Here is a 144,179-nt window from a genome sequence, read left to right as displayed (position 1 = left end):
AGCTGTCAGCACAGAGCCCAACGCGGGACTCGAACTCACAAACGCGAGGTCATGACCTGAGCTGAAGTCGCACGCTTAACCGACTGAGCCACCCAGGCGCCCCCTTTTCACATCTTCTACCGTTCTTGTGAACACGACGTCTTGCTCCCAGTTTTGGTTGCCAGGGCCCAGGAGTACGCTCTGGAAGAGATAGCGAGAAGGTGGTTGGCTACTAAGACCTTATGGTCGGGGTCATTTGTAACTCCTGCATTTGTATGTCAGGTGCTGCCAGAACTGCCCTTCCTCTAGGCGATCCTTCTCCATCTTTTAGGAAAGAGATATTCCAAATGATGCCACCGTTTAAGTGTGGGTGGCCAAAGTCTCAAACCTCACCTTTCCCAGCCTGAGACAAGACGTCTCCTAATTTTGAAGGCAAGCGTACTTAATATGTGCCTACATCCCCCACCAGGGCCTAGCATTGCATTTAGTACAGCCTCATTAGATGAATGAATGAGTGAGTGAATGAGTGAAGGAAATTCTAAAATCTGATAGATATTACTAGTACTCATTTCCAAGTCTCCTCTCCCTCAGGCACATGACAGATCAAGCCTCCCTGCTGTCAAATGGGACCGTGTGACTACAAGTACAAGGGATGTATGTCACTTCTGATCTGAACCACACATGTGTGCTCTCCAGGCAGGATCTCTCTCCTATGCCACCAGCCACATTATAGATGGCAAAGGCTCTGTGAGACTGAGTTCCTGGGTCGCCATGTGAAGCAGATCACCCCTCTGCCCCTGCTGACCTGTGTTGGATATATTACACGAACAAGAGATATACCTTTGTTGAAGGATTTTTGTTCTGCAGCATAACCTAGCCTATCCTGACTAATACAGCCAATGACCACTTAAAGGTGAAGGCAAAGAGGCTGCATATGTTGTCAAGTTCATAAATGCTCCTGAGGAGATTTTCTTACCCCGAGTTTGGCTGCTGTTATGACATCAGTCTTATTTGTCAGGCAGGACCTAAAGGTTAAACGCCACTGGAGGAAAGCTACTCAATCTGCAGTTTCACTGGTTTGAGAGCAGAAAGGCATGATGCCCTTCAGTTACAGTGAATTGGTTCCCCTGCTGCACTGCAGGTCAGAACAAGGCACATTACCAGGGGGATACGCAAGACACAGCGTGAAAACAATTTCACGCGTCAAACTCACATCCTTGGAACCATATTCTCGATTGATCTGTGCATAAATGTTTAAAATGCACTTTATTTCATTTTTAGGTTTTGAGATGAGGAGGTGACATTTGTAAGAATGAGCACCATATGTGCCTTGTCAAGCCTGCGGTATGCTCAGTGGGGCAAACCCAGCCCTGCCGCATGGCATCATCTACTTAGCAACCTCCTGGGATACCTTGTTTTTCATCCATGGACAGCATTTGGCCAGAGACGACAGACAGTAGGGACAGGGACAGGACACTTTTTGGCAGTGTCTTCAAATTTACCTCACCAAAAATTCCTATTGTTTCTGGTTCCTGTGCTGGCAGTGAATTTCTCTAGGATGGGTACCATATGTTCTAGCATTTCTAAAACCATCTCTCTTCTGAATATTCTCCTTGTCTTCACAATCCATCAAAATGCCCCAGAAATCCCAATATTTTAGTATACAAACTACATGCATCAGACAACTTCCTGGACTAGGACACAATACAAAAATTAATTTCAAGAGCCTGTGCCTCAGTTTGGGGTTGAAACTAATTCACTTACTTCACCTTCATACACCAACAAACTGTAGGAGGATGAGGTTTATTTCTGCCCGGGGGCAGAAATTTGATATATCTCAAATTGCCTTAATCTGGAATGTTCATTTCAGAACGTGACCTCACTGAGAGAATGGGGATGGGCCAAGGCAGACGGTATTCTAAGAAGAGTGTAACAGGGGCGCCTGGGTGGCGCAGTCGGTTAAGCGTCCGACTTCAGCCAGGTCACGATCTCGCGGTCCGTGAGTTCGAGCCCCGCGTCAGGCTCTGGGCTGATGGCTCGGAGCCTGGAGCCTGTTTCCGATTCTGTGTCTCCCTCTCTCTCTGCCCCTCCCCCGTTCATGCTCTGTCTCTCTCTGTCCCAAAAATAAATTAAAAAAAAAAAAAAAAAAAAAAACGTTGAGAAAAAAAAATTAAAAAAAAAAAAAGAAGAGTGTAACAGAAGGACAGACTTTGCCTGGTGCAGAGGAAGAACCCAACTGAAGAAGGTGTGGCCATGGAATGCAAAGGATTAATGGGGTTGATTTTTGCTGAGCCTTTGTTCTATGCCAGGCACTATACAAAACGTTCTCTGTGTGTTTGATTCCCTCATTGATCCTGAGCAGTAAAGCATATGCTCAGTTCACAGATAGGGAAAACACCAGTCAAGGTGGTTGATGATTTCCCCAGGATCACACAGCTGGGTTGTGACAAAGCCATGACATGAACCTCAGTCTCCTTCTAAAGGACTTACTGTCCCACTCTCTAAATTGGCCCGGGCCTCAAAACCAATTATTTTAAAATAATAGACATTCGTTTTTTATAGTTCCAGAGGCTAAGAAATCCAGGATTAAAGTGCCAGCTGAGTCAGTGTCTGGTGAGGACCCTCTTCCTCGATGAGAGACAAAAGTCAATTCTTTTCTTTTCTTTTAAAAAATTTTTTTTATTTATTTTTGAGAGAGAGAGACCGAGTGCAAGTGCGGGAGGGTCAGAGAGAGAGAGAGAGAGAGAGGGAGAGAGACAGAATCCGAAGCAGGCTCCAGGCTCTGAGCTGCCAGCACAGAGCCCGATGCAGTCGAACCCACGAACTGTGAGATCATGACCTGAGCTGAAGTCAGATGCTTAACCTACTGAGTCACCCAGGCGCCCCCCAGAATCAATTCTAAGAGCAACCTAAGAACCCGATGACCAAACCTTGTTGGTCCAGGCTCTGAAATGGTAGACTTCAAAATTAGGAGACAGGAAAACAGTCTGGCAATTTCTCAAAAACGTAAACATAGCATATCTTATGATCCAGTAAGTCTATTTCTAGATATATACCTAAAAGAATTGAAAGCAAAGACTCAGACAGGTGTTTGAGTACACCAATGTTCATATCAGGATTATTCACAATGGCCAAAAGTAGAAACAAACCCAAGTGCCCTTTAAAGGATGAACGGAAGGGCGCCTGTGTGGCTTGGTCAGTTGAGCGTCCGGCTCTTGATTTCGGTTCAGGTTGTGATCCTAGGGTCGTGGGATCAAGTCCTGTGTCAAGCTCCTCACTGAGCACGGAGCCTGCTTGAGAGTCTCTCTCTCTCTCTCTCTCTCTCTCTCAGAAAGAAAGAAAGAAAGAACAAAGAGAATTGCTACATCTGTACAATGGAATATCATTCAGCCTTTAAAAAAGGAAATTCTGACACATGCGTGAACCTCAAGGCTGTTATGCTAAGTGAAATAGCCCAGTCAAAAAAGGACAAAAAGGACAAATACCGTATGATTCCACTTACTTGAGGTACTTTGAGTAGTTAAATGCATAGAGGCAGGAAGTAAAATGGTGGCCACCAGGGGCTGTGGGGAGGAGAGAATGGGGAGTTATTTAACGGTTACCAAGTTTCAGTTTGGGATGGTGACAAAGTTCCGTGGATGGAAGGTGGTGATGGTTGCATGGCATTGTGAATATGCTTAGTGTCACTGTGCTTTGCGCTTAAAGATGGTTAAAACGGAACCTTCTATGGTATATATATTCTGCCACAATTTTCGAAAACCTCACAAGGACGGCAACGTAGACTTGTACCTTAAATATCCTCTTTGATTCATGAGCTCAAAGCACTTGCCCTACATTCTGCTATGTGGTCACGAATTCACAATGTCAGCTGGTAAAAGAAGCCAGTCCGAAGAAGTAAATATAGTTTCTGATGGTGGAATCAGGCAGTTTTAGCCATTAGGGAAATCAACTGGTCTTACCAACTAGTTTCGCAGAAGGGGAAACTGAATGCTGAAACAACTTGCCTGAGGCCGCACAACAAGGGAAGTCAGCCTTCGGGTGGCCCAGGGCACCTAAAGCCTTAGCTGTCCCACCGGGCTCTATCCTCTAGAGCAAACTGAAGAAACGGAGAGAAAGAAACAGATGGAATGGCGTGCCCATGTGCACATTCACTGGTCCGAAGGTGAAAGCATGGAAACGGCTGAGACGTGAGATTCTAGTACAACTAAATGCTTTAAACCAGTTTATTTTTCTGAAAGATTCTAGAACCAGACGTTTATTTCTTCCCACAATTACTACACATTGACCTTTTTCATCCCTGTGTGTGCACAAGAAGTGAGCCCATGTCCTAGCTGTAAAGCGTCAAAACAAATTCCTGCTAAACAAGGGAAACAAAAATTCAATGGAAATAAAACTCACTCTGTTTTTCATGCAGCAAATATTTGCTGGGCACCTAGTTGATGCCAGAGACTATGTTATCCCAGGGAATACAGCTGAGGACAAGCCCTGCTGAGTCCCCACCCTCGTGAAGTGCCGCTCTCAAACAAATACATGGGATGTCACACAAGGAAAGCTTGAATAGTTAAGTGATTGCTTGGGAAATTACACAAAATTACTGCCGAGCGTCGTAAAGGCTATGATCAGAAGTCTGGATAGCTGAGGAGCTGTTAGGATGGTCTGTCAGGGTTCAGAGAGGCAGAGCCGCTAAGAAACAAAGACACGGGTGGTGTTATGGGCTGAATATCCGTGTCCCCTCTAAATTCATACACTGAAACCTAACCCCCGTGTGATGATATCAGGAGATGGGAGCTTTGCGGTCATGAGATGGAGCCTTCATGAATGGGACTAGTGCCCTTATATAAGAGACCCGAGATCACTCCCTCTCCTGTCCGCCCGGTGAGGACACCGTGAGAAGATGGTCATCACTGAGGAACAGGGCTCTCAGCAGACACCAAATCTGCCAGAGCCTTGGTCTTGGACTTCCCAGTCTCCAGAACCATGAGAATAAGTTTCTCTGTCCTCATGCAGCTGGAGAGGGACCTGAAGCGGGGGAGATAAAGAAGGCTCGTTGGTGCCCCTGTCCTCAGTGTAGGAGTCAGGCACAAGCCAACCCCCTTTATCATGGACAAAAACATGCATCTGGCCCAGGAGTGGGAGAAGCTGAGAGGGACTCAGGCCAGCCCCTGCCTCCGGTCGAAGAGGTGGAGCTGGCAGGCGTGAGACCATGTGTGTCGGCCCCAGAAGGGCTGTGGTTTCGTCTCCACCCTCCTCACCTCCTACAAGAGCTTCTTCTGTGGCTCATCATGACTGGACACTTACAGGGAAGGGAGTTCCGGGAGACGCAGTGCCTCTTGTCAAGCTGACAGATTTGAAAGCCACGACAGATGGCGACCTCCCTCGGACTGGGGGCTGGGGGAGGCTTCCAGGAGGAAATGACATTGAACAATGAGGCCCCAGGGATGGTGCACGGTGGCCACACGGAGTGAGGAGAAAGTTCCACGAAGTGTCAGAACCACAGGAAGAAACAGACACTGTCTGAGAAAGCTTGCATTTTTAAAAGGAAATGGGAACCAAAGGGCACAAGATGTGTTCCCAAAGGATGAACTTGTTCTAAACCAAGAATGTAGCACTTTATCAAGCGTCTGTAATGGTGAATCGAAGTCAATAAAATGGTGGACAAGCGACTTTCCCAACCTGTGGGGTGATTCACAACTTCCTCCTCATCCCTCCCGGCCATCCTTCCTACTCCCAGTCCTCCTCACTGCCTGGGAAATCGCAGGGTGGGGTCCCAATCACACAGATACCTTCACTTGTCTTTGCAGACCTTACCCAGGAGTGAGGGCAGTCATGGGATAGAAATCCCACAGACTGGAGTCACAGGTTCCCACATCATGTTGGTACGGGTGACCAAAATGCCAGTGGTGTATAAGAGCCTCTGAATCCTCTCTGTATGCAGTCAGAGCCCAGTGTCCCATCCCAGCAAGGCTACACCATGTGGGAGACCCTGGGTCAGCATCTAACTAACTAACTAACTTTCAAACTATGTGTCCTCCAGATTAGTCCATTTCCTTAAGGGAAACCCAATGTCCTGGGGAAAAAAGCAGGCTTCCTGTCTTTCCAACCCAGTACAGCATCTTTCGCAAAGATGATCATTCTTAGGAAAACCACCCTAACAGGGCTGATCTCAAGACTTGCTGCTTCCAGCCTGACCTGGGGACGCTGGTGGTGACCTGGGCCTGGGGTGGGGGATGAGGGGGAGGCTGCAAAAAGGATGCACACGGTTCCAAGCAGAAAGGCAGCATCCCAGGTGCCAGGTCTTCCCCCCCCCCCACCCCGCCCATCATGAGATAGCAGGTCCTTGGTTCCCTACTATGTCAGGGGTCCCCAAGACCACCCCTGAGGGTGATTCAATGGAAGGATTCAAAGAAATCAGAAAAGTTGGTCTACTCATGGTTATGTCTTATTATAGTGAAAGGATACAGGTGACAGTCAGCAAAGGAAAAAGCCTCAGTGGCCCAGGAGAGTTCCAGGAGTAAGGTTCTCACTGTCTGTCCCCAGTAGAGCCCTACAGACAGGATTTTATTCTTCCAGGAACAAGATGTAATAATATATACCAAATACTGTCAATCAGGGACATTTACATGAGCCTTGGGGTCCAGGGATTTTGTTGGGGTTGGTCATATAGGCATGGGGTACCCTCATGACTGACCTTAGCTATTCAGATTCCAGCCTTTCCAAGCGGATGCAGCATGGCCAAGGCCCCCACCATAAATCACACTGTGGGCACAGACAACCCAGGGGAATAAACCCTGACGCTCGTCAGGCAGGATAGTCCATGGGCTTAAAGTTATCTCTCAGGAACCAGTCAAGGGCTAGACCTTTCTCTGGAACATGCAGAGTTTAGACAACCCAAGGCTGCTGGGTCAACCTCGTACTGTTCATCCACGCATTTTGTTCTGAGAGGAAAGTACCATGGTCTGGCGTGGGCAACACTAGTCAGGAGGCTTCATGTCGCTAACTCGTTGGCGACCTCAGGTTAAGACCTATGGAGTCTCAGTGCCTTTGTTTCCCCACCTGTGAGGTGATAGTAATGCCCACTCTGAATTTCCTGAAAGGTGCTACCAGAATCAAATGACACAGTGGATAAGATCGTTACTGAGCCTCAGGTACTTGCTAATGTCAGGGTTAACAAGGTGTAGGAGTCAATTAGTACTCTAGGGATTTCCGCCTATTTAACAGCCATTTTATCTTCCCCTAACAATTACAAAATGCTTACCATGTGCCAGGTACAATATCAAGCGCTTATGTGGATTATCAGATTTAATCCTCAAATAATTCTCTGAGGATCGCACTATTATGGTCCTCATCTGGGAGGACTGAGGTTCAGTAAGGTTACCTAAGGTCGCCTCTCTTCTTAAATAGCAGAGACAGCTTTTAAACTGAACAAAGATAACCAGAGCCAGAAAAACAAAGCTAAGCGCGTTGCCTGCCAGACAGGGGAAAGCTGCTTGGCTCACCCAAAGGTGTGTTCAGTGACTCCCTCTAAGTTAAAAGGGAAAGCCTGGACGAGGGTACAAAGAAAAGGCTTTGGCGCTGAGGAGGTGGGATTCTGAAGGGTGTCATTTGATTGTCAGAGGAGAAAATCGTGAAACATTTGGAACTGTTCATCGCTCTGGTTTTGAGAACAAAAGTGCTGTTGTCCAACAGGTCCAAATGGGTTGTGCAATTAAGACTGAGCAGGCTCAGGTCGCGGCCGGTGAGTTTGTAGGCACCTGAGAATTGGGGACATCCTTCTCTACAGAATTGAGGTGTCTGTCTCCAGACATCCCCATATCTGACCACCTTTGTTCAGTATCAGCTGCCTTCCCGCCAGCTCCCAGCCACTCCCAGCTAAACATGTCAGAGAATTTGGACTGCGATTAGAATGCACAATTTGGGGGCGCCCGGGTGGCTCTGTCGGTTGAATGTCCAACTTCGGCTCAGGTTATGATCTCGCGGTCCGTGAGTTCGAGCCCCGTGTCGGGCTCTGTGCTGACAGCTCGGAGCCTGGAGCCTGTTTCGGATTCTGTGTCTCCCTCTCTCTCTGACCCTCCCCCATTCATGCTCTGTCTCTCTCTGTCTCAAAAATAAATAAATGTTAAAAAAAAAAATTAAAAAAAAAAGAATGCACAATTTGTCAGTTTTTAACAGTATCATTGTTTTTTGTGGGTTCTTTTTTAATGTTTATTTATTTATTTTGAGAGGAGAGACAGAGCGCACGTGAGCAGGGAGGATCAGAGAGGGAGGAGAAAGAGAGAGAATCCCAAGCAGGCTCCAAGCTGTCAGCACAGAGCCTGACGCGGGGCTCGATCGTGACCTGAGCGGAAATAAAGAGTCAGACGCTCAATCGACTCAGCCACCCAGGCTCCCTAACAGTATCATCGTTTTTAAGGAAAACCTCATTTTTATTAAAAAAAAAAACAAACCACATACACACAGAAGTAAGTACACTTGATCTCTTCTTCTACTCATCTGCTGTTTCCTGTCCTCCAAGATAAATCTAGAAGAGGAGACAACTGTTCGGTTGCTACAAATCATAGGAACACCGTGGTGCAAAATAGCTCCATAAAAGACTTCAGACATGATCTATGTCTTAAGGCAGAATTTAGAGGAAAGGAAAAAAACAATCTTGGCAAGAAGCAGCAGAAGGCTTTTACACAGAGGCACATCTGAAGCTCTGAAAAGAAAGAGTGAGAGGAAAGGATACCCACCATGGGGAGCAAGGCAGGCATCCAGTGTCGCCCTGTGCTGACACAGACAGGGTCCTGCAGACTGGAAGGTCAGGAGCCAGGCCTCTAAAAGGAGCCACGACCACAGAATCCACACACACCAGTATTTGGAAGGCGTCCGGGAGGTGGAGATCGCTATCAGGAAAAGAATCTGCTTTTGAGATGAGAGGGCTTAGAATGGCCCCAAATGTCCAGGGAAAATAAGGATGGTTCAAAACAGTCCATTTGCAATAAACCACTTTGGGGATTACCTGGAATGTTTAATAGTGGTAGTAGTAGTTTAATTCCAGAAAGAATTAATGTGTCCTCAGAATAAGTAAGGATTGCTTACAAAAATTGGGATAGGATTCTTTTTTTTTTTTTCTTAAGTTTATTTATCTATTTTTGAGAGAGAGAGAGAGCACAAGCAGGGGAGGGGCAAAGACAAAGGGAGACACAGAATCGAAAGCAGTTTTCAGGTTCTGAGCTGTCAGCCCAGAGCCTGACCCGGGGCTCAAACTCATGAACCATGAGATGAACCTGAGCCGAAGTCGGATGCTCTACTGACCGAGACACCCAGGCGCCCCTGGTATAGGATTCTAAATCTATTGTTCCTCACCCCTTCTCTGCCCCCATAGCCCCGCCTCCATTCATGGAAATGTTCACAAAGAGACCCTCTTTCATAGTCCAAAGAAGACGTACGTGCTGAGGAATTTGATTTCTGACTGAACGTAGCCTATTTTTCTTGCCGCCGTGACCTAGAATCTGGCCTTCTGGGAGGCGTTTCATCTTCTGTGACAGACGATGCCTGATCCAAGGGTAACAGCGCGCAGCCCTGCAATTCATTCCTGCCACTAACTGTCCCGAGTTAGCACAGACCCCAAAGGTAAAGGGCACAGTCTCCATCAACGTTGCCCTCGCTTCAGACACCAGCTGCTAGTTTGGGGGTCCCAGGCCACTTGCACTTCTGACCAAGTGGCTATGAATTTGGGGTTCCCATGACCTCTAATAATTCACTAGAATGATTCTAGAGCTCAGAAAGTGCTATATTTATGATTATAGTTCTACTGTAAAAGATACAAATCAGGAATGGCCCCATGAAGAGACCCATAGGGGGAGGTTTGGAAGGGTCCTGAACCAGGAGTTCCATGCCCTCTCCCTGGGGAATCAAGACTCATCACCCTCCTAGTATATCAGTAATGCTCATCAACCTTGGGACAGCTTTGGGTATCCGGCGTTTGGGGGGGGGGGGGGAGGGCGGATTTTATTACATAGGCAGGATTGAATCATTGCCCACGTGAGTGAACTCAAACTTTAGTCCCCCACCCCAGAGGTGGGAAGGTCAGGCTCATACCACAACAGGCCCCATCCTGAGTAAGCTCATTAGCATTAACTCAGGTGTGGTCCTTGGGTCCCACCATGAATAACAAAGATGCTCCTAGCATTCAGAAAATTCCAAGTTCAGAACCTGAGACAAAGAGCAGAAAAATGCTTTATTATACAGCACAATGACAACAACTGACATTAAATGAGGGTTTTCTAGGTGCTAGGCTCTGCGCTGAGTACTTTCTATACATCTCCTTTGATCCTTAAAACAATCGTATGTGCTCGATTTATTACTATCCCCATTTTACAGATGACAAACTAAGGCACGGAGATGGGAAGTAACTTGCTTAACTTTGCATAGCTAGTAAGCGGCAGAGCAGGGGTTTGGACTCATACTTGTCATCTGGGCTACTATGTCCCTCGAGAGCTGATTATAAAAAGGGAGAAGCCAAGAGAGTGGCCATCATCACCAGAGAAGAATTTGGATATAATGCAAAGACCCAGACTGACTTTGGATTCTCGGAGGAAAAATAATCTAGGCTTCGCACTTGAAAGAATTCAGTCTTGGGGTACCTGGGTGGCTCGGTTGAGTGTCCGACTCTTAATTTTGGCTCAGGTCATGCTCTCACAGTTTTCAAGTGTGACGGCACGGAGCCTGCTAGGGATTCTCTTTCCCTCTCTCTCTGCCCCTCCCCCACTGGCGCGTGTGCACTCTCGCTGTCTCTCAAAATAAATAAACTTAAAAAAAAAAAAAAGAATGAATTCAGTCTTCAGAGTCAGAAAAGCTGCTTTAAATTCCAGCTCCACCAACTACCAGTTGAGAAAGAAGCATTAAAATCTGATCTGAAACCTTCATCAATTAAATGGAGAGTCTAATAACATTTACCTTACAAGTTTGGTCCGAGGAATAAAGGAGGCCATTTATTTGAAAGTGAAGACCCGTGGAAGGCTTTCTTTTTTCTTTTCCACTCAGTCTGTTCCTGGTCATTCACCCACAGAATTTATCTTCTCTCCACCCGATCTATTTATTCCTTGTGCCTCACATGATACCCTCCAGCCTCTCTGATTGCCTTGGATTACATTTTTGTTCCCTTAGCTCAATTATTTTTATACTGTTCACATGGACTATTACTTCAGCTGCAGAGAACAGCAGCTTTAAAAACATTTATTAAGCACATAATCATACATGGCGTCGCCCTTGAAACAGTCCAGGCCCGGGTGGCACGGTGGGAAAAGTCAGGGGCACGTAATCAGAAGACTTGGGTCTGGTCCCACTTGCTTCCGAGTAGCTTGTCACCTTAGAAAAAACACTTAGCCTCTCTGAGTGTCAAACTACTCATTTATAAAGTATCACCAATAGTTGTGCCCTTCTTGCCAACCTCACTGGTGGTGGGGGTAGGGGCTTGTATGAGAAAAGGTATGTGGAGTGTTTTGTTTTTGTTTTGTTTTTTAAATTTTTTTAATGTTTATTTATTTTTGACAGAGAGAGAGACAGAGCATGAGTGGGGGAGGGGCAGAGAGAGAGGGAGACACAGAATATGAAGCAGGCTCTAGGCTCTGAGCCATCAGCCCAGAGCCCGACGCGTCTCTCGAATCCACAGACTGCAAGATCATGACCTGAGCCAAAGTCTGACGCTCAACCGACTGAGCCACCCAGGCGCTCCAGTGTGGAGTCTTTTGAAACCAACAAACCTTTGTATGAATCAAGAGAATAATTATGTAAGACTGCAACTGAAGCAGACATTGAATCCCACATAAAAGGATGTACAAAAATCCTAGGACAATCCCATATAAGGAGCATACAGAAAAACGGCACAAGACATGCACGCAAATAAACACATGTTCAAACCAAAGTCGGGTTCGTTTTTGGAAGGCAGTTGGCAGGGAGGGCTGGAGAAGAGGTAGATGAAAGCCACATACATGGCTTACTTCACCTCCTTAAAATTTCCAAACACCGTTTCCTCACAGGACATAAAAGAGATGAATTGAGTATCTATACATATATGTATATGTATATGTATATGTATATGTATATGTATATGTATTTAGAGATTTTATTTATATTTTTATTTTTTAGAGAGAGAGAGTATGAGTAGAGGAGAGGGGCAGAGGGAGGGAGAGAGAGAATCTTAAGCAATCTTGCATGCTCAGTCCAGAGCCCGACTCAGGGCTCAATCCCACGATCCAGGGATCATAACCTGCGCTGAAATCAAGAGTCAGATGCTCAACTAACTGAGCCACCGAGGGGTCCCAAGAGTCTATATTAAAAAAAAAAAAAAAAAAAAAAAAAGAGCTTTCGGTGACTCCTAAGTTGGTGCTAAAGTTGGGGTGAAATACCTCATAAGAAACCTTGCTTTGGGGTGACTGGGTGGCTCAGTCAGTTGAGCGTCCGACTTCGGCTCAGGTCATGATCTCTCAGTTCGTGGGTTCGAGCCCCACGTCGGGCTCTGTGCTGACAGCTCGGAGCCTGGAGCCTGCTTCGGATTCTGTGTCTCCCCCTCTCTGACCCTTCCCCGCTCATGCTCTGTCTCTCAAAGATGAATAAACATTTAAAAAAATTTTTTTAAAGGAAATCTTGCTTTGACTACTTTTGCTCATTCATTTAAACAATGTTTATTCAGTGTCCTTGGGTGGCAGGCACTTTTCTATACCATTAAGATATGCCAGCAAATGTAACTGACAAAACTCCCTGCGTTCGTAGGGCAGGTGCACTTTCACTGGGGGCTGGGGAAGAGGCAGGGAGACAGACCATATGCAGTAGACCCAGTGGACAAAGAAGCTGTGGAAAAAATGAGGATTTGGTCAATGCCACAGAGAAAAGGAAAGCACAACTTGAAGGGGATTAGAAGGGCAGGGTGGGGCAGCTGCCATGTCCAATCCTAGGGCCATCTAGAGCATGTGACTTAACCTCAACGGGTCCCCCCTGCCTTTTCCGTGACTTAGAACGAACACCTGCCCCACAAGGTCACAGCCATGGTGGAATGCGGTCGTGCTGTTCACATACTCAGGACACAGGAACACCCACAGAGTTGTCATGGGCACCATTTTTTACTTAAGGTTTGCACACATGGTAAGGAGAAACCCATCTGCACAGGAAGAGAAAGTTAGTAATCAGGTGATTTATGGAGTTTCTGTTGTCTCTCCCACTGGTACCACTGAGCCTAATCTACTTTAAGTGGGAGCAAAGGACATTTTGATCCACGGTAATAGAAAAGGGTTTGAAAGAAGATCCCCTTGAGACGGAAAACATAGAGACTGACTCCCGTTCTTGGACTCCTATGCTATGGAGGAGAGGAAATGAGGAGGGGAAGAGAGCACAGGAGCCCAGAGGGCAAGAGGCAGAGGAGAATACCCATAGCAGATGGAAGGGTGGAAGGCATTGGCCCAGAGTATTAGCTGGTTTCCCGACTTTCTTTCAAATGCTCTGACCAAAGAGATGCTCAGCAATGGTTTGTTCAATGAAATGCCTCACACAGACCAAGTTTATGCCGCAAAATTGAGACTTCCAGTAACAGGGAAGGACTGAGAGAGCCTCTGTGAAGATCGAGGGCCCTGTTCAGTCTCGTGGACATTATGGGGAGGAGGAGAAGCCACTTATGTTGGAGAAATGAGAGGGGGCTACAGCCTGGGAGAAATAATGCGGAATTAATCATTCGTGTTTGGTCTGCGATGATCAAAAACAGAAACAACCTACCGGGCAGGCCAGTATACACGTCACAACACTCCATCTGCCGTAGGCTACGTTGGTTTTCATTCCACAGCGTTTTAGGCTTAATGCTAACACGCTGGGTTTCTTTTTTTCAATTCTCTGTTTACTTCTCACAGATATCATGGGGAACTCATCAATTGAACATTGGCACAGAAATACATTTCTATTTATTTGTATAACAAATTTTATACGTGCACTTCAATTGCATCTCTAAAAACTAGGCTTTTATGGCTTCCCTTGGTAACTTCCAGGCCTGTGAGGGGGATCAGATGTATCAGATGCCCTGGGAGGCACCGATTCCGTGGGTCTGCAGCTGCTAAGGAACTACTGGGTGTAAATACAAGCTCGTCCTAACTGCAGGTTACTGGTGGCGGTGTGGTGGCTTCCCAGACGGCAATCCACTGGCTCAGGGGAGCCTCTCCAACTCGATCTGTAAGGCAACGGCTCCCCATCTTTTCAAGCATGGGACCCAACCCCGCCAGGCCTTCCTGCCTTTTCCAGAAAATGCAAAAGACTTGTCATCACATCAAAAAAACTTTGTGGGTCTCACGAATAGTACTTGCATCATTTATTTTCAAATACTTATGGGCAAGAAGCTACGAGAAATTTGGTAACAGTTTAAAGTTAATACTGTTTCGTAGATTGCAGCAGGAGCCTCTTACACTGTGTATAGTTCAGCCTACAGACAGTGCTTGGTGGGCCTAGTGACCATGTGATAAACCGTACAGATGTTTCAGACACAAGCTTTGTGGAAAACAACATGGGGATTATTTTAAAAGAACTAATGGTGGGGGGAGGGGGGGTGCCTGGGTGGCTCAGTCAGTTAAGCATCCGACTTCAGCTCAGGTCATGATCTCCCGGTTCGTGGGTTCGAGCCCCGCGTCGGACTCTGTGCTGACAGCTCAGAGCCTGAAGCCTGCTTCGGATTCTGTATCTCTCTCTCTGCCCCTCCCCCGCTCGCTCTCTTGCGCTCTCTCTCTTTCTCTCAAAAATAGATAAACATTAAAAAAAAAATTGAAGAACAGAATACCATTTGCCAATAACCCAAAGCAGGGGAAAACCCTGGGACATATGGAAAACTCTGAAAATAACCAGCTGCAGTCAGATTCTGGCATTAACCCTGTCCTGGTGCCGATCCTGAGCTACAGTTTTCTGGTTGGGCTCTTTCCTTTGTGCCCCCAACCTGACCTGTCTCTCTACTTGGCCTGCAGAGACATTCATGCTGATGTGTTCACTGCAGAGGACACTCAGTTGCCTTGCATTTCTCAGTGTGCAGTTCTGAAAGTGTAGGTTTGCCATCCAACTTAGCAGAACAAGATGATCTCAACCGTCCTCACTCTGGCTTCCTCTCTGTTCCTGCACATCCAGATCCACAAACCCAGGACTCGCAGGCAACGCCCACGGGGACAGGCCCTGGCGGCAAGAGGGAGAGGGTTATAAACAGCAGGGCTTTAGACTTTGCGCTGCCTGGAAGATTCTCCTCCATCTTCAGTGGCCTCAGGGCTCATTTCCTGTTCTCACTACGAATATGGGCTGTGCGTCGAAGCACCTGTCCCTGCTCATGAGCTTAACCCAGCCACGGAGTCAGAGTTTGGTCACCTCCTGCAGGCTGCCCTCCTTATAGGTAGGTGGCTGGCTCAGCCCTGGGGAGAGAGGGTCATTCTTGAGAAATGCGGGTACCATCATCAGGATCCGGGCCCTTGGCCACGTCTGACCGAGTTTCTGAGACCTCTACTGAGGAAAAAAGGAGAATTCCACTGAGAAGGGACCTACAAAGTCAGGGGAAACCTTTCAGGGCCTAATTGGGAAAGCAGCTGGGTGGCAGCAGCGTGGCCACGAGGACCCTTCCACAGGCTTCGGCATCACACGCTGGACGAAGGAAGGGGCTGCCGGTAGAAGGGAAAGAGGAATATATCAAGGGGTCTCAGGAGCAAGAAGACCGCTTTCCTCCTCCCTCACTTTCTGTGCTGTCAGTCCTGGGATCCACGCCCGAGCATCATCCCAGATCCAGGGACGGGGATGAAGCGGGGTAGCGTTCTTGACTTCTCCGACTAAGTTCATTATTATTATTTGGCCAAACCAGCTTCTGGGAAGCGGTCTAATTAAAAGCAGAAAGAAGTTCAAAGCGGCAGCCAGTACAAATCCCAGCTCCATCACCTACTAGCTGTTTGGCCCCGCAAGCCCCTGGACCTTTTCTCTCTTTTCTCACGAATTTAAGACATAGAGTTTTATGAAGCTATCTCTGTTTTTGTTTTGAAGTATAATTAATATACCATGTTATGTCAGTTTCAGGTTTACAACACAGTGATGCAACAGTTCTATTCAACACTCAGTGCTGCCCATTGATACGTGTTGCCACCACCGACAGAATGGGACAACCATCCAACGTTATTATAATATTATTGACTGCATTCCTTACGCTGTACTTTTCCTCTCCGTGACTTATTTATTGCATAACTGGAAGTCTGTACCTCTTAACCCCTGTGTCCGTTTTACCCCTCCCCCCACCCCCCTTCTCTCTGGCAACCACCCCCGGACCTCTTCATTTCCCAATATCTTCACCTATAAAATGATAATCACAGCAGCACCTCCTTATAGGGTCTTGACGGCAAATAGGTTTACAAGGAACTTGAGGTATAATTTTAGTGTAACTTGGGGCTACGGGTTAATAAATTTGATTCCAAATATAGCACATATTAGGCCCCTCAGTAAATATTATTTCAATGAATTAAGATCAATACCAAATTCTTCAGGAGAGAGAGCTGGAAATGAATGTTCACGACTGATAAATTACGTGCGGGGTGAGGTTTTACAACGGAATGCTGAGTTGAAATGGCACTGTGTCTTAAATAGAGGGAGATCTTCAGAAAAGAAAAAAATACATGATTCTGTGGGAATGACCTTGGCATCAACATATCTGAATTCTATTCCTGATTCTATTAATTGACTCTATTAAGTGTCAATTCTATTAATTTTCAATTCTATTAATTAATTATAAATCAATTAATTCTATTAATTGACTCTGTGGCATTGAAAAAAAAAACCTACTTCATACGCACGGTGTTTTTGTAAACCGAAGAAGCTGGACCAGATCATGTCTAAGGTTCATGTCTACTCAGCAGATGATTCAGTCTCTGGTACTTCTGCAAGGAAAGAAATTTGCAAAAATAAATAAATAAATAAGTAAATTAATTAATTGAAAAATTAAAAATTTAGAAAGAAAGAAAGAAAGAAAGAAAGAAAGAAAGAAAGAAAGAAAGAAAAGAAAAGAAAAGCTAATTTGCTGAAGTGAAGCAAGTCAAACGTGGTTTTAAGGAGCGGGGGGATAGCTGTGTTTTTATGGAGAAATATGCCAAGTTCTCACCAGGATAAAAGTCATCATCATTGTGGGTCATGATTATCATTATCATCATCATTATCGCTATCACGTAATTTACTGCTGGCCAGATGCTGCACTAGGTACAGGTTATACACATCATTTATTCAACCCTCTCAGTATTTCTTAGCATCTCACCAGATCCATTCAAGAAAGAGAAATTTATGTTCCCTAAAAAAAAGAATGGGATAATCTCCAATTATGTGACTAAAACCTATCATTCATTAGTGGTCCCCCACACGCCAGATGCTTCGCATACCTCTTCTCTAATCCCCACAACAACTCTGTAAAGTAGGTGATGCAAGTTCTGGGTTATTGTTCCGCTCCCGGTAACAAGTCACCACAAACTTAGAGGCTTCAATAGACACATTTCCGCAGATAAAGAGTCCAGCGTGGCTTAGCGCGTCCTCTGCCCGGGGCCTCACAAGGCTGCAGTCACGATGTCAGCTGGGCTGTGATCTCATCTCCTCTAAAGTTCCCTCTGGTGGTTACACTAGGTCCCTACCGTTTTGCTGACCTTCCATGAGGGCCGCTCTCTGGTATGCGGTCTGCTCCACAACAAGGCAGTCTGCTTCTTCAAGGCCATGAGGAAAATTCTCCTGACTTCTGTCTCTGACCTCTAGACCCTCTTTTCAAGAGTGTGCCTGATTAAGTCAGGCCCACCCAGGATAATCTCCCTTTTATTAACTCAGCATTGACTGACTTGGTACCTTGATTGCTTCAGCAAAATCCCCTCACCTTTGCCATACAATGTAAGCTAATCAGGGGCCGGTATCCCACCATACTGAAAGACCCCACCACACTTGGGGGAGGGGATTATCCAGGGTGTGCATCCCAGGGACAGGAATTTGGGGGGCCATCCTGGAACCCTGCAGCAAGTTCTGTCTTAGAAGTCATCAGGTGCATATCTAATGATGCATGAGTAATAAGATGCAAAATTGGTCTCATAGTCAAGTGTAAGAGTCCTGAACCCGAGCCCCTTCTTACACATCACACCCCTGTTCTAACAGCAAACTTCACATCCCCAGAATAAACATGTTATTGAGGTCATCCGGGGTAGCTGCAGTTCATAAAAATACTTTATGACATGTAAAATTCACCATGATCAAATCAAGTTCATGATTCTCGCGGGAGCCCCTCTCAGCACACATGTCAATCAATTCCAGGCTAAGCCATCAAACTCAATTACCCGGAAACCAGCTGACACAAACTATTAGGAAAGCCATGTGAAGCAAGAGAACAGACAGCCTCACTTTGAGGCTCTTCTCCCTCTGTCTCTTCTCCTCACCGCCTTTGCTCAGGTGTCACATCATTGCTCATGAAGCTTCTGCACTTGGCCAGACTCCCACCTCGTCTTGTCCTGATCTTCCCTTTTTTGACCCCCTGCCCACACAGATGGAGCCCTCAAGACACGTCCGTTGGACTAAACTCTTCTTCTCGCCTCCTAATAAACATCCTTCAGACTCTCTCGATTTTCTCCCCTACAATTTCAAGTGTTTCGGGGCATTGGAATTAACTGATGTTACCTGGGTGTGTCCGTACAGACAAGTGCCTTTCGTGCAATGGCCTTGTCCGCAGCCAAGCACGTGGAATTTGTGGCTCCACGTTGGCTCCACGCTTCCCTCCTTTCCCTTCCTCCTAGAGAGCAGAGGCTGAGGAGCTAACACCTATTGAACACCTACTGAATACCGCATACAGCATTCGTGCAGTTATTTATTACCTTTTAGAGCTGTCGATGCCCAGGCTCAGAGAGGTTGAATAACTTGTCTCAGGTCATGCCGCTGACCATGGTGCAGCTCAGAGCTGAACCCAGGCCGTGTAATGGTGAAGCCATACTCTTTCCATACTTCACTGCTGAGCTGGGGCTTGCCTCCTCAAGTTGAGCATAGTCTCCCAAACTTTGAACGGTGTTTAGACAGGTCTGAATTTTAAAGGGGCCTCCAAGTGTTCAAATAAAACCTCATCTAGGGGCGCCTGGGTGGCTCAGTCGGTTAAGCGTCCGACTTCGGCTCAGGTCATGATCTCACAGTTCGTGGGTTCGAGCCCCACGTCGGGCTCTGTGCTGACAGCTCGGAGCCCGGAGCCCGCTTCAGATTCTGTGTCTCCCTCTCTCTTTGCCTCTCCCCTGCTCGCCCTCCGTCTCTCTGTCTCTCAAAAATGAATAAACATGCTTAAAAAAATTAAAAACAAAAAACCTCATCTTAACAGATACGCGTTTCTCAAACGCATAGGTGGCAACCTAACCGATTGATGCCGTGTGTGAAGACTCAGTATTTCTATAGAGTTTACCGTACGTTTCTGCTCCTTAGCACCTACGCAGGCCTGAGACCTATTAGTCCATCAGGAAATGTTTGGAGACAAAAGGCAGGAAGGGACGAGGAGATGGGCACTTGGGGTGTTTGGTGGGTGGTGGATGCATGCTGCAGGCGAGCAGAGCTCGGCCCAGGACCAGCCTGTCCGCGCCCCGGCTAACGCGGGACGCGAACAACGTTCTCACTGCTTTTGCGTGCTTCTACCGCCCCCTAGCCGCCGTGGGGAGAAAGACCCGTCACCCGGAAAATCCGTCCTTCCTCCAGCGCAGCCCTGGTGAATTACTCCCAGTCCCCTGAGTTGACGGTCTTCGCTGCAGTGTACTCCTGTGTGTTTTGCTTTTTCATTAGCAGCTTCCTGTAGTAGCTAATATTTAAAAACGGTATCACCAAGGGTTGGCATCGCTTGTCTTCTCCGCCCCGAAGAATGCGATTTGTCGGTTCTTTCAAAGCCCTTTGCGGGTGGGAACTGTGCCTTGTTTGTCTCTGAGTCCCCAACTCCACCATGAAGGCTCCTGGGCGTATGTCCGTACATGCCTTGGCTTTAGGGCCAGGTCAGATGCTGTCTCCCCCACGAAGCTCACACAGCAACAGCTTCTGCTAATTCCCCATTCACTATGTGCCCGAGGCCTTATGAGCATTATTTCATGTATTCTCGTGATGGCCCTATGAGGTAGTAGGATTACCCTTGTCTCACAGTCGGGGAAACGGAGGTAGGATGAGGGCACCCAGTTAGTCCTCAGCAGAGCTGAGATTCAAACCCAGGTGGCCTCCTCCCCAGGCCTAGGACGTCCTCTCAACACGTGCCCTTGGAGTCCCCCAGCCAAAGTGGTATCTCCATCCTCTGTCACCACCCCTGCCTGTCTCCTTCGTGTCATTTTTACCTCCCCTCCCTGTACGTTGTATTTCTTCTTTCTCTAAACCAGAAACTCAAACCCCACGAGGCACACTTCCCCCCCCCCCCGCCATGTCATCGTCATGCACACAGACTCTCATGTGTGACACTCAGGAAAGGCGTGTGTTCATCCACATAACTTATGAAAGTGCAGCTCCTTCAGTTACTACAAGGTTGTTAGTTCTAAACTTTATTTATTTATTTTGAAAGAGAGACAGCACAAGCAGAGGAAGGGGCAGAGAGAGAGACAGAGACAGAGAGAGAGAGAATCCCAAGCAGGCCCTGTACTGTCAGCATGGAGCTCGAACCCCTGAACCACAAAATCATGACCTGAGCCAAAACCAAGAGTTGGACGCTTAACCGACTGAGCCTCTCAGGTGCCCCACAGTTGTTAGTTCTGAGTTCAGGTTTCCCAAGGAGAGACCTGAGAATGTGTGGCTTCAGAATAACTCACAGACCTTTAGTCGGTTATCCGAATGCACATAGGCTCTTGGGAGGGAGTGTGACGAATAAGGTGTTGCAAAGTGGGATTTATAATTGAGAGGCAACAGAGGGGAAGGGAGAGCTGCAGACGGTCAGAAAGCAGGTCCATCTGGGAACAGTGAGGCTTGGTTTACATTTTTTAGTAAACTAATCAGCAGAGGTGAGAACAAAGAGGTCAGGCTGGGAGCCCTATGCTTCTAGAAGCATCCAAGAAAGCAATTCTCAAAACTCTTGGGAGTTGGACTGCAGTAAGTGACAGGCTGGCTGTGTGACATGTCCAGAGTCCTCCCCCACCTCCCCCCCCTGCTTGCTTCCCTGATCAGATTCCTCTACAGGGAGGTGAGCACTGTCCGATCATCACTTGCCAGGACTGAACCAGATGGAAGGCGAGCCATTCTTCAGCACAGGAAAGCAGCACAGGGTTCTGGAAGAAAGGAGCCTGACCCATAGGTTATTTGAGGGAGTGTAGAATAAGGGCGTTTGGGGGCGCCTGCGTGGCTCAATCAGTTAAGTGTCTGACTTTGGCTCAGGTCATGATCTCACAGTCTGTGGGTTCGAGCCCCGCATCGGACTCTGTGCTGACAGCTCAGAGCCTGGAGCCTGCTTCGGATTCTGTGTCTCCCTCTTTCGCTGCCCCTCACCCCCTTCTTTCTCTCTCTCTCTCTCTTTCTCTCTCTCAGAAATAAATAAAACATAAAAAAAAGAGTAAGACGGTTGGTCGAAAGCAGAATTTGGAGTAATGGGTAGCAAATTAAGAGTCGATGGGAGAAAGAAAAAAAAAAACAGGTGCACACAGAGGTTGAGTTCACATTGAACAACCATGTGGGGGTGGATACGGGCCAATCTGCAGATGATGCTGCAGTCTCGAAGGCCATGCCATGCCAGGCACGAGCCCTTCACCCCTCGGACTCTGAGGAGGACCAGGGGGCCCTGGAGAGGTACCCGATGGGAAGTGGGCACTTTGGGGCTCGGGCATTGGCTGCTGACCAGTACAAGGAAATGTAGTCTTTTATCAACCACTGCTCTCATCATCTCATTGAATACCTGCACTGAGAATAGGGAAGAGGAAGAGAATTTGAATATCTGGGATCATTAACGGACCCAGAAGCCAATGAAAAGGGAAATTGGCAGGTGCCTCGTGGAGCTGCCCTTCAGGTCAGAGCAGGCTCCCTGTGGCCCCATCATGGTGGGTCTGGCAGCCCCTGTGGTCTTAGCTGTTGACCCTCCCCACCCCAGAGAGGTGGCCCTGGCAGGAGCCTCGGCCAGCTGGCTGAGTGGCAGCCCCATTCGCCAAGGCAGGGAAACCAGCTGGTCAGTTGGGCCAAAGCCCAGAGTGATGCTGATCTTGGCAGTCTCTCGTGCCCTCTCACTGCTGCCCACGGCCCACAGGTGGCTCTTCTCCACGTGCCAGAGTCAAAAACAAAATCCCTGCCAGCTGAGAAGCAACAACAGAGCCATTTGCCTCTGGGCTTCTCGAAATGTGCAATTCAGATCACACCCCCCCTCCCTAGAATTTTTGTTTAGAAGATCCGGAATTTCTGACTTTCCAAGAAGGAGCCCAGCACCCACGCCTTTGTGGAAAATAACAGGAATAAACGTCCTCAGAGCCAGTCCCTCAATGTCTACAGGTTCCAAGAAGTTGCAAGACCATCATCACCGCCCTCCACGTTTGGCAACTGTTCCCACAGTATCCTGAGTACATTTTCGTGGCTGTTTCTAATTACTCCCTGCACTTGGGGAGTTCATTTGCATCACAGTTTTGCTTTGGGCCATCGAAAGCTATTTCCGTCTTCCCATATGTGTTTGGCTACCACTAATTGGGGAAAGTTATTTTTAGTATTTCCTTGTCTTTCCATCTTTGCAGATCTGCCCTATTTAGGGGGAAAAAATCTAGAAAAGAGTAATTTTTCCCCCCTAAGGAATACCAGAGATGCTTTTAAAGTTCTACAAGTAACCTTTTCATGTTCAGTGTAGAAGTCAGTAAAGGGGAACAAGAATCCAAAATCCTGGATTTTATCCTCTACTATCTGTGCTGCCATAGAAAGAAAACGAAGGATTCTTTTCCTCCTTCAAGACCCAGGTTGGTGTCACCACCTCTGGTAGGTCCTATAGCTCCCCCATCCCACTCCTGCTTCAGGTCGACCCATGGTCCCCAGAATTCCACAACCCCACTAGAACTATACCTTGCTAGGCTTTTGTGCATTTCAGACACTACTTTGCACCCCCGAAGACTTCTGTCAAATTAACATATCTTTTAAAAAACTAAACATGAAGGATTTAAGACTACTTCTACCTAATCTATACCAAAAGCACCTTCTTTTTATTAACTAGCAATTTGAAAAGCAGCTTCAGAATGATTTTAGCACTTGAATTTAAAACAATCTCAGCACACAAATATTTGTTTATCGATACCAAAATTAAATGGTATTTTCTTATCCTTTGGTTTGGTATTTTGTTTCTAACTGTCATTTATCAAAAATAATAAAGAAAGCAGCTCTTGAAGCAATAGAAACATAAATCTTTGACTTATTTTGGTCAAGGTAGACCTGGTAGTGTTACTCAGAAACCGATTATATTGAAACAGTTTAATTTTTTCTGTTCTTCGTTACTCAGAGACTCATAATTAGGACTTCTTTCAAATTTGTGAGCAGAGAGCTTCATTAAAAAAAAAAAAACGAATTTGAAAGTAATTAACTTACCACACACCTATTAGAATGGCTCAAGATCCAGGACACTGACAACGCCAGATGCTGGCGGAGATGTGGAGCAACAGGAACTCTCGTTCATTGCTGGTGGGAATGCAAAATGGCACGGCCGCTTTGGAAAACGGTTTGGGATTTCTTACAAAACTAAACAGACTCTTACCATAGGATTCAGCAATAGCACTCCTTGGTGTTTACTCGAGGAGTTGAAAACGTATGTCCACACACAAACCTGCAGATGGATGTTTATAGCAACAGCGTTCATAATTATCAAACTTAGTCACTTTTTGCCCATTATCATGTTGCAAATACCTCTCCCAGTTTGCCTGCAAGTATATAGATACCTTTGTGTGGTGGGCATAGAGATGCAGTGCCTGTAACCCTTTCAAGGGAGGGCTTGTACCAGCTGTCAGAAGAGAATCCCCAGCCTCTTCTTGCCTCAGTTGCCAAGAGCTGACTTGCCCAAGAACCTGCTCTTCCTGGCGGACCCATATCTGTTGACCTGTTGTGGTAGGAGACAAAGGTCCAGCTATTTCAGCCCGACATGGGACCACTCTGACAGGCCATTTCTGTTCCAGAGCCCTCCAGAGGATTCCCATTGTTGGCCTGCATTGTAAATTGATCTTTCCCTTGAAGAAACCCCTCTTCCTTCACCGCCTTCCTGCAGATCTTAATCTCCAAAAAATACCATGCACGTCAAACTCCATCTTGGCATCTGTTTCTAGAAAACCCAACCTATGACATCTTGGAAGTTAACTGTGTAATTAACAGCTGACAAGGTCACCTGGGTGGCTCATCAGTTAAGCATCTGACTCTTGATCTCAGCTCAGGTCTCAGTTCTCAGGGTCGTGAATTCAAGCCCCATGTTGGGCTCCACGCTGGATGTGAAGCCTACTTTTTAAAATGTTTTAAAAATTAAAAAAATTAAGAGTTGATATAATATACACCTTTACATATAAATACACTATCCTGGAAAATAGTGTGTTTTTTTAATCATAGAAGAAACTGGTTCTTTTATAGAATGATTGTTGGAATGAAAGATTCAAAAGTTGAGCACCATACCTGAAACGAATATAACACAGTATGTTAACTATACTGGAATTTTTTTTTTAAAGATCTTAATTAGCTGACATGAGAAAACTAGACTGATACAGTTAGGACAGTGATTATATTGCTTTTCAAACATTGGCCCTTGTCAAGAAATCAGAATAGCATTTCATTTTTTAGTTTTAATGATCTCAAATAGGATAATAATATACATTATAACTTGATTTGTAAGCCTACTTTTGGAAGGATATATAAAGTATCTTTGTGGACTTGTGTAGGACCAAAATGTAATAAATGATGTAAGTCAATCTGGAAAACAAAATAGGTTGAGTACCAAAAACAAAACCAAAAAACACTTGAGTATCAAAAAACACAGCATTTTCCTAACAGCCATTATGCAAATCTATTATCAACATCACGTTCCTCCAAATAAAAGCTATCCCTTTATTTGGGGTTATAGTCCTTATTATTCGCTGCCCCCTTTATCTTGCTTTATTTTTCATTATAGCATTTTATTTGAATATCATTAATATCTATATCTACCTCCCCAGCACCTGGAATGGAACATGACATTCAATAAATATTGGCTGGAAAGGTAATTGGACAGATGAATAAATGAATTAGTGACTTAGGGCCAAAAGCAGATGAAACATATCTAGACCAATAATATATTTGGCCTCCCTCTTTAGGAAAATGAAGCATACAGGGTATTATCTTCCTTTATATAAAATTGCCCCAAATATTCATTGCACATGTGCAGATGTTTCCACTCTTGAAACCATTTTTCTTTGCTCCCTTCTTTCTCCCAGCCTCACCCCTTTGATGCAGGCTGCCCGATTGTATAGCTTCAGGGGAGCTCACAAGAAGATTGTATTCAGGGGATCAGGAATGGTAACAGATGGCTGGATGCCCTCATTTTGCAGATGCCTCTGTATCTGTGCTGCTTAAAAGCATTTTAACTAGCATAGGGTGAGACATGTATTATCTTTGGTTGCAGCCCAAGTTTCTAGAATCCCAGATTAGTGCCCAGTGCCCTAAACCTCATAGCTGCTAATCCTCTGTGACAGCTCTTGTGCACCTGTTGACGTCAAGGGCTTTCAGACTTCTGTGAATTCTGCTTCATTATATCTTTTTTTTAATTTTTTAATGTTTATTTATTATTGAGACAGAGAGACACAGAGCATGAGCAGGGAAGGGTCAGAGAAAGAGGGAGACACAGAATCCAAAGCAGGCTCCAGGCTCTGAGTTGTCAGCAGAGAGCCCGATGCAGGGCTCAAACTCACAAACCGTAGGATCATGACCTGAGCCAAAGTCGGACGCTTAACCGACTGAGCCACCCAGGCACCCCCCGCCCCCAACCATCTGTTTCATTATATCTTGTATGGGATTGGCTTTTCCCCAACATTAGCTCTTTGGCTAATGAGTTGGCTCATATTTTTGTTAGACTATTTAAAGACAAGTGAATAAACTTGGAGAGGGTAAGGAAAGGTGATACAGGAGACCTGAGATTGAGCTAGGACTTTTGCCATCCACCCTAGTCATCAAAAACACTCATTAGCCTTCTTATTGTTCTGTGACAGGATGATGGAGACACACAGGTGGATTTAGAGATTCGGTCCAGGGGGAGCAGTGGACTCTCCAATTCTTTTGTGGAAAGAGCTGACTGAAGAATATAAGAGAAGTGCACAGAACCTTATAAAAGCACAGTCTGTATTCATATTCAAGTTCACCTACAGCATTTTTGTGACTTCTGGCTATGATTAGAAGGACTTTAAGGCCATAATTTTCTGACAGCTTTCCATGAAAGGAATGGATGTTTGTTATGCTAAGTCTGTAAGCAGTAGAATCTTTCTTAGTTTCTGAAAGAACCTTTTCCAGTTTAAGTAATTTTCACAGGAGGAAATGTTGTCTTTTCCTTTTTTTTTTTCCTCCGAAGGAACTGATCAGAACAAACTGAGGAGACCCCAGATGTTGAAATCAACAGAACATTAGGTTACGTGGAATCAGATTTCTTAAAACATAGTCCTACCTGGGTTGCTAAACATGGGAGCTGGGAAATCCATTAGCTCTTGGCCTTTTTCCTATTTTTGTAATTATTGTTATCTCTTCCTCTATTGTGAAGTGTCTATTATGTAAATCCCATTGGGAGTGGCTTTTCCATCATGATCAGCTCCTGGCTGCTGTCAGTACTGAGTCCCCTGGAGACTTCACTGAGAGTCTACCCAGAAAAGAAAGGAAATGTGAGTTGGAGGTTTGTTAGCATGTGCAGTCTCATTGTAGCTATGCTTTGCTAAAACATTTCGAGATGCTTTTGACCTATGAAATCACCTCAGAGAAAATATGCAAGGTTTGGTGTATATTCCTTCCTTTTTTATGGAAACATGGCGGTCACGTTTTTATGGCCACAGAGGGAAGAAAGACTTTCTTCTGGTGGCAATTATTTTTGTTGGGTTTGTAATTTTAAGGTCATTGATGGGGGCGTGGGGGGGGAAATCCATTTGCCCAAAGAAGGCGAGTAGAGCGAAGAACCTGATAGATCTTCTCAAAAAGAAGAATTAGGTAGAATGTAAAATTATAATCATGAAAAATGTGACCATTCATCCACTGATAATCTTTTATAAGCTCAGATTTAAAATGTGTCAATTAGGAAACAGGGAAGTAGTGCGGTATAAAATAGCGTAAGCTTTGAAATTAAAGGATTGTTACTGGCCATTAAAGGGAACTAGTGAAGAAGGGCCTTCCAGAATTACGATTTTGGTCAATATAATGGACTAAGTGAATGTGGAAGAAATTCACCGCCCTCTCCCACCATCTTTCTCTAAAAATATGTAATCTCCTGGAGAATAGACTTAAATGGGTAGCCCACCCTACATGATTTAGGGAACTGGTCCAAAACTGGTCCAATATATAAAGGAAACCAAAGCCAGAGTGGTAATTAAGAGCAGAAGCAGCATGGCCTGGGAGTATCAGACCCACATGAATGTCTTATCAACTGGAAGTTGAGGTTTTAACACATTTACTGGGACAGGAGAGTTTGTTCCAGGACCATGGGGAAAGAACAGTCTTGGATAATGTCAGGAATCTCAAATTTTCATTTCTTTCATGAACTTATGAGTAGAAAAACTCCTCCTACTTGCTTTAAGAAGAAACAAGATTGCCACCTACTCTGGTCCTTGGGCCAAAAGAGCCGCCCACAATGTATGAAAATAGACGTGTGAGGTCTGAATTTATAATCTGGATATGGTAAGACAACCCTCATGCTAAGAAATTAATCTAAAAATTCTGAAGTGGGTGAAACCACTAGAAACACATAGAAGGGCCCTGTAAACCTGTTCTATAGAGACATTTCTTTACCCCTTGTGATGAACTGAAATATGCCCCCCACAATTCATATGCAGAAGCTCTAGCCCCTGGTGCGGTTGAAACTAAAGCCAGGGCCTTTAAAGAGTAATTAAGGTTCATGGGGCGCCTGGGTGGCTCAGTTGGTTAAGCATCTGACTGTTGGCCTTGGCTTAGGTCATGATCTCATGGTTCATGAGTTCGAGCCGTGCATCGGGCTCCATGCCGATGGCACAGACCTTGCTTGGGATTTGCTCTCTCCCTCTCTCTCTGCCCCTCCCCTACTTGCATTCTCTCTCTCTCTCAAAATAAATAAATAAACATTTTTTTAAAAATCTGTAACATTGGATGAAAATAGAAAAGAGAGGCTAAAATACATAAAGGACAAAATGAAAAATCCCAAAATATCTCTGGTAAAAACTACAAAAGAAATCAACAGAAAAAAATAGAGGGGTTGGAGGTATTTGAAAAGTTAAAGGCTGAAAACTCCCTGAATTAAAAAAGGAATCTGTCTTTGGATTAGAGGAACATATCAGGGGTTGCCTATGTGGCTCATTTGGTTGAGCTGCTGACTCTTGATGTCGGCTCAGGTCATGATTGCAGGGTCGTGGAATCAAGCTGCATCGTGGAGCTCCGCACTCAGCATGGAGCCTCCTCAAGATTCTCTCCCTCCCTCTGCCCCTTCCCCTGCTCGCACTTTCTCTCTCTCTTTCAAAAAAAAAAATAGTAATAACAATAATAAAAAATAAATAAAAGAACATATCAGGACACAAACAGGAAAAATAAAAACATAATCCCAACTAAACATATTGTAACGAAATAGCAAATCATCAAAAACAAAGAAAAAAAAGCCTTGGGAACCACCAGATTATTCATCAAAGAATGACAATCATACTGGAGAAGACATAACAACAGAAGTCAAATGACGATAGATCAATATTTCAAAGTTCTGAGGGGGGAAAAAAACTGTCTCCCTAGAATTCTATCCCAGTGACGCCATCACTCGAGATGGAGAGCAAAATAAAAATGTTTTCCGACAAGCAGGTTTACTACTTACAGACTTCCCTGAAATAACTGGTTAAAATGCACTATAGGAAGAATGGATTTTAGTGGTGTGCAAGAAGCATATGGCAAATACATTGGTAATTTTAATCAGCATTTACTGTAAATAATAATGAGGCAATAAGACTGACTAATGAGGTAGAGGTCAAGGGGAGGGGAGAGAGCACAGTAAATGGAAAATACAGACAAAGATGATAGAAAAAAATCCAATGTATCAGTACACTACATAAATGTAAATAGATCACATTCGTCTATTAGACTCTGACTCCATTTACAAAATCCAGCTGGATGTTGCTCTGCTCTTTGTGGCTTGCATTTTTACTAATGAGTAGTTATCCTGCTGTCATTCTCGTCTTTGTCACTGTGTAATGTATCCTTTTTCTATGCCTGCTTATAAGATTTTTTTAATTGTTGGTTTTAAGCAATTTGATTACTAAATTATAGGGCACTGATCCCCAAATTGACCTATAGATTCCACACATCATAACAAACTTTCTTTAGGAATTTTTTTGGGTACAGATTGATAAGCTTATTATAAAATGTATATGAATATGAAAAGGACCTAAAACAGCCAAAATAACTTTTTAAAAAAGGTTGGAAGATTTATAGTACCTGATCTACACTGCTTGATTTCAAAGCTTGTTATAAATCGGTAATAATCAAGACAGTATAATCAAGAGAAATGGATCAGTGGAACAGAACAGAATCCAGAGAGAAAGCCACATATATACAACAGGAGATTGATTTTTTTAATATAATTTATTGTCAAATTGGCTTACATACAACACCAGTGTTCATCCCAACAAGGAAATTGATTTTTGACCAAAGCACAAAGGCAATTCAGTAGAGAAAAACAAGTCTTTTCAACAAATGGTGCTGAAACACCACAGACATGAATTAAATGGATCAGAGACCCAAATGAAAGAACTAAAACTATAAAACCTCTAGGAGGAAATATAGGAAAAAATCATAGTGGCCTTTAGTTTGGCAAAGATTTCTTAAATAAGACACAGCAGCACAAACCATAAAAGCAACCCCTCCCCCCCCCCCCCCACTCTACATCCCTCTACCTGTTTCAGACAACCACTGAGCTGCTTTCTGTCTATGGGAGAGTTTGGTTGTTTTAGAAATTTCATGTAAGGAGCACCTGGGTGGCTCAGTTAAGCGTCCAACTCTTGGTTTCAGCTTAGGTCATGATCTCACCGTTTGTGAGTACGAGCCCTGCTTCAGGCCCTGTGCTGGCAGCGTGGAGCCCACTTGGGATCCTCTCTCTCCCTCTCTCTCTGCCCCTCCCCTGCTTGAGCTCTCTCTCTTTCTCTCAAAATAAATAAACTTAAAAAAAAAAACCCCAGAAATTTCATTTAATGGAAACATACACAGTCTTTTGTGTCTAGCGTCTTTCACTTAGTAGAATGTTTCTGAGCTTCATCCTTGTTGCATGTATAGCGAGTTTTGTTTAATTGCTAAGGACTAGTCCATTGTCTAGATGTATCCCACATTCTGTTTAACCATTCCTGAGCTGAGGGGCTTCCAGTTTGTTTCCACTGTGGGGCCATTATGAATAATGCTACGATGAAGAGTCCCAAAAGGAGTACAAGTCTTTGTAGGGACATAGGTTTGCATTATTCTTGGAGTTTTTCATTTTCCTAGGAGTGGAATCGCCAGATCGTATGGTAAGTGTATCTGTAATCAATTTCCAAAATGATTTCCAGAGTGACTCCTATTAATTTACATTTGACCCGAATATAATAGGGTCTCAGTTCCTCCATGTCCTCATTACACTTGTTATTGTTTGTTTTAGTGATACTATGTACCCATTTCAGTGGGTACATAGTAGTATCTTACTTTTTTCGTAATTTCATTTCCCTAAGGATGTTGAGTATCTTTTCATGTATTTATTAATCATTCATATATCATTTTTGTTGACTAGTCAAATATTTCATTCTTTTTAAAAATTTTGGTTTCTTGTAGTAGTGTTGACATAAAAGTTCTTTATATATTCTGGACACACTTTCTGCCAGACATATAATCCACAAAAACAATCTCCTAGTCTTTGGCTTGTTTTTGTCATTTTGAAGTTGTCTTTTTTATCTTGGTGAATTTTTGTGTACCAATTTTTTTCTTTAATATATCGTATTTTCGGTATCATACGTAATACCTCTCTATCTTTTCTAAGAAGACTCTGCATAATTTCCCCTATATTTCTTTCTAGAAGTTTCCTAGCTTTAGTTCTTTCATTTAGATCTGGGATACATTTTGAAATATTTTTTGTATTTTGTAAAGAGAAAGAGAGGAGAGACTCTTTTTATATACAAGGCAGATTGAATAGTCATATATAAACATAATTATCGTCTGGAAGATTTTATACTATCTCAGGACCTTTTGTAAGAAAGGAGAACCTTTTTTTTTTTTTTTTTTTTTTTTTTGGTTCCCAACTCACGTTGGTCAAAGGTATGCCCTTTGGGCACTGAATCCTCATGCTGTCAGGTTGCAGCATGACACTGAACATTTCTGAGTTCTACACCAAGGGGTCAACAGGGAAGCCCCAGGACAGTAAGCAAGAGACTATACAGCCTGCGTCTGAGACAAGATGCTTGCAGGCGGCACCCACATGAAACTAGTTGGAGCCATGAGAACTGGTCACAGTGGCTGGAACGAGGGTCAGGCAAACCAAGGGACCTTGCAGTGACACACAAGAAGTGTCCAGTACAATGTCTTATCTCCGTCTCCAAAAAGAGGATCTGTGGTTGCAGGAATATTTTTCTGGACCACAAAGTGACAGAACACAAAGACAGTATCATTGAAATCCGATTACACAACAACACTAGCGTGAAGCAAATTCTCTGTGTCACAGCAAGGGAGACAGCTGCGTTAGCTGTGGGAAGTAGGAGATTAACCTCAGCAAGGGAGACTAGGGGGGGATTAGGGGCAAGACCAAAGGGCAGTATCAGCAGCAGTGACGCTTCTGAGCTCCCTGGCATAATCAATGTCTGACCAAGGCTCCCTGGGGAGTGCTGTGGGAACCAACAACAGTTGTACCGAGTACAGAGCAGGAAGGTCACCGGGAAAGAAGGTGTCAAGATCGCCACTCTCAAGGCCACTGTGGACTAAGGAATGTCTGGGAGCTTCACTACTTAAACACATCAGGCAGGCAGTATCTCTCATCTAAAGTGCTGCAGGGATGAGAATGACCCCCATTTGTAGAAAAGTGCCTTGGGTAAGAGATCACAGTGGAAGCAGGAACAGTGCTTCCTGGCACTGGGAAACTGGGCAGTGTTTCTCTATCAGACCTGGATGAATCAGAGAGATCTGAATTCTCGAAGGGAAGAACCTGAGGTTGTGGGATGATAATGTGTGGGACAATGATCGTCTGATCCAAGCATTATACTCAAAATACTTAACCACAGGGGTGGCATGGGCATTCATTAGTAAGAACTGATGCTAGCTGTAAATAATCAGTGGGTCATACCAGGCACACTGATGAACACTGGCCCTGACCCAGGTCTTGTCTTGCGTCAGCTAATGCGGCTTACAGCAAGGGTAACATTAGGTGACGGATTTCCTGTTGCATGCCAACCTTGATCTATTCATAGCTACCGCCTACAGTGCCCTGTCGAGACAAAGACTAGTGGTTATGTCCCAGGGTAGTGGGAAAGATCATTGTGATCAGTGATCAACTAGTGATGTCTGTTATGGTCACAGAGCTGAGAATGTCAGCTGTGTTACAGACTAACTGACCCTGCGTTAAATGTTTACATTCAATTCGTTTTACAAACATTTATTGGTCATGTGCTGCGTGTTGGCTCCTTGTTAAATACTAAGTTGATACAAGCATGAAAAGGCACAATTCCTATGCTAAGGAGGATCTCCTTAGTTAGGAAGATAGATACGTAAATAGCTAATTTTAGCACAAATGATAATTACATCAATAGACATATACACAAGGTATAATTGTAAAAACATAAAGGAACACAGGGTTAATGGAATTTTCCAAGTATATTAATTTAGATAGGGTCATAAATGATTAAAATCATAGAGTTCATAAAAAGAAAAGAGAAGAATCAGGGCAGAATATAACCACTTCATAAACTTCCCTGCATCAAATACAGAAGGCATGGGCAAATAAACATCTTTGGGGCACCTGGGTGGCTCAGTCGGTTAAGTGTCCAACTTCAGCTAAGGTCATGATCTCACAGTTCGTAAGTTTGAGCCCCACATTGGGCTCTGTGCTGACAGCCCAGCAGAGCTTGGAGCTTGCTTTGGATTCTGTGTCTCCCTCTCTCTCAGCCCCTCCCCCACTCTCACTCTGTCTCTCTTCAAAAATAAATAAACATTAAAAAAAAAATTTAAAAAGAAAAGAAACATCTCCTGTCTCTCTTTTTTTTAAGCTTATTTATTTCTTTTTTTAGGTAGGCTCCATGCCTGATGGGGGGCTTGAACTCATGATCCAGAGATCAAGAGTCACATACTTTACTGGCTGAGCCAGCCAGGTGCCCCTATCACCATCTTCATCATCCAAGCCTGTCTACATTTTTGGGGTATTTGTAAGCTTGGGTCTAGGGCAAACTGGTGGCCAATTAGTAGGCTTCCAGTTCTCACACAAGTACATTTTCTGTAAATTGGTCCATACATTTCAAAGGTTTTGTGGATTCTGGGGCAGGTGGTGCTGGCGTCACATTGGTGTGCACACCTCCAGGGTGGGCTGCTTGTCAGGTGGGCAGTGGAGGAGAGAGAGCTGGGGAGCAGAGGAATGGGCTTAAGAAAACTTCTTTAATTCTCGACTCCCTTACAAAGAGAAATACAGAGATGGAAAGAAATCGCTAAATCTACTTACGCCTTAAGCGAATGCCTTGAAAAGTGGCACTTTTTTTTTTGTTTAAGCACATGAGCTTAGACCCAAGCACAGTAAATCGCACCACGTGGATGGAGAAACAATGCACGTTCTTCTCTTCAGTAAGACCAAATGTGACTACGTTCAGTTATCCCTGTTTTCCCACTCTGGGTATGGAGAGGAGCCAGGGGTTCTGACTCTGCTTTCCCTCGTACATCCCAGCTGAACAATGGGCCCCATGAACCAACTACACCAACCTTCACCTTGAGCTGAAGGCAGAAGTGCGAAGAAACTGAAGCCCAGAGAGGTCAAATGACTCGCCCCAAACCATTGATTCATTCATTTCACAGACATTTGTTGAGCACTGCTCTGTGCTAGGTTCTGTACAAATCCCTGCAGGACCACACTACAGAGGCAAACTCCAGAGAGGAGTCTACAATCTTAGCTGCCAGATTAGGGTTTTTTCTACCACCCTACTCCACCCTGGCAGTCCTCTCTGTGGGCATTGAAGGCACAGGAGGATTTGATTCCAGGAGACCTGGGCTTCCAGGGTGGCAGGGCAGAGATAAGCAGCAGAGTCTAGGTCCCAGATGAGGGAGAGGCTCTGACATCGCTTGGATACTGAAGAGGACAGAAGTGAGCATAGCTTGGAAGAAGATTCTCCTAGTTTTTGGAAGAAGTGAAGAGTGAGCCCAGGAGGAGAGGGACCTCCTGTATTTCAGAATCCCACATGGGGGCAGAACCTGAGGGGAATGGCTTACCTGACATCAGGAGGGGGTGTGTGCCAGGGGTCCCAGGGTCCCAGCGCCAGCAAGTCTGTCCCGGGCTGGCTGGTCACAGAAGTCATGGCTTCACCCAGCCTTTAAGGGCTGTAAGAGCCTAGACCTAAGAACAGCAGGTCCTCCCCAATGCTGGTCTGCGTGAGACTGCAGGACCTTTGCAGGACCCTGACAGGGTCGGGGGAAAGAACTACAATGATGACCAAGATTAAATTTTTAACAGTCTCTAGAGAATGGGAGCTTGGGAGTTTGCTTTTAAAAAATGAAATAATCCTGGGCACCTGAGTAGCTCAGTAGGTTAAGCATCTGACTTTTGCTCAGGTCATGATCTCACAGTTCGTGGGTTCGAGCCCTACATCGGGCTCTGTGCTGACAGCTAGGAGCCTGGAGCCTGCTTCCGATTCTGTGTCTCCCTCTCTCTCTGCCCCTCCCCCGTTTGCACTCTGTCTCTCTCTGTCTCTCAGAAATGAATAAACGTTAAAAAAAAAAAAACCTCCAAAAATGAAATAATCCATTGTCTCTTGTTCCAAGGGCTAAAAACCCACACGCACTGTACATTTTTATAGAACCAAGCTATTCGTTTAGATCAGTGTTTTTCAAGCTGTACGGTGAGGCCCACTAATAGATCATGAAATCAATTTAGTGAGTCTTGACCAGCCATTTCTCATTAAATGTAATAGAAAGGAAAAGAAAATATCCAAGTGCTGGGTCAGGACTTTTTTTTCAGTTACAGGTCAGTATACGCATAGAGGGTAGCAGTGTAAATGTATTTTATATTCTGGGTCATGGTTGAAAGGATTGAGAGGCATTAAATTAGACCACATCACTATAAATGATGTCAACCAGCCACTAATATTCTCTCTCCTGTTTCTACAGGAGGAAATATATAGGCTAACACTTCTCAGATCCTTATATACTGGGGACATTACGAGCTATTTGCAGTAATCATAAGCACCACTTATTAAGCATATCCGGGATAAGGGGCATCCACAAAACATCATCTCCATTTTCTAATTAAGGTCACTCATACGTATCTATTAAGTTCAAGAGCTGGATTTTAAATCCACATCCTTCTGACTCCAAAACAATGAATGCCTTTTCCAATATACTACTCTGCACTCCCCACCCTTTGAACATTCATAAAGTTTATTGAAAATAATAGCAGAGCTTACAATAAGGCTGCCCAGCCCAAACAGAACAGGTTTGAGAAAATTTTCTAATGTTGGCTGGTTCGTGTAAAAAGTCAAGTAATAAAGGACATGTGCGAAATACTCTATAAATCATATACCAAATAAAAAGAGCAGGTGGTATGGAGCTCAGGCAAGACTGTTCTGGTGTCTTTTCCTGAGATCTCTCAGTCATTCCATCACCACAAAAGGCCGCTTAGGATTGGCCTAATCGTGCCTGATCATGGTGGCTTCTTTCTGGAAATTTCCATGGGCACGGGAGCCTCTGTTTTGCCATTTCCTGCTTCTTCCTGTCCTTGCTGTGGCTCCCTCCACTGGCTTTCTCCTCCTGCATCAAAGCCCCTTCTTTTTCCCCTCTTACTCTAGACCCAGGCTTGTCGATTCATCAGGTTTCTTTCTTCTGGCAGGAAAAGAAGAACCAAGAGTCAAATGTATGGCCCATCAGGGTGCATTTTTAAATTAACCTCAGGCTCTGTTTCACATTTTGCCCTTGTTTTTATTTTTATTTTTGCTCTCCTACTTTAGTGTTACGTCTTCTGGCTGTAGTCTTTGTATCTCTGCAAATCACCTTAAGTCCTTTTGGGAACAAGAGAGGGATAGAAATGAAATTTTAAAACCTACAAGCAGGGGTAGTTTCATGTGCCAGTTTTTCCAAGTCAGTACTGACTTTCTTCCTGTGTTTCATATAGGCTCAGTGGAGCAGGTCTCCAGCATGGAAAATTACTGAGTCACCTCGTCTGTCTACAGATCTGCATAGATCCATTAGGAGTCTGTTCTATTTCAACAGCTTTGCATCTTTTTTCCTCTGGACCCAGAACAGTTATGCCCAGAATTGTCCAAAAATTGACCAGACACTCTCAGCTTGAGAGCTAACGTTCTCACCTGGTTAATTTCAAGAACAATCTCATCCTCAGGTTTGGTTCTTGTTTATTTTTTTAGTAATGTACCTTTGAAAGTATACCAGAGAGATTCACCATAGTATTTTTGTCCTCAGCTTCAAGCCAGAGGATGTTTTTTAAAGGAAGAAGGAAATTTACAGCATGATTAAAAAGGAGGAGGCCCCCAGAGTACATACAGCTCCTTAGGGTCTAGGGACTACAGACTCACACTACACTCAGTGGGGGGTGGGGGGTGGGGGGATGGGGGGGGAATCTAGCCTCCTGTACGTGTGTCTTCCACGCAAACTACTCAGAGATACCCCACTGTGTTGCTGTTTTGCTCACACAGCCCTGAGCCATCTAGTAAGAAGCCAATGTTTACTGAGTTCCTGCTACATGCTAGAAAAATGGTATTTACATTTATATTTCTAAGAAGGGGAGTCTTTTTTAAAAATGAAACATTACACTTAATTTCAATATACAAAGTAGAGCTTGTTGGAGTGAAGTGAAGGAGATGATGGGGGTAGATGGTGGGAAAGAGAAAGCATTTCTGGGGGTTGTTCCATTCATTCACTCACTCATTCATTCATTGACATTTATTCTCCCACTTGGAGAGTCTCCTTCCAGAATCCTTCAGCAAACCTGTCTTCAGTGTCAACAAATCAATGTTCCTGTGTAATGTGAAAGGACTTTATAAAGGTCTTCCCATGCCAAACAGCTCTTGACCTGGGCCCATGAGGCCAACTCAAGGCCATGAACAATTACACATGTTGTATACTGCACAAGCACTTTTCATGGTTTTATTTATCATGACAGTCTTCTGGCAGGTGGAAACACAGATCCTTCACTAACAAAATTAAACATATCATGACAATTTTCCCAACAAATAGAAACACAATTGCTTGAGGAAGATGTACATTTTCCCATTAGCATAAAGGTACTGCACCAGTCCCAGCTGGTACGCCTCCCCAGATTTGCTTGTCCTGACCCCTGGGCCTCAGCTACTTGCTCTAGGAACAGCCACAGTTGCCTCGCCATTGCCCAGCATTGCTGTTTGCCTTGCCTCTCCTGGCCAGCGGAGGCTGGGCCCCAGCATGGTCACCATAACATCCACTGTGGGGGAGGCCACAACCCCAGCACTCCAGTGTGAGCCAAACAGACCTCAGAGGCTCTAACTGCCCTGGTGGCTATCCAGAGGGGCTAGGTAACACATACACAAACACAGGGAATCACTGCCCCAGGGGATGCACTTCGGCAATGAGAGTTGGGAGACAGAAGGAACTGACAGATAAATTCCTCGCTCATGTTCCCACCCCAATGGCTGTCCCAAGAGCACTGATTCCATACAGCCTCTACAGAATGTCCTGGGTGCAGCTGCTCTCTTCCTTGTGAGGCTGGGGCTGACTCTGAATTACACCACCTTTTATTTGTCTTCCCTCCTTCCCCGCCTCGGGGTCCTTTCCCTGCACACCCAAGCCCTGGGATTGCCCGCCTGCCACCCATACAGTATGGCGACACTGTTGTCTGGGGAAGCCGGGCGGAGGCTGGCACCACTGGTCTAGTAGCCTCCCTGGGCCAGTCTGCTCTCAAAAATATACATAGGGGGTCTCCTGGGTGGCTCAGTCGGTTAAGTGTCCGACTCTTGATTTCAGCTCAGGTCACGATCTCATGGGTTGTGAGATGGAACCCCACACTGGGCTCTGTGCTGACAACACAGAGAACGCTTGGGATTCTCTAACCCCAACCACCACCCCCACCCCCCCGCCCATTTCTGTCCCTCCCCCATTCTCTCTCTCTCAAAAATAAATAAGCAAGTCAAGTCCTGATACAGAACCTTATAAAGGAAGGCTTCTCCTTAGGAGGGTAACGGCAGGCTTTGATTGATAAGAATTATAATCCAGGTTTAAATCACTATTACCGCTTTTGTTGTTATTATCCATCCACCCCTTCTTACCCCATTCGACCTTGAGACCAGTGGCATGTGTTGGAAAGAGGGCGGTAAGGTCTAAGGGAGCAGCAGGTGGTGGTGACACAGCGCACACCCAGCTGGCGCGCACAAGGAGCGAATCAAGGCAGACCTAGTGCTCCCGGCCGTCCAGCCCCTGAGCCCAAGGGGTCCTGTTCCCTGGATTTAATGTGGATTTAAAATCCCTCTCAGCCCAGGGCTCATCACCTGCACACAGGGATGTCTGGTCTGCCCCACCCCCACCTCCACGGGTCCCCCAAAGCACAGAGAGGAAGGAAGTGACTGGAGCAACACGTGGATGCGACGCCGTGTCCCCGCCCGGATGACACACGCGGCCAGGAAGTGGCCAGCTCCAGTCACGCTGAGCTGGCTGTGACTCAGCCGGAGGCAGCGCGCCCCTTGCTGAAACTCTTTAAGTCGGCACCTTGGCTGATTTGTGACCCAGCAGAGGATGTGCCCTGCTTGTTATCTGCGGAAAACAGGGCAGTCTCCTGCTAGACTGCCCCTTTTAAACAATAAGCAGTCTTCCTCCTCCAAGCGCAGCTTCCTTCTGATGCGAGCAAAGATAGAAGCAAAACAGGCTCTGCTGCCCAGAGGAGGGGGCGCCCAGCTCAGCTCCGTTAAAGGACGAGCGGGGAAGGGAGAAAAAATCTTCCAGCCCACATGCTGCCAGCACAGCAGCGCGGGCCACGAAATGGGCACTCTTGTGTTTCTTCCCAACTGCCTTCTCTCGCAGGTTCCCTCAGAAATGAAACGTGAGCCCCTGAGCGGGGCTCACTCCAGCGTAGTTTGGACCACGTTGCCTTGGCAGGTGGTCCTCAGTGGAAGTTTCCTCTTCTTGGGTTGGTGAGTCAGGGCTGGCTCACGCACAGGCACCAAGCAGTGGCCCCAGGGACAGGGGGAGCCACCCCTACTCCTTCCCAGCTCTGTGGGGCCCACAATTCCCGAAACCTGGGCCAGTGCACTTGGTTTCCTAGTGAGAGAGAAGGCTTTAAATGCAAACTGTCTAGAAGAGGTGAGCGCACAAGAAAGGACCAAGAGCTGGCTGCCACTTGTCCTAAAACCCATGAGACAAGAGACAGCCATGCCCACGCAGAATAGGGCCCCAGGCTGGGCCAGAACTATCTCTGTCATCACACTGCCTCTGCCGTATCACTAGAAAGACTTAACCAGAGACACACTTCACCTCTTGCTGTATGTGGAATGTATGGCTCACTGCACGTAAGCAGTGAACTCATACCATGCTGACCTGACAGAGTCCATTCAGCCACTTTAGAAGAATTATGCCGTTATCTCCATAAAGTCCCAGAATTTGCAAACACCTAGGTACCTAGCAGGGGATACCTGAAAATCGGCAGGCCCTACCTTTTAAAGAGTTAATTATTGGGGGGGCTTGGGGGGCTCAGTTGGATAAGCGTCTGATTCTTGATTATGGCTCAGGTCATGATCTCACAGTTCTGCTGTCAACACAGAGCCTGCTTGGGATTCTCTCTCCCTCTTCCTGTCTGACCCTCCCCGACTCATGCTTGCGCGCTCTCTCTCTCCCCCCCCCCCATAAATAAATAATAAACATTTTAAAGAATAGTTATTATTAATTTTATTTTGGACAGATAATACATTCATGTATTCCAATATCAAATTCACACGAAACAATGCACGTTAAGGTTTCTTCCACGCTGTCTGCATTCCTCACTGCGTCCAGGAGTAACCATGTTTATGACTTTCTTATATATCCATTCAGTGTTTGTTTCGTGAATACAAACAAAAATAAATATATTCACATGGTGGTCGGATTAATGGCTCCCCAAAGATGCCTTGGAACCTCTGGAACCTGTTGACCCTGCACTTTTCATGGCAAAAGGGGCTTTGCAGGTGTGATTAAGTGAAGGATCTTCAGACGCAGGATTATCCAGATGGGCCCGATGTCATCTTGCAGGATTGGAGGCAGAAGGGCCAGAGAGGAGAAAAGGCAGCAGAGAGATTGGAAGGTTGGGAAGTCCTGCACTGAGCTGGCTATGGACCTGGGAACCCAGGATGCCAGCAGCCTCCAGAAGCTAGAAGAGGCAAGGAAATGGATTCTTCCCTGGAGCCTCCAGAAAGAATGCAGCCCTGCCGATCCATCTTAGACTTCCGACCTTCAGAACCAACAGAAAATAGATCTGTGTCGTTTTACAACACTACGTTTGTGGTGATCTGCTACAGAAACAACAGGAAACGGACACACTTATCTTCACCCTTTTTCTTTTTTTTTTTTATGTTTATTTATTATTTTTGAGAGAAAGACAGAGTGTGAGCAGGGGAGGGGCAGAGAGAGAGAGGGAGACCAAATCTGAAGCAGGCTCCAGGCTCTGAGCTGTCAGTACAAAGCCCGATGCGGGGCTTGAACTCACAAACTGTGAGATCATGACCTGAGTCAAAGTCAGACGCTTAACTGACTGAGCCAACCAGGAACCCCATCTTCACCCTTTTTCTAAATTTATTTTTGATATAGAGCGAGCACAGCAGGGGAGGGACAGAGAAAGAGGGAGATAGAATCCCAAGCAGACTCCACACTGTTAGCACAGAGCCTGACGCAAGGCTTAGGCTCGTGAAACATGAGTTCATGACCTGAGCCAAAATCAAGAGTCAGACATTCAACTGACAGAGCCACCAGGCACCCCTTCACCCTCTTCTTAAATTTTTTTTAATGTTTATTAATTTTTGAGAGAGAGCACAAACAGGGGAGGGGCAGAGAGAGGTAGACACAGAATCCGAAGCAGGCTCCAGGCTCTGAGCTGTCAGCACAGAGCCCAACGTGGGACTCGAACTCACGGACTGGGAGATCATGACCTGAGGTGAAGTCAGACGCTCAACCAACTGAGCCACCCAGGCGCCCTTCATCCTCTTCGTAAACAAAAGTTAGCATACCCTGGATGGGCCATTCCAAAGTCTGAGTACAGTTTTAGGCTTTAGTAACCTCAGAAGTACAAATGCTATAAATTTACAAACAACATCATTTGAAAGTTTTTTTATTTGACTCTCTTTTACACTTGTTTAGCTATGTGAATTTTATATAATACATACCATTTAAATTTTGTTTCAGTACCTCTGAAGAAACAAACACTGACTGAAACAAAAGCATTCACGTTAACATTTATTATTCCAAGTTCACAAGACTAAGTGAATTAGAAATGTATACAATTAAGTTTTCAGGTCATATTTTTTTTTTAAGTTTACAGCATTTATACTTCTGACACTATTAAGGTTTAAAACTGCACTAGGATTTTTTGGGACACAGTGTACATTCTCAAGCATTTTGTTTTTGTCACTCAGCAATATATCCTACAGGTCTTTCTGGGTCAAACATAAGAGTTTTCCAATTCCGGGGCACCCGGGGGGCTCCAGTGGTTAAGCGTCCGTCTTTGGCTCAGGTCATGATCTCACGGTTCTTGGGTTCGAGCCCCATGTTGCACCCTGTGCTGATAGTTCAGAGCCTGGAGCCTGCTTTGGATTCTGTGTCTCCCTGTCTCTCTACTGCTCCCCTGCTCACACTCTGTCTCTATCTCTCAAAAATAAATAAACATTAAAAAATTTAAAAAAAATGAGTTTCCTAATTCCTCTTAGAGCTGCACAGTGTCTTGTCATGTGGTGTACCAGTCCCCTGTTAACAGATAGTTGGGTTGTTTCCAACCACAAAGGGTGCTAGTGTAAATAATCTTGTACATATATCATGTATATGGGTGGCAGATCTGTAGGGCACATTATCAGAAGTGGGAATATGGGGTAAAACCCTACTTTCTCATAAGAGGAAGGGTTGGCAGACTGTTGGCAAAGATGCTTACAGTAATCCCGCCCATCTCTATGTACACACCCTTTTGCAATGTAACTTTGCTGCTCCTGTCATCAAAAAGTAGAGTTTATTTCCCCACCCCTGAAATCTAAGCTGGCTTGGGACTTGCCTTGGCCAACAGAATGTGGAGAAAGTGATATTGTAAGACTTCCAAGCCTAAGCCTGCAGCTACTTCTCTCTCACTCTCTCTCAGAACTGTGAGTCCTGCATGTGAAGAAACCTGGGCTACCCTCCATGAAGCAGAGATATCAGTGGGAAGAGGCACAGCCAACTTCCAGCAAGTGTGAGAAGAGCCCCCAGTGGTGCCAATGGATTATTGCAGACACATGAAGTGACTCCAGGAGAGAAGGAATGCCAAGCTAAGCCAGCCCAATCACCAGCCCAAAGACCTGCTGTTGTATAAAGCTACTCATTTTTAAGGTGACTGGTTATGCAACAAAGGACAACTGATGCCTCAGGAAAGTAGTTTTTCTTAACAAGGCTTATTTTGAAAGGATGTACAATATGTTAGCCACAGAAGCCAATAACCAAATTTTTAGAGCAATCTGCAGACTCTCAGAAGTTTTCTAAGCAAGTCTTATTCAGCTAGTCTTGTATTTAGTTGCAGACATTGTAACTATTCAAATACACTCCAACCCTGAGCATGCCAAAAAAAACTGGCTGGCCCACCAAACCATCTCACTTCCAGAGATAATAAAAGGTTTAGTGTATGTCAGAGCAGAGGCTAGATTAAGGGAGCCATTACATTTCACAGTTGGGCAATTTCTATTGTTAAAGGAAAACAACTCTACACCAACATCATCCCTTCTGGCACACACTAAGTCTTTTCTCAGTTCGAGAAAGGAAAATGAAGAGCCTGAGAGTTCCCTAGTTAGCTTAATCTGGCGTGAGGGAAATAGTACATTTGATTTCAGTTTATGAACTAGCATACCAGTGTTTTCCAAGGTCAAGAAAATCAATTTAATGTGTTACAACCAGCATTTTTAAAAATTATATCTGAATACCCATGTTCATAGTAGCGTTATTCATAATAACCAAAATGTTGAAGCAACTCAAATGTCCATCAACAGGTGAATAGATATGAACAGATAAACAAGATTCTATGCATACAATGGAATATTGTTGAGTCTTGAAAAGGAAAGAAATGCTACACATGCCACAATATGGATGAATTTTTAGGACATTCTGCCAAGTGACATAAACCAATCACAAAAGAACAAAAGCTGTATGATTCCATTTATATGAAGTACCTAGAGAAATCAAATTCATAGATACAAAGAAGTAGATATGAAAAGTACTTGCCAAAGGCTGGTGGGAGACAGGGAATGGGAGATTATTGTTTAATGGGCACCAAGTTTCATTTTGGGATAGTGAAAAATGTCTAAAGATGGACGGTGGTGATGGGTATACAACAGTGTGAATGGACTTAATGCCACAGAACTGTATGCTTAAAAATTGTTAAAATGGTAAATTGCATATTATGCATATTTTATTATGATAAAAAATGATTATGTGGCGCCTGGGTAGCTCAGTCTGTTAAGTGACCAACTCTTGATTTCAACTTAAGTCATGATCTCACAGTCATGAGACCGAGTCTCACATGTGGCTCCACTCTGGGCAGGGAGCCTGCTTGGGATTCTCTCTCTCCCTCTCCCTCTGCCCCTCCCCTGCTCACATGTGTGTGCTCTCTATCTCTCTCTAAAAAAAAATTATTATTATTATTATAATAAAATGAAATGGAATAAAAATATAGGTTACTTAGATGTGTTCACCGTGTAAAAATTCATCAAGCTCCTCACTTACCATTATGTACATTTCTATGTATTTGTATTTGTATTGGCTATACAATGAAGGAATTATTAAAAACTAGAATAGAATCAAAAATTCAGAGTACATTGCCCATAATAAGGGTAAGTGTTGTTTCGTGCAACTTTTGTTATAGCTGGGTGTGTGTGTTTACTGAATCATGATGTAAAACGTATTTCTGATTGTGGTTTTTAAAAATTTTGGAAAAGCATTGTGCTGGGGGCTAGTCTCCATTTCCCCTTGTTGAGGTTCCTTCCTTTTTGAACTCGATGTGCTTTTCCCAATAGAAGTGATTTAATTTTATTTACTCAAGCAGAAAAATCCTTTCCCGGGGGTGTTCTCTTCATCATAATCATTTTTCTCCATCTGACCGCTCATGGTAACTAGATTTCATATGCTCGGTTAGACCGCAAAGTCATGTAAAGACATTCTATCATCTTGCTCCGTGAACTGTTCACAAAAGCATTAGCATACATTGCAGTGGGGGATTTCGACATGGGCTTTATGCTTCAATTCAGAAAAACAAAAGTTTCCTCAAGTCATAGGGTGTTTGAACTTAAAAAGTCATTGGTGGTTATGGCTTCTAAACCCCTTCCACTCATAGGCATCCTTTCTGTAACATCCAAAACAATGAGTTGTTCATCTTATGTCCGAACACTTCCAATTATAGCGAGGCACCTCAGTTCACTGCAGAGTAGCTTCCATTGTAGAAAGTGTGTAAGAGCAGTTTCCAGGCAGAATAGGGTGGCAAATCACTCTGGTGTCTATAGAGACATCTCCAATCGTCTAACAAACAGGTTCTTGGATATATTTAGTACCTACATTTCAAAGGCATCTTTCATGAGGAGGTGTACTGGCTTATGAGTGCACTTTATTACTTTGCTATGACTGTACAGTTACCCCAACGTCATTTATTGAAGAGACCATCTTTTTCCCCTTATATATTCTTGCCTATCTTTTTATAAATCAATTTACCATACATGCATGGGTTTGTTTCTGGGCTCTCTATTCTGTTTCATTGATCTCTGTGTCTGTTTTTATGCCAGTTCCAAATTATTTTGATTCATTATAGCTTTGTAATATAATTTGAAATCAGGAAATAGAACGCCCCCAGCCTTGCTCCTCCTTCTCAAGATTCTGCTTCATGCTCCCACTCCTGCCCAAAAATTATGTACAAAGAGCACTAATAATACCCCAACTCTCAAATCTACTGATCATGGTCCAGATATGTAATATCTGACTGCCCAACATTCTTCTCCTTGAACATTTTTAATCTCTTGATGGGGACCATGTTTTAAGCATATTTCCATATCATTGCCTAGAATAGAGCCCATTATGGTGAATGGATACTACATTGCCAGTTTTGGATGTCTGGGTTAAAATGCCAACTCTAGGGGCGCCTGGGTGGCTCAGTAGGTTAAGTGTCTGACTTTGGCTCAGGTCATGATCTCACAGTCTATGGGTTCGAGCCCCACGTTGGGCTTTGTGCTGACAGCTCAGAGCCTGGAGTCTGCTTCAGATTCTGTGTCTCCCTCTCTCTCTGCCTCTCCCACGCTTGTGCTGTCTCTGTCTCTCAATAATAAACATTAAAAATTAAAAACAAACAAACAACAACAAAAACACCAGCTCTCAACAAAAAAGTGATGACTGCTGAACCAGTACCAGATTGCTGTTTTTACGAAGTCAACAAACTTAGGAAATTCTGGGAAATTTTCATTTATTTTTCTAATTCTTCAGGAACCAAGGACTGTTCCTTAAGTACTTAGAACTCTGCTAAAGGAGAACTGTGCTAGATCATGGCCATTTCCCATTCTTTAAAAATTAGTTCTTTCTGTTTCCTGGTAACATATTAATTTTTAATGAAGTGATTAATGAAATTATTTCTCATGTGGGGCACATAGTAGTCACAGCTATATTAGGTATAATTAAAGGATGAATTTGTCTTGCATAAATGAAAATCCCCATAACTCCCTGTTATAGACACTAGATTTTTTTGTAAGTAGGCTCCATGCCCAACATGGGGCTTGAACTCACAGTCCTGAGATTAAGAATCACATGCTCTATTGGCTGAGCCAGCCAGGTTCCCCTAGACACTAGATTTTAAAACATATGTCTGCTAATCATTCAGCTGTGTGAGTCCTAAGTGCTCTAAGTACACTGAAATACCTTGGAAAGTGGAGACTTTGGAGCAGTGGACCTACTGTCTTTGTCCCCCATTTTCAGGATAGCAAAAGAGAGCGTCAACCTATGAAACAGGACACAAAGCAAGAGTAGGTATGGATCCTTTAAAAGAGTGTGAAAAGACAATAGTGGAAGCTTTCCTTTGGCCTTCACAAGGGATCACAGGAAATTAGAACTGAAGGAAGCTAGTCTGGCCAGGAGGAGCAGTAGGGAATGATGGGGACCACTTGGCACTTTGGCAGTTGATTCTAATGTACAGGCTGAGAGGCTGATGGTGAGGCTGGACCTGAGAAATGGGTGGAAACAGAAGATGAAAGTGTCATGTTGTACTCCCCATCACTAGAAGAGTCTCGACAAAGATCGGATTACCCAATATGGGCCCCCAGGTGGCCTGGACATTATTTTGGTGCCCCTTGCCCCTATTTCAGCCATAGACAGTTTTCTCTGAATTGGAAACCACGTTGCTTGAGCCTGGAGGTGAGTTTCAATAGTAAAATTGGAGACTTTACAACTTGACACAAACATGGACATCTTTGACTTATCTCTGTAGTTGTATCATGAACTCTGAGGGAGATGAGTCTTCATCAAAAAGAAGGCATGATAGAGAGGCATCAGGAATATTTATGTAATCATAATACAGAAAATGAATAAAGAAACCATGAGACAAAATATTGACCTCCAACATATAAAGACAAAATTGATTTTTAGCGATGCTCTATAATATACTTTAACAAGATTTGTTAGAAGACAATGCACACCAACCATAGATACTGCCATTGGCCAGTATTTCACTGGAGTTTAGGTTTACCAAATTCTGAGAAATTGAAACACTTGAATGTGGATGTACTGAAAGAAATTCAAGACCATTATGAGACAGAAGTTAGGTCAAATTTGGGATTATTCGCCTATCACTGGGAATGTAAAATGTGGACAGGAAGAAAACGTAATGACTGCCATACATCTCAAATGTTCATCCCTATAAGTGAATCCATGGGACTGCTACCACCTGAAATTCCTGTTAGGGAGACAATGTTTAGCATTACTCTTACGGCCCAAATTTCAGTTTGCTGCTCCTACAATTTGCGCAGATAACACACATTTGTTATACATCCAACTTGATGTGCTATTAAGCTGACCTTTGGCAATGTTAATGGCAGAGATACCCTGGCATGGTGTTATCCACCAGAAAGATGACAGCTTCTGCTACAATACTGTGTGTGGTAGCTTTAATTCCATCCTTGTTCTCTACTTCATTGTTTCATAAAGGAAGGAAAATTGAATTGTGAAAAACTTGTTATAGGAAAGATATATGGCCGGGAACAGTCTTTATAGATACAAAGGATTTTACCTCTTCTAACTTAGGCTTCACATCTATGTATCTCAGACACCTGGGGTTAGGAAGTAGACCAAATATTAAAAGTAGAAGAGACAGGTGAAGAGACACAAAGTAGGAAAACACATAGGTCCTAGTGCCTGTTGAAAAAATTTGTCTTCAAATGTACAACATCATTTTAGTTCATCGGTTTACTCACCTCAATTTTGGTCACTGGAATTCTGGGAGTGAACTCTTGTCTTCATGAAGTGCCACAACCATGTACTATACTTTCTGCTTTTCAGTAAAAGGAAGTCACTGGGCAGCTTTGGTGGATGACTTGAATCTCCAGCTAAACTATCACTTTATCACTTCAGAACAAGACTTTTAAGTTCATGAGCTTCCAAGTGAAAATAATTGCTCAGCACATCTGCCCTATTGGCAAAGTTCAGACTCAAGCTCTCATGCTCCTTCTGTTAGATACACAATTTTCTTTCCATCTTATCGACTTTTTTTTCAAGGAATGTGAAGCTGATCCTAAAAGTCTACATGTTCTTTATTTTCCATTTTGGAAAATATTATTTTCCCTGCATTTTCCTGGGGAAAGCCCTGGGAGACACAAGCCCACCATTATTAGACAGAGGACAAAGCACTTCGCATGGGTCCATTCTTCTGATCTCTGTAACCCAACAGAGACAAACTTCAGAATTCTGCTTTGATGTCTCTGTATTTGTTTTTCTATTTTGTAGTCAGTCTGAAAAGATCCCTAGGTTGGGATACAGGTTTTATTTTACTGAACAAATTTATAAAAATTTACCTTTGTCTTTGGAACACAGAGATTATGATGGTGTTTTGAAGCATAAACTGCTCTGCCTTGAAAATGTGAGGAAATAATAGTGAAAAACTGAAACGTTTTCCTCCATAAGATTAGGAACAAGGTAGGGATACCTGCTTTTACTACTTCTTTTCAACATTCAACATATATTGGAAATGACAGTCAGTGTAATAAGACAAGAAACAGAGATAAAAGGTGTCCAGATTGGTAAGGAAGAAGCAAGCCTATCATACAACCAAGCCTCTTTGCTCTACACAAATATTTGCTGCCATAGATTATAACACATCTTAGCATATTCTATTCTGCTTCAGGTTGTACTGAGTTATAACTTACTCAACTTTATTTTTTAAAATACAATTGTCTTTTTTTTTTTAATGTTTATTTTTGAGAGAGACAGCATAAGTGGGGAGGAGTAGAGAGACTGGGGAACAGAGAATCCAAAGCAGGTCTGTGTTGACAGCAGAGAGCTTGACACGGACTCAAACTTATGAACAGTGAGATCATGACCTGAGCTGAAGTCGGACGCTCCACCAACTGAGCCACCAGGCGCCCCAGAAATTTCTCAGCTTTAAAAACATTATTGCTATAGACATTTAATGCAGAATATTCGAGAGCTAATTCTTCAGTCACCTTACTGTTTTTTTTTTTAAAAAATTAAGTAGGCTCTATGCCAAACATGGGGCTCAAACTCATAACTCAAGAGTAAGTGTCATCTAACTGAGCCAGCCAGGCACCCTGTTACAGTCAATTTAAAATTGACCTTACCTTCTCAAACAAGCAACAGAAACTGAACATTTTCAGTCCCATCTGTCATCAAGGAAAACCACTTGGAATCATTTTCCTTTTTTAAAAAATTGATGTTGCTGTCAATATCCTCTGCTCTTTAAGCAAGTGTTCTCACAAAAGTATTATAATCCTAAACAAGTTTCTTTTTTCTGTTCTCATTTTGGCTGCTACAATCCAACATGATTTAATTAACTCGCCATCAGTCAATGGCTTTCCTTGCTTGGTTAACAAATGAGTCATTCAGAAACTTACTTCGGTTACAGCCTCATTTCCATTTTTATTTTTGTGAAGAAATACATCTGTGACGAGGTGTCCCATTTAAAGTTTTCTCATTCTTCTGACTGTTGTTTTTCCTGTCAGTTGGGACTGTTGTGATGAGGGCTTATTTTGGTGATGTTGCTGTATATTGTATTTTTTGAGCAGAGGCTACAGTCTCATTGTATAATAAACGTGAACCTACCTATCATCAGTTCCATAAATTTTTTCCAGAAATAGATTAATATCCTGACTTGCACTACTATAAGCAGTTTGATGACTTAGATGTGGTAAGATTTTATTGCAATTTTTCGAGCTCGGGACTTATACTGGTATTTTTCTGAACCAGAAGAACTACTTTCAGCCACTATTATCAAGCAATGAATGGTTTTAGAGATTAGCTTTTGCTGCAGATTTTTCCACATTATGGAAATGTGTCCTCCGTCTTGTTATGTAAGTATCATACAATATACTCAGTTTTTCCTCTTGGCCTGCAACACCTAAAATACTTACTACCTGGCCCTTTACAAAAAATCTCTTGATCCCTGATTTAAGACATTAGAATAAAAAAATTCTGCGCATTTTTACTGAGCATTTATTTCACATTTCACATTTAATTAACAATGTTTTAATGATTTTTTTTTAAAGAGTGCTTCATCTTAAGTAGGAAGTCAGTGGAGTTAGTTTATAATCTTGAATTTCACATTTTTTTGGACCAGATCATTTATTTACTGTGGTGATTTGTAAAAATAAATACATCAACTGAAAACCTTAAAGAAGGCATGTGGGCAGCGAGATTATGTATAGTAAAAATGGTAACAAATAGGTACTTTAAAATGTTCAATGTATCACTTTATAGTGTTTTACTTACCCTATTAGAGTTCCAGGAATTTTTCATATTTCTTTTTAGAAATTTTGCAGTATTTTATATGATAGACTGCCCAAAGTAAATGAGAAGATACAGTTGTCATTAAATTGTAATTATAGACAGTTAAGGGATATAATGATCCCTTTAAAAAAATTGTTTATTTATTTATGTTGAGAGAGAGAGAGAGAGCAAAGGAGGGCCAGAGAGAGAGAATCCCAGGCAGGCTCCGCACTGTCAGCACAGAGCCCATTGTGGGGCTGGAACTCACAAACACCCAACCAACTGAGCCACCCAAGCACCCTTCCCTTTTTAATGTTAGGAAGTGACAAAAATTCATTGCTTTGTAATGTGTGGAAGGATTAGCAAATAACTTCATAAATATATTACTGCTTAAAAAGCTAGTCTCCCTGAAAACCTGTATAAAAATTTAATTTTATATAAGCCCGGGTGGCTCAGTCGGTTGGGTGTCTGACTCTTGGTTTCAGCTCAGGTCATGATCTTGAGGGTTGTGGGTTCGAGCCCCACATCGGGCTCCGCGCTGTCAGCAAGGAGCCTGCTTGGGATTCACTCTCTCACCTTCTCTCTCTGCCCCTCCTCCGCTAGCTCTCTCTCAAAATAAATCAACGAACTTAAAAAGATTAATTTGGGGGAGCACCTGGGTGGCTCAGTACGTTAAGCGTCCAGCTTCAGCTCAGGTCATGATTTCAGGGTTCATGCATTGGGCTGCACTACCAATGCAGAGTCTGTTTTGGATCCTCTGTCTCCTTCTCTCTGCCCCTCCCCCCGCCTCTGTCTCTCTCTAACACACACAGGCACACTCTCTCTCCAAAATAAATAAATATTTTTTAAAAATTTAATTTCTGCACCCCCCCAAAATACTTTGGGTTTAGGTCTTGCTCATGTGCTTCATTTTGGGTTAATGTATAAAATCACACTCCACTTTAGTTTCTTTATCTTACAGAATGGTCTGTTATTTTGTGCTTTAGAGGCCTAGGGACCAAAGTAACACTTCTCACAGATTCTTTAAAAAAATTTTTTTAATGTTTATTTATTTTTGAGAGAGACAGAGACAGAATGGGAGTGGGGTAGGGGCAGAGAGAGAGGGAGACACAGAATCCAAAGTAGGCTTCTGGCTCCGAGCTGTCAGCACAGAGCCCAACATGGGGCTCAAACTCATGAGCTGTGAGATCACGATGGGAGCTGAAGTTGGATGCTCAACCCACTGAGCCACCCAGGCGCCCCCTCACAGATTCTTAAAACTGCAATAGAAAGACTTAATTGTCTTTAACTTAACTCTTTTGGTAAGAAGTGTCTCTAACAGTCCTGACCTTTATCTGACAAAAGCAATAAGATCTGTTTAATAACTTTAAAATATTGAAAGAGACATTAGAGATTGTGTAGTTCAAATCTATCATTTCACAAATGAGGACATTTCTTCTTTATCCCATAAGTAAATATCATTTTAAATATTTTTTAAATATTTAAAAAATCCCACCTTTTTAATTTTAAGATTGAAGCCCACTTTCCAGAACAAATACCAATGTAGAAACTTCCAGTACATAGTATATAGTTTAACATGTATTGCCATGTTCATGGAACAGATTAGTCACTATTATTAAGATCCCAATTCTCCCCTCAATTAGTCTACATATTCAATATAAGTTCAATCAAAATCCCAGTAGTTACGAAATTGATAAGCTGACTCTAGAATTTGTGAGCTGGGCACCTGGGTGGCTCAGTCGGTTAACCATCCAACTTCAGCTCAGGTCATGATCTCATGGTTTATGAGTTTGAGCCCACATCGGGCTCTGTGCTGACAGCAGCCTGGAGCCTGCTTCAGATTCTGTGTTTCTCTCTCTCTCTGCCCCTCCTCCACTCACGCTCTGTCTCTCTCCCTCTCAAAAATAAACATTAAAAAATGTTTTTAATTAAAAAGAATTTATAAGGAAATGCATATTATCTATAATAACCAGAAGATTTAAAAAATAAAATACAAAGGTAGAGGACTTACTTTCCCTAGTTTCAAAACTTGAAACTATAGTAATTAAGACAGTGTGGTATTATTATCACAGGACAGAAATAGAAATCAATGAACAGACATTGAGATCAATGGAAGAGAATATACAGTCCAGAAATGGATGCACATATATGTGATCAATCGGTTTTTTAAAAAAGGTATCAAGGCGATCCAAAGGGGCAAAGGATAAATTTTCAACAAATTTTGCTGGATATCCACTTAGAGAAAATTTAACCTTGACCCTCACCTCATACCATACATTAAAGTGGACTCAAAATGGATGATAGACTTAAATCTAAAAGTTAAAACTATAAAACCTCTGGAAAAAAAAAATATCTTGAGCAGGAAGAGATTTCTTAAGACACCAAAAACATAGGCTATTAAAGAAAAAGGTGATAAATTGGCCTTCACCAAAACTGAAAATTTCTGCTCTTCAAAAAACACAAATAAGAAAACACAAGCAACAGACTAAGAGGAAATATTTACAGAATCTGACAAAGGACTCATACTCAGAATATATAAATAATTTTTACAGCTCAATAATAAGGTAAATAATCCAATTTAAAATGGGTAAGGGACTTAGGGGCACCTGGGTGGCTCAGTCGGTTGAGCATCTGACTCTTGATTTGGCTCAGGTTATGATCTAAGCTCAGGTCATGATCTCAGAGTTTTGTGAGCCTGAGCCCCACGCAGAGCCTGCTTAGGATTCTCTCTCACCCTCTCTCTCTGCACCTCCCCCGCTCATGCTCTGTCTCTCTCAAAATAAATAAACTTTAATAAAACAAAATAAAATAAAATGGGTAAGGGATTTAAATGAACACTTCATCAGAGAAGACACACAGATGTCAAGTGAACACAGGAAGTGGTATTCAACATCTTTAGTCCTCAGGGATGCAAATTGAAACCACAGGGGATATCTCTCCACACCCACAGGTACGTCCTAATTAGAAGCTTGAAAACACTAAGTGTTGGGGAGGGTATGAGGCAGCTAAAACATTGCTGGTGAATATGTAAAATAGTATAATCTTTGGAAAACACCTTGGCAGCTCTTTATACAGTCAAACATACCCTTACCATATCACCCGGCTTTTCCACTTCTAAGCATTTTCTCCAAGAGAAATGAAAACTTATGTCCAAAGACCTGTACCGTAATATTCACACCCACTGTACCAATAATAGCCCCAAACGGAATCCAGATCAAATGTTCACCAACAGCTGAATAGACAAACAAATTGTGTCTATCCGTGCAATAGAATATAAATCAGTAACAAAAAGATCCGAATTCCTGATGCACAAATGAATCTTAAAAATATGCTATGCCAAAGATTCCACCAAAAAAGTACATGCTGCATAATTCTTTTCACACAAAACCCTAGAAGAGACAAGTCTATTCTTCAGTGCCAGAAGGCAGATAGGGCAGAAGAGGACTTTTTGGAGTGTGGCAATGTTGTATTATCTTGGTCACGTGACAGTTATGTGGCTACATACAATTTTCAAGACACATTGAACGGTACACTTATAGTGGGTGCAGTGTAGTGTATTTAAAGGAGACTTCCAGGGGTACCTGAGTGTCACAGTCAGTTAAGCAACCAACTCTTGATTTCGACTCAGGTCATGATGTCACAGTTGTGAGATCGAGCCCCGAAAGCTCCAAGATCAAGCTCTCTCTCTCTCACTCCGCCCCTTTCCCCTGCTCGCTCGCTCTGTGTGTGTGTGTGTGTGTGTGTGTGTGTGTCTCTCTCTCAAAAAAATACTTCAATAAAGTTTATTTAAAGAAATTAAAGAGACAGAGAAGTCTCTTCTCAAATCAATTTAGTTTTCTCCCTTACTCCTGTCTCCCCTTATATCCCACTCCTTTTTGAGGAATATTACGTTTGTTCCCTTCCAACATGAATTGATTTTGACAGCCCTCAGCAACACCACCTTTTCCAAGCTCCACCCTTTCTCTGATCTGTGCAACCGAAACGGAAGGGCTGAAAACTAGATATTTATAAGTTGGTATTTTTTGTCAGCTACATTCGAATAAGTTGCCCAATGGCAGGGATAAAGTCAAAACTACAACCCAAATTTCCCATATTTACCCAGATGAGTGTCCTTCCACTGCACATATGAACTGCCTCAGTCAAGACAAATCACATGGCTGCCAGAGAAGGAATATGGCAGAACAGAGAAATTGCAAGGGTAAAATAGAAGGACATTTTCTGGTAGAATAAACATGTTTCTTATGCCAGCTGCAGCTTAGCATGCAAAATCCCCTTCATGTGTTCTAGTTGAACTCACAATGTTCCAATAAACATCAGGTAAATCCCATGTTTTCTCCAGCAGTAGAAGATGGGGAGGTTGGAGGATAGTATTTGTAATCATGGAAGATGTCATGTCACCCAGGCACACTGCTTTGCAGAGAAACATAGGTAATTATCACAGACAGAGGGCACACAAATCAAACAGCATTCGAGCTGAAGTTATCTGACTTAGGAATTTGGTAATGTCGCTTGTTTGTTTGTTGTTTTGATACATAATTTGTTGTTAGCTGACATACAGTGTTTAGAGTGTGCTCTTGACTTCCGGAGCAGCTTCCCGTGATACATCACTTATATACAACACCCAGTGCTCATCCCAGCAAGTACCCTACTCAATGTCCATCACCCAATTTCCCTGCCCCCCTCCGGAGCCCCTCCACCCCCATCAACCCTCAGTTTGTTCTCTATATTTAAGAGTCTCTTATGGTTTGCCTCCCTCTCTGTTTGTTAACTATTTTCTTCCCTTCCCCCATGGTCTTCTGTTAAGTTTCTCAAATTCCACATCCGGGTGAAAACATGATATCTGTCTTTCTCTGACTGACTTATTTCACTTAGCATAATACGCTCCTGTTCCATCCACACTGTTGCAAATTTCATTCTTTTTCATTGACAAGTAGTATTCCATTGTGTGTGTGTGTGTGTGTGTGTGTGTGTACATACATATCTATCTATCTATCTATCTATATATATATATATCTATATATATATATACACCACAGCTTTATCCATTCATCAGTTGATGGAAATTTGGGCTCTTTGCATACTTAGGCTATTGTTGATGGCACTGCTATAAACTTGGGGGCACATGTGCCCCTATGAATCAGCACTCCTGTATCCTTTGGATAAATTCCTAGTAATGTTACTGCTGGGTCATAGGGTAATTTTATTTTTAATTTTTTGAGGAACCTCCATACTGTTTTCCAGAAGGGCTGCACCAGTTTGCATTCCACCAATAGTGAAAGAGGGTTCCCTTTTCTCCACATCCTCACCAACATCTGCTGTTTCTTGAGTTGTTAGTTTTAGCCACTCTGACCGGTGTGAGGTGGTACCTCAGTGTGGTTTTGATCTGTATTTCCCTGATGAGGAGTGACGTTGAGCATCTTTTCATGTGCCTGTTGGCCATCTGGATGTCTTCTTTGCAAAAATGTCTATCCATGTCTTCTGCCCATTGCTTCACTGGATTATTTGTTTTTGGGAGTTGAGTTTGGCAAGTTCTTTATAGGTTTTGGATACTAATCCTTTATCTAATATGTCATTTGTAAATATCTTCTCCAATTCCGTTGGTTGCCTTTTAGTTTTGTTGATTGTTTCCTTCTCTGTGCAGAAGCTTTTTTATCTTGATGAGGTCCCAATGGTTCATTTTTGCTTTTATTTCCCTTGCCTTCAGAGATATGTCAAGTAAGAAGCTACTGTAGCCAAGGCCAAAGAGGTTGTTGCCTGTTTTCTCCTCAAGAATTTTGATCGTTTCCTGTCTCACATTTATGTCTTTCATCCATTTTGAATTTATTTTTGTGTATGGTGTAAGAAAGTATTCCAGTTTCATTCTTCTGCATGTTGCTGTCCAGTTCTCCCAGCACCATTTGCTAAAGAGACTGTCTTTTTTTCCATTGGATACTCTTTCCTGCTTCATCAAAGATTAGTTGGCCATACATTTGCGGGTCCAATTCTGGGTTCTCTATTCTATTCCATTGGTCTATGTGTCTGTTTTTGTGCCAATACCACACTGTCTTGATGATTACAGCTTTGTAATACAGCTTAAAATCCGGGATTGTAATGCCTCCAGCTTTTTCAACATTACCTTGTCTATTCGGGGTCTTTTGTGGCTCCATACAAATTTAATTTGTTTGTTCTAGCTCTGAGAAGAATGCTGGTGCTATTTTGATTGGGATTGCATTGAATGTGTAAATTGCTTTGGGTGGTATCGACATTTTAACAATATTTGTCCTTCCAATCCATGAGCATGGAATGTTTTCCATTTCTTTGTGTCTTCTTCAATCTCTTTCTTAAGCTTTCTATAGTTTTCAGTGTACAGATCTTTTACCTCTTTGGTTGGGTTTATTCCTAGGTATTTTATGGTTCTTGGTGCAATTGTAAATGAGATCAATTCCTTGATATCTGTTTCTGTTGCTTCATTATTGGTGTATAGAACTGCAACCAATTTCTATACTTTGATTTTGTATCCTGTGACTTTGCTGAATTCATGTATCAGTTCTAGCAGTTTTTTGGTGGAGTCTTTTGGGTTTTCCATGTAGAGTATCATGTCACCTGAGAAAAGTGAAAGTTATACTTCTTCTTTGCCAATTTGGATGCCTTTTATTTCCTTTTGTTGTCTGATCGCTGAGGCTAAGACTTCCAACACTATGTTAAACAAGAGTGGTAAGAGTGGACATCCCTGTTGTGTTTCTGATCTCAGGGGGAAAGCTCTCAATTTTTCCCCATTGAGCATGATATTAGCTGTGGGCCTTTCATATATAGCTTTTATGACGTTAAGGTATGTACCTTCTATCCTGACTTTCATGAGGGTTTCTATTAAGAAAGATGCTGTATTTTGTCAAATGCTTTTGCTGCATCTATTGACAGCATCATATGGTTCTTATCGTTTCTTCTATAAATGTGATGTATCACGTTGATTGATTTACAAATATTGAACCAACCCTGCAGCCCAGGAATGAACCCACTTGTTCATGGTGAACAATTCTTTTAATGTACTGTTGAATTTGATTTCCTAGTATCTTGTTGAGAATTTTCACATCCATGTTCATCAGGGATATTGGCCTGTAATTCTCCTTTTTAGTGGCAACTTTGGCTTGGGAATCAAGGTGATGCTGGCTTTAGACAATGAGTCGGAAGCTTTCCTTCTGTTTCTATTTTTTGGAACAGCTTGAGAAGAATAGGTGTTAACTCTGCTTTAAAGGTCTGGTAGAATTCCCCTGGGAAGCCATCTGGCCCAGGACTCCCATCTTTGTTGGGAGATTTTTTTATAACGAATTCAATTTCTTTGCAGGTTATGGGTCTGTTCAAATTTTCTATTTCTTCCCATTTGAGCTTTGGTAGTGTGTGGGTATCTAGGAATTCGTCCATGTCTTCCAGATTGTCCAGTTTGTTGGCATATAATTTTTCATAGTATTCTCTAATAATTGTTTGTATTTCTGTGGTGTTGGTTGTGATCTCTCCTTGTTCATTAGTTATTTATCTAGTTGGGTCCTCTCTTTCTTTTTGAGAAGTCTGGCTGGGGAGTTATCAATTTCGTTTATTCTTTTAAAAAAACCAGCTCTTAGATTCATTGATTGGTTTTACTGGTTTTGGGGCGGGGGGATTCTATATTCTTTATTTCTGCTCTAATCTTTATTATTTCTCTTCTTCTGCTGGCTTTGGGGTTTCTTTGCAGCTCTGTTTCTAGTTCCTTTAGGTGTGAGGTTAGACTCTGTATTTAGGATTTTTCTTGCTTCTTGAGATAAGCCTGGATTGCAAAGTATTTTCCTCTTAGGACTGCCTTTGCTGCATCCCAAAGGGTTTTGACTGTCATGTTTTCATTTTCATTTGCTTCCATATGTTTTTTAATTTCTTCTTTAATTTCCTGGTTGACCCATTCATTCTTTAGTAGGATGTTCTTTGACCTCCAAGTATTTGGAGGATTTCCAAATTTTTTCTTGTGGTTGATTTCAAGTTTCATGATATTGTGATCTGAAAATATACATGGTATGATCTCAATCCTTTTATTTTTGTTGAGGGATGTTTTGTGACCCAGTATGTGATCTATTTTGGAGAATGTTCCATGTGCACTAGAGAAGAATGTGTATTTTACTGCTTTTGGATGAAAAATTCTGAATATAGCTGTTAACTCCATCTGGTCCAATGTGTCATTCAGAGCTGTTGTTTCCTTACTGATTTTCTGCTCAGATGATCTGTCCATTGCTATAAGTGGAGTATTAAAATCCCCTATAATCATGGTATTATTACCTATACATTTATTTATGTTAGTGATAAACTGATTCATATATTTCGGTGTTCTATGTTAGGGGCATAAACATTTACACTGTTAGCTCTTTTTGATAGACAAACCCCTTAATTATGATATAATGCCCTTCTTCATCTCTTGTTACGATCTTTGTTTTAAAATCTAGTTTGTCCGATATAAGTATGGCTGCTCTGACTTTCTTTTGACATCCTGTAGCATGATAGATGGTTCTCCATACCCTCACTTTCAATCTACAGGTGTCCTCAGGTCTAAAATGGGTCTCTTGTAAGCAGCATATAGATGGGTCTTATTTTTTTTATACATTCTGATAACCTATGTCTTTTGATTGGGGCATTTAGTTCATTTATATTCCAAGTGATTATTGAAAGATTGTTGAAAGATTGAAAGATTGAAAAGATTGTTGAAAGATTGAAAGATTCTAAGATAATTGAAAGATTATGGATTTAATGCCATTGTGTTATCTGTAGGTTTCATGCTTGTGGTGATGTCTCTGGCCTTTGTAGTCTTTGCTGTTTTCCACTAACAGAGTTCCCCTTAGCATCTCCTGCAGGGCTGGTTTAGTGGTCTTGAACTCCTTCAGTTTTTGTTTGTCTGGGAAAGACTTTATCTCTCCTTCTGTTCCAAATGACAGCCTTGCTGGATAAAGAATTCTTGGCTGCATCTTTTTCCTATTCAGGGATTTGAATATTTCCTGCCCCTCCCTTCTGGCCTGCCAAGTTTCAGCGGACAGGTCTGCTACTACCCTTATGTGTCTACCCTTGTAGGTTAGGACCCATTTGATGCTAGCTGCTTTCAGAATTCTTTTTATCTTTGTGTTTTACCAGTTTCACTATGATATATCATGGTGACGGTCTGTTTTTTTTGTTTTTTTTTTGAAGGGAGTTCCCTGTGCCTCTGGAACTTGGATGCCTCTTTCCTTCCCCAGATTAGGGAAGTTCTCAGCTAAAATTTGTTCAAATAAACCTTCTGTAGCTTTCTGTCTCTCTTCCTCTTCTGGAACTCCTATGATACGAATATTATTTCATTTCACTGAATCACTTAGGTCTCTAATTCTCCCCTTGTCATCTAGTAATTTCCTTTCTCTCCTTTTCTCAGCTTCATCATTTTCCATAATTTTATCTTCTATTTCACCTATTCTCTCTTCTGCTTCTCCTCATCCTTGCTGTTACTGCATCTAGTTTATTTTGCATCTCATTTACAACATTTCTTAATTCAACATGACTATTTCTTAGGTCCTTGGTCTCTACAGCAATAGATTCTCTGCTGTCTTTTATGCTTTATTTCAAGCCCACCTATTAGTCTTACGACTATTATTCTAAATTCTTGATCAGATATATTGTTTATATCTGTTTTGAACAATTCTCTGGCTGTCATTTCTTCCTGGAATTTATTCTGAGGAGAATTCTTCCATTTCATCATTTTGGCTAGGTTTCTATCCTTTATGTGACTTAACAGCTTTTTATGTGTCCTGCACCTGTAAGTACCACTATATTAAAAAGGGATCATACACTGTCCAGAAACTGGCACTTCAGGAAGTGTATTTGGAGTGCGTTATGTGCACTCTGTTGTTGTGTCTTGGGCTGCTTTATCTCACTACATGTAGTGCTGGATTGGACTGTCCACCTGGCATGCCTTGATTTGCTCACTGAAGTAACCCTGGAAAAGAGGAGAAGAAGGTGGGGGAAAAGAAACCTTATCCCAAACAAAGAGAGAAGTGACAGGGGTGGAAAAAAAGACCAGGCAAAGAATCAAAGAAACTGTAGGGCTTAATCCAGAAAGAGAGGAAAATAAAGAAGGAGATACAGAAAATGTGTAGAAAGAATAGAGTAAAAATGCCTGATTTAACAACCAGAATAAAGAAAAGAGAAGAAGAGAAGAGAAGAGAAGAGAAGAGAAGAGAAAAGAAAAGAAAAGAAAAGAAAAGAAAAGAAAAGAAAAGAAAAGAAAAGAAAAGAAAAAATATATACATAAGCATGGACCAAAAATCAAATCAGAAACTATAGGGCTGATTCCAAAGGGTGAAGAAAAAGAAGAGAGTATAAAGATAAAGGAGGGAAAAGAGAAGAGAAGGCAAGAAAATAAAAATAAAAAAATAATAGTAATAATAATAATAATTTAAAAAGAAAAAAAGCAGACAAGCATACAAAACTGCAGGACAGTTGCCTATTGGTTCCTTGGAACCGGTGACTGTGCTGGTCTGGAGGAGAGGCCATCTGGTTCAGTCATTGTCAATCACACTCCACTAGATAAGTAGCTACCACGCATGGAGGGATGAGGTTTGGTGTAAGCAGGGCCGCCTCCACTGGGGGCTGATGTTGGGTTCCCTGAAGCCTCACCATGTTGGTGATGGGGAGGAAAATGGCAACACCCCAATCTCTCCTCCTCGGTCAGGTGTCTCAAACCACACTGTTCAGGGAGCCCTGAAAGAGCTGCACAGGCACAGGCCGGCCGGCTTGCCCTACCCCACAGACTCCCTCGCTTCCCAGGTTTTCAAATCAGATTCAAAACCCCATGTCTTAAAGGATCCCACTCTGTGCTGACTAGCTCTGGAATAGCGCCACTCTGCCCAGTCTACAAAGGGCATTTGGCTGGCTCCTGCAGGGTCTTTTGTCCTTGGGCGGGGGGCAATAAACCCTCTTCCCACAGTACTCCAGGGAGGGGACAGCCTTCTCTCAGTGCACCCCGAGATCCTACCAAGCCTGGGGTTGGCTCTCCTCCCCACCAGACACACGCACGGCATCGGTTCCAGTCCAGAGATAGGCACACAACCCTGAAATCTCTGATTTTCACTCCTAAGGCTGTTTGCAAAGTAGAAACTGGCTCTCTTCCTATTCTTCGTTTTCTGGACTGTGGTCTGGAGAGGTTTTTCTCTTCTCCAAATACAATCCCACACTTCCACAGCCTCTCTTCCTCTTCATTTTGTTTCTCCACCAAAGGGGTCTCCCCACCTCCTCCAAGCCTACACTGCCCATTTTATCTCTCCCAATTCGAAGACATGGACCTCTGTCCCACCAAGCTCTGTGATGTTGTTTGTTATCTCTGCTGCTTTTTTGTTTTGTTAAAAAAATAGCAACCAAATGCACAAATTTAAGATACTTTAATCACAAGTTTTCTGAGGGGGAATTTACTTCTAGTCTTTCTAGTATTGCAAGCTACGTTCATTCCTCTCTTACATCCTGTCCCCATGGTAACAGTACTCAGGTGCCATTTTTGCAGTTTTTTACTTAGTAAATTTCAGCATTAATATAATTTTTGCATTGTTGCTATTGTTGTTTATACCAAATTAGAAAGGTTAACAACAAAATGTTATAGACAGAAAACAGAGTAGCGTACGCTTCAAAGCACTCAGAAGCAAAATTTATATCCATCCAAGTGTTCTTGGCTTTTTGTTCCAAACTACATGGGAAAAACCCCAGTACCAAATTTTGAGTAGGAAAACATTCAGAATAAAATATGTATAATTCCACTCAGGAGCTAAATCTGATAGGACAGCTACTGGTGAGAGTAATAAAACCGGATAGTGCATTTTCATAAATATTTTTCCAATAGGTATTTTTTTCCCTTTTATTCTTGGCAGAATTGAGGACACATTATCTTAAAATATGACATCTTGGCATATTGAATATCTCAAGCTGAAGGGATTTGAGAAACAGCAGGTACAGGAAGGACTTTCTGATTTTCCCCTGAAAATGGTCTAAGGCTCCTAAAATCACCCTCATGGAGAAGTACCTTTCCTGTTCCTGGAGGAAAGGAGCATTCTTACCTCCAAAGACAGAGGGACTCAGAAGAATATGAAGGAAGACCTTGCTAGGTTTCCCCCAGTTTACTACCTTTAGCTCAGATCCTTTGCCCTATCATATTTTCCAATGACTTCCCCCACTTCATCAAACCTAGCATAAAGACATTCAAGTGTAAACGGTTTCCTTGAAGTCTTCATTTCCTTATGAAGACTTCTGGGTCACATAAACATATAGTAAATAAATCTGCAGGCTTTTCACTTATTAATCTGTCTTTTGTTACAGAGACCCAGCTGAAAACTTAAGCTGGGAAGAGGAAAGATATCTTTCCTCCTCTATGTCACCAACTACGTTAGATTTTGGACTCCGAAGTTTGGATATTGGGTAATTGTTTCACTGTCTGGAGGCTTTGTGTTCAGATATTCTGTTTAATTTAAGAATTACTCTAGGGGTGCCTGGGTGGCTCAGTCGGTTAAGTGGCCAACTTCAGCTCAGGTCATGATCTCCTGGTTCACGAATTCAAGCCCCACATCATGCTCTGTGCTGATAGTTCAAAGCCTGGAACCTGCTTCAGATTCTGTGTCTCCGTCTGTCTCTTCCCCTACCCCGTTCACACTCTGTCTCTCTGTCTCTCTCTAAAATAAATAAATAAATAAATAAGAATTATTCTAAAGATCAGGCTTAATGAACAGATTCTAACAACCTCTCCACAGCCCTTCTGAGTTCTTCCAGGTACAAGTTTCAAGAAGAAAACAACTCAGGCTTAATTGTCTGAAAATAGGACTAGAGAACTTTTTTTTAATCAAATGCTACTAATCCACAAGAAAAGAAAAGAAAATCAGTGATAAGCCACCTAGTTTTGTTTTTCTGCCTTTTTAAAAGTAATTTTATTTTTAAGAAAGATATAAAATCTCCTACTTATCTGCTTTGTATGTGAATAACAAGAACTATAAAGCTTACGTATGAGCTAAAATACATTTTGTTTTTCTATTAAGCCAGTTATAGCAGAGAAACAACAGCAGGGGAGAAAAGTAAGACTCACACATCTCTGTCAAGTGACCATGCAGAGAGAAAACAAGACCCAGAACACAACAGGGAGTTTGGATTCTCATGCAGCAATAGTCCTTTTCCCCCCATGGCCGCCCCCCATCTGATATTTCCCCCATGATTTCCAAAATCTTTGTTTTAGTACAGACCTCAACATAAATATCAATTTCACCAGGATCCAAACACACTTGGGTGTGAACATGGGTCTGCTCACTGGAGCTATGAAATTTCAATCTATAAAACTGCTCACTCCATCTGCCCAACTATCTTTAAACCTTGCCTTTTGGGATTTGGTAAATCAGGAAATCCAAAAGCAGCCAAGACCCCAGATCAAGTCCTAGGCAACACTGTAGGCGGGACCAAGTAAGTCTTGGGTCCTTTCCTCTGAGCTTTTGACACATGGCTAGGAGCAATGGAGGGCCCAACACTTCTACCGCTAGTTACACAACCAAGAAAAATTAGAATAAATATCTGTTACATGAGTGTTTATGACAGCATTATTCATTATATAACAAGGGCGCCTGGTTGGCTCAGTCAGTGGAGTGTCTGACTCTTGATTTCAGCTCAGGTCATGATCCCAGGGTCATAGGATCAAGCCACACTCAGCGTGGCGCTGGCTTAAAAATTCTCTCTCTTTCTCTCTCTCTCTCCTTCCCTCTGCCTCTTTCCCCTGATCTCACACACACACACACACACACACACTCTCTCTCTCTCTCTCTCTAAAAATAAATCTTTCAAAAAAAAAAAAGATGCAAACAATCCAAAAAAACCTGAAAGCATGGACTAAACAAAGGTGGTATATGCATACTATTTATATAAAATAAATAAAGTTATAAAAAGGAATGAAGCACTGATATGTGTACAACATGGACAAACCTTGAAAACATCATGCTAACTGAAGGAAGCCAGTCAGAAAAGACCACTTACTATATAATTCCATTGACATGGAATGTCCAGGTCAGGCAAATCTATGGAGACACAAAGTAGATTTATGGTTGCTTCCCAGCTGGGGGTCGATGGGTCAAAAGGAAGGTGAGAGCTAAGCGGTATGAGATTTCTTTTTAAGGTGATAAAAATGCTCAACATTGATGGTGGGGATGGCTGCCGCATCAGTGAATATGCTAAAAATCACTCAATTGTACCCTTTAAGTGGACACATTGTATGGTGTGTGAATAATAGTTCAATAAAACTGTTAAAAAATTTAAAAAGGCATAAAGAGGGCCTTGAAGATTCAGAGCAAGACACCCAGAGCTCCACCTCAAGATTTGGTTGTATCACCAATGCCTCATGCATTGTGGGTGCTGCATAAATGCTGAATCGCATTAACTTCAAATGAGCATCTGGCATACCTATGTTCAAAGAAAAAGCATTAATGTGAATCCTGTGAAACACATTCTTTGTCGTCAAAAATCTATTGCTTAAAATGTCACACCTCGGTAGGTTACCTCCTCACCAGAGAATCCGAACCAAAACTTGCAGCTTTAATAGCAAAGTAGGTAGGTATTGTATCACATAAACATTTTACATCACCCCAGCAAAGACAGGATATATGCCAGATTTGCATCTATAAAGTGAGGACTTAACACCTATCTCATAAAGTTAACTTGAGAATTAAATAAAATTACATATGAAAGTGCTTAGCAAAGTACGTGAAGCGGAATAAATCCTCAGTAAGCGGCAGTGAGAACTATTACTACCCCGTACAAGAAAACTCTTAAAAACCATCCTTACTTATGAATCTGAGTATCCAAATAAGAACCAGGTATCGAATTGTACTGATTTATAATCATTTCAATTTCGTCCACTTCCTGACTTGAAGTGATTTATTTAAGCAAAGTAGTTAACAAAAAAAGTCACTTACCTAAAACTGGCTCATGATAAAGGGAGACATAAGACATGTACCACTTTAATAAACAAATTACTTTCCTTGAATTGAAGTGCAAAGAGAAATCCAATTCTACAATGTATCTGGACAGCTAAGGAGCTGTTCAGTATTTGTGACATGGTCATGTCCACCTCATTGTGTGGCCACAGCTGCATAAAACCCTCTTTTTAAAATTCAACACAAATCACAAGTATTAACGTGTTGGTTTTATATGTGTAGAAAGGATCCAAGAGAGAAAGAGCTTTGCCTTACTGCACACCAAAGGAAGGTCACCAGCCCTGAATATTTCGCTTCAAAAGCATATTTCAAAATATTGGGGAAAAAAGAAAGAATGAAAGTCAGAGGAGTATTTTTCCCGTGGAGTCTACAGGAGAGGATTACTATTGCTGTCATAGCAACCAGCTCACTAGATGGTTTTGCAAAGGAAGTGTCTCCCCAGACCAGCTGCCTCTGCGACGGATAGCAAGTGCGCCGTTCCTCTGCTCTCTTTGCATCCTCCCCACTAAAGTTTCTAGAACACTGATTTCAATTTCTTGGAGACTGTGTCAGGACCCCCTCCCTGTTCCTCTCTATCCCACAGCCAACTCCCTTCCTCAACAAAATTCAAAACTTAGCTCAGTTCTCCCCCTCCCCACCCTGCCCTGTAGTGATAGTGATTGGTCATGTGATAAACCAGGTCTGCCATTGGACATGGAGCCCTTTCTTTAAATTTCATTTATTTATTTATTTATTTATTTATTTATTTATTTATTTTATTTATTTTGAGTAAGAGAGAGAGAGAGGCAGAGGGAGAGACAGAGAGAGAATCCCAAGCAGGCTCCACACTGTCAGCCCAGAGCCCAAGATGGGGCTCTAACTCACAAACTGTAAGATGATGATTTGAGTCGAAATCAAGGATCAGGCACCTAACTGACTGAACCACGCAGGCGCCCCAAGTTTATGTATTTATTTTGAAAGAGATAGAGAGGTGGGGACAGAGAGAAGGAGAATCCCAAGCAGGCTCCACACGGTCAGCCCAGAGCCCAAGATGGGGCTTGAACTCACGAACCACAAGATGATGATTCGAGCCGAAATCAAGAGTCAGGCACCTAACTGACTGAAACACGCGGCGCCCCAAGTTTATGTATTTATTTTGAGAGAGATAGAGAGGTGGGGACAGAGAGAAGGAGAATCCCAAGCAGGCTTTGCACTGTCAGCGTGGAGCCCACAAACCATGAGATCATGGCGTGAGCCAAAACCAGGAGTTGCCATTTGATCATGACCTGAGCAGAAACCAAGAGTCAGACACTTAACCAACTGAGCCACTCAGGCCAGGAGGCAGACCTTTGTACCTTAAAATACAATCCTGGGCTGAGACCCATTCAAGATTGTAGTTTTGAGGCAGTTTTCCCAATTATTGAAACTAAAGTCTGCTCTTGGAGAATGGAAGTAGTGAAGAATATAGTAGTTAGGGGCTTAGACACTGCCGTTATTTACATTTGATGCCAAAGGTCAAGTGTCTCCTGCCCCACTTCTCATGCCTACCCTCCAATGAAAAACAGGGGAAGAGATTTTTATGCAGGTTTTTACTGGGAAATACCATGTGTAAGAGGACAGGGGAAGCGGGATGGGACAGAGGGAGAAGTTCAATTGCAATTCATTTGCAATAGAGGCCTCGACTGACCCTGCAGGGAGCAATGGAGCCGTTATGGCCCTTGAAGGCCCACCTCCCTTTGTCTTTCTTTGCCAGAAATTTGAATTGGCAAGAACAGAGACTTGGAGCTCAAAGGAGGTCATTTGGATTGTAGGACCTCGGAGGTCCCCAGGTTTCCTAGCACCTGTAAAACAAACTCTACCTGGTGGATGCAGGTATTGCTGACTTAGGTGAATATGCAGTAACACTGAAAATCATCAATCTCAGACACTGTCCAAGTGTTCCGTTTCTCAACAAGGACATCTTCTCTCCCTGAAAGTAGCTCCAGAAGTAATTCCAGACTTTTGTCAAACTCTTCAGAGCTTAATGCTAAAGCTGTAAAAAATGACTTAAAGGTATTCTTCCAGAGAATGAACCCCCATAGCCTGGATCTCCCTGTGCCTACTACATGATTGAGAATTTTAATTAATAATCAATAAAGATGTGATTTTTATGTGCTGCACACATTGGTCTTTTTAATGCTGCTTCCTTGGGTTGGGATTTTATTTTTGCCAAAACGGGTATAATTTTCCCTAAATACAGGTATGCGAAAAGAAAGGATGTTGCTTGCATGCTGACTCAAATTGTTCTCTATACAAATACTGTTGAAAAATACAGCGAAGTTATCCTAGTCTTTTTATTAAATTTTAAGCCAAATCCTTTATGAAGACCATAGCAGTGAAAAACAGTGCACTTTCTAAAAAATGCTGCATTAGGGGCGCCTGGGTGGCTCAGTCGGTTAAGCGGCCGACTTCAGCTCAGGTCATGATCTCGCGGTCCGTGAGTTCAAGCCCCGCGTCGGGCTCTGTGCTGACAGCTCAGAGCCTGGAGCCTGTTTCGGATTCTGTGTCTCCCTCTCTCTGACCCTCCCCCGTTCATGCTCTGTCTCTCTCTGTCTCAAAAATAAATAAACGTTAAAAAAAAAATTAAAAAATAAAATAAAATAAAATAAAATAAAATAAAATAAAATAAAATAAAAAATGCTGCATTAAAAAGGTGCTGCATATAAAATGTTTGAGAAATTTAATTTTATTTCACATGTGCAGACACAAAATTTGGGTGAATACAATAATCAGAGCTGATTTTTGCAGATACCCATTGTACTTCTTTACTCTGTTTTAATGCCAGTGTGTATTCGACAAAAGAAAATGGTTTTACAAATTAATTAACTTAAAAGTAAGTGCCAATGTTTTTATTTCAAGAATTGATTTTAGATAATGAAATTTTTTTTTAAGTTGCTGGATAGCTTCTAATGCAGCTAGTTGCTCTGGGGCCCCTTGAGAGATGCTGGTTTTGGGTTCATTTTCCACTGCTGTGAAACAAATTACTACCAACTCAGTGGCTTAAAACAACACCCATTCATTAGCTCACCATTCTGTAGATCAGAAGGTTGGGTGAGCTTGGCTAAGTCCTCTGCTTGGTGTCTCACATGGCTGAATTCAAGAGGACAATCAGGCTAGGCCCTTATCTGGAGTTTGTTCACTTGGAGGACAGAGATCCTCATTTCCTGGCTGTTGGCCAGAAGGTCACTCTCAGTCCTAGGAGCCAATCTTCAACCCTCGTACATTGCCCTCTCCATCTTAAAGGCCAACCAATGGCGTCAAATCTTCCCCTGTCTCTTCTCTTTCTAACTCCCTCTTCTGTTATTAACTGACGAAAACTCAGGGCTTTAAAGGACTCATGGGAGGTTAGATCCACCCAGATAATCTCCCTAGGCTAAGTTCAAGTGGTTATTAACCTTAATTACATCTGCAAAATCTTTGCCAGGTAACATAACATAAGCGTGGGAATAAAACCAGAAGAAGGTCATGGGCCATCTTAGAACTCTGCCTGCCACGGCCATGTAAAGGACCAAACAGACTGCCAAGGTACTGACATGTACTGTCTGCAACACATTGGCCTCCTTTTTTTGGTGAGCAGAACGTTGTTGAGGTTTATCAGACTCCCCTGCAGACAGAGGTGTGATAACCCAGAAGTCTGGGTCACTGAGACTGAGACCTCTGACTTGTCACAACGAGATAGCTCTCCTTAGTGAACATCAGAGGGTAGAGGCCCTTGTACTGAATCCTGACTCACTCATTGATGCCAAGTGGCAGGGAATTTTGCCTCACCAGCACTTCTTCCCCAATGGTTCATCCAGATCAAGAGGGCCCCCTACGGCATTTATGGGATAGGGAAGTACAAGTATATAGCACACCAGTTCCTCCTATATATTCAGATGGACATACAAGAACCACGTGCTGACAAGGTGTGCACCAAAGGCCCCACCCACAAGTTCATGTTAGCCTCTTTTTCCTGGTGAGATCCCTCCCCAGATCCCATCAGCTCAACCCGAGCTTCTCCCTGACGATGTGATGGTCACGTGGCTGCCTGTATTCAACAGAGCCATAAGAGTTTAAGGTCCTCTTCACCCCAACACCGAACTTCTCCAAAATACTTAGATGGCTGCGTTCTCCTTGGGCACAGGGAGACCTAGCCCTGCCTGTAGTCCCTTTTTTCCTTAAAGCACCTGAAAGCCAGGGAGAGGAAGATAAAGAGATGAGAGGATTCAAGGGGAGAGAGCTGCTCTGCTAGTAAGCAAGGCACCTTTCTTTTCATTTTTCAGTGGCTGCCTGCTCAAGTTCACCTAAACAACTCTTGATTTTTGGCCCACCCAAAATTCTATATCCTCATTGCTGACACCATTTATTTTAGTGCTGGGGATCCTTTGACTCAGCAGCCAAGCCACATTGCCTTTGGGCTGGGATTACAGGATATGATACTCTCCATTCCCCAACCTTACACCTGTTAGGGTGGCTATTACCAAAAGAAAAAAGAGACAATAGGTTTTGGTGAGGATGGAGGGAAACGGAGAGCCTTGTGTGCTGTTGGTGGCAATGCTCCTATGGAAAATAATAGGGAGTTCCTCGATGTAGAAGTGTAGAAATGTAGAAGTACCATCTGATCTAGCGATCCTATTTCTGGATATGTGTTTACAGGAATCAACATCAGGATCCTGAAGAGACATTAACACTCCTATGTTCACTGAAGCACTATTCACAACAGTCAAGATGTATAAACAACTTAAATATCCAACCACAGATGACTGGACACAGAAAATGCAGTATATTCATACAATGGAGCATTATTCAGCCTTAAAAAAAAAAAGAAAGAAAGAAATTCTAGGGTGTCTGGGTGGCTCAGTTGGTTGAGCGGCCGACTTCGGCTCAGGTCATTATCTCGCGGTCCATGAGTTCGAGCCCCACATCGGGCTCTGTGCTGACAGCTCAGAGCCTGGAGACTGTTTCGGATTCTGTGTCTCCCTCTCTCTCTCTGCCCCTCCCCAACTCACACTCTGTCTCTCTTTCTCTCTCTCAAAAATAAACATTTAAAAAAATTTTTTAAATAAAAAAATTCTGTAGTATGTGACAATTCAATGAACCTTGAGGACAGTATGCCAAGTGCAATAAGCCAGTCACAGAAGGACAAATACTGCATGATTCCACTTATATGAGGGACCTAAAATTGTCAAATTCATAGAATCATTCAAAGAGTAAAATGGTGGTTTCCAGGGGCTAGGGGAAAGGAGAAATGGGGAGCTGTTAATCAATGGGCATATAGGTTTTTTTGTTTGTTTGTTTGTTTATATTGAGGGAGACAGAGACAGCATGAGTGGGGAAAGGGGCAGAGAGAGAGGGAGAGGGAGAATCCCAAGCAGGCTCTGTACTGCCAGTGCAGAACCCAATCCAGGGCTTGAATTCATGAATTGTGAGGTCATGATCTGAGCCAAAACCGAGTTGGCTGCTTAACCGACTGGGCCACCCAGGCACCCCCACAAAGTTTTAATTAACCAAGATGAGTAAGTTCTAGAGATTTGCCATACAACACTGTACTTATCAATATTGTATCGTACAATTAAAATTTTGTTAAGAGGGTAGGTCTTGTGTTAAGTGTTCTTGCCACAATAAAATAATTTTTTTTAGGCACCAAATTTTTTATTTACCCACCTTCCTGCTCACTTTAACATCATAAACATTAATTAAGCATTATAAGCCAAATTAATCTTTTTGATCCAGGATTGTGGTAGGAACCATCAAGTTACAAAGAGGTGACAGATCTAAGCCCCTCTCAACCTCTGGCTGTCACTTCTCTTGTCCTTTTTTGGTTCTCCCTTAATAGTAGATTTGAAGCTCTGTAAAATGGGAACTGAAAGTACTGACCTAACTATTCTGAGAAACCTCTTAAACAACAAAATGCCCAGCATTAAGCCAGGCTCTCAGGAACAAACTCCCAATAGTTCCTCCCTGCCCCTTGATACAGTTCATTCTCATCTGTCACGGCTGAGGAACTAGTGAACCAGTAAACTAAGAACATGGGTATAAAGTCCATAGGCCAAGGGAGGGCCTAGATGGTAAAGTGCATGGGCTTTGTGACCACCATTGCTGACTTCCAGCCTAAGTAAGGACTGACTGAGTGAGCGGTTCCAAACCCCCTGAGCTCATGGCTCCCCATGGGTATTTCCTGTGTACCTCTGTCATGACCAGGGCTTGAGGAAGGGCTTCTCAATTCCCCCTGCCACACTTGGAGCAGCATGAGGGATGTAGCAGAGGCTAAAGACTGAGTGACCAGCCCCAGAGAGTCAATGGGGGACATTAACAAGCTTATCTCAAAGTTGGTGCCATTTGGGGCGCCTGGGTGGCTCAGTCGGTTAAGCGTCCAACTTCGGCTCAGGTCATGATCTCACAGTTGGTGGGTTCGAGCCCCGCATCGGGCTCTGTGCTGACAGCTCAGAGCCTGGAGCCTGCTTCAGATTCTGGGTCTCCCTCTCTCTCTGTTCCTCCCCTGCTCATGCTCTGTCTCTCTCTCTCCTTCAAACATAAATAAAAACATTTTTAAAAAATTAAAAAAAGAAAAGTTGGTGCCATTTGCTCTTGGGGAAGTGAAGTGGGACCCCAGTGAGGCCAGCAGCTATAAGGCAAACAACAGGCCTGGTTCTCAGTGGCAGTAATGATCAGCCTTGAAGGGGCCATCACGGGACAAGCCCCGGTACGGGGCCTGCTTATCAGTCAGCTTGGTCAGCTTCACATTCAGCTTACGCAGATGAGCTTCAGACACTGCTTCATTCCACTGCTTGGGCAGGAAGTGGACCCCAACAGGGTGCTTGTCTGGGTGGCTCCACAACTCTATCTGTGCCAGCACCTGGTTGGGGAGTGAGGTGCTCATCACAAAGCTGGGGTTGCCCATGGTGCAGCCCAGGTTGGCCAGCTGGCCCTCAGTCAATAGGATGTTACAGAGCCCATTTTTCAGTCCATTCTCAGTACACCTGGAGGTTGACATTTGCCTTCTCCACAGCATTTTCATCCAGCCACTTGACATCAATCTCTACGTCGAAGTGTCCAGTGTTACACACAATGGCATCGTCTTTCATCTGCTCAAAGTGCTGGCCGAGGATGATGTCAGTACAGCCCGTGGTGGTGACAAGTATGTTGCCTTCCTGATAGGCCTCCATGGCAGCCTGAGGGGCATTAATGGGGTCGATCCCTGTGATGATGATGCAGGCCCCGAAACCCTGCAGGGCCTGGGCACAATGTTTGCCCACATGGCCACAACCTGCTACCGCTGCCACCTCACCTGCAATCATCACATCTGTGGCCCACTTGATGCCATGTATAAGAGGCTCCTGGCAGCCACACGGGTTGTAAAACTTGCCCTTGGTGACAGAGTCATTGACGTTGATGGCAAGCACCTTCAGCTTCCCATTCGTTGTCATCCCATTGTGGTCTGTTCAGAAATGCAGGAGCTACGGGTACCTTGTGTGAATGAGGTTTGCGAGGTCACTTCCATCGTCCAGAATCATGTTGAGGGGCTCATCCTCGAAGTACGGGGTCTGCTCGGTGCCCCAGAGATACTCGTCATCCATGTCACCCTTCCAGCCGTACACTGGAATGCCAGCCTTGGCAGTGACAGCCGCTGCATGGTCCTGGGTAGAGAAGATGTTGCAGCTGGACCATCGCACCTCAGCACCCACGGCTACGAGGGTCTCAATGAGGACGGCAGTCTCCATGGTCATGTGTAGGCAGCCACCGATGCGGGTGCCCTTTAGCAGCTTGGAGGCTGAGTACATCTCCCTCGTGGGCATGAGGCCCAGCATCTCATTCTCTGCAACGTCCAGGGCCTTGTGTCCCCAGGAGGCCAGGCTGATACCGGCGACTTTGTAGGGCAGTTTGTCTGACATGCTGGCAGTGCTTCTGCACAGAGTGATGCACATCGGTGAAGGGGGCTGGCCCTAGGGCTACAGACTTGCACAGGGAGGGTGGCACTGGGCAGGCTAAAATAAAACTTTTCTTAAAGAACAGAAGAAAAGGAGGAGGAGGAGGAGGAGGAGAAAGAGAAAGGAGTAAGAGAAGAAGACTCCCTTACAAGACACTTACCCTCTTCTTTTTTATCAGGGTAAATAGAGATGTGGAGTCGCATAGACTCTAGAGACACTTTTTAAATTCTAAGCTTTCCACCTTGTTAGCTGCGTGGCCTTGGACGAGTTATTCAACAGCTCTGTAACTCCATTTCTCCAGCTGTAAGATGGGGATGATAGCATCTTGTTGTAGGGGTGCTATGAGTTAAAGGAGTCAATCCATGTAGACATTTAGCGGAGCCCCGGCCCTCAATACATGTTACAACTGAAGGAGTTGCTGAATGAATGATTTAAACAATAATTCCTATGGAATATGGAAATCAATTAAGTATTTGTTCCCAAAGGAACAGAACACTTGCACACGTATAGTTCTGTTATTTATTCTCTTTTACTGACCAAACAACAATAATGGTGGATATAAGTGTATGTTTTCTTAATAGGAAGGAAGAAGGCGTAGGTTAACTGACTACTAGTCAGGAGAGCTATTTCCGCGTATACTGATTGTTTCACCTTATTCTCACAACCGGCCTGCAAACTGGGTATTTTATCATCATTTTTCCTTAGGATGAAACTTGCCCAAAGTTGAGTAACTTATTCCCAATCACAGTGCCGAGCAAGGTCTGGATGTGAATTCAGGTCTGACTACCACACGCAATCTATCGACACAGATGTCCCCCAATCTTTTTTGTATGTAGCCAACTGACTTCATCAATGAATAGGATGAACTGAAATCATTCTTTTTGGAGGCATTCAGCTCCAGTAAGAGTTAAATTACTTACTGACTCTGCCAGACTGTATGGCTTCCTATTTAAGCAGGGTGTGGGTCTAGGTATACTACTCTAGATGATCAAATCTTTGGTCTAATTGTTAAGTGACATAACTTACAAGAAAGTAAAGTTATAAAAGAAAAAAAAATCACTTGGATTCAAAGGATAAATTGATGCCTAAGAAAAGATGGGATGGGGTTAATGGGGCAGTAATTTGGGGAAATATAATAACCAACAAATTGCCGAATTTTATTTTAGTCAGTATTCTCTTGGCACATACAGACATGAACTACCAGCCACCAGTCAAGTATCATGGAGGTTTTCTGGAGGCCGTGTTTTAAATGTTCAGAAATAGAAGCAACCAGAAAAGTGAATCAAGCAAATAAAAGAAAATGTCTTATATTCTTTTTGCCACGGAATTGCCCTTAGCAAATTATCAGTGTTATATTGAAGAGGCTCCAGATATATTTTACTTATTTGCTTATGTAACTTTTACTCACTATTTTCACTTTGTGATGAGTAAAGGAAAATATGGAAGAACAAGATGACCTTTCCATTTTGTCCTACCACAGAAAACAGGAAGAGTGAGCACTGCCATCTTTTGGTTACACAATATAATAATTGAAATCATCACACTTAACAGCCAGAAGAATGCTGTTAGTCATCGCGGAATGAACAGGAACACTTAGTTACCCAGCATGAGTCAGTTCTTTAGACTAGTTCCTCATAACATCTTTCTTCTGGAAAGTAATCACAAAGTTTCCAAAATCTAAATTTTCTTTTAACAGTAGACGCAGAGAGAACATGCTGGTGGGTTGTCTAGATTCCCTGGAAGACGGTGGACAGTGCTAATTATATATGATAGTTCTAAAGCATTCGGAGCGGACAAAGAGAAGTAGAGAACTGTTTTTGCGTAATCGTTAAGGCCAATCTCGCAACTGTCCCAGGGGCCAAGAACTTGAACAAAAGGTTGGACTTCTTAGATGAGAAAATGCCATGGCAGAGGCCACCAGATACCGCTGCCAGGTCATTGACCCCAAGCAAGAGAAAAGGTATAGGAAGTCTGGACAGGCACGGGCACATTCCAGAAACTTTTTTTAAGAGCTCCAGGAACTTTTTACGTTGTAAGGAAACACTGTGTTCCTACCTGAGGAAAGCTCTGAGGAGTTTACCAGAAGGTGCTATCTGAGGCCAGCCTCTCAGTTCGCTGCCTTGGCAACAGAGAATCCACAAGACACGACTGATGGCGTGACATATGTTTTACTAACAGCAGTCCTGGAGAAAAGACTTGGAGCAGACAAAGGGTGTATATTTTGAAGAGGAAACTTCCGAATTTGAAGAAAGAGAGGAATCTAAAAAGGAAATATAACCCCCTCATACCACGTATGGATCCAGGGAGGAAGATATCAAAATAAGTTTTTTAAAAGGTTCATCAGGGTGGGACACCTAAGTGGCTCAGGTCGTAATCTCATGGTTGATGGCTTCGAGCCACACACCGGGCTCTGCGCTGACTGCTCTGAGTCTGCTTCGAGTCCTCTGTCTTCCTTTCTCTCTCTGTCCCTTCCATGCATGTTCTCTCTCTCTCCCCCCCCCTCAAAAATAAATAAACATTAAAGAAAAAAAAGCCTCATCACGGTGCCAGAATATAGAATATAAAATCCAAACGAGGATTTTAGGACTATCTGGGGTAAAAAGGGAAATATGGAAATGTCATACCCGTTAAATGAAAGGAAGCGAACTGAATTTGACCTTTTTTTTAAGATAGCCTCAAGTCTATCCTGATATACTCTCCTTTTGCTGTAGAGACATATCACTTTTCCATGTATACTGACACATTTGTGGGAATAATTCACCTCTTCTTGTTAACAAAACAAAACAAAACATTTCCATAGGGTACCAGAGAACAGACTGGGTAGGGGAAGCTAGGTTTCCAGTCTAACGTCTCCACTAAGCACCCTGAAGTCACTTAGTCTCCTGAGCCTTACTTTCCTGAAGCTATAACATAAGTTTCTTCGATTCTATCATTGCTTCTCAAGCTGGGGTCTGCAGTTACAGATTACTTCCAAATTTCCCAAGGTTCTTTAGTTTAAGACATATCAGACTAGATCATTTCTAATGGACTTAGCTCTAAAATTCTAAGAGAAAAAAATTCTTTTCCTTCACTAAATTCCTCAGGACCTAAAGGGGGAAGAAAAGTCAACTTGTTTTTTTTTTTCCCCTCTGTGTTCCTTCTCCCTTTCTTACAGTTATTCTATTCTTCTGAGTTTCTAGAGCAGTGCCTTCCAAAAGAAATACATGTAACTTCAAATTTTATGGTGGTCACATCTTTAAAAGTAAAAAGAAACAGGTGATGTTAATGTTAATATTATAGTTTATCTAATCCATTATATCCAAAATATTATCACTTTGACATCTCAGCATTGTAAAACTTAATAATATGGTTCAGTCTTTTTTCACACTACGTCTTCAGAATCTGATGTGTATTTTACATTTATAACACATCTCAGTTCAAACTGGCCACATTGAGAGTGCTCAATAGTCACGTGTGGCTGATTTTGGAAGATCCTATGTTTATATTCTAGGAGTGGACAGCGTGTGAATAGAGCCCTCTTGATGGAAAGCTAATAATCCACTGTCCATGTTTTCTGAAAAATAGCCCTGTTGGCTTACCCAACCCCTGAACCTGGAGAAAGTCTAGAATTCACAGAAAAGGCTCAGCATCTGAAAGAACTCCTTTCTACCCAAAAACGCCCCAGTACAAATGCTTCCTTCCTCAAGGTCATCAGTCCATCCTTCCCAGAACACTTGAAATGCTATGTCTTTCCTTTCTTACCCTAGTGCTGCTTCTCCACAACAAAACTGAAAGTGTTTTTCTTAACAGACCGTTCCCCCGGGAAGCAAGTAATTATCTCTCTGTCTTTGGATTCAAGCAGATAGTGATTACCCACAAAATCCCTGCTGTAGACACAATAAGCATTTGTATTAGTGTTCCTCGTTTTTTTAAATGATGCGGAAACTTTCATTAATTCACCAATTCTATTGCAGGAGACCTGACTCAGAGACTGTTCGCAATTAATGCATTTTTTTTGTTATATGACATGATGGCAAAAGAGAATGGAAATGACTAGAATCTAATCTGGACATCAGTGATCTGGATTTCAGCATGAGACATAATGCCTGTCCTTTTATATGAAGACCTGGAATACTGAGTAAAGGAAGTAAACAAGAAATTTTGCAAATTGAGATGAAGTAGACTATTTTGCATGGGAGGAGATAAAGGTTTTTTGTTTTTTGTTTTTTTGTTTTTTTTTCCATTTAGCCAACACACTAAGTAAAACAAAAGTACCATATGTGTATAAAAGTCAGAGCTTCCTAGGACGCCTAGGTCGCTCAGTTGGTTAAGTGTCTGACTCTTGATTTTGGCTCAGGTCATGATCTCATGGTTCATGAGTTCAAGCCCTGTGTTGGGCTCCGTGCTGACAGTGCAGAGCCTGCTTGGGATTCTCTCTCTCTCTCTCTCTCTCTCTCTCTCTCTCTCTCTCTCTCTTTCTGCCCTTCTCCTACTCATGCACACATATCATTTCTCTCTCTCTCTCTCAAAATAAATAAATAAACATTAAAAAAAAGAAGTCAGAACTTCTTACCTCTTATCAAAGTGGTTTCTGACATCTCTAAATTCCATCACTTTCCCACATTCGCATCTATTTGGGTTGGCAGCATAGTTCAGAAGGATAAAGACAAGCAATGGATTCAAGCATTTCTTACTTTTTTAGGGCAAAAAAATGTGAGCTCATTAAAAAAAATGTTTATTTATGTATCCTTTGTCACAGGGTGCCATTCTAATCCTCTCCTTCAACCCTCTAAGCACAGATTTTGGCCAGCCAGAAGGGCTGGAGTGGCTAAAGGGGAATATAGGATAAACCACTGAGGAAATCACTGGTGGGAAAATGAATTTCACTATACCTCAGTCAAACCTACTGTACAATATCGATTCATCTGTGTGTTCTTTGTGTTGATGGCTCCAGACAAGCCCCATTATTATTTCCCTCCCCTTTCATCACTGATATCAACTCTCAAAAGATGACCCCCAGTAGAAGGAAGAGGGATTACATGGCACACAGTATAAAAGTTAGATTTGCAAAAGTCTACATAAAGTCAATACATTACTAAGTTAGTACTGTATATTTCTGAAAGGCTGGCACTTACTGAAATTATGCCTCCCTCTGCTACTCCTTTAGACAGTCAGTGACTCTTCTAGATCTTTGTACCTGCCTCCCACCCCTAACCCTAGCACAGCAAGGGCAGTTCCAACAACGGAGGGAGGTGGTCTTAAGGGCAATGAATGTGAAGATTCAGCACTCCAGGGGCCTAGGCAGTTTGAGTTTCTTAAAAATAAATGCAAATGGATTCTCTTTGTAAAAATAAAGGTGGTGCATTTTTGTGGCCTGACTACCTATCCATCCCTGGGCAAAAGTGGACTGGGATTTCCTTTATTTTCAGCAGCCATGATCTTCTGCCTTTACCCTGAAAATGACCTTTCCACCTGTCTCCATCCTTTACTCGAACCTAAGGAATTGTAGGAAGGATTCCCATTTCCTATGTGGTGAGTAAAACAATATAAACAAATTGAAAATTAACCTATGCCCTTCAGCTCCATGTAATCAGTTTTCTTTATTTTTGCCCCATCAAGTAATTTATCCAGAAACACAGTCCACAAGAGGAAACAGAGTCCTTCTCTGCTGGGCCTGATCCTCTTTCTATTTTACCCAGACTACCTCTCCACCCAGGCATGAGCTTCAGACAACTCCTTTGAGGAAGATGAGACTGGCCAAGAAATGTAAAGGGTCTGAAATTTTACCCCCCTCACACACTAACAAGTTACTGTGTTCCTGTTTCATGGACGCTGGCAGAAGGCACGAGACTCCTGGGTCAGAGACAAAGGACTTGATTACTAACAACAGAGCAAACAACATGAGCACCTTTGCTTCAAAAGTTCCATTGTAACACAGGGATTATGCCATGGTCCCAAATGACACCTGCATACACAGTGGATTGCCATGCAGGAGAGGAACACAGGGTCAAGGCCCCAGCCCTTGAGCAGGCAAGAGACAAGCCATTCTCCCTCTGCTGTGACCTACTTAATGTGACTAACTAGAGAAACTGCTCTGTATCAGGAGATGCACGGACCTAACAATCAGGCGCACTCAGCAAGAGCACACAGGGACGTTCAGGGCCCATGGCAGACTGCCTCTCCAAAGAGAGCCCCACACACATTTTAGAATTTCAAACTTCCCTTCAGAATTACCTTAATCCAAAAACCCACAACACTGAGCACTAGTAGCCTTGGGCTGGCTGTTGAAGAGTGCCTCAAATGTCATATTCCTTGCTGAAGAACCATGGGTTTGTGGGTATAAATCTGTCTCCTTGTAGGCTTTTTTGTTTGTTTTGCTTTGTGTTAAGTAAACTCTATGCCACACATGGGACTTGAACTCACCACTTCAGGATCAAGAGTTGCATGCTCTTCTGACTGGACTAGCCAGGCGCCCCTATCTCCTTATGGTTAAACAAAAACACTCAAGCCTTCCCCTCCCCCCGCCATGGTTTCAGTTCCTGCCAGACTGTTACAAAAACTTTCAGTTCCTGATAGACTGTAATACTGAAAAAGAAACACCACTAACTCTCCAATTTGGATGAAGAATTCAACATTAAAAAAAAAAAAAAAAAAGATGTATCTAATAAGGAACTCAAATTTCATACGTCCAAAACCAAACTCTTGGGCTTCTCTGCACAGGGCACCTGTTCCCCTTATGCACTGGAGAAAGCAACTCCACGCTCCAGTCAGGCAGGCCAAAGGCCTTGGGGTCGTGCTCACCTTCTCTGACTCTCCCATTTCACAACCTGCTCAGTGAATCCAGAGCCTGACCTGCTTACTCCCTCCAAAGTGAAGCCACCACACTTTCTTGCCTGGAGTACTTGCCTGGAGGCACAACAGTGCCGGCTCATTGTCTTTGCTTTCTCATGCTGATTCTCAGTCTGGCAGCCAGAGGGAACCTTTCAACTTGAAAAGCCAGATCATTTATTTCACTCGTCTGCTCAAAATCCCCCACGGACTCCCAACTTCTTACAGTCACTACCAGCTTCTACCCAATCTACAAGCCCTGTTTACCTCTCTGAGGGCTCTTCTGTTCTAACTGTCTCACTCCAATCGTTCTGCACCCCGCCCCCCACTCCCAACCCTCAACCCCCACCCCCACCCCCGGCTCCTGGAACATGCCCAACCCTCCCAGGCACTTGTTCTGCTATTCCCTCTGCCCAGTGCTCCTCCCCAAGATTCAAAGGGCTTGCCCCTGCTCCTCCTTCAGATCTGCGCTCTAAGTCAACAAGTATTTATGATCTGCCTTTTCGGTTTGCCATCCAAGGGGGAGAGAAACAAATCAACAGGTGCTTAAAATACAGTGGGTTTCATGCCACATCTGAAGAATCATGGGGCCCTACAGGGTCTTAAAGGAGGACTAGACTGGGGAGGGCCAGATGGAAATCTTTTAAAAATAAGGACCCTGTGGGGTGCCTGGGTGGCTCAGTCGGTTAAGCGGCCAACTTCGGCTCAGGTCATGGTCTCAAGTTCAAGCCCCGCATCAGGCCCTGTGCTGACAGCTGGGAGCCTGGGGCCTGCTTCAGATTCTGTGTCTCCCTCTCCCTCTGCCTCTCCCCTACTTGTACTCTGTCTCTCTCTGTCTCTCAAAAATGAATAAACGTTAAAAAAAATTGTTTAAATAAATAAATAAGGACCCTGTGACGCATGTCCCATGGTGGTATCCCCAGCGCCCTATCCTATCCAAGGAGTTCTCGTGTTTTTGATTTAATAGTGATTATATAGAGATGTGTCTGACACTGTCTTGAAAGGTCACAGCAAAATGAGGGAGCACTTAGTTATCAAAAGTGATAGCCTAGGAATCAACTGAAACAATGCCAAATTAATCAAAACAACGTTAAAGTAATTTTAAATTATCTTATAGTGCTTCGTTAACTTTTCATACTGAATTTAAGTATCTTTAGAGCTTTACCAGACAATATATTCAAATTATGGCAAATGGTCTTCTAATTATTGTCAACGTGAGTATAATGTTTCACAAAATTGTGACTGGGTGTACCTACAAACTTTTTAAAATCTGCCCCTTTTCATGGACTATCCCTTCATGAGCATATCTCTCCATCACATGGGCTGTGCGGGTTTCTCACAAGCCTTTATTCACCCTATTTATTTTTTGTTTTTCTCTGCTGAGTTTTCTTTCTTCAAGCAGCATTGGTCCAAATAAGCCATCACATGGAAGCTTTCCCTATAGGCTCAGGGTAGCAAATCAGCATTTCTCATCATTTTCCCTGGGTATCTTCCTCCTCCTCCTTCTTTCTTCTCTTGTCTTCCGTTCCTAGAGGTTTGTGTGTTTTTGTTGTTTGCGGGGGTTTTGTAGCCTTTTTTTTTTTTTTTTTTTGACCAGGAATATAAATGACACGAGCAAACTGTAAGTTTCCCAAAGATCGTGGACCTTTGCCTGTGTGCCTCTTGCCCTGGCCTCACTCACTCTTTGATTCACTTCTCTCTCCGGTCAGACCCACAGGAAGCAGGAATCCAAAAACAACCTCCACGCCCCACCCCCATGCCCCACTCCCCCCCCCGTCAGATTCTTAAAAAACATTAGCTAACAGCGAATACGTATTAAGTCCTGACAATGTGCCAAACATTTTGCATATACTCTGTCACGTGGTCTTCCTAACATCACAGGCACAAGTGGGAAAACACCAGACTCAGGGCGAATAAGCATCATGTGTATGGTGACTTGGGTATTGAGTGGTGGAGCAAATTTTTTTTTCCTTTCAAGGATAAACATTTTATTTTTGAGGAACTTTATAATGCACGTTTTCTTTCTTTCTGTTTTCTTTTTAATGTTTATTTATTTTTGAGAGACAGAGTGTGAGCAGGGGAAGAACAGAGACAGAGGGAGACACAGAATCGGAAGCAGACTCCAGGCTCCGAGCTGTCAGCACAGAGCCCAATGCCAGGCTCCAACTCACGAACCGTGAGATCATGACCTGAGCTGAAGTCGGACGCTTACCGACTGAGCCACCCAGGTGCCCCGCTCTTTTTTTTAAGTAGGCCTCATGCCCAGTGTGGAGCCCAATGCGGGGTGGAACTCACAACCCTGAGATGAGGACCCTAACAGAGATCAAGAATCTGAGGCTCGACTGACTGAGCCACCAATATATTGCACGTTTTCAAAGAAAGTCATGTAAGAAAACAAAAATGCTATCCTATTTCATCCTAGAAATAAACAAGAAGGGCATAAAATTTCCTTTTAAATCCTAACACTTGGAAGTTTAACACCAGCATCCAAAATAACAGAAATGGGGGGGAAAAACTTTTATTATACGTTTCAGATTTCTTTAGTTGGGATTCTCCCCATGTGTTATTGATATTTCTTCTTTCAACTCATATTACCCAAACAGTAAAAAAACAAAACACAAAAGCCTCGTGGCTGCTCAGGGAGGCTGCTCTCTTGTCTCTGTACAGTCATTCTCAGGATCTCGACTTGCTGAAAAAAAAACCTCTGCTGACATTTTCCTTCTCTAGTTGTTTGTTTCCTAAGGAATAATAGTAAACATTCAAATGCCCACATCTTGGTTAGTCTTCCACTTTATCACCTGGATGTTTCTTTGGTGCTGGTAAGGCCATTGCCTGATGTTTACTTGGTTGCATTTTTTGAATGCTTAATTTTTTAGGTTACCCGTTGATGGTGAAGGTGCCTGGAAGCCTGATGTTAGTTACTAAAACCAAATTCCAACACCCCAACCCAAAACCTCTAGGACGGTCATAAGAAGCAGTCATAAGAGGAAAGTATACAGCAATCCAAGCCTTTCTAAAGAAGGAAGAAAGATCTCAGACACACAACCTAACCTTATGTCTTAAAGAGCTGGAAAAAGAACAGCAAATAAAACCCAAAACCAGCAGAAGACAGGAAATAAAACCAAATTCCAACCACCATGCAACGCTGGTCAGGGAAGCTGACAGGGGCGTAACAAAGTGGTGAGCAAAATTGCAGCCATCACACACACACACACAAACACACACACACACACACACACACACACACACACACTCATTAGGAATGGTTGATTTGCAGAATACTGGCGATATCTGATCCTCGTCTTTGAGGAAGGGAATAGGGTTGCTTTCAGAATGGCTCCTTTTCCAGTTCCCTTGGTTTTGCTATAGGGTGAGCCCCACCCACTCTGGTTTGAGTAGCACGCTGGATGAAGTTCCTTAGAGTTAGGTCTCAGGATGATTCAAGTCACTGATGAGCACTGTAGTGAGATTCTTGGCAACATAAAGGAACTGTCTCCTTCTGCCTGCTCTCTTCCCATCCCCATCATCTCCCTGACTCGGACTGCTTTATTTTGTCTCAGCAGGAACCTGAACATAGCAGATACTACAGGATTCTCCCCTGGTCCTGGGCTTTCTACCTAAGAAAGGCTGTTCTCTATCTGGTCCCAAAAGTTCCTCTCCTCAAAGTCAAGCTAACTTTGTCCTGAATTGCCAGGGATTTATCCTCCTTCCCCTACACCAACCCCACCACTGAAGTTGCTTTGGCTCTGGTTTCTAGAAAACCAGAAGCTGCCCTTGCCTCCTCCTTCTATCCTTTTCAGTTTGTTCAAAATATCCATCACCGAGGCATTCTGGTTGGTTTGCCCTTCATTGAGTCTCAGTGCCTTTTTGCTACATTATGCAGTTGGCATCTGGGTGACCACAATGGCAGGTGCCACTAATGGGGAATCCATCTGTCTCGCATAGGATCTTCCAACAGCAGCTGCTACTTCCTGTTTGAAAGCTCAAACCCCAAGTAGACCCACAAGTAAGTCAGAGTTTCCAGACAGAGGGACTTTTCTAGTGCTCAGCTCATTTGCACAAGGGAGATGACACTAAACCCAGGGGGCACCGGGGCCCCTCCCAGCCCAGGCAACCAGCTCTGCCAATCCCACTCATCTACCCTGGCTTTCTCCGATGATTCAACTGTGGGCTACACTCCTTCCCCGTAAGAGGATTTTCCTCCACTCTAGACTCCACCAGGACATTCTCCTGTATTGAATAGTGTTTTTCACATGTCAGTTGTTCATATACTGTACTCAGAATTTTTGTCATGGTTTAGTATCACCTATACTATTAGTTTTCTTTGATGAACTCAGCTTTTATCTTTAAATTTAATTTACTTCCCTGTTGTCCTAAATAATATTATTTTCACGATTAGCAGTTTGAAGCACCAATTATATATTATCAAATACACATTAACGAAACACGTAATTATGAGAACTGAGTCCATCTGTGTCAACAGAACACAACCATTTGTTCCAAGAAATCCTTGCCCAGGAAAATAAGACCGTACACCAATAAATACCTTTGCTGTTTGCTTCAGGAAATTTCTGCAAATGACTTTATTCAGGAAAACAGTGTGCCCACCTGAGAAAACATCAGATAGCAGTTTACTCCTGCAGATCCTCGCCTTGCTGTGTCCTCCCATCCCAAACCCGGCCCCCGTCCATTCTCTGCCTTGAGAGACCGACCTTCAACCACTTGAGCCCAGACCTCAAAACCTGTAAGTTTTCTTCTTTGAGCTCTACCTCCTGGCACATAACTAAAACTGTCAGAGGAGTGAGTGCTCTCCTCTTTTGGAATAAGTCTAATAAACAGCTTTGCTTGCTCAGGCTTATTCTGATGATCTTTTCATTAGCAAGAATGAAACTTAAAAAAACGTTCACCTGGGGGCACCTGCATGGCTCAGTTGGTTAAGCGGCTGACTTCAGCTCAGGTCATGATCTCGTGGTCCGTGAGTTCAAGCCCCGCATCGGGCTCTGTGCTGGCAGCTCAGAGCCTGGAGCCTGTTTCAGATTCTGTGTCTCCCTCTCTCTCTGACCCTCCCCCGTTCATGCTCTGTCTCTCTCTGTCTCGAAAATAATTAAATGTTTAAAAAAAAAAAAAAAACGTTCACCTGTGTACCACCTAAAATCATCTCATTCACTATGAAGGGTGCACATCATATGAATTGACCAAGATTCCATCTAAAAATGATAAGGGGGCTCAGTTGGTTAAGCCTCTGACTCTTGAATTTGGCTCGGGTCATGATCTCACAGTTTGTGAGTTCAAGCCTCGCATTGGGCTCTGTGCTGACAGGGTGGAACCTGCTTGGGATTCTCTCTCCCTCTCTCTCTCTCTGCCCCTTTCTGCTCATTCTCTCTGTCTCTCTCTCAAAATAAATAAATAAACTTAAAAAAAAAAAAACACCTTAAAAACGATAGTAAGAGAGTGGTTCCTCTAGCAATTTGTGCTCAGCCACTCCCTTCTCTTCTCTTCCCCTCCTTATTTCCACCCCCTTACCTGATCCTCACTACCAAGGCCCTTTTTGTGCCTCAGCTCCCTGCCTTCTATGTCTCTGAAGGCAGGACACAAACGAGGGGCAAAGGCGATAACCCACAGATGAGCAGATCATATAGTAGTGAGAGATACGAAGTAATAACCAGCCTCTGTGGTTTGAAAAGAGTGTTAACTTAAAACACAATAATCTGCCATTCATGGAGTCAGTTATCACATGGGCCTCTCTGTACTGTAGCAAAATTTCAAGTAAATTGCAAAGTCTCCAATACAGAGCAGTATCATGCCCAGGTGGTTGCCCACATGGGATGATTTCAGAGTTTCAGGAAGGCTCCTCTGCCCCAAATGTCTTGCCTTTTCCCCCCATTTTCCCCACAACTCATAGATGTTATGAAACTTTAACTTTAACTTTTTAACTTTAAGGACTACCTTTCTGGTCCATCAAGGACAAAAATATCTGGGGAGATATGACAATAACAACCACTGATATTTATTGATCATTGTCTTAGTCAGTTCCAGCTGCTATAACAAGAGTACCATAGGCTGGGGGCTTCAACAACAACCATTGATCCTCACAATTCTGGAGACAAGAAGTCCAAGATCAAGGTTCTACAGATCTGTGTCTGGTGGGGACTCTCTTCTTGATTTGCAGATGGCCGCCTTCTCTGGGTGTCCTCACCTGGTGAGGAGAGAGAGAGGGCAATCTCATGTCTCTTCTTGTAAGGGCACTAACCCCCATTCATAAGTGCTCCACCATTATGACTTAATCACCTCCCCAAAGCCCCACCTCCCAATTCCATCACACTGGGGATTAGACTTCAGTGTATGAATTTCAGGGAACATAAACATTCAGTCCATAACAATCATTTACTATGGCTAAGATCTTTTCCCATGTGTCTAAGTGCTCTATATGTTCTGATTCTTAAAGAGCCCTGTGGGTGGGAGGGACTGTTTTCCACAATTTAGAGATGAGAAAACTGAGGTTTCAAAAGGTTTGACAACTTGACCAAGGCCACTCAGCTGGCAAATGGCAGACCCAGGCACCCTCTGGGTTAATGCTTCACCAACATTACCAAGAATATCCATTCATTCATCATAATGCAAAAACATCTGATGTTGGTATAACCCTCATTGTTCTTACAGCTTGCATATTCATTTTCTTATTTCCTCACCAGGACACCCACTTGAGGAGGCATGATAGGTTCTATTGTTAGCCACAGTTTGTCAATTCCGTTTCCTCTGGGATAAGGAAACTTGCTACAGCAGGTTAGGGAAGAAAGGAAGGAGCAGAAAGAGACTGGGGAGAGACTGAGCTGAAGGGAAAGGGCACAAAATAGAGCTGAATTCATTATCAACAATAGGCAAACTATGGAGAAAGCCCAAATGTCCATCGACTGATGAACGGATAAAGAAGTGGTACATACATACAATGGAATATTACTCAGCCATCAAAAAGAATGAAATCTTGCCATTTGCAATGACATGGTTGGAGTTAGAATGTATTATGCTAAGTGAAATAAATCTATCAGAGAGAGACAAATGCCATATGAATTCACTCATATGTGGAATCTAAGAAACAAAATAGATGAACATATGGGAGGAGCAAGGAAGAGACGAGAGGGAAACAAACCACAAGAGACTCTTAAGGATAGAGAACAAACTGAGGGTTGATGGAGGGAAGTGGGTGGGAGATGGGCTAGATGGGTGATAGATATTAAGGAGGGCACCTGTTGTGATGAGTCCGGGGTGTTGTATGTAAGTGATGAACCACTGAATTCTACTCCTGAAACCAATATTGCACTATATGTTAACTAAAATTTAAATTAAAAAAAAATTTTTTTAAATAGAGCTGAACTCATAGATACAGAGAACAGATTGGTGGTTGCCAGGGGCAGGAGGGGTAGACAAAATGAGTGAAGGAGTTCAAAAGGTACAAAATCCCAATTATGAAGTAAGTCAGTAAGTCCTAGTGATGTAATGTACAGCATGGTGACTGTGGCTGACAATACTGGATTGTAGGTTTGAAAGTTGCTAAGAGAATAAATCTTAAAAATTCTCATCACAAGGAAAAAATGTAACTATCTATGGGGATGGATATTGACTAGAATTGTTGTGGTGATCACCTTGCAGTATATACAACTATTGAATCATGTTATACACTGAAACTAATATAATGTTATATGTTGATTTCTCAGTAAAAGGAATGGAGCTGAGTCCTCTCTCTTCCTCCAGCACCTGCTCTGCTCACACACAACACTGTCGTTATGTTTGGGTAACAAGTCCCCCAGGATGGTGTCCCACTTTGAGAAGGAAATCGGTAAAATAAAAAGCCACTGCAGAAACGAGAAATACACTCCCACTGAGATTCACAATGAATTAAACATAATCATAAGCAGAATAAGAGAGTATAGTGTTAAGGCTTTCACTGGACCTCCCTGAAGAGGAAGAAAAAACTCTTACTGGAGTTCCAGCTCGATTGTAGGTTTTAAGTTGATTAAGGGATGGGGCATCTGGGTGGCTCCACCAGTTAAGCAGTTAAGCAGCGTCCAACTTCGGCTCGGTTCATGATATCACGATTTGTGAGATCAAGCCCCACATTGGGCTCTGCTTCAGATTCTCTGTCTCTGTCTCCATCTCTCTCAAAAATAAATAAACATTTAAAAATAAACAAATACTGGGGCGCCTAGGTGGCTCAGTCAGTTGGGTGTCCAACTTCAGCTCAGGTCGTGATCTCGCAGTCCGTGAATTTGAGCTCCACGTGGGCTCAGAGCCTGTGTTGACAGCTCAGAGCCTGGAGCCTGCTTCGGATTCTGTGTCTCCCTCTCTGCCCCTCCCCTGCTCATGCTCTGTCTCTCTCTCTCTCAAAAATAAAGATTAAAAATAATAAATAGGGGCGCCTGGGTGGCTCAGTCGGTTAAGCATCCGACTTTGGCTCAGGTCATGATCTCACGGTCTGTGAGTTCGAGCCTCGCGTCAGGCTCTGTGCTGACAGCTCAGAGCCTGGAGCCTGTTTCGGATTCTGTGTCTCCCTCTCTCTCTGACCCTCCCCTGTTCATGCTCTGTCTCTCTCTGTCTCAAAAATAAATAAACGTTAAAAAAATTAAAAATAAATAAAAATAATAGATAAATAAATAAATAAATAAAATTGATTTAGAGAAATTTGCAATTCTAAGATATAGAAATCTAGGGCAATAGAGGAAGACAAGAACTCTTTCAAATGTTATCAGCAAATTGGTGACTCATTCTCTACATTACCATCAGTTTCTCACAACAGCTTTACGAAGGAAGAACTATCAGCTTCATTTTCAGACCAGGATGCTGACATTCACAAAGTCTAACATATAGCTAGAAGTTTCTGTTATCAGAATTCGACACCAGGTTTGTCCTGCTTCAAAGGCTGTGCTCAGTATAATGAAGCTCCCAGATCAGTCCTACCTTATTTTTACATAGAAGAGAAAGCATAGACTGAGTCCACAATTCATGTGTCTCTAAGTTACCCCATGGGCTGCCTCAAGGATCTTAAACTGCCTTGTTCAGGGATAGAGAAGCACGTCTACATACAAGGAAACCAAATTCCCTCGAAACACAATATCAGTTTTAGCTTTAGTCTGAATTTTTTTTTTCTGAGAGTACAACAGTGGCTTTTGAACTTCTTTGAACTCGACCCACAGAATGAAAAGCCCTTTACGTTACACCCTAGTACCCACAAACACACGTGTGTGTATGTAACAGAAGGTTCACAGAATAATACTTACACACGTGAAAAGCACTCTGACATTTTCGATTCTAGTCTTTCTTTTCTCTCTTACTGTTTTCTTTTGTTCATGGTCTTCCTCATGATTCTTTTTTCCAAACAATGTGGTAAAAAACATTTAACGTGAGAGCTACCCTCTAAACCAATTAAGTGCACAATACAGTGTTAACTCTAGACACAGTGTTGTTCAGATGTCTAGAATGCATTAGTCTTGTGTAACTGAAGCTTTCACGAGCCGTGAGATCATGACCTGAGCCGAAGTCGGATGCTCAACCGACTGAGCCACCCAGGCGCCCCGAAACAGACATTTTAAAGTCCAAAGGAAACCAAAACTCAAAGGTTAGTTCATCTTCTGTGTCTCAAATGATATTCATCAGCTCGCTTGCTAAAACTAGGGCAAGTCTACCTCAGAAGCAAACGCACCGAAAGAGCATGGGTATCACTATCCGCTAGATGGCGATATAGAACAGGCGTAGCCCCTACCTTAGCCTTGTTTACGCTGACCTGTGGGTTGATGTATGCTGGAAAAGAATTTAGAAACCCACGGTCGCCCAGCAATTCACTTGAATTCAGCCTGAAAGTTTACTCAGTGCTCCTGTTGTGTTTCTGCCTTTTCTTGCAACCTCCCAGATTTTAGCATCCTTCTTGATGATGACAGGCTAGCATTTACAATTAGCAATATCCAAATTAATTAATTAAATAAAATTAAATTAGTAATATCCGTGGCTACTTCCTTGTGGCTGTACAGATGAACTGCTGCTGTATGAAATCAAAGCCATCATAATGTCTGTACTTATTAACGATCTGCAAAGGTAGCATATGCCATTAAGCTTGCATTCCTTGCCTCTTCCATGTGACATTTAAGAAATACCATGGGTCCTCACATCACTTTCCTTGCTGACAATTTCTGTATCTCTTAGTTGTTCTACATATGGTAAAGTCATTGGAAATATTTAAGGGATATTTTCGTTCTTACTGTCCAACTGAAAAGGATGGTCTTCTCAAATATACATCGGCAAGCCATTTTCCCTGAAAGAACTAATAGCCAGTAAGTTGAAAAATGTATCATAAACAAAAATGTGTGCTTTTTGCAAGGTAGAAGTAGTCTTTTGAAATAATCCCATGTATGAGAGATTTTTAAAATTCTCATCAAGTGCTGCCTGTGTAAATGACTTGTTTATATTTACTTGGTGGTCTTACTTATTTTTATAGTCTTTTCGATGTAAGTAAAGAGAAGATATTTATAAATGATTTTCTCTTGCTACTTATTATATTTATATATCATTTGCATTTTTATGAATGCATTTTATTTTTACAACTGGGGAAATAAAGATGTTTTTGTCATTAAAATAATAGGCAACTATGAGGAAAAACATAGATTTTAGTACAGCATCACCCAGAAAGCTATTACCAATAGATGGGTTGGATGCTCGCACAATTTAAGCGCTTCATAGGTTAATCCCGACCGTGGATTGCTGATTTAGGAAATGATATTTCTGAATTTAGGTCATGTCCACCATGTTCTCACCTACAATTAAGTATTGAAAGTGGAAAGAATATCAAGTTGTTCATTATTCTAATTGTAAAACATTTAGTAAGAGACTGGTAGCAGAGCGGTCAGTTGTTAAAAACAGCAAAATCAGTGTCTCTACTATTTTATTGTCTTTCAAGCTGCAGAGTAAGCCCTATGCTTGTGATAGTCTACAGGCAGAGATGGGAGAAACACTTTCATTTACATTAACCCATTTACTAATAGCTGTATGACATAGGTGGGGCATATCAAGTTTCTAAGATATAAATTCTCCATACAAGGTCCTATATCTAATAAGCGACAGAGCCAGGAACAGCCAACCATGTACTTCCGAGTTCAAGTTACTTGCCTTTCATTTTTGTGGGCTTGAAGACTATGCCCACAAACGCTTCCCACATGAGGAAGAGGAAGAGGAAGAGGAAGTCTTTTTAGCAGGCACTTAAAGCATTGCTCTTTCTTGCTTTTCCTTTACCCGCATGCAGGGAGTGAGTCAGGAGGCAAGACAGGAATGACTCAGAACAGACTGTGTGTTCCAGTCATCCTCACGCCCTGCGTTGAATGGGTTCTTGGTGACGCCTGTGGGGAGGGCTGCACACGTCCTAATGATGCTGAATCCTGATGCCCCGTTGATTTATGCCATTATACATGACTGTTCAAACTGTAACTCTGTGAGGCACACCTGTGTGTTCACTGAACTGATAAGTGGGTGTTGCTCACCTCCCCAGTGCCCAGGACTCATGATAGGGCCGGGGACACAGAGATGAGCACAGCAGACACGGTCCCTGCCTACACAGAGTTTGAAGTCTAGCAGGGGAGACAGACATCAGCAAATAAGTACACACACAAACATATAATCACTAATTCTACTGTGAGACAAAAAGTGAAAGCTTTATGACAGACAACAAGAGAATAAGGCATAATTTAGATGGGGGGGGGGGGGGATGTGTCAGGAAGTTTCTCTCAAAGAGCATTATTTCAGCTAAGACCTAAACAATGAGTAGGGATTTACCAGGAAAGATTGTAGGAAACATTCCAAGAAGAGGGAGTGCCCTCTACAAAGGCCATGGGGTAGGAAAATACTCAGCTTACTAGAGGACCCAAAGCTCATGTGACCCCAGTCGACTGAGCCAAGGGGAGGTGATGGGAGACAAGACAGAGAGGCAGGCAGAGGCCCCAACATTGGGACCTTGTTGTCCATATGAGGAATTGTGTATTTTAGCCTAACAGCAGTGGCCATTAATGAGGCCAAAAAGCCATTAATGAGGTTTTTTAAGTAGAGAAGAGACATAATCAGATTTGTGTTTTTAAGAGATGACATTGGTGGCTTTGATCCAATGAGAATGGAGTGAGGGTCTTGGACCAGCTGGCAGGGCAGATGACGGTCACTGCAGTGGGCAGGGCGGAAGGGGGATGCGCAGGAAGGTCAAGAGAAAGAGAAACACTGTAGCTGAGGATCGAATAGTGTGGAAAGGATGTGCATTTAAAAAAAATTTTTTTTAAATGTTTATTCATTTTTGAGAGAGACAGCATGCAAGCAGGGGAGGGGCAGAGAGAGGGGGAGATATCCAAAGATATCCAAAGAATCCAAAGCAGGCTCCAGGCTCTGAGCTGTCAGCGCAGAGCCCAACATGGGGCCCGAACCCACGAACTGTGAGATCACAGCCTGAGCTGAAGTCGGATGCTTAACCGACTGAGCCACTCAGTCACCCCAAGGGTGTGCATTTTTTAGAGGTGAGTTCATGGGGACATTCAAGTGGAGATATCAAGGAGGCAACTGGCTTTAAGAGTCCCTTGTTGAAAAGAGAAGATTAGTCTGGAGTTACGGCTTTGGTAGATGTCATCTCTGAGAGGGTACCAAAACCCAGAGAGACCCTCTTGGGAGAAAGACTGCAAGGAAAAGAAAGGAAGGCCCAGAACTCACCCCAAAGAAACACCTATGTTAAAAAGTAGTTAAAGGAGCCTGTGAAGGAGCCAGCAGAGAAGTGGGAGAGAAACCAGGAGGGTGTTTTGAGGAGGAAGTGGCCAGTGATGCCAAATGCCGTGGAGAGGCCATCAAGGTAAGGACCATAACCTGTGTCTTGAGAACGCACCCAATGGCAGTTCACAGAGAAGCGCAGTACATAGTAGAAATGCAATTTCAACTACAAGGAGCTGGTATCCTTCTATATTTTCAAGGAGGGCCTTTCCCCCACATAGCTCTAAAACTAGCCTAACCGGAATATTTTTATTTCTGAGCATCCATATTTCTGGACTTTTCTGTAGCATCCAAAATTGGTATGAACTGTCAGCTCCACTTTTTTCCCCCTAACATTTAATTATGAAAAATTACAACCACACAGAGAAGTTGAAAGAATTATACAATGAACACTCGTGTATCTATCAGCTAGATTCTACAGTTAACATTGTGTTCTACCTGCTTTACCACATATCTGTCCACTGAATCATCCCTCTATCCACCCACCAATCCATCTTATTTTTTGGATGCATTTCAAAGTGAGTTTTAGACATCAGAACATGTCATAGCCAAACAGTCTAGCCTGTATGTCATTAATAAGAGTTCGATATCTGTTTAGGGCTCTATTTCTTTTGATGTGTTAAAAGAATGAAAGGTTTAAACTTTTTTTTTTTTTTAAGTAGGCTTCATGCCCAGTGCAGGGTTCAGACTCACGACACTGATCAAGACCCTGAGATCAAGACGTGACCCAAGATCAAGAGTTGGACACTCAACGGACTGAGCCACCTAGGGGCCCTTGAAAGGTTTAAATCTTAAATGTGCCAGTGGATGCCTTTTGACAAACGCATTCCCTTGTGTATCCATGCTGTTAAGTTATAGAATGTTACATCACTCCAGAAAGTTTGTCCCTGCTGCCTTATCTTTCAGAAAAGTGCAGACAATATAGGTAAGGAATCCTAACGCGGGGCTCATGGTAAGAACACAGCAAGAGTGAATGCCCTTCTCCCTCTGCGAGGGGGCTCTGTAGCACTCCTATACATTCACCCACATTTTCACCAAGACAGAAATAGACACTGAACTCTTCCTAAAAGTGCTTTTGTAAACATTTCACAATAAACCTTTTGTAGAAAAGGACAATGGTGTCCAGTGAACCAAGCCCAACCCTGGAAATCATAATTCCTCACTCAGAAGCCTGCTCGGCTGGTGCTGAGCAAGCTTATGTCACAGTCCTCCTATTTGTAAAACAGGAACAATAACCATCCATATCATACAAGTGTGAAAATTACCTTGGTATTTTAATACAGTGGCTAATATAGCCCTGGGAAAACAGGTCAAAAGACTCTAAAGCCAGGTTGTAAATATTATGACTAACCTGCCACATTTTCACAGTTTGCCCCATTGGTGTCCTGTCCTCACTGCATGGCTAGAGTGAGAATAGGCTGAATCAGGGACGTTCTGGGTGCAGGGTTACCTCTGCTTAGAGTTGGGACCAGAATCAGGACTGGAGTTGCGAACCAGGACTGGAGTTGCTAACTTTGTCTTACCAGTTCAAATACCTGTTGTTAACAGCCCCTGAAAGAGACCATGGGGTGACTTTATTTGTTGATCTTCTTTATAACTCTGGGCTTCAGGAAGGTCATGCATGAGACTGATTTGTTGGAATGAGTAGAGGGTTTCTCAATCGCTCACCTTATGCTGGTTTTAAGGAACCCAGAGATAGAAGTTGAGGTGGCAACAGTTTTTAAGATTTTTAAAAAACTTTTTTAATGTTTTTGAGAGAAAGAGAGAGACAGAGCATGAACAGGAGAGGGGCAGAGAGAGAGATGGAGACACAGAATCTGAAGTAGGCTCTAGGCTCTGAGCTGTCAGCAAAGAGCCCAATGCAGGGCTCAAGCCACAAGCCGTGAGATCATGACCAACTCAAGTCCAACACTTAACCAACTGAGCCACCTAGGCGCCCCAACAGTTTTTAAGGTTTAACCAAAATTTTCTAGGGACTCCTGGGTGGCTCAGTCGGTCAAGCATCCAACTCTTGATCTCCGCTTGGGTCATGATCTCATGGGTTCATGGGTTTGAACCCGTGCATTGGGGTCTGTGTGCATGGCACAGAGCCTGCTTGGGAATCTATCTCTCCCTCCCTCTCTGCCCCTCCCCCACTCATTCTCTTTCTTCCTCTCTCTCTTTCTCTCTCTCTCTGAAAATAAATAAATAAACTTAAAATTTTTTTGCTTGAGCTTTCCTCCCAAGCTCTATGAAAAGTCTAATGATCACCTCAGATTTATTCATTAATTATTGAGATTGCACAGGCTTGTGTTGACTTCTAGTTCCAAAGTCCTGTTTCAGCTGAACTCACATCTCTCTAGGGGTCCACTTCTTTTTTCCTGCTCTGGGCCAACCCCGACAAGGAATTCAGCCTCTTTTCTTTAATTTCCCCTATGACGACCTTCCTAAGCAAAGCCCTGCGGAGTCCCATCTCTCTTCAATCTCTCCCTTGTACTCTCTCAACTCCCAAATTCCTCTTGATGATTAGATTCAGATTGGTTTAGCTGTGACTTTATTTCCATATATTCTTCTATCTGTAGCCCCAGGGCCTTACTTTCCAACCATAAGTGGATAATCACGGTATTTTTCCAAACAAAGGTGGTTCTCTAAGAGGATCTCAGTGCAAATTCTTTAATGGACATACAGCTGACCCTGGCACAACACAGGGGATAGGTGCGCCCACTCCCTGGCACAGTCAAAAGTCTGTATAACTTTTGACTCCCCTAGAACTTAACTACCAGTAGTCTACTGCTGACCAGAAGCCTTACCAAATACATAAACAGTTGATTAACACATATTTTGTGTGTTGTATATTGTATGTACTGTATTCATACAATGAAGCAAGCTAGGGAAAAGAAAGTGTTTCTTCTTTTGAAAAATCATAAGCAAGAGAAAATACATTTACAGTACTGTACTGTCTTTATCAGAAAAGATCTGTGTATAAGTGGACTCGTGGTTCACACTGGTGGTGTTCAAGGGGCAACTGTATACATGCACACAAACACACACACATACTTGTCTCATATATGTTTATATGTAAGTCATACACACGTAGATAACATACAACCGATAGAAATACATAATTACATGAATGCGTGAAACTAAAAACATAATACCTATCACATGTACATCCATGCAAACACCTGATTATACCCTATGACATCCATCCACATAGGTCTAAACCACCTTCACTGTGGAATTGTTGAACACTTCAGCTCCTGCCACATGCCCTTGGATTCTCATCTCATTTCTGCCTTGCCACAGATCCTCCTCTAGGACTGAAATGGATCCTATCCAGTTTGCCCAGTTTAGTTGAGAAAATGAGAGACAGGAAGTATCTGTTCAGTCACTCATTTGTTCAATCACACATTCACTCCACGTATGATGATTGAGCACCTACAATAGAATACCATATGGGATCCTCTAGAAGAGATGAGATGAGCAAAGAAAGGAGGGGTCCATGCCTTCAGAAACTTAAAATCCAGCTGGGTGTGCAACACGTCGCACACATGAAACAAAACATCCTGAAACGCACAATTCTCATCAGAAGAACAGCAAATTAGAGCAGAAAGCTGAAGCCTTGCAATGTACCCCAACGCTGCTGTTTCAGCAGAATGAGCAGGAGGAAAAAAACCACTGTGGTCAAAAGAAACTGCTGGCTTATGGATTTTTTTTTTTTTAATTACAATTTGCATGCTCTTCTAACAGTGTTAGTTCTGCTTAGATGGCAGAGTGGCTTTCATGAAAGTATGAGCTCAGCCTTGTCTTATGCCTGTTGAAAAAAAAGAGGTCAGGTAAAATGACTGTAGTAACAGCACCAAGCTAGCTGAAAACCACAGTGTCTTTCAGATGAGATCAGAAGAAGAAAAAAAGAAAAAAAAAAAACCTGCACACTGGAAATTTTTTTGCTTGCTAAAAACCCCTTGAAGTTGTCTCAGAAACACGCACATAGGCAATTTCCTCTTTTCTTCTTAGGAGTGTCCTCAAGGAAAACAGCTTTCGAAATTCAAAGCATTGGAGCAGTAGAGCAGTTTGGCAGCCTGGGTTAATTTTGATGGAGCAGGAAGCACGTGGGCAGGAAGAACTTGGAGCTGGTCAGTGTCTGGATAAATCACACATGCTTGAAAAGAAGTCGTTCTGATTCACCCAGGTCTGCACACACTCAGAAATCACAAATACCGGGAATCCAGTCCTGGGCTAACACACTAGCTATACTTTGGCTTGTTGCTTTCTTTTCTGACAATTTGGTTTTAGAATGTGGCAAAAGAGCTGTAGAATGGAGACGAGGTAAAGTTAGAACAGATGTATCTACATGGCTATATTTGGGAAGAGGGACTTAATCCTTATGTAGCTCTTCCAAATCTCTTCATATAGTACTGCAATTTATAACTGAACTCTACACTGCATATTCTTATCACTTAAAACATTTCAAATCCCTTTGGAACAGAAATGAGTAATGTCTGAATACGTTTTCAAAAACCCATGCCATATATACCAGAGGATGCCTACATAAAAACTGAATAACTTCGGGGCGCCTGGGTGGCTCGGTCGGTTAAGTGTCCGACTTCGGCTCGGGTCGTGATCTCGCGGTCTGTGAGTTCGAGCCCCGCGTCGGGCTCTGTGCTGACAGCTCAGAGCCTGGAGCCTGTTTCGGATTCTCTGTCTCCCTCTCTCTCTGTCCCTCCCCTGTTCACACTCTGTCTCTGTCTCAAAAATAAATAAACGTTAAAAACAAAAAACAAAAAAAAAACTGAATAACTTCATCAGTGTTCATTAGACATCAATGTGGGCACAAGGTCAAAAAACAGACTCTCATCCTACATGCTGATAGACATGGCCTATACGTGGTTCTGATTATTTTTAATTAAAACATCAAATGTATTTTTAATGTGTGCCTCAAAGAATTTACTTACACATTTTGTGAAGAATAGAAAATATTAAGATACTGAAGGGTGATATTTGTGTATGCAGAGGAAGGATACGGTCGTCTATTTCTTGGTGGTACTGAAATATGATAAATAACTTTTCATTGTCAACCAAAAAAAAAAAAAAAGAGGCAGAGCTAAAATAGAACAAAACATTTCTTTGGGGTCTCACAATTGCAATTTGGGGAACACAGATTTGGGCAGCAAGCCAAATAGCATCCTGCCGGAGAACAAAAGTCAAGTGTTTTTAAAGAGGAAAGGGAATGTTTGTATAAGTTGTTTACAAAGAATTTTGATTGGCGTCGGTTGTAGAACATGAATCGAGGCTGAACAGAATTGGTTGCTAAGACTACCACTAAGCAAAAGTCTGTTACTGCAGCAGGTTGTAGGTTTTCCAGCTGGGTCCTCAGAATATTTGCAGTTTGGCCTAGCTCAAAAGTTAATGGCTCCACCGGTGAGGATGAAGACGTGCACAAGGCCCACCTCCTTTATGGCCTCCTGGCTCCATTTTAAACCCTTTGACACAAGGTACTCCATTTCATTTCACCTTTTACACCCTAGAGCTTCCAAGATGGACTGATGCAGATTTTCGCATTCTATCCAAGTTAGACAGTGCTTTTCTAGGAACTGGCTCTGTTTTTCCTTGTCTACTTCTGTGACAACATTTAAGATAAATTATTTATTAGAAGAAGTACTAATGGTCTTAATTTGAAAATATTTAGCAAGATGAACCTTGCATACTGGGCATGATACTAAGAAAAATTATGCTTTTGCTTCATAAATTTGTAGTCTTTATTCTCATATGTCCTCAAACCATAGAAGAGCTGGTTGTCACTGGAAAATTCTTACTTTTCATGTGCTGCTCCTACTTATTCTGTTTACTTATTTACGCTGCTTAATGAAATCAGGCAATCATGTGATATACTCTAACTTGAAAACCCTTTACACGGATACTTCAAATTCTACAAATTATATCCAGATCTAGTGTTAATTCTCTAAGTTTGCCTGAATCCTAGAAAAGACCTCTTTCTGTATGACTGAGGTGGTACCATAAACAAGTGGAGGAGAGGACAGACTGTTGATTAAAGATGTTGAAAATATCAATGATGACTATCTTAGGGCAACAGGCTCTCAGGTGACTTTTAATGTATTTCTTCACATGTCAAATAATTATTTGAATTTTCACAGTGATCATGAGTTGTTTATGTAATCAGAAAGCCATTTCCATTGTAAAAAAAAGACAGTAGTGGAAAAATTGGCTTCTAGATACAAATAAGTAAAATTAGATTTTTATTACCTAACACCCTATGCACAGATAAGTTATAGAAAGAATAAAGATCGAAATATGTGGAGCACAACTTTTATACTATTAGAATGAAATATATAGATAATTGCTACGACCTTGAGTTAAGCAGAATTTCTCTTTTTTTTAATTTAAAGTTTTTTTAATGCTTATTTTTTGATATAGGGAGACAGAGTGTGAGCGGGGGAGGGGCAGAGAGAGAGAGGGAGACACAAAATCTGAAGTAGGCTCCAGACTCCGAGCTGTCAGCACAGGGCCCAATGCGGGGCTTGAGCTCACGAACTGCAAGATCATGACCTGAGCGAGCCGAAGTCAGATGCTTAACCCACTGAGCCACCCAGGTGACCCTAAGCAGAATTTCTTAAAACAAGGTAGAAAACACATGAATCATAAAAAAAAAAATTTAAAAATTATAAATTTGCTTGTAATTTTTAAATGATGCCAAAATTAAAGCTTAATTTTTAAAATCTGGTTAAAAACAAGCCATAGACTTGGAGAAGATATTCATACTATGTATTACAAAGTATTTAAGATATACAAGGAATTAAGATTAATAAGAAAACAAAACCCCAATTTTTGAAAATGGGCAAAAAATATGCACAGGAAACAGAAAAGGAAAACAAAACCAGCAAAATTTACAAAAATATGGTCCTCCTCACTATACTGAGAGAAATGCAAATTAAATTAGATCCCACTTCATATCCCTCTGATTGTCTACAAATTGTTTGATCTGACGATATGAGATGTTGGAAAGATGAAAAATAGGAACTTACAAAATCTACTAGTGGAAGTGAAAATAAATACAACTATTTTGACATCAGATTAACAACATCCAGTAAAAGGGTGCCTGGCTAGCTCAGTCAGTGGAATGCACGACTCCTGAGGTACAACTCACAGGGTCGTGAGGTCAATCCCCAAGTTGGGCATAGAGCTTATTTAAAAAATAAAAAATAAACTAAAATGTCACTGTTAAAAACACACACACACACAAATTGAAAAACCTCCAACATACAGCAAAGCTAAAAATTATATTCCTTGTGCCCTAGAAAAGTCCTCCTGTAGAGAAACTTGCAAATATGTGCATAGGAAACAGCTATAAGAAGCTGGGAACAATCTGAAACCCATCAGAGGGGTTTGAAATGAAAAATAAAGTTTGTATTCCCAAGAACATTGGAATAGCAGATTAAAAAGTGAACTAGGTGTCCAGGTATTCATGTTGTAAGTAGATCACAAAAATATACCACTGAGAGGGAATAAACCAGGTTGCAAAAATATCTAAACATATGATACAAATTATTTTAAAATTAAAAAGAAAAAAAAACACTGTATAGATTGATGATGGACACACACATACATGCACTGGAGACACTACCAGGGGAGGATCTGGGGAGGAAAATGAAGAAAGGTAATTGAGGAGGGGGGCAAAATGGATCTGAATTTTATCTGAATATCATATTACTTTCACTAAAATATTTATAAAGCATACTGCAAGACATAAAAGCAATGAGCTTAGCCTCTCGCTGCTTGTCACAGACCCTGACCAGATGAGCAGAATCGCAGTGTCTGGGCTGTAGGAAGACAAACTTTAGGGTCCTTGCTATAGCAGTAAGGGCCCTGAGCAGTGTTCAGCCTCAATTTCTGTTTACAATCATGACTTCTGTTTACATTCAGTAGTGCTCTTACTGAATGCCCAGCATGAATCTAGATGATGCCACTCAAAGAAGACCCACTGTGAAGAGCCATCTCAATCACAGATACCACAAGATACTCATAGAGTTTCTGAAATACACACCAATACCATTGGGGGGGGGGAGGGCAAAACAGCTCTCAGCCTGAAGATTACATTGAAAGAGGAAATCGAAAGCATTTTGAAGAAAAACTCAGATCAGACATGGGGCTGGTCAAGTCGGTCTGAAAAATCCCCCTCCCCTCCAAAAGACGGTCTCTAAACATGGAAAGCACACGGCTTCTCTCAGCATGAGGAAGAAACACACGTGTTTTGAAGAAAGGGCGGCATTTTCTCAGCAAAATTTCTAAAGGTTTTTCTTCCGTCTCTGATACTCTCTCACGTCTGCTGGCCAGTGGATGCGGACCTTTGTCAGAAGATGTCCGATAACCTCTGTCAGCACCTTTTGATGAACACTTGGGATCTGACTTGGCTCATAAAGTGGAGGTTGTCTGTTAAAGACTGTACTTAACTAGGCTATTTATTCTTGGAGAAGCAGGAACTCGAACACCAAGCGGCAAATGCAAACTCCACAATAGAGGTTCATATGCTAAAATGTGTTTGCTTCCACATATAATGACTGAAACTTCCAATTGTGACTCACTTAAGTAACAGTTATTTGTTAGTTTTCTGTCTGAGACAACTGTCCAATCTGTTTCAGACCTTTCCTCACTGTAGTTGTTGTATTTAACCGTATCCTTTGTGCTGAACTTTTTTTTTTTGGGGGGGGGGGTGCTCTTTGATTCCGTGTTAATCTGTGTGTACAATAAAAAACAGGAAATAGAAAAACACATACATCTTTGCCAAATCCTTCAGAGATTAGTGTGTTTGTGGATGGTTTAAAACCGAACTTTATAAAAGCTTTTGATTAAACCAGAAGAAAAGGAATTTATTTAAAAATAAACATCCGGGGGCGCCTGGGTGGCTCAGTTGGTTAAGTGGCCGACTTCGGCTCAGGTCATGATCTCACGGTCTGTGAGTTCGAGCCCCGCGTCGGGCTCTGTGCTGACAGCTCAGAGCCTGGAGCCTGTTTCAGATTCTGCGTCTCCCTCTCTCTGACCCTCCCCTGTTCATGCTCTGTCTCTCCCTGTCTCCAAAATAAATAAAATGTTTTAAAAAAATTTAAAAAATAAAATAAAATAAAATAAAATAAAATAAAATAAAATAAAATAAAATAAACATCTGTACTTCTCCAGTGCTACTGGGGACCTTCAGGACTTGGTTTGGGTGATTATAACTGGAGCCAGGTGCAGCAATGGAAGTGACCCCATTTTTGGCTTTTGCCATTCCTCAGCTGGAAGGGCTTAGGATGTCAAGAGGCCAAAGCAAGAGCATAACCAGTTCTGGGACCTTTCTGGACCTTGCTTGGGGCAGAGCTGGGGCTTGATGAGTTGACTTAGACATTCTCCCAGCTTTGCTGAAAGAAACCAAGCTCTGGGCTGATTGATAGCTATCAGTGACTTTTTTATTTTTTTATTTTTAAGTGGCTTCATGCCCAGCATGGAGTCCAACAAAGGCTTGAACTTGTACAACCCTGAGATCAACACCTGAGCTGAGAGCAAGAGTCAGATGCTTAACCGACTGAGCCACCCAGGCACCCCTCTTAGTGACTATTTCATTTGTCAATATTCTAAAATTTATTGAAAGTCTGTATCATTAAAAAAAAAAAATTATCTCTCAACTCAGTCCCCAGTGTTCACTCCAACCCCATGAGCAAGTCAGCTTCCAAGTACTGCCCTCCCCACCCAGGCTTCCCATTGGATCACACGTCACTAAAGTTAGGTCTAGTTCTTTCCTGAGATGTTTGAGCAAGACAGCTTCAGCAGGATTAATTCAACAAGATTCAAACTTAAGCATCCTATTTTAGTTTATCTGTTCATCACGTTTCCTCAGAAACCAACTTTGAGACAAAGATTTGAGTCCGAGCAGTTTATTTTGGAGTGACCCAAGAAAGTGCTATTGAGTAGGTTACCCCTGTGAATGCCTGGGAGTCAGTGCCACTGGGGGGCTATGGGTGACAGCATAGAACACACCTCAGAGTCGTCCCATCAAAACAGGGCAAAGAAGATTGGGGATTTTTCCTCCCATTCAAATGTCAGCAGCTGAAGGTTGCATCTGCACTTCTGGCCGAAGCCTGCAAATGGAAAGTTGCAGAAGGGTGCTCTGGAATACACTGTGATGGCCAGTACCTAGGGGTTATAGGCAGAGCACAGGCAGCATCTGCTGTTGTCAATAAAAATAACCTTCAGGGCTCTTGTTTTAGTGATTCTGGAAAGCTTCTGGAGGAAGTATATAGTGTCATGGTGAATATCACCTGTGGAAGTCTTCTAAGGCTTCTTCTGTTTGGCTCATGAACTGTGCATCAGAGCCCTGTATACGACTGCTTTGGCAGCTCCCCACCCCATCCTATTTCCAGTACATGTGCCAGAATTCTCAGGTCTTTCAGGAAATGAATGCATAAGTCTTCCACGTGTTTTTTGGTCTTTTCCTAATTGTGAGAATATAGTTCATCATTCATATTTGGTGAACTCTCCCCTTTTATGAAAGGGCATGTGAAAAAGCACTAAGTATAAAATACTCGTCCTACCCTCAAGGGCTGTGTAGTTCAGTTGGTCAATTACAGTATCATTATTCTTTTCAGGTGGAATACAGGGTAAAAACTAAAGGGACAGAATTGCTCGAGAGCTTTTCCAGCTGGAAAACCTATAAAAACAGAAATCAAGTTAACTTGAGATTAGAACTGAAATGCCAGAATCACAGCATTCAGTCCTTGATTTAAACCTCTGCCAAGTTACTGAAGATGGCACTACTTTAAAAATTGGGCTATAGTGTTTTGTCTGACTTCAGCTATACTGTCAACTCCTCGAGCATGAGGATAATTTCCATGTTAGTTATCTCCTGCTGCATAGCAAATTATCCCTAAACTTAAAACAAGATGGATTTATTATCTTACAGTTTCTGTGATCAAGAATCTGGGCACATTTTACCTGGGTCTTCTTTCTCAGGGTCTTTCAACAAGGCTCATGTCTCATTTGAAGGCCCAAATGGGGAAGGATCTGCTTCCAAGCTCACGTGGTTGTTGGCAGGATTAAGTTCTTCACAGACTGGTAAACTAGGGACCTTGCTTGGAGGCCACCCTCAGTTCCTTCACAGGTAGGCCTCTCCAATCTGGCAGTTTATTTCACCAAAATGTGCAAACCAAGAAAGCAACAGTGACTGAAGTCACAGTCTTTTCTAACCTAATTATAGAAGTGACATCCCATCACTTTTGCCATATTCTATTGGTGAGAAGCAGGTCATTCAGCCCAGTCCATACTTAACAGAAGGAGATTACATAAGACCATTGAATACAAGGAAGCAGGGACCACTGGGGCCATCTTATGAGTCTGCCTGCCTTACCACTTGGTATAGTAGGTGCTCCATGATGTTTATTATTTTGAATGTTTATTGTTCCTAAAACAACAGGACAAGTTGCAAAACTGCATCACAGCAAAAGCACATTAGATTTCAGAGGGAGCAGAGAGAGTTTGGAGTTGTACATTCTCTTCAGTGGACAAATCCACCTAAGAACTCAATCATGTACTCATATCAAGACTGTGAGCTCCTTGGAGTGGGTCGGACTGTGTCCTTTATCTTGACATCTTCAACACTTACTGCCCTTTCCCTGACCCATGAAAGGAACTTGGCAAACATTGAATGGATCGAGGAATGGTTTAGTGAATGACAAGTTTTGTTCCTCTTAGTATTTTTCCCCCCAGGTTACACATTTAACAAAATGTTATGCCAATTTAGCAAGCAGTCATGGGGCCATGGGGAAGTTTACTATTGCAGAAATACTAAACAAATATTTGATTAAATGAATGTCAACAAGGCATTCCCTATGTTGGCTCTGATTATCTTTTTTTTTAACGATACCTTTCAAAATACTAATCTGGGAAAACCTATAATGTGGACAAATAGAGACTGTCTCCAGTAAAAGCTCCACTTGCTAATATGTCAGACTGAATCTCTGTAGCATAGGCATTGTAAAGGTAGAAGTTAGAATTTAGTTTCATTTAGAGGTTGACTAGCAAGGATTTGAGTGCTGGATGTATTCTGGGGAGTAGCGTCTCACAGAGATTTCAAGTTGGAGTTCAGCAGAAGAATGAATCCATTAAAAATGAGTGCAAACCTTTCTCTACACAAGGTCAGCTACAAATTTTTTGTACGCCCTTAGAAGTCTAGGATTGCAGTGGTTTTTAAGAATGTGTCAGATGAAATGCTGGTTACAAAAGGAAGTGCTTTTATTCAGAGAAATTAATCCTTGGTCTCAGAACTGACGTACATGCTCTCATTCTTTCCTCTGTCTCTCTCACTCTGTCTCTCTCTCTCTCTCTGTCTCTCCCCTCTTCCTCTTCTTCCTCCTCCCTGCCACCCCCACCCCTGCCATGTCTATATCTCTATCTCTATCATTTCCTCTATCTCAAGGAAGAGTGATTTCCTGAGTCTATACACATAAGATATTTATGGAAAGTCACAAACACTACTAGCCAATTCAGCCTTCTTATTCTGTTTTGGGTGATTTAAACCATACATATTAATACTAACATTCCTTGGATGTTGATAGATGAGTAAGAATCAGATTGTGTACTTCATAAGAACGACGGGGGGGTTCCCAAGAGCTACAAATTCTGCAAAACAAATCCCTTAAGTAAATAATGGAAAATGATAGTTTATTTTAAGCCCTTTGAAAAGTTGAAAAATGATGTAAAAGGAAAGGGCTCATCTGTTCCTAGTCAGCTTTTGACCTTTGACTATATAAACACAAGACACACTTGAGCTAAAGCTCGGAAAACAGACCATTATTTCTCTGCTATTCAGATGGATGGAATGAGTCTTCCCATTAAGTTTTACAGAGATATACTCCAGCACTATTACACTGAACACTACATTTAATAATTTATTTTTAAAGAAGGCAATTAAGATCTTTGGCAATCTCAGTAACTTTTTAAAAATCTGTACAGTGAGGTGATTGGACCAGATCTTTTCCAGTCTTTCCTGCTCTAAAATGCTAATACAAGGACCCACTGAATCAGGCTATCTCTGAATCCATGCATTAATTCCTGTCCTTCTACCACCTTAATACCACAACCTCTTCTAATTCTATCACCTGCCATCTTCTAATATTTATTTATTTTTGAGAGACAGAGAGAGAGAGAGAGAGAGAGAGAGAGAGAGAGATTGGGCATGAGCAGGGGAGGTGTAGAGAGAGGGAGACACAGAATCAGAAGCAGACTCCAGACTCTGAGCTGTCAGCACAGAGCCCAATGTGGGGCTCGAACCCATGAGCCGTTGAGATCATGACCTGAGCCGAAGTCAGGCGCTTAACTGGCTGTGCCACCCTGGTGCCCCTATCACATGGCATCTTGACATTAACACGCAACCACTAACACACAGTAGCGTGCAAGTCCCTGCCAAAAGCATCTCGCTTCTAGAAAGGACAATGAAGACCCCAGCACCAACATCAAGTGTCTTTGTTACTATGAACTGAAATTACCTGGTAGGAAGTGGGCTCCTGAAGAAGCAGGGAAATGTCTCCTCTAAGCTTTTTTATTAGCAGGATCAGTTTACAAGTTTAGTTATTTGCCACTTTGATCTTTCAGCTTCTTTCTAACAATACATATCTTTCACTTCCTTCAGGTGAAAACTTATCTCCAAGAAACTCTATTTATGGCAATTCCTATGTAGCCTTCCAGTCTCTGCCTGGCATGAACTGCCCCAGGAAGACTTTGGCACTCCTTCCTCCAAGTTCCCATTTCATCTTGCACACATACTCTGTATTATAATCATTTCCTTGCAGTGTGTTAGGTCTTCCCAAGAAGGGACTACGGTCTTCCATCTATGTATCTTCAGTGCTGAAGATAATTGGGGCTGAAAATATATTTGTACAGCACATGAATGAATGAAAGACTTTTCTAACCAATTTCACCCTGCTCAGATTACTCTTTCATTACACACCTCAGGCTGTTTATACCATACCACACAAGTACGTGAAGCAAATGAACTACTTAGCTGCAATATAATATTTCTTAGTCAAGGAATATTTTATATGAGCAAGGAGAATTGGCTATTTAAAGAAATTTTATATGAATCTTTTTGTGACTGGTCAAGGAAGAAATGAGTTCAGATTTGCACAGGAATTTTAAGGAACAGCTTTGTGGGAAAGAGTCCAGAGCTGTTTCTTCTGCCTAAAATTAAAACTGCCCGAAGATCCTAAGAACTGGTTCATTTCCCTCTTCCCAGTCCACACTCACTGATGCCCTAAATTAAAACTTGAATTAATAGCAGTATAAGGAATTCTACTCTGAAGAGTAGACCAACTCACTAAAAAGAAGTGAGTATAAAAGAGAGTTATCAATTTTTTCACTTTTATATTTCCTTTATTACCATTTCTAAAAATGAACACGGCTTTATTTTCTTGCAATAAAAATAACACATGTTAATTGAAATTGGTAATACAAAAGATCTAAAAAATTAAAATTACCTTATATTTCAACACCCAGAGAGAACTCTTATTAACATTTTTTTTTTGTTTATTTATTTTTGAGAGAGAGGAGAGAGAGAGAGGACAAGTGGGGGGAGGGGCTGAGAAGGGCAGGGAATAGAGGATTCTAAGGAGGCTCAGCAGAAAGCCTGACAGCGGGCTCCAACCCTCGAACTGTGAGATCTTGACCTGAGCCAAAGTTGGATGGTCAAGCAACTGAGCCACCCAGGAGCCCCTATTAACTTTTTTTTTTTTTTTTTTTAAGCAGGCTTCATGCCCAGTACAGAGCCCAGCGCGGGGCTTGAACTCATGACACCAAGATCCAGATCTGAGCTAAGATTAAGAGTTGGACACTTAACTGACTGAGCCACCCAGGTGCCCCCTCTTGGTACCATTTTGATATGTAACTTTTCCATATTTTTTTCTATGCACATACAAAAAGTGTGGTCATGTTACACAAGATGTTTTGTAAAATTTAAAAAATTTAAAAAATTAAACTTAACACATCATGGGCATCTTTCCTTTAAAATAAATACTGATCTTTGTTATTACTTTTAAATTTGTAGAGCGACATCTCATTGTATGGTTGTACTGTAATTTGTTTAATCAATTCTCTGTTGATGATCATTTACATGGCTTCCAAGATTTCAGTATTATGAATAACGCTGTGATGAACATATCTGTTTGTACAACTTTGTAGACTTTCCCAGTTATTTCCTTAGGATAAATTTCCTTAGTAACAAGCGACTTGAATCTGGTAATGGCTTAGGTGACATTCTGCTTATTATTTTTTTAGACAGTCTATTCTTGAGGTTTGTATAGTTAAGTTAGTGGCTGTTTTGATTTTCATTTTCCCTTTTGGTCCCACATATCCCAGATTAACTTGAGAAGAATTTGGAAAGATCATGAAGAAGTTATTCATTATTCTAACATCCCCCCTCACCTCAGAGTGCAACACCATGAAGCAGGTCTAACACTTCAGTGTACGAATGTGACTATATCACACTTCTTTGCACCCTCAAATGTCCTACTTGAAGGACCTTTATTCCTGTCTCTCTTGAAAACTCTTTCTTATTCATCCAGCAATGGCCTTATCTCTTTTTCCTCCTTCGAGTTTTGACTCAGTCCCTCTTCTTCCCTCAAAACAAGACTGGACCTACGCTTCATGTTATGTTAGAAAACCTGAGGCCAGTCAATATGGTTAGAGTAGGCCATGTGGGAGGCAGAACATATTATAAAGTGCCTGAGGCTGCTTTAATAAGTATGTGACCTAGGAGAATGATTTAATGTTCTAATTATACTTGAAGAAATTGAGGACCAAAGCTTCGCAGAATCTAGTAAGAGATGAAGTCAGAATTGCAATCCTAAGTCCCTCTGACTACAAAGCTCATGGTTTTCATTATACCATGCCCTCACTATAGCCTGTTTATGTTGGTTTAAATGGAGAAGAAATCATAGAAATGGCAGAGCACAAGTTCCCACTTTTGGTCATTCCCCTCAACTTTATCCCAGTTCTCCTAGCTCCCAGTCCCTCATTTCCGCTTACCCACCACCCCCCCACCCCAAACCCACACACATACTTTACTCAAATGGTTGATCACTATAGTTAGGGCCAACTTCCCTGGGTTTAAGGTAGTAGCACTAACTTAGAATCATGGGATATGTCTAACCAGGCAGCCATAATATTCATTACAGTATGTAATCAAGCCAATTTCAATCAAGCCTATGGGGTTAGGTAACTAACATTTAACATCACTGGCATCCATGTTGGTCTGTGCCTAGAAACGATGGCTTTGAGAGTAGGGATTTTTCAAAGAGCCCCCACAATTCTATCCTAAAGACCCTGGGAAGAATAGTTGTGCATTAGATTACTTTATGAGTGGGGTGGCTCTAGAAATGAACTCCCATTACCAGGTGTGAAGAAGATTAATCCTAATGTTTTCACTTGAGAATTATTTGGGTTAAGGATAAGCCAAAATCATGCTGGACATTAACAGACCTTTTGGACGGTTGAACAAAGCGGTATTATACTTACTGGCAGTGGAATGACTGTTGAAAGCATTTACTTTCTGTATCATCTTCAAGGAAGTGTTAACAGGCTAGACTAACTCCTTTAGCTCTGATCCCTAATGTTTTAAACATTACTCTTTGCACTCTTGGCCCGTAGGTAACAGAAATCAGGGATATCTGCTAAGTCCTTGCTGGGACTATTAGACACCAATGAGATATGTACCTTCTCTGTGAACTGTGAACTCCACAGATGTTATTCTATTACGGAAGACATCCAAGCTAACATTTACTGAGCGCTTACTCCATGCTCAGTAATTTAAAAAGAATTTTATAGTTATTAACTCATTTTATTCCCATCATAAAGCAATGAGGACGGTACTATTACTAAATAGAACACTAGAGAGACTAACTTGCCCAAAGTCACACAGCTAGAAAGCAGTAGAGATAGGGTCTGAACCAGCAGTCTCATTCTAGAGCCTGTTCTCTTAACTACCATCATGGGTATGCCAATGAGATAAAGAAGTCTGCTGGAGGGACATCTGAGACCCCTGAAAGGAAAGAGTTCTTTTTCTTCCTGGGAAGGTTGTAATCTGCACATGATACTTGGAACTGCTACAGCCACCTTGTGACCATAACAGGAGTCACAGCTCCTGTATGGTTGAGTAGAAAGATGGGAAGCCTCTCAAGTTTTTAAGGACATCCTTGAGTAACTGAATTACCTAATCTTGGAACCGTTCTACCTTTGGAATTATTTTCATGGGACATAATGAACTCATTACTGTTTAATTTCCTTCAGTTAGGTTTCCTGTTACTCGTATCCAAAAGCGCTCTCACAGATACACATGTTTATAAAAGCATAATCCAACCAGAGACATACAACCCCTTCAGAGTCCAAATATTTGTACTATGTGCAACATTTTCATTCAGTTTCCAAGTATTGAATGCCTTCCATATATCAGTGAAAGCTGTCGAATCAAACAAGTTGGGAAGGGCAGGTTTCTACATCTATGGAGGTTATAATCTGGTGGTAAATGTGATAATGAAAATGGAGGCAGGCATTTATAAGGAAGGTATCATGGAGACTTAACCTAGGGTCAGAGAAGGCCCTAATGGAATCAAGAGAAAGCATGTATACCAGATTCAGACTCCATGTCTTACTAGTATCATCCATTTGTAATAAGTTTGTTATGTATTTAATTTGTGATATATTTTGGTTTTAGTTGTATGAGGCCTACAAGAACAGCTTATGTGCATAGTAGTGTTATGTACATATATATAGGTAAATTTATAATACCATAATTTAATTTTTTAAACAAATGTTTTATTTTTAAGTTTATTTTTTAGTAATCCCTACACCTACTATGGGGCCCAAACGCATGATCAAGAGTCACGTGCTCCCCTGATTGAACCAGCAAAGTGCCCCTGTGATACAATAATTTAAATCCACATGGAGATCCAGAATATTTTTCCTTTTGAGAGGTAAATACTGAACCAGTTTAGGAGAAGCAAGCTAATATAAAAGGTAAGCAATGAAATGGGAACCAAAGCACTTCTAGCTCACTGGCTGTCAGCCTTCTGGTGACTTACATTTCATAATTTGTACAATATGACTCATAAGTGGTTATAATGCAATATTTTATTTAAAAAATTTTTTAATGTTTATTTATTTGGAGAGAGAGAGAGAGACAGAGTGTGAGCAGGAAAGGGGCAGAAAGAGAGGGGGACACAGAATCTGAAGCAGGCTCCAGGCTCTGACCTGTCAGCACAGAGTTCCTCCTGGTGCTCAAACTGGGAACCCAGAGATCTTGACCTGAGTCAAAGTCAGGGCCTTAACCAACTGAGCCACGCAGGCGCCCCTAGAGTTTCCACATGAAGAATAAATATTTAAAATCCTTATACTGCTGTGAAAGTTCCAGAAATCATTCACAAGTTTAGCAGGGAAAATGGGCAAAATGAAGGGGTCTACAGGACATGACACGCAAGAAAAGAAGGCAGTGAAGGGAAAAATCAAGAGGCAGTAAAGTGCCTGGTAAACGCTACACAGCAGGAAATTGCGCTGTGCATATTACGGCTGTTGCTGAATAAAAATACCTGGAATTTCCAAAGATGACCAAACAAACATCAAAAAGGAAGTGGCCTTTTTTTTTTTTTTAAGTTTTATTATTATGGAAGATTTCTAACATGTACAAAAGTACCGAGAATAGCCATGAGAACTACCACAGCTTCAACAGTCATTATTCATGGCCAATACTGTTTCATTTCTATGTCCATTATTCTGAATCTCCTTTGTTCTGAAGCAAATTCCGGATTTATCATTTCACCCTTAAATATGTCGGCACACATCTCTAAATCAAAAGAATGGGAAACAAGGCATTTGGTGTCTAGCTCACTGGGGAGGAGTCTTTTCCATCTTCAATCCTTTAACTTGTAAAATATGATTTATGGGGGGGGTGCAACGGAATTTTTTTTTAAGTAACTACAATAAAAAAAGGAGGTGGTAATTCCCATAAAGCTCTCCAGGAGGTAAGCTCACCCCATAAATCCAGATCGGCGTTTCATTCCCTAGAGGCCCAAGGTACAGCTCACTGACGCTTCCTTTCAAGGTCGGGACCCCACCGGCGGCCTGCAGCACCCAGCCTTTTACGGGCCTGGCTGGTCTTCGCCGGGCCCCGCCGCGAGGAAGTCTCCGCCCACTGGGCCCCAGCAGCCCCCGCGCACCTCCGCGCGCCCCCGCCGCCTCCTAGCAGGGAGGGGCGCGCCGCCCTGGACTCGCAAGGCCTCGGCTCGGGGGCGCGCACGCCGTGCGTCCCAGGCTCGCTCGGGATTCTCGCCTGGTGCCGCAGGGAAAGGCCAACTGTTTGGTCCGCCATGTTCTTCTCCGCGGCGCTCCGGGCCAAGGCGGCAGGCCTCATCGCCCAGTGGGTAAGGAGGTTCGGAATGAGCCCCGGCACTGCCGCCACTCTCCCCTATTTTTCGGTGTCTCCTTTTGTGGTGGGCACACGAGAACCCTGGGCTCTGGACGACCTGCAGGCGGCGGCAAGGACACTGCGGCCTTCGTCCTCTCTCAGGGAGGCCGCTGCAGCTCCACCGCCGGCGAGGAGCTCCGAGGGAGGGTCGCAGACGTAGCTGCTGCGGGTGCGTGGCCTCCCCCACAGGACTGGGAAGTTTACGCCTAGTGTGGTCAAGGAGAGGAAGAAGGAGGGGCCGCCGGTGGTCTGTTGCTATTTCGCCCCAGCGCGGAACGTAGGCCTGGCCTCGTCGGCCAGAAAGGTTTCTAAGATCCCCCGCCCACGAAGGAGGCACCTTACCTTGCATATCAAGCCTGGTGACCTTGTTGCCGGCCTGTAGTAGCGCACTGGAAAGGATTCCGAAATTGTAGGCTCTGGCTTGCTGGTTGAAAGCTTAAAGAGCGTTTCCTTAGGGCAAGGTGTTTGATTTACTGCAGTTGTGTTTTGCATATCGGAAAAGTTCGATAAATAATCGTATCACATTAACCCTATGAAAGAACACCATCGGAAAAACTGCACCCAGAAGGATTTAGAACTTGAATGGGCTTCTGAGATCCAAGTACATGCTCTTATTTTAGGCAAGGACGTTGAATCGAAACACGCATTCAAGTTAACTTAATAATGGTGATTCCAGGAATGGCGATTTTTACAGCATTTACTGGAAGGAAGCCTTTTTTTCCCCTAGCAGTAAAATAGAGAGGTTGAGTCAGTTTTTAGCAGAAGAGTGGGAGATAGTGCATAGTAGAATTGAATAGGGCTTTAGAATTGGACCTGAGTTTAGATAGTGGCTTCACCGCCTTTTCTAGCTTTGTGACATTGGGCTGTGATTTCTTGCACTTAGTTTTCTTGGTCGTAAAACGGGAGGAATATTCCAATTTGCAGAGTTTAGTCGTTCAATAAACATTTGAGGTTCGACTTCACTGCTGGGCTGCAGGTAACAACGTGGATAATAGTGATAAGTAACATTTGGTGATTACTTTTCATGTGCCAAGCACTGTTAAACGTTCACATTCTAAATCTCATAGTTGGTACTATTTCGCTATATTACAGATAAACAGACTTAGTCCCTGTTCTTGCGGAGTTGAAACTTCAAGGTAAATATCGTACAGTGTTAAGAGATATGAATAAAGTCAATTTGGTTTGAAGGTGGTATAAGATTTTTTCTAGAGGCAATACTAACATTGGTGAGGAGATATTCTAGATGGAAAGGACAACATGAGAAAAAACTATTGATAGTTGGCAAGAAAAAACTTGGTGCCTATAGGAAGCCTCAAGCAGTGTTGCTGGACTCCATTGTTAGGAAGTAAGGTGAATCCAGAGATGAAATAAAAGAGGTGGATAGGGCCCAGGTGTTGGAGCTCCTTGCATGCCGTGCCATAGAATTTGGCTTTATGTTAGAAGCAGTGTGGAGTCAGTGAAGGATTTTAGAGAAGCAGAGGGTCATGGCCAGGTTTCCCCGTATTGGATAGATGACTGGATGGAGTGAGGGAATACATTTGCCAGGAGCCAGAGGCAGGGAGATGAAATAGATAAACAGGCTCTTGCAGAACCCTAGGTGAGAGGTGATGAAGTAGACCTTGTCTAGCAGTAGAAAGGCTAGAATTAAGAGTACAGATAGATTTTCTTCAGGTTTTGAGGGAAAGGGCTATAGGTAAAAATTGAAGAATATCTTCAGGTAGTGGAAGAAATTTCAATCAAATTTTATGTTTCTGCAACAGTTTTTTATTTGTACAGATATTACCCGGCATGTAGTATGTGCACAATAAATATTTGTTGACTTGATGAATCAGTAAGTTTTTCTTTTTTTCCCCAGTTTTACTGAGCAATAATTGACACATCTCTGTGTAAGTTTAAGGTGTATAGCCTGATGATTTGATTTATGTTTGATTTCATTACACAAGTAATACATTGTAGGGAAAACATGATTTTGGGAACAGCAAACAGAATAAGCTCAAAAAATAAAAATTACCCATAGTCTCATCAACCTGGAAATAACCAAAATGTGAACATTTTTGTGTCTAGAATTGAGAGACCTTACAGTAAAAATTGATGGTATTGTTCACATTATTATGTAGCCTGTTTTTTTCCCGTAAAAACATTGTTGATCCACTTTCCTTACCAGTAGACATTTCTATACTGTCATTTTTTTTTTTAACATTTGTTTATTTTTGAGACAGAGAGAGAGAGAGAGCATGAACAGGGGAGGAGCAGAGAGAGAGGGAGACACAGAATCCAAAACAGGCTCCAGGCTCCGAGCTGTCAGCACAGAGCCCGACGCGGGGCTCGAACTCACGGACTGTGAGATCCTGACCTGAGCCGAAGTCGGACGCTTAACCGACCAAGCCACCCAGGCGCCCCTATCCTGTCATTTTTAATGCTGCATAGCATCCCATTGTGAGGATGTTCTATAACTTATATAACCAGGTCCTTTTCCAAATAGTGTAATATCAGAATGACCTAGGAAATGTGTGAGTAAAGAGGTGCCTTTTAATAAAGTTTGTTTCTTAAAAAAGAAACCATTAAGGAAACCCTTTACATTTTCAAAGAAATTGCTTATTCTGTTACAATTTCTGCTGCATTAATTTCTTCAGCCACAGACTTGAGTTTATCATTGATTTAAAAATACCCATAACTTAGTACTGTCTAGAAGTGCCTACAAGACCATAGTTGTGTGACCATGAACCATGTTTCTTAATCTCTTGAAGTCTTCTGTAAAAAATACAGTAACACTTTGATTATCAAGAATTGCCTAAAAAGTATGAATTATGGAGTAGTAAATAGTCAGAATAGGCTTATTCTCTTAAGTAATTTTCCATGGCTTTTGAGTTGTTGACACCACTTTGCAGCTCATCGCTGCTTCATTTCCAAGCCACCACTTCAGTAGGAGTGAGTGGCATTTTCAAGGATTGTATTTTCAGTTTTAGAAATTTTTTTCAATTTCAGAATTTTCATTTGGTTCTTTTTTATAGTGTCTATTCGATTTTTTTGTTCATTGAAGTGTTTTTTTTTCAAACATGGGTGTAGCAGTTTTGAAATTGTTGTGTGGTAATCTCCATTTACTGTCTTCTCTTTTAAAAATGGGCTGTTGAGTAATTTTGAATTGTATCCTGGACATTGTGAACAATGAATCATAGAGACTCTCAATTTTTCTAATTTCTCCATAAGTGTTTGTTGTGGCAGGCTGTTAACTCAGTTGAACTTGAACTATAATCCAGCTCCCTTGTAGGCAGCACCTCAAATACCGGTTGAGTTCTTTTAGCTGGGCTGCCTGGAGTTGGCCCCATGTGCATGCAGGCCTTGGGGTCAGCCACGGAATTTGGGGCTTCTCTCTGGCTTACTTTTCTGGGATTTCGCACTTTCCCATGCCTGTTGTCTCATACTGTTCTGTGGTTCTTCAAGCCATTAAGACTGCAGGTTTTCTCTTTTGGTTTTAGTTGCCCAGCACAGGCCTGTGGGCCTGCTTTTAGGCTAAAAGATATAGAGTGTAAAGCAAAAAAACCTTCATTGGCTTCTTCTTTTTTTTTTTTTTTTTTTTTTTAATTTTTTTTTTCAACGTTTTTTATTTATTTTTGGGACAGAGAGAGACAGAGCATGAACGGGGGAGGGGCAGAGAGAGAGGGAGACACAGAATCGGAAACAGGCTCCAGGCTCCGAGCCATCAGCCCAGAGCCTGACGCAGGGCTCGAACTCACGGACCGGACCGCGAGATCGTGACCTGGCTGAAGTCGGACGCTTAACCGACTGCGCCACCCAGGCGCCCCTTCATTGGCTTCTTCTAAGTATAGACTCCCTTTGGTGTCTTCCTGCATTTGGTTGTTTTCCAATGCCTTCAGAAAGTGTTTTGGTTTTTTAAAAATAATTTGCCCAGTGTTTATAGTTGTTAGTGGTTTGGCCTGATAATATCTACTCAGCCACTCTAGAAGTAGAACCTCCTGTAGTGGCATTTTTCTTTCTAAACTTTAAGTTTTGTAGAATGGACTGTTTTCTCATTTTATTAGAGATCATTTTAAACCTGATTTTGCAGTGTCCCAGGGTATCTCCATTTTGACTCAAGGACTCTAAAGGAGTTCTTTAACAACAACAACAACAAAAAAGGCATTTGTATTAGTGTTTTTATTGCTACTATTACAAATTACCATAAACTTAGTGACATAACACAGATTTATTGTCTTAGGATTGTGTAAATTAAAAGTTTGACATGGATCTCACTGGGCTAAAATCAAGGTGTTGGTAGAGCTATTGGAATACTGTAGGGGACAAGCCATTATTTTGACTTTTCTAGCTCCTAGAAAAAGCTGCCCTTATTTGTTGGCTCATGGCTCCTTTCTTCCATCTTCAAAGCCAGCAAAGGCAGGTTAAGCTGTTGCATCACTGACCCTGCGTCCATCATTTGTGACATATCCTTCTCTAACTTTGTTCCCTCTTTCACATTTAAAGGGCCCTGATAATCCAGAATAGGAATCTCCCTATTTTAAGGTCAACTAATTAGTAATCTTAATTCCATCTGCAACCATATTTCTCTCTTGCTATGCATACTAATACATTCACAGCTTTCCAGCATTAGGAAATGGGTATTTGGGGGGCACTATTACTCTGCCTGCCATGGCGTTAAACACTTCAGGGGAAAGAGAAAATAGGCAAAATTTTTGTTTATTCAGTGAGATTTAATAGACTGCTACTGCATACTACAAATTCATATCTTTTATATTGGAGATGTAAACTCAGTCTCCATTTCAAAGATATAAATAGCTGTACTTCCCTTCTCTTTGCATACTGTTTAATAACAGCTCAGTACATTGGGTAATAAATAATAGGTTCGTTGACCATGTCAGTCTGGTTTTCCATTGAGAAACCTTGACTCACCCACTACTTTTTGAGTCAGTTCAGGAAACCTGTTATAAATTGGTTGCAGGAGATTTTTTTCATTCAACAAGCACTAAAGATTTAACATTTAAACACACTTTTTCTTTGCCTTGTTGGTGGAGAGGGAAAATGCCTTATACGTGGGATACTTTTCTGGGTGTTATCCCATTTTGTACATGAGACAGCTGATGATTCCCAGACAAATATGCCCCAAATTACACAGTAGTAGGAGCCTGAACTGGGTTTGTTTGCAAGTCCTATTTTTTGTTTCTTTTTAATTTATTTTTCTTAAGTTGCTCAAATTTACCGAGGGAAGTTGGCATGTTTGGTAAAGATTTAAGTTTTATAGATGCTATAATAGTAGAATAGTTTGTCAGTGTGATCAGAAACCAGGGAAGTGATTTCACTGTACTTAAAGGAAGAGAGCAGAGGGGATAAGAAGAAGAGGTTAACTTTGGTCATGATGGGTGCAATTTTGTTCCTAAGGAGATACCATGATAGTTCCTTGTCATCACTGACTAAAATATTCCTTAATATCCCTCAGTACTTCCAGAGATTCTGGGTTGGAAAAGATAGCCTAGCATTTCTTGTTCTTGGCATCCTTAAATTTTGAAGACCATTCAGAAAATCCATCATCTGCATGTTAGGATATAGATGCCATATACTCTAAAGCAGTAAATCCCAAACTTGATTAAAAGAATCGTCTCTATGCTCTGTCTCTCTCTGTCTCAAAAATAAATAAATGTTAAAAAAATTAAAAAAAAAATCGTCTATGATGCTTTAAAAATACACATACTTGTGGCACCTGCATGCTCAGTCAGTTAAACGTCCAACTTGATTTCGGCTCAGGTCATGATCTCAAGGTTCAAGAATTGGAGCCCCATATTGGGCTCTGTGCTGACAGTGTGCAGCCTGCTTGAGATTCTCTCTCCCTCTCTGTCTCTCTCTGCTCTTCTGCTTGCTCTCAATCTCTTTCTCTAAAATAAATAAATACACCTACTTTGGGGGCACCTGGGTAGCTCAGTTGGTTGAGTATCCGTCATTGGTTCAGGTCAAGATCTCATGGTCATGAGATGGAGCCCTGTGTGGAGTCTGCTTGGGACTCTGTCTGCCTCTCTCTCTGCCCCTCCACTGCTCTCATGCATGCACTTGCTCTCTCAAAATAAATAAATAAAAGTTTAAAAAAAAAAATACACATACTTGAGCTCCACCCGGTCATAGGTTTACTAAATTTTAAACAATATATGCTTGTCTGAGTATTAGTCCCTAAGACTAGAAAATAAGGCAACTTATATTTACAGAGCATTTGTTCATGTTTATTTGATTTTCAAATTAAACAAAAAAAAATTGTGCTTAGGTTTTACCAATTCTTTTTTTTTAATGTTTATTTATTTATTTTGAGAGAGAGAAGGAGAGAGGGCAGAGAGAGGGGGAGAGAGAATCCCAAGCAGGTCTGAGCTGTCCGCACAAAGCTGGACAGGGGCCCCTAACTCGCGAACCATTGAGATCATGACCTGAGCCGAAATCAAGAGTTGTGCGCTTAACCGACTGAGCCACCTAGGCACCCCTTACCAGTTAATTCTTTAGGCCAAAAGCTCTTCAAATCACTTAACCTTTTGAAAATGAATGTTTGCTCCTACAGTCAACTTGTAATTATTTAGGGTCTTACTTGTTTTTGTGATTATTGAGGCCTATAGCTTGGCCATTTTATTTCCTTCATTTTAATGGAGCACACGAAGAAAAGATAACAGGAAATTGGGAGTGTTACTGTTTAATTAAAGTTCCAGTAATAATAATAATGATAATAATGATAGTGGCCAGTACACGAGTACTTATAATGATACTTTGCTAAATATTTCATCTCATTTCATCTTTAACAGTTTAAGATAGGTATTGCTGTGATTTTATAGGTAAGCATACTTAGGTATGGAGAGGTAGAGTGACTTGCCCAAGGTTACCATACTAGAATTGGCAAAGGTGTGACTGAACCTAGGTCTGCTGGCTAAAATGATACTTGGACATTTCATTTCTAGGAAGTATCCCTATCGTTAGAATATTTGAGTGTTGCTTATATCCGCATTGGATTTTACATGTTTAAAGAGTGCTTTGTTTAATTTATGGTCAGGATAGACAGTATTGTTGCTGTTGATATGGTTATCTTAATCTGTAATGCTCCTGTAATACCTGGGCTTTTTGGGTAGCTTTTCTGTTACATAATTTGGCCAAATTTTGCTTGTTAATTCTCTTATACAGTGCTAGAAAAATCCGATTTCTTTAATCTGAATTAACATTTTTAAATTATTGATGGAATTTTATTTGGAAGACATTTGTAAGAGCCCTCCCATGTATAGTTGAAAATATTAACAAAACTTAATTTCTGTAGTCAGGAAAACTTATGTTTGGCTTTTCATTTATTTAGCTGTGTGATCTAGGAAAAGTTTTTTCTTTTGTTCTTTGCACCTTAGTTTCCACATTTGTAAAACTGGGGATGATAATAATACCTATATGGTAGGGGTTGCTGGGAGAAGTAAATGAGTTACAGCATTTGTAAAGTTTGTAGCACGTATTTGATGCAGAGTTAGCACTTGTATTTATTATTACTATCCTTGAAATAGATCTCACAGTTACTATTAGCTCATCCATCATCTACTTTATTAAACCCAAATGGATTGAAAACTTAAAAATGTAGGGAATACCTACTCTGAGTATATTATACATAAAGCTCTTGGGAGCTTTTTGTTTTCTCTGCATGTCTTTGCTCTAGACAGCTGAAAGAAATGGCTTTTGCTTAAGCTGGCAGTGAGGGAGGCTGTAGGTAATAGGTGAGTAGATAATTGGTGAACAATGGGAAGAAAGTACATTGGGAGCCAATATCACTTTCCCTTTACCAGATGTTTCACATGTGAGTTGTGACCCCCCCCCCCCCCCCCGCTGGTGCACACATATATTGTGGATTTAATCTAAATATTCAGGGTAGTGTGAAACGTATATTCCTTGCCTGAATTGGTTGCTAATAAAGGAAAACATTTTTTCTGTTGCCTGACCTTAGTCCTGTCTTTCTAACTAATTAGGTTACTGATTCTGTCAGTTTTGTCTTGCAGCTTCCTTGTCCTTTATTAAGTTCCTCTGGCTGGATGTGGCCTTTTAAAGTGCAAATGTCTGATAGAACTGAAAAGTGAACAGAGTGGATACTGTTAATGTTTGAGCAACAGGAGAAACTAAAAAGACAAATGTAGGGCCCATGAAAGATTCTGTTCTTGGGGAGTGGGTGGAAGAGTGTCAAATTTAAATTATCGTCATTTTGAGCTACCGGTATTGGTAATACAAATAGTGATTAAAAAGGGAAGGGCTAATCAAGCTGAGGACTTAAATCCAAAAGGCTTGGGCTCAGACTCCATCTCTGTCACTAATTGTGTAGTATAAGGCAGGTTACGGTTTCTGAGCCTAAGTTTCTTTAAAAGTAAAATGGAAATAATAATAACTAACCATAGATTTTTGAGGAGTCAGTGAAAAAAGGTGTGTTGAAGTATACTTAACACAAAGCCACTTGAGTTGAATTCAAAGAAAACACTGCCACTATTTGCTGTAAATCCTCTCTGTTCCTTCTTCAGAAGTGTTTCAACACTCTGAAAAAAGAATAAGCTAGAATCGAAGCCCACTATTAATTCTGAGCTATATGTCAAATTATGTTCTTGTCTATTTTAAAAAAAGTTACTTGAATTTTCAACTGGTGTTCACTGTATTCAAATGGAATCCATTGAAGCATAGATACTTCAGAGTTCAGTGAGAAGCCAGACTCTAGTCTGGTGAAAAGAGTAGACTCTAAGGGGGGAATCTCTGCTTACTCTTCAAATCAGTCCAGCCTAGTCTAGTTTTAAGACCGATAATGGGTCCTGGAATACCTCTTCATTCCAAGGTGAAACTAAAATCAAATGGTTTATTAACTAGTGCAAAGATGTTAATTCAGACTTTTCATATCTTATTTATTCCTTTATTGCAAGTGTCTGATGTGGATGTTATAATGAATATAAAACAGATGAAGCTTTTAAACATCTCAAAAAACAGGTTAGCTTTGAAAATGGCCACTTGCTAACTTGATAAGGGCTAATATTTATCAGTTTACCCTATTTCACTTGGTTTATTTTATAAACAAATTATCTGAGCCTTTTTTCTACTACCTTGAAGTTGGCTTCAGACATGGAAATTAAGTTGCTCAAATGCTATGCTAATACACACACACACACACACACACATATTTAGGTTTTTTATAGGAACAGAAGAGTGGCATTTACTGTTTTTTTTCAAAAAAGGCTTTTAAAAAAACAGTAAATAGCTTGTTTTAAATAAAGGACATACATATATCCCTCAGTCTCTAAATGGGAACGTGGTGAGCCAATGGAGGAGGCAGGTCTTTTCATTTCTAATCTGTCTCCCTGTGTATGGATGCATTCCTGGTTTTCTTAAGCTCTTTGATTTCCTAGATTTACTCTGTTCTTCTAGAGCTCTGATTTCATCAAATAGTTCCATTCAAGTGGCTGATAATAAGGCCATAACCTTGTAGGCATTAGACCTAAGATTTAATGCTCGTTCTACCAATAATTAGTTATGAGAAGTTTTCATAACTCATTTAAATCTGTATTTTCTTGAAGTAATACCCATCTTGCATGAAAGTTGTAAGAATTAAATGTGTAAAAAAGCTTAGTGCCTGACATATAGTACTACTATAAAAATAGCTAATGATAGGTAACACTAATATAGTACTTACTATGTGTAGGCAGCATATTAAGCACTTTACATGGATTATCTCTTTTAATCATTACAATAATCCTATGAAGTATGTACTGTTATTCCCTTTTTACAGAAGAGGAAAGTGGCTGTGGAGTTGGGCTTTTAACCAGTTGGCTATTGTCTCTCTGTATGTGGTATATTTATAGAATATTAAGTACCAGTGATGATCCCAATTCCTGAGATGTTAGAATGTGGAAAATGTGGCTTTTAGAAACAATGGAATTGATACTTCCTGTTTGTATTTGTCCTTTTTTCATATCCTGACCACCATAAGGAAGTGGTATTTTAACGATTAGTTTGATGACATTAAGCAGGTTGATTAGGGGAAGAGTCAGCTAGAAAGCTATTAGAATAATGCACAGACCTGAAATAATGTCTGAAATAGAGTGGTGAAAGTAAGAGAGAAAAAAGGACTAAAGACTTTATTCATTTTTAAAAGTTGAAATGTATATGAAAATATGAAAAATATGAAATATATACATGGCAAAAAATTCAAATGGTATGCAAGGATATATATATTATAGTAAGTATAAAATATATATTAAAGAATAGAGGTACAGGGATATATATTGTGAATGTATAAAATACCTTGTGTATATTAAAGGGTAAATTTCCTTCCCTACTCCACATCCTTGATCCCCCTCTTCAGAGACAGCCACTGTTACTGGTTTCTTTTGTAATACCACTGTATTCATTCTCTCTTTTATAATATTTTCTATATTTTGAAAAATTAGTGGGACATGCAGACTGGCATATTTGTATATTTTGATTTTTCTTGTCAAGAACTGTGAAGGCTCTTGAGATTTTACCATATTTTCTAGCTAACAAGTTAACCTGCCTCAGTTTAATGGATCTGACCTGAGACTCTTGGGTCAGAGACAGAGGACTTTAATACTCGGCATAGCAGCCAGCATAAGCTTCGTGTTAGAATTGGTTTTCCTTCACCCTCACATCCCATGGGAGTGACATGGAGCAGCCTGGGCGAATGCTGTACCTCACAACTGAGGAACCCAACCCCAGTTACAAGAGCACTTGCCCAACCTTTGCCCAAGAGGGAGATATTCTCTACAAAAATCCTTGAAAAGATAGTGTGGAACGAAAGCTGTTAATGGCTAGTGCCTCTGCTCATGTGCAGAGATGTGCAGAAACCCACACTCATGAAAAATTGTCTACCAGTACTACTGCTTCTTCCTCCTTCCACTTAGGAAAAAAAAAAAAAAGATTTATATATTAATTTCAGTCATGAGGGAGGAGATAGTATTTTTCAAGCATTTATATTTTCACTAGAAAAATTGGTAGTCTTATGTGGCTATAAATAATAAAAATAATTATGTGGATATTCAGGAAGCCCTCAGTAATCTGTCCTTTTGTGACAGTGCCTCTTGAGTTAGAGTCAGCTAACCAAGTGCAATTTTAAAATCTGTTTAGTTCTTAAAATGCAGTTGTATTTAAATCTTCCATTCTTCACTTATTAAATGTTTTATCCCCATATCAGCTAAGCAGATGTGATAATGCTTTAAGAGGTTATATGGTGCTTTCAGAGAAACTATTATTTGAACCTCAAAACATTCCTGTTTTATATAGGTGCAGAAATGGAGGCTTAAAAATATTAAGCGATTTGTGTAAAGTCACATGTTAGTAAGTGGCAGAGTGGTGATTTAAACCCAAATTTAAAAAAATTTTTAAAAATGTTTTTTAATCTTTATTTATTTTTGAGAGAGAGAGAGAGCGAGAGCGCGAGTGGGAGAGGAACAGAGAGAGAGGGAGACACAGAATCTGAAGCAGGCTCCAGGCTCCGAGCTGTCAGCACAGAGCCCGACACGGGGCTTGAACTCATGAACCATGAGATCATGACCTGAGCCAAAGTCAGACGCTTAACCAACTGAGCCACCCAGGCGCCCCTAAAAAAAATTTCTTTTTAATCTGAAACTCCAGTGGTTTTTTTCTTTAAAGTAGCTCCTTTTTTCCTGACCTCAATCAGTAGTCTGCTTTCAATGATTTGGACTTTAAAACACGTAATTTTGGGTAGAAGTGTCTGTGTGTGTGTTTGTGTATAAACTCATGTGCAAATCCAGAATTACAGGTCAGCCAGACAGTGCCTCAAAATAGATTTTCCAATATATAGCTACATAGCCCCAGATTTTCCAGTATGTAGCTACATAGCCCCAGAGACCAGACAGATTTTCAAGATTATCTCTGCATTTTTCTTTTCTTTTTTTTCCCCCTGTATTATTCATTTTAAGTAAAGTTGTGTGGCAGGTCCTGGAATAATGAGGAAGGGATCAAATATTGACCCCAAACTGAAGCTATTTTAACTTAGAGATTGGTGGTGGTTAATTTGGTAATATATAGGGAAGTTGGAAAGATAAATAGGATTAACGGTAGAGGTGTTAAGTTTCATTTTGTACTTGATGAATGTTTTGTTTTTAGTAAGATATTTTGTTTGTCAATCCATACTGAATAGGAAGTATGGAAAATGGAGAAAAATATAAAAAATAGAATATGAAAGTAAGAGTTTCTTATAATCTTGTTATAATAATGACAGATAAGCACTTTAAATTGTTATGGCCTTCCAGTCTTTTAGTGTCTATATTGAATATAATTGGGATGGTAGTTTATGCTTTTTTATTTCATTTAACTCTGATGTTTTCTAGTTATGATTGTGGCACAAATACATCTTTCAGTGTTATTATTTTTAGGAAATATGATTTTTGGTAGCAACATAATATGATTTTGGGGGGGCACCTGGGTGGCTTAGTAGGTTGAGTGTCTTGATTTGGCTCAGGTCATGATACCCCCTCCTCCCCCCGCCACCCAGCGTTGGCCTCTGTGCTGAGCATGGAGCCTGCCTGGGATATTCTCTCTCTGTCTCTGTCTCTGTCTCTCTCTCTGACCCTCTCCCCTGCTCATGCTCACGTGTGCATTCTCTCTCAAATAGGAAACAAATTTTTTTAAATAATATTTTTGTTGGAATTATTAATATTTATTTAAAAGATCTCTATGTTGGCCTTTTTGGCGTTTGTATTTTCCTGTAACAATACAGAGAATGTATTTCTCTATAAACTTTTATCCTCATTTTATACTATTTTTTAGGATAAAATTCTAAAAGTAGAATTACTAAGTTAAAAGATGGAAACTTTCTTTAGTCTGTCCATATACTATGTCAATTTGTTCTCCTAAAAGACTGTTACCAATTTTTACCTAATGTATAAGCATGCCCATTTCTCCATGTGCTCGACAGAATTGTTATCTTTGAAAAAAAATCATTGCTAATTTGATAGCTGCAAATATTCTCTCATTTAAAAATGCATGTTTTAGATTACTAGTTCATTAAAATTATGTTGACATTTTTGTTCATGTATACTCATTTTTCTCATTGGTTTATGTGTTTATGATCTCTTCAGGCTGTTAATTTTTTGTCAAGAATGATTCAAGAATCATCAGCATGGAGTTCATAGATGAGAATAAATAAGCTCTTCAGGGGCAAAAGATCTATGGAGAACAGAACCTAGGACAGAGCTGAGCCCTGAGGACAACCTACCCTGAGGGAGTGGGTAAAGAGACAGTAAAATAGTTCGGAAGTTAGGAAAAGAGGGGACTGGATGCTTTCTGTTCTCTTAAGCATTTTTAAAATTTTTTTAAATTTATTTATTTTTTTTTTTGAGAGAGAACACAAGTGGGGGAAGGACAGGAGGAGAGAGGGAGAGAATCTTAAGCAGGCTGCACACCCAGCTCAGAGCCTGCTCCATTTCAGAACCCTCAGGACTGTGAGATCATGACCTGAGCTGAAATCAAGAGTCAAGAGTTGGTGGCTTAACTAACTGAGCCACCCAGGTGCCCCTCCATTCTCTTAATCCTTCCTTACTTTATTATGAAATCCTTTGTTTTCCCTCCAAATTTAGTTAAGTAATTCACTAATGTTACTCTGTAAAAATTGTTCTTTGATTTAAAAAAAATCTCAGCTAAAGTGACGGCAGGTTCTATTTCCTAAACTTTAGTCAGTTAATTTTTTAAAGCCTTATGTTGATGTTGTTTTTAATGGTATTGCTTGGGAATGTGACCTTGGTTTTATGTTTATCTGTCTATCTCACTTTTATGGACAGGCAAATTAGGGATATAAGCATAACCTTGTGTGTAATTCACAGGTTGACCCTGGAGCAGTTGAGGATAATTTGAATAAAAGTATAAGAACCTAAACTATCTCCTTGATTTTTTTTTTCAAGTTGTATGTGTTTAAGACACAAAAAAGAATAAACACTGTGTATCCATTTACTGCCTAAGAAAGAAAACAAAAACAAGAGTTGAAGCCCCCTTGTGTACCATTTAGCCAATCAAATTCTCCCCTTCTTCTCCCATTACCCTGAAACTGGTATTTACTCCTATATTTTATACCTATGTCTCACATTCTGTGCTTGGATCTTTTGTTAATTAAACAAGTGTTTACATAAATATTTCTTCAACTTCAATATTTGGACCTAGGATAGTTTAAATACATGATTGTGTTATACATCATTGCTTTTACTTTTGTATTTGCTTTCTTTGAATTGTTCCAACTCTTTGCTAGTTCCATGCTTGATTTAATCCAGTGTTCTACTATCTTTGTGATAAGTAGAACTCAGAAATCAGAGGATTCCTGAATAGTTGTTGAATTGCTTTTGGTGCCTGTGGGAGGGTAGGGGTGTTGTGGGGAGCAATAGGGCAAAGAGAAATGAAATGCAACAGAAAGTAATCAAATGGATTTCTTCTAAAACAATTGACTATGGTCACTGCATAGCATCATAAGCAGCTCGCTGAAACTTTATGGCTAGAGTTTGTAAACTAATTCAGCAAAGAATCGAAAAAGGGGGACACACTTGACTCATTTGTGCATAGTATATGACTCATTTGTACAGAATGAAAACATGTTTATGAAAGCTCACAGTAAATGAAAGCTGGCACCCAACTTGATTCAGACAAAAGTGAAAGGCTGTAAGTTAATGGAACACTAACTTTCTCAGTGCATGCCAAAAAGAGTCCAGTAGAAAGGATACATGACTCCCAAGAGATACGGGTTGTGGACCTAGTTCTTCCATGGACGCATGTGTGACCTTAGGCAAGTTAATAACCTTTCTTTGGATCTCCGTTTCCTTGTACTTCTGAGATAGAGATAGGCAGGGTGTAGCACAGTAGGCCATATCTCCTAAGATCTTTTACTTATATAAGTTGATTCTATTGTTTTTAATTATGGATCTTAAAGTATTTACTCCTGAAAATTTATTAAGGCTTATGACTTACGAAACTTTCTTGAAATTTTAGGGAAGACATATAAGGAATTTACATAAGACAGCTGTGCAAAATGGAGCTGGAGGAGCCTTATTTGTTGTAAGTAATTACTCTGATTTCTTCAGAATGGAAAGACTTTTGGAAATTTGGGTAAATCTATTGTGATAATCAGAAGGATCTTAAACACCAGTGTCTTTGGTATATGCTGGCCAAGGTGGTGATTTAAATATAGCTAATTGAATTCATTACATCTCAAAAGTTGTGTGATTGCAGTTGAACCTCTCAAGTTTAAATTGACACCAGGGCAACTCTGGGAATAAGAATGTAGATTATTTTTTGGTGAAATTACTGTGAGCCCTAACAAGATTTCTAGTCTCACTTTGGGTTCTTAAAAATCAGTCATATTGGCTGAATAAAGATTGTATGGCTGCAACTTGGGGAATCCCAAAGTGGTTCCAGTTTGAAACTCATGGACTTTAGTAATACAGTGAATACATTAGTGGTTGCCTTTATATTTTTGCTTTACAGGGTTTAACTCCAGGTGGAGGCCAGTGAACTCCCCAGCTTAGTTGTACAAGTAAAAGAGAGATGTTTCTCCTTTCTGTGACAAGGCATGGTTTTCAGGGATTAATTTTGTGTTGTTTAAAGGCAATTTGGTGGATTTGTAGGATGATTTTGAGTTAGTGGTACAGTTTTATTAACTGAGTTATTTCCAGGCTGAATCCTAGCAAGTGAGTTAGCCATACCATTGAGTTGATTCCTGCTTTATATTTTGTTTGTCTAAAAACATAAAATTTGCCACATATTTGAGATAATTGTCCACAAAGTTTCCATTTTCTTTCTTCTTTTATATCCTTAAAAAAGCAGAACTTTGAGAGTTAGCATAAGGGATACAGTTCTTTGTTCACTGTACATACTAAACATTAATTGATGTAAGGGTTAATCTCAGTGTGACTCAATTGATTTCCTGTTGACATGCCATTTCTTGTCAGTTTTTGAAGAGGTCCTGCTCTTTTTACGGAGAAGAAATAAAGCTGCTTGCCATTGGCTAGTTTCTGTTATGTGGGGAAGAGATGGTGCTTTTGTACCTTCCCTGAAGTAGTGGGTCCTTTTGATAATCTGATAAATTCTTTTGGAACAATGCAAGTTATGTTCACACTAAGAATTTTGTGTCTTAATTTTATAAGTGTTCCAGCACTTTGTTTGTTTTGGTAATTACATTAGAAGATTCTATTCTCTGGTTGCCTAGGTGGCTCAGTCAGTTGAATGCACAACTCTTGGTTTCAGCTCTGGTCATGATCTCATAGTTTGTGAGTTCAAGCCCCACGTTGGGCTCTGCACTGACAGTGTAGAGCCTGCGTGGGATTCATTCTCTCTCTCTTTCTCAAAATAAATAAGTCAACTTAAAAAGATTCTATTCTCTAATCAAGTTGGATAACACTTGTTTTTTTTTTTTTTTTTTGGTTTTGATTCTAAAGGTAGTTCTCTTAAATTCTGTTAGCATTACTTTTGTTAATCATACTCCTCAAATGTGTATTTAATAATTAGCCATTCTTTTTGATGTAAGGATAGATTGATATATGTTATAGTGGAATTAAAGCAAAGAGATTAAAGGTTTTTTTGTTGTTGTTTTTTTGTTTTGTTTTGGTTTTTTTGTTTTTGTTTTTGAGAGAGTGAGCATCAGGGAGGGGCAGAGAGAGAGAATCCCAAGCAGGCTCTGCACAGTCAGTGCAAAGCCCAATGCGGGGCTTGAACGCATGAGCTGTGAGATCATGACCTGAGCCGAAATCAAGAGTCAGACACTTAACTGACTGACCAATCCAGATGCCACTAAAGTGAAGAGATTAAATGATCAGTAGTAGTATAGTAATAAAGCTGTTAACACTTTTGAGGTAATTTTGGTAATTTTGAAAAACTTTTTTTTCCTTTGTATAGCACAGAGATACTCCTGAGAATAACCCGGATACTCCATTTGATTTCACACCAGAAAACTATAAGGTATGACAAAATTAACATTACGATTAATTTACAAAATATTTAGTATCTTCCAAATGTATGAAAGCAGGTGCTTTTTCTTTGATACAGAGGATAGAGGCAATTGTAGGAAACTATCCAGAAGGACATAAAGCAGCAGCTGTGCTTCCAGTCCTGGATTTAGCCCAAAGACAGAATGGATGGCTGCCCATCTCTGCCATGAACAAGGTACCGAATTCATTTTTGCCTTAGTTTGAAAAGAGAAGAGACTGTGTAAGAATTTCTTCCTTATGTAGAAATTCCTCTGATGATTCTTAGTGTCAGAATCTAGGAGTTTGAAGCCTTTTTAATCATTTGTTTCCTCAAATTTGTGGGTTTGTTGGTTCTCTTAATAACATGGAGAGCTTTTTATCCTTGCAAGAAATAGTAGAGGTATTATAGTCACAGTAACTTTCTCTTTTTTCTCTTTTTGAGAGAAATGACCGTAATAAAGATAAAAAGATCCCACATGTGTATAATTTGCTCTCAAGGTATTCTGAAAATTAATGTATTAAACACTAAAATTATAGAGAAAAAGATCTGATCTTTCATACCTAATATGAATCTTTTTATTTTTATCTTTGGCTGTAGGCTTTAATAAAGATTTATATCAGTGTTTATGACATTGTATTTATGACACTTGATGGCACCCTATGCTTAATAATCAGCAACTTACAAAAATGCTATGGGTGACCCATTTAAAGGAAGTTAATCTGTTCATACATATTTTTAAGATTAATTTTTTTCTGATGAGTTGTTTCAACAGTTATCCACATTTTACACTTACATTGTATTAATTAAGTTTTTGTGGTATTATGCTACAGTGTATAGTTTATGAAGTACCATACAAAATCATATATTATTTGATTCTTATGAGAATCTCACAAATAATAAGCCAGTGTAATATAATGGAAAGTATATTTGACTTCGAGCTAAGAGATCTGACTTTTCTGTAGACTTACTTCCTTATGTACAGTGAAGATTTTGAACTAGGGTAGATCTCTTTAAATTATTATGTTATGATTCCTAAGTGATAGAGTTGGGACTGAACATTTCCAGTTCATTGCATTTTCTGCTTGACTGAGTATTGGCAGAGATTCTGCTATACTTCATTCCTCTTTTCACCTTCTAAATTTTATTTGGTCTATTAGAATAGACCATTATCATCTTTCTTAGAGAACAGGAATGTCTTCAGTGATTTGTTGGAATCCCATATACAAATTTTAGATTCAGTTCATATCGCTTATTTGCTTTGTACAGTACTCTAACATGGTTATGGACCTTTAGTTTTATATTTTTTTGGTTTTTTTGACTATGAAAAATGTTACAAAGCAAGTTTGGTTGGTACTGTACTTGGTAAAATATAGTCAGGTGGGTTTTTTCCCCCAATAAATCACATGCCTCTTTGGGTATTTTCTAAATTACTTAACACTGTTTTGTATTATAGCCAACATTCTAAATAATGATTTAGGTGTGTTCCTAACCATAGATGATGCTTTTTTTTTTTTGCAAAAATTCACATTGTTAAAGATTATGTTTTTTTAAGTAATCTCTACATCACTGTGGGGCTTAAACTTAACCACCCTGAGATCAAGACTTGCATGTTCTACCAACTGAGCCTTCCAGGCACCCCCAAAATTCACATTTTTAATAATAGGAATTGTGTTGGAAGTCTTGCTGAATGGCAAGCTTAGCAGAGTAAAATAAATGAGAACTAATGTGAGAACATCTCACAAATATTGTTCTGTTCTATTTAGAATTGAATGTGTACGTGTGAGAGGCAGGAAAGTGTACAGAGGATAGAAACAAATTCCATTTTACATTTGAGACTTTTAATATTGTTGTTTCTTTACTCTCTTACCCCCTAGCCCCCAAAGAAAAAGCCCAATCTTACAACCAAAACAAAATCCAGAAGCTCACATGTTAGTTCTGTAACCATCACTAGAGTGTAGGGAGATGCACAGCAGTCTTCCCAGGGGAGCTCTTTCAAGTTAGCATCAGTGGTAGGGTTCCAGGAACACTGTGTATTTTCAGGCTCTAGCATGTGTGTTTTGAGAGAGCTCCCAGTTTCAGAGGTACATACCTGGTTTAGTATCCCCAAATTAAATTTAGCACAGCTACTTATCTTTCACTAGTGAGCCATGATTATATGTCTTTTGAGAATACATATCCTTTAGATTTTCTAATATGAGAAAGTTCAACATATTTGTCATCTGAAATGCTATTTAAGAAACTCATCTTTCATGTCAAAACATGGATATATGCATAATTTTTTTAAGAATGCCAGGTAGCAAATCTTAAGACCTGATAGATTAAATGATATTAGATCACCTGGAAAGTTGTAACCAGGATGGTAGTCATGACAGACTGTATGTAGACTATCCCTAGCAAACAACTAAAACAACCTTGTTTTCATTAACAGACTTGCTCTGACCAAGAGAGTTGTGCTTAGACAATGAATCCCTTGGTCCTGAACCTCACTGTGTCAATACATATTTGCTAAATACCTTGATGTGAAGAGTTGGGAAGTACTAGTCCATAAGATTTTTGTAAAGAGTGTCTTGATTAGAAGTAGAAGCTGTGTTTTAGATTTTCTGGAGACTTACGTATGTGTATGTATGTGAGCTTTGTGTGTATATAAGCATGTAGATATATAAATCAAGATAGGCTAATAGGTGAGCTTTGATTCTTGCCCTTTTTTGTGTTGCCATACCATTTGCATGCATTGTACATCACCAGTAACATCAAGACTTTTTGAAAAAATTGGTGAAGGGTTGAAAAAATATAATTAATTTATTGGGATTTGACCAACAAATTTTTTGACATTTAGAAATTTAAAATTATAAAATATGAGGGTTGAAATGATCAAAGTAGAAATTCCTGATAGTGAAAAACTTAGAAACATTTAGAGAAAAGAAGATCCTTTGGCAGAGATGGGGCATGGGGTAAGTGGAGGAGGTGCTGTAACCATTAGCTTCTGGGCTTTGTGTGGTTTAAGTGTAAAGGCTGCAACAACTAAGGGACTTGCACCTCACAAATATCAAATACAAGTGTATTTTCTGCCTCAGAAGAACTTTTGTGTTTTTAGCAAATTGAAGCAATATTGACTTTATGTGCTTTACAACATACCTAAGGTTCAATTCATAAACACTGTAATTATACCATCTTAAAATTTCCTAATATTTTAGGTTGCGGAAGTTTTACAAGTACCTCCAATGAGAGTATATGAAGTAGCAACTTTTTATACGATGTATAATCGAAAGCCAGTTGGAAAGTATCACATTCAGGTCTGCACTACTACACCTTGCATGCTTCGAAACTCTGACAGCATACTGGAGGCCATTCAGAAAAAGCTTGGTATGGGACACATAACTTTAATGAAAAACAGAATTGTCTTTCTAGATTTGACCCATTTCTACTTAAGTTTTCCAGTGTTTGCCATCGTATTGGATGTGTACTTTTCACCAGTAAATTTTTGTCTTACTGTGGTTGCCCACCTTTATTTATTCTTATTTTATATTTTTCCTTAGTTCTCGGCCTCAAAGTTGAGTTTTCTTCTTTTCCTGTAATCATTAAGCATGTTGGAAGCTTGTGGGGGGTTTAAAGTTTTCATTGTTAAAAATTAAATTTCACTCCTTGTGTAATAATAGCATGTGGTACATAAAAAAGTGACTGCATTGTCCTTGTATTCTTCCAAATGAGTCTTGGAACAAATAAGATAAGAAAATAGTAAGAATGTGTTGGGAAGGGAAATTTGAAGTATTTTCTGCTTGAAGTACTTGAAGTATTATTATGATAGCATTTACAAAATTAAAAGGGCATTTTTCCATACAAAACTGCCATTGCTGCATTAATAACTGAAAATCAAAGGAAGTAAAAGGAGGTATACTTTTATCTTGTTACTGAAGATAAAGTAACAGTTTAGTTACTTTAGTTCGGTTGTATTGAAGTATGTAACACAGAAAGCTGAAGTCTGCTCAAAATCCCACCCTCTAATGTACAAATTCTAATGTACAAATTCTTTTTTTTTTTTTTTTTTTAACGTTTATTTATTTTTTTGAGACAGAGAGAGACAGAGCAAGGACTGGGGAGGGGCAGAGAGAGAGGGAGACACAGAATCTGAAACAGGCTCCAGGCTCTGAGCTGTCAGCACAGAGCCCGACGCGGGGCTTGAACTCACGGACCGTGAGATCATGACCTGAGCCGAAGTCGAACACTTAACCGACCAAGCCACCCAGGCGCCCCTCTAATGTACAAATTCTGATAATAGTTGTGTATATTAGTTTTAGATTTTGTTTTACTTATTTTCATTATTAAAAACATAGATATGTCCTTATTTTTTGGACTTTATTTTGGCTATAACATATGTATGTCTGCCTCATTTCTCTATTATAAGTTATTCTGCAATTACTTTCATGCATACATATCTTTGCATACTTGTCCTATTATATATCCTGAGGTTGTTTACAAGAAGTAGAATTGCTGGGTCAGATTTTACTATATTTTGCCAAAATGCCTTCCCTAAAGATATGAGAGTACCTGTTTTCCTTTTAGGTTTTTTTTGTTTTTGTTTTTTGAGACAGAGAGAGACAGAGCATGAGTGGGGAGGGGCAGAGAGAGAGGGAGACACAGAATCTGAAGCAGGCTCCAGGCTCTGAGCTGTCAGCACAAAGCCCGATGCAGGGCTCGAACTCACGAACTGTGAGATCATGACTTGAGCCGAAGTCGGATGCTCAACCAGCTGAGCCACCCAGGTGCCCCTCCTTTTAGTTTTAATGGTCTTTGACATTAGCAATTTTCTGAGTCTTTGCCAATCTGACAGTGTAACTGATTTTGGTAGGTTAATTATCACAATCAAAATGAAAATAATATGTTCTGATACTCTGCTGTATAACAACAGACACTAGAGATGAGTTCCCTGAAATTTGATTGTTTTTAAAGGAACAAGTCCATTTAAATCCTTGAATGTTCTGGGGCGCCTGCGTGGCCCTGTCAGTTAAGCATCCAATATTCGCTCAGGTCATGATCTCCTGGTTCATGAGTTTGAGCCCTCTTTTATCAGGCTCTGTGGTAACAGCTCACTGGAAGCCTGTAGCCTGCTTCCTGCTTCAGATTCTATGTCTCCCTCTCTTTCTTCACTTCCCCCAGTCATACTCTGTCTGTCTCAAAAATACACATTATAAAAAAGATAAAAAAAAAAAAAAGAAATCCTTGCATATTCTAGTATAATTATATAGAGTTGTTTTAAGAAACTTAATGTTCTTAAATACTTTTTGTTTGCCTCTGTAATTTGTTGTTGTTGTTTTATTAAGCTATATTGCTATTAAAGTGTAACCTGGTCCTTAACAGCAATCATTTATATTTTTAGGAATAAAGGTTGGGGAGACGACACCTGATAAACTTTTCACTCTTATAGAGGTGGAATGTTTAGGGGCCTGTGTAAATGCACCAATGGTTCAAATAAATGACAACTACTATGTAAGTATTCCATTTAATATAAATTAACGTTGTATGACACCATATTTTAAATTTTAAGTATTTGATTTCCTATCCTGTGGATATTATTTTCTGAATTATCCATTTAGAAGAAACTGGTGGCATAATTATCCAGAAGGGTTTTTTTTTTTTTTCTTTTTTTCCAAGTTTATTAAAAAGCAAAGAATAGAGGAGGCGCCTGGGTGGCTCAGTCAGTTAAGCGTCTAACTCGATTTCGGGTCAGGTAATGAGTCTCACACCAGGCAGAGCTTGGGATTCTCTCTTTCCCTTTCTTTCTGCCCCTCACCCGCTCACACACTCTCTCTCGAAATAAACAAACATGAAAAAAAACACATCTTAAAAAAAAAGCAAAGACTAGAAAAACTTTGCACAAAATATGTCAGTTTTAACTTCCACATTGTTGTCTACTAGAAGGTTCTTAAAAATTATTATTTTTAAACATTTTTGCATTTAGCTCTAGGAGAGAATGCCAAATTTTAAAAAATTATAAATTATGAAAAATAATTTACATAGAAATACAGAAAATAACCACCAAAACATAACATAATATTTTACCACTCTAATATTAGGTACTATTATTTTTATCCTCATCATTATTATTTGTAGAAATAAGTTCCAGATGCAGATAAGCCACTCCTAAGCCCCCCAAATCCTATATTCCCTTTCATTCTGAGGTAACCAGTATCATAAATTGTGTATATTTTTCCTGCACATGTTTTTAAACTGTTTGAGTAATGTATCCAGCCATACTAATGTATAATACTATATTGCTTTTTTTTTTTTTTTTTAATTTTTAAAAATGTTTTATTTATTTTTGAAAGAGAAAGAGTGAGCGAGCAAGCAGGTGAGGGGCAGAGAGAGGGAGACACAGAATCCGAAGCAGGCTCCAGGCTCTGAGCTGTCAGCACAAAGCCCAGCGTGGGGCTCAAGCTCACAAACTGTGAGATCATGACCTGTGCCGAAGTTGGACACTTAACCGACTGAGCCACCCAGGCGGCCCAATATTATATTGCTTTTTAAAAATTTTACAGAAATGGTATCAGACCTCTAAGTACTGCTTTAGCTGGATCTCACAAGTTTTGATAAGTAATATTTTTATTATTTAGTTCTAAATATTTTAAAATATATGTTCTGATTTCTTCTTTGGCCTGTGTCTTTTAGAAGTACAGTATTAATCTCCAAGTATGTGGAATTTTCTAGTTACCTTTTTAAAAGATTGCTTGCTATTTAATTATATTTAATGGTTTTCATACATAATATTTTGTTAGTTCCTACTTCTTAGAAACTTGTTAATGGGAATTCTTTTAGTCCTGCACTGAGTATGGATTCTTCAAGAAGGTATTTGCCTTGGTTTTCTCTTGCTCCTAGAAATTCTACTATTGCAAAAGAAAGCTCCTTTGTATATCCTCCACTATTACCCAAAGTGTAAGGTTCTAGACTAGGAGTTCTTCTTGAGAGACAGTTTAATTTCTAGTTTACCCTTGAGGGAATAGCTTTTTAGGGTCTTAACTTTGTGTGGTTGACATGTCTCTTGTGGCTTGGGGCTTTGTCTCTTGCCCCTCTGGACTGTGAAACCCTGAAGCCAAGTTTGCTTGGTGTTCCACTTGGCTGCCTGGGTTTTCACTGAGTTTTTGGCTCTGGGTATTTCTTTCTTGTCAGCATATTCATGACATTTACAATTTTTTGTTTTTTTAATTTTATCTAGCATTTTTAGTTGTTACAGTTGGGGGGGGCGGGTCATTCAGGATAGCTAATCTGCTATAGTCCCTGCAATAGAAATCTACAATTTTATTTTTTAATGGAGATAAAATTTGTTTAGATTTCTAGAGTGGTCTCATTCTCTATCGTGATTTTCTTCATTTTAATGATCAGAGATTCAAATTTCTTACCTTCTTTATTCCCTATACTTAAAAAAAAGTCATAGGAGTGCCTGGCTGGCTCAGTCAGAAGAGTGTGTGACTCTGGCTCTCAAAGTCGTGCGTTTGAGCCCCACATGGGGTGTGGAGATTATTTAAATAAATAAAACTTAAAGTCCTTTAAAAATATGGCAACAGTTTTTCCTTCTCCCACATTTCTGTAATTTACTTATAATAAAGAAGATCTTGATTTGCAGGAATCAGTCAAGGCTTTGTGTGAAGCACTCTAAGTTTAAATATAATAGCCTGTGGGTTTATCCAAAAGATAAAGATTCTTTCACTTAGTAGTGGTATGGTCTTTGGCAAGATAAATTCTTTTTTTTTTTTTTTTTTTTTTTTTTTTTTTTTCAAATTTTAAGTAGACTGCATACCTGACGTGGGGCTTGAAGTCATGACCCTGAGATCAAGAGCTGCATGCTTTGGGTAGCTATGTTGGTTAAGTGTCTGACTCTTGGTTTCGGCTAAGGTCATGATCTTACCATTGGTGGGTTCAAGCTGATAGCATGGAGACTGCTTGGTATTCTCTCTCTCCCTCTCTTCCTGCCCTTCCCCCACTCTTTCTCTCTTTCTCTCAAAAATAAATAAACAAAATAAAACAAAAAAAGAACTGTAGGCTCTACCAACTGAGCCAGTCAGGTGCCCCCAGGGCAGTTAACTTTTCTGGAGCTCATTTGACTGGTGGATAAAATGAAATAGTCACATAAACTTTGATTGGCTCCTGCTTAGGAAAAAAAACAGCTGTGAAGTACATTTTGAGGATAGTTGGGTAGATTTTCAATATGGACTTGACATTTGATTAAAGAATTATTGTCAGTTAGGTGTGGTGACATTGTGTTATTTAGAAGATGTTCTTATTCTTAGATGTCTGCTGAAGTATCAAGAGTGAAATGCCATGATGTGTGCAATTGCTTTCAAAATGGTGCAGCGCAAGGGTGCCTGGGTGGCTCAGTCAGTTAAGCATCAGACTCTTGGTGTTCGCTTAGGTCATTATCTCACAGTTTGTAGGTTCGAGCCCCTCTTCAGGCTCTATGCTGACAGCTTGGAGCCTGGAGTCTGCTTGGGATTCTGTTTTTCCCTCTCTCTCTTTCTCTCTTCTTTCTTTCTCTCTCTCTCTCTCTCTCTCTCTCTGCCTCTCCCCCCACTTGCTCACACTTGCAAGCTCTCTCTCAAACATTAAAAAAAAATTTTTTAATGCCATCTTTAAAAAAAACCAAACACCTCAAAATGGTGCAACTCACAGCAGGCGGGGCGGGGGGGGCAGGTTATGTGCATTAAAATGCAAATATGACAAATTAAAAATTGTTGAATATAGGTGGTAAGAATATGGGTATTCATGTATAGTTTTCAAATTTTCATAATAAATAGTTGGGGGACATAAAATCATTAGATGAGTTAAAGATTCCTTCTGGTTTTGAAGTTTTGAACATTTGTTGAACCCTAAGCAATTTGAAAGCAGTGTTTTATTTTTATAAAAGTTTAATCATTGAACAAATATTAAAGAACTTCGATGTGGCTGGGCACTAGAGATGCAGTACTGAATCATGATTTCTCCAGCACAGTGTCAGAGTCCTATAAAACATTTTCCTAAGTAATTAAACAGTTTTCCGGGGGGGGTGGGGGTGGGAATGGGAGTATAGTTTAGGCATTTCTCTTTAATCTTTCCCATTCTGTTTTGAGCGTCTTTTGGTTAAACCTAGGGTATAGCTAGGCACATGGGCATATGTGTCTATGTGTTTTAATTGTATTTGTTATTTTATTATTTAAAATTTACACAGATTTCAGTAGTAGGAAATAATTTTAATATGACTTTTATTTATTTATTTTTTTAGGAGGATCTGACACCTAAGGATATTGAAGAAATTATTGATGAGCTCAAAGCTGGCAAAATTCCAAAACCTGGGCCAAGGTATGCTTTTATTTCTATAAAATAAATTTTAATGGCTTAACCTAATGTAAACTTCATTTTAAAATTTTATTCCAGGGGCGCCTGGGTGGCGCAGTCGGTTAAGCGTCCGACTTCAGCCGGGTCACGATCTCGCGGTCCGTGAGTTCGAGCCCCGCATCAGGCTCTGGGCTGATGGCTCGGAGCCTGGAGCCTGTTTCCGATTCTGTGTCTCCCTCTCTCTCTGCCCCTCCCCCGTTCATGCTCTGTCTCTCTCTGTCCCAAAAATAAATAAAAAACGTTGAAAAAAAAAAAATTAAAAATTTTATTCCATGTGTTCATAGGAGTTGTCAGCTGCTTTGGATAGTATCAAAACCAACTTGTCATCTAAAACAAGTCCCCCCCCCCCCCCCCCCCGCCAAAACCCTATCAGATAATCCTCTGGTATCTACTTGAATATTTAGAGAGAAGGGAAATTTACTAACAAATAGAAATCTATTCCATTGTATCAGAAAACAAACTTTTCTTTTCCTTCTTCAAGTTAATTTCTTGCATATATAGTATAATGAAAGAGACTGCAGTGATAGTAATAACCAAAATATAGTTATTCTTTAAATTGACCAAAGCTGGCTAGTTCTTTTTTATTAGTATTTTTATAATAAAGCTCTCTGCTCAGATACATAACACAGGTGCTCATTGTGAGTCATTGAGTAACCAGAACAATTAAACTGGTTCAACAGTACCTGATTTTGGAGTACCATTACCAGGTCTGCCCTAGCCAAAATCAATAAAAGATTCAGGTCTATAAGTGGTTTGGAACTGCTTTTTTATATTTTTAGTAAATGATCGCTAGAAAGGAAATATTAAACTGATGGTAAGACAATACTTTATTTTGACATTAGTTAAATTTTTGTGCTAAGATTGTTATTTTCATTTTTCTTAAAAATTTTTTTAATGTTTATTCATTTTTGAGAGAAAGAGAGTGTGAGAGTCGGGGAGGGGCAGAGAGAGAGGGAGACATAGGATCTGAAGCAGGCTCCAGGCTCTGAGCTGTCAGCATAGAGCCCAACGCAGGGCTTGCACCCACAAACTGCGAGATCATGACCTGAGATGAGGTCGGATGCCACCCACGCGCTCTGTTATTTTCATTTTTCTTTAAGTACCGAAAATAACTTCTAAACCTGCTCTCAATTATTAATTACTAATTAAGATGGGGTGCCAGGTGGCTCAATTGATTAAGCATTCGACTTCAGTTCAGGTCATGGTCTCACAGTCTATGAGTTCAAGCCCTGCATTGGGCTCTGTGCAGACAGCTCAAGAGATGAACCTGCTCCAGATCCTGTGTCTCCCCCTCTCTCTCTGCCCCTCTTCCACTTGCACTCTGTTTCTCTCTCTATCAAAAATAAATAAAAAATTTTTAAAAATAGAAAAAAAATTACTAATTAAGAGATAGAAGTTGTTTTTTGGTATGGGTTAGCTAAAATTAATTTTAAATCCAGGGCGCCTGGGTGGCTCAGTCGGTTAAGCATCCGACTTCAGTTCAGGTTATGATCTCGCAGTTCGTAAGTTCGAACCCCGCATCGATCGGGCTCTGTGCTGACAGCTTGGAGCCTGGAACCTACTTCAGATTCCGTGTCTCCCTCTTTCTCTGGCCCTTCCCCTCTTGAGCTCTGTCTGTCTGTCTGTCTGTCTCTCTCTCTCTCTCTCTCAAAAATAAATAAACATTAAAAAGAGTTTTTAATAAAACTAATTTTAAGTCCAATTTGAATTCTTTATAGTTTTCTAAAGATATCTTAAAATTTGCAGAATTCTATGGGATGCAGATATTATGAGATGTAAAAATACATAGGTAGGCTACAATGCATATATAAAAAAGCATAGGTCATTGCTGATGGATAACTAGACTGTAAAGTCATTTTTGTTGTTTAAAAAAATTTTTTTAATGTTTTTATTTATTTTTGAGACAGAAAGAGACAGAGCATGAGTGGGGAGGGGCAGAGAGAGAGGGAGACACAGAATCCGAAGCAGGCTCCAGGTTCTGAGCTGTCAGCACAGAGCCTGACATGGGGCCTGAACTCACGGACTGTGAGATCATGACCTGAGCTGAAGTTGGACGCTTAACTGAGCCACCCAGGCGCCCCCATTTTTGTTGTTTTATACCAAAAGTAGTGGGCATTGGTGGAAATATCTCAGCATTATTAAAAAGATAAGCATTAAACTTTCATTAAGTACCTTTTCTTTAAAAAGTACCTTTTTAAAAAAAAATGTTTATTTTTGAGAGAGAGAGCACAAGCTGGGGAGGGGCAGAGAGAAAGGGAGACAGAGGATCCAAAGTAGGTCCCAGGCTGACAGCAGAGAGCCTGATGTGGGGCTCAAACCCACAACTTGAGGTGAAGTCGGACACTAAAGCAGCTGAGCCATCCAGGAGCCCCTAAAAAGTACTTTTAAGCCATAAACAATGTACAGAAAGGTTAGGTTTTCTAGAAGATAAATGAGTTTAAAATGATGAATTACAAATCGTGTTGGGATGGCTGAAAAACCAGATTTACCTTTTAAGTTGTAATGAGAACAAAGTAATTAATAGATGGCATTTTAAGTATAATGCATAAAGCAAATGTTTTTTATGAAGTGAAAGCCCTAGTGTAAATCGTGAATGGAAGGGCTAGATTGCTGCCTGTCTGGTGTTCTGAGGCGTATTTACAGATAAAATGAGGGGAGAGATGAGATTAGTAGATTAAAGACAATTTGTGGGCTTTACCAGAGGCTGTAACAGCCTTTATAGCGTTTTTTTTGTGCATTTTGTGAAGGGTGAGGGAAGGAGAAAGTTGGCAGGTATAACAGACCATTGAAACCTTTTCTCCCCCTTAAGTATGTCATAGGACTGTAATTTATGGAACAACTAGGAAAATGGACCAGATTACTCTTGACATTACTTTCTTATATAAAAATCCATAATTTCTTGAAGAGTTCAGACAGTGTGCATGATTAATTCTCTCATTTATTGTTCTCAAAAACCTCAGTTTTTATAATCTTCCTAATTGGTCCTTTGTGTTGGTAAAGAAGGTAGATGAGCTTAAACCGTAGAGGGGACTTAGCAAAGGGAAGAAAGTTTTCCAGAATAATTATTTCATTGGCAGTTAAAGAGCAGCAGGTATACCTGTGTTACTAGTTAACGTAAAAAATTTACAAAGCCAAATACTGTTTTTTATTAAAGTTTGATCTCCTTTTGCCACTTACCCTACATTAGTTTTAGGTTCTGTCAGTTCACAGTGACGTTTTGTTTTTATGTTTATTTATTTATTTTGAGAGAGAGGCACGAGTAGGGGAAGGGCAGAGGGAGAGGGAGAGAGAGAATCCCAAGCTGGTTCTGTGCACTGTCAGCAGAGAGACCAACATGGGGCTCGATCTCATGAACTGTGAGATTATGACCTGAGCCTAAATCAAGAATTGAACACTTAACTGACTGAGCCACTCACACGACCCAATAGTGACTGCTTTTTTATCTCATTTTCACAGTGAACTTGTAATGCAAATAATACCTAATTTCTGACTTTGTAGGCACTCTTCATTACAATATACTACTTAGTTACTTGCATCGTGTAATGTAATATCTTAAAAGATCATAACATTATTAACGTGGTACCATTGTCCTATCCCCTGAACAAAAAATAATTTCCTGTGGCTGTAAAAAGACCCTTGTAAGATTGATGACAGAATTTAAAGGGCAAAGCAAGGAGTAAAAAGATATAAATTGAACAGTTCTTTAGCTAAAATTATGGCAGGAACAAGGTAAATTAACAAAGCTAGGGAATAGGAAGGGTGAAATAGGAGGAGGTGCTGAGCTGGGCTCTAGCAATGGAGGTCAGACAGGGGCAGAGTTGAGTGATTACTTGGGAAAGTATGTGTGGGGGTGAAAAAAAGACAGGTTCTTCTACCTCTGTGCTGCATTAAGGACCTGTTCTTGTTTTCTTTGTGGCTGTGGTAGCCACCCTAGTCTGGAACCTGTTTTTGAAAAGTTACTACTACTGATAGAGCTTTTAAAAACATGAATAGAAATATACTTTGTTTTCACTGCCCCTAAAGGATACCCTCCTAAATCTTCAGATTCCCATTTCCTTCCAATTCCTCTGTTGACTTCCAAACATATGTATAAATTTGTTTTCCCTTCTGTTCACTATGGTAGATCTCAATTTAAAATAAAATTCAGTTTAAATAAAATTCAAATATAAAAAGAATAAAATGTCCTCTGGGTTTGTTATGTTGCAGTTCTTAGCTCTGATCCTTGGGCAGATGCTGATCTCCTCTAAGCCTTGGTTTCTATATCTGTAAAATAAGGCCAGTATCATTTGACTCATGGCATTGTTGTAAAGATTAAATGAGCTAATAATATATGTACGCTCTTCAATAAATGGGAACTACTAGTAACGTGTTACTTTTATATCTTTCATATTTATGGTGAGTTTTGGATACGTCAATTTTCATACTTAAGTTTAGAAAATCTTGCAGCAGTTGAAATGTTTGAATTAAATAATCCATGCTAATTCTTGGGTGAAAAATAGTTACCTAACTGGGCTTTGTAAGGTAACAGTTATTTTCTTAAGTAAAGATTTATAAATGGTAGTTATTAATAGTCAACTTAATGTTACTTTTCTTTTCAGGAGTGGACGCTTCTCTTGTGAGCCAGCTGGAGGTCTTACCTCTTTGACTGAACCACCCAAAGGACCTGGCTTTGGTGTGCAAGCAGGACTTTAATTTATATTTAACTGTAAATATGTTCCAGGAGGAATAAAACATGAATCTTCTATCTACATAAACTTTTTATATTATTTGTTCATTTCATGGTGTATACCTAGCAACTTGCTGCTATGAGTGTCATGTTAATACTTAGTACCATTTTAAAGTCTTTTGCTATCTATGGCTAACTCTGAAGACAGTATCTCATAATCTAGTTAACAGTCATTCCAGTATTTCCATTTTCAAATGTCTGGTCACTTTTATCAATAATACTAGGTTATTGTGAGTTTCACATATATTTTGCTTTTCCATCTTTAGCTATAGCCAAGTTTTAACATGATTGTTCTACAGAAAACATTTTTATATTTACAGCATACAGTTTTTACTGTATTTCCAACTGGTAAGTGACACCTCAAGCAGACTGTAGGTGTAAGGAGGATAAAGTAGTTGTCTCTAGAAGTACTGTTTATCATTTTTATAAAAGGAAGGTAGAAAATACTTTGATATTATTGTATACTGCACATACAGTCTGAGTTGGAAAGAGCAGTCAATAAACAAAATTGGTTGAATGCATATTTCAACGTAGAACAAAGGATAAAACCTTTTGTGTATTATTATATCCAGTTCAAGAAACTAGCTATTGTACATTAGTTGCAAGTTGAAAAAAAATGTTTATAGCTTGTTTCAGAATTGCTCAAAGTCATTGTTTGGCTGCTCTTATGACAGATTAATCAGTCACTAATAGTAATTATGATGCTTAAAAATATCATT

The 144,179-nt window shown here is 41.3% G+C and overlaps 1 protein-coding gene, 1 long non-coding RNA gene and 1 pseudogene across 3 annotated transcripts; 1 reads left to right on the top strand and 2 right to left on the bottom strand.

Moving 5' to 3' along the window:
* Positions 1-72,020: 72,020 nt before the first annotated feature.
* LOC102970909 lies at positions 72,021-73,431 on the bottom strand (annotated as a pseudogene).
* A 9,096-nt stretch (positions 73,432-82,527) lies between these two features.
* On the bottom strand, positions 82,528-112,057 carry LOC102966357. 2 transcript variants are annotated; one of them, XR_006210230.1, is made up of 4 exons: positions 111,980-112,057; positions 86,216-86,357; positions 84,708-84,769; positions 82,528-82,850 (listed from the first exon to the last, which is right to left on the bottom strand). It is a non-coding gene; the product is annotated as an uncharacterized LOC102966357 (long non-coding RNA). The 2 variants fall into 2 exon arrangements; XR_001510456.2 differs by lacking the exons at positions 82,528-82,850; positions 84,708-84,769 and having other exon boundaries at positions 86,153-86,357.
* Positions 112,058-112,290: 233 nt separating this feature from the next.
* On the top strand, positions 112,291-143,788 carry NDUFV2 (NADH:ubiquinone oxidoreductase core subunit V2). The gene is made up of 8 exons (XM_007083530.3): positions 112,291-112,368; positions 127,401-127,466; positions 129,303-129,365; positions 129,453-129,569; positions 132,569-132,737; positions 134,749-134,858; positions 138,622-138,698; positions 143,333-143,788. Exons 1-8 carry the CDS (start codon positions 112,315-112,317, stop codon positions 143,424-143,426), a joined length of 750 nt encoding a protein of 249 aa, XP_007083592.1. The 5' UTR covers positions 112,291-112,314; the 3' UTR covers positions 143,427-143,788.
* The last annotated feature ends 391 nt before the right edge of the window (positions 143,789-144,179 follow it).

Source organism: Panthera tigris, chromosome D3 (assembly GCF_018350195.1).
Source record: "Panthera tigris isolate Pti1 chromosome D3, P.tigris_Pti1_mat1.1, whole genome shotgun sequence".
In the NCBI taxonomy this organism is placed as follows: Eukaryota; Metazoa; Chordata; class Mammalia; order Carnivora; family Felidae; genus Panthera; species Panthera tigris.
This window is presented reverse-complemented; position numbering and strand designations above follow the sequence as displayed.

What these genes read in the sequence shown, in the direction of transcription:
- NDUFV2 (XM_007083530.3), top strand. Translation starts at nt 112,315, where the DNA reads ATGTTCTTCTCCGCGGCGCTCCGGGCCAAGGCGGCAGGCCTCATCGCC. An exon ending in CAGGCCTCATCGCCCAGTGG is followed by an intron (nt 112,369 to 127,400) that starts GTAAGGAGGTTC and finishes TTGAAATTTTAG; the next exon opens with GGAAGACATATAAGGAATTT. An exon ending in ATTCCAAAACCTGGGCCAAG is followed by an intron (nt 138,699 to 143,332) that starts GTATGCTTTTAT and finishes TTTTCTTTTCAG; the next exon opens with GAGTGGACGCTTCTCTTGTG.